The sequence below is a fragment of the Hyaena hyaena genome, unplaced genomic scaffold (assembly GCF_003009895.1).
Source record: "Hyaena hyaena isolate Hyena2069 unplaced genomic scaffold, ASM300989v1 scaffold_888, whole genome shotgun sequence".
Taxonomy (NCBI): Eukaryota; Metazoa; Chordata; class Mammalia; order Carnivora; family Hyaenidae; genus Hyaena; species Hyaena hyaena.
This window is the reverse complement of record NW_024081521.1, coordinates 160,049-300,246: the sequence shown is the minus strand read 5'-3', so window position 1 is coordinate 300,246 and position 140,198 is coordinate 160,049. Positions and strand designations below refer to the sequence as shown.

Genomic DNA, 140,198 nt, shown 5'->3' with positions numbered 1-140,198 from the left:
GCATAGGAGCACATGTACCCCAATGTTCATAGCAGCACTCTCCACAATAGCTAAAACATGGAAAGAGCCTAAGTGTCCATCAACAGACGAATGGATCAAGAAGATGTGGTTTATCTATACCATGGAATACTACATGGCAATGAGAAAGAATGAAATCTGGCCATGTGTAGCAACATGGATGGACCTTGAGGGTGTTATGCTGAGCGAAATAAGTCAGGCAGAGAAGGACAAATACCATATGTTTGCACGTATAGGAGGATTAGGAGGAACTTAACTGAGGACCATGGGGGAGAAGAAGGAGGGAAATGGTGGGGGAAAGGAAGAGAGGCAAACCATGAGAGACTCTTGAATGCGGAAAAAACTGAGGACTGATGGATGTGGGGGGGGGAGGGGGGATGGGCATGGTGGGGGGCACTTGTGGGGATGAGCACTGGGTGTTAAATGGAAACCAACTTGACAATAAACTATTTGTAAAAAAATATATATATAAAAAAAAGAAAAGGATTAGCATCTGTGAGTTTTCTAACATCTGTGAGTTTTATTGAGATTTTACTGGTACTTCTCATCAAGTACTTTTCAAGTGTATCCAGAATTTTTTAGATACTATGTTGTGAGCTTGTTAAATTCTTCAGAGAATGTTGATTTTATTTTGGTAGCAACCAACCCCATTAGGTTCAAATGCATGTCTTCACCTGTATTTTGGGGGCCATAGTTAGATGTCTGTTTAGTTGTAGATATTAGTTTTCAAAGTGTACACAGTGCTATTTGTGGCAATTTGGGAACTGGTCAGTGGTTTAAACTATTGTGTGATAGCCCACCTCAGGTCAGATTTTTGTGCAGTTCAGAGGGTGAGTGTAGGACATTATACACAGACTGAGGTCTCTTACTAGAAATTGCTCTTCTATGTGATCTCCCCCACCTCCAACTCTGTCTTCAGGAGATCCTTTTTGTTGAATCTCTGACCATTAAGCTAAAATGTTAGTGTCCTATGCTATCATATACTTCCTAGGATTGGGTCTACCTCTGCAGCAAAGTGGTGTGAGAACAAAAGGAAAATAACCTGAATCCCACACTCTTTGGATCACAGAGACTTCTTTTCTGGGGTTTTACTGGTCAGAAAGAAGGATTTTACCTCAGAGTTTTAGGTGCCTGAGGGGTCACCACTGCTATCCTTGCTAAGCAAGGGCAACTTCATGGCTGGGGCTTGCATGGGGCTAGGCTGGGAGAGGTGCTTTTTGTTTTTTTACTGGAATTTCCTTTACAGCTGTTTAGCAGGGCTCCCTTTCCTCATCCTTTGGCCAGAAAAGGAGAGAGAACTTCTTGGTGATGTATCTGTCAATACCCACACCTTTGGGACACCCTAAAACCTAAGGTAGGAGTCATGGGAGAAAAAACAAACAGGAAATTCAAGGCTGTCTTGGTTATTCTTTGAGTTCTTATTTCTTTCCCAAATCTGCTTGCTATTATTTACTTTTCAGACTTCTCAGTTAGTGTCTTTTTCTATTTGGTGTGGAATTCTTAATAAGTTTTAATAAGTGGTAGCAATAGGGTGGAGTATGTTCACTCCATCCTAACTAGAATTTGAACCCCAAAAACTGGTTTAAAAGATTTGGAAATAAACTAATGTCAATCTCACAAAAGATTTTTAAGCATTACTAAATCATTATTATTTTGATTAAATTAGGGTCATGACATTTAAGAAAGCTAAAAAAGTAACAGTCAGGAACATTCAGTAATCTTTTCTTATTAGATCATTTTTACTTAGTTGGGTCGGTTTTGAATTATCCTATAGCTTCAGTTCCTCTCATGCATTTAATGATTTCACCACTACTTGACATAATACTTTAAGTGTTTTATTTGACAAATGGCTCATTTGACCTATTTATGAATAAATGCAGTTGTTTCACATTTATAGTACAAAGAGTAAAGTTTTCTTAGTTTTTCTGTATTTTTCTTCCTAAGCAAAATGACTCCTTCAGTGTTAAGGGTTTTAGTCATTTTTGAATACAAATTGCTTTGTAACAAAAAATGATTTTAGCATTTGCATCACAATAAGTTATATAATAGCATCTATATGCTCTGTGTGCAGCTAAATATTTTTTTAAATGTACCATCACAAGCAAGAACACTGACAATAATAGTATGCCTTGATGATATACTAAATTAGTTTTCATAATAAAAAGGGACAACTTCGCTTTTAATAATTGTCATTCCTCCTATAAATTCCTACCTTTTCAAATTCCTATAAATGTTTTGTCTTGATCATGTCATTTAAATTAAAAAAAAAAAAAAGCAACTTCCTCTATTCTGTTTCTTACTAACCACCATTCTGAGCAAGTTAGTTCATCTGTCCATCCTGTGGCTTCTTTAAATGGTGGTGTTTGTGTGCAACGTATTCTTTCTTCAGCGCCTCCCATTTTCTCTTATGTAAAAATCTTGCCAGAACAACACACTATCATTACACTGAGCAAAAATCACAAATCCTATTCTTTGTCACATTTTCATTAAAATAGTGAGAGTCAGAGGCCTGCCTTGTAACAAGACAAGATTAAGGATGCTATCTGCCCTGAGAGCAGATAAGGTCCTAGCAGCTTCTACAAAGTCTCTTGGACCACAGGGAAGGACACACTTATGTGGCAGATTTGCTTAAGCCTCACTGCTTGCTTTTGGTTTCTCTAAGTGTGTTTCAGTGAGATACTGTAAATCCCAGTCACATCTATTCTCTCTCCAATTACTCATTTTAATCCATATAGCTCAGAATTCTCATCTCTAAGTGCTTGATAGGAATAAATACAAATATAGAATGAGAGCAAGTTAAGCCCGTTTTCTAAGGGGATAGTGGGAAATAGTTTGAATTAAGAATGTTGATGGGAATATATTAAATATTTAAATGTGTTACAAACTGCTGAACATAGTCTCCAGCCCTTCCTGACCAGGCAGCCTGGTCAAAGACCCCAAGCAAAATCTGCTAGTCCTACGGCCACTGCACTAACCAGGGCAAAGTCCTGCCCAACATTGGAGCCAGCTGAGGCCCCAGCTCCACCTGACTAGGGAGCCTGGGAAATGACTCCAGGCAGCCAAGGGGCCCAGACTGTGGTACCAATTCAATATGCATTTTTTTCCCCACACCACTAAGTAATTAACTCAATTCTCTGTGGACACTGACCCCACGCCCCCCAAATTTAACTCCATCCTGACACTGTCTACCTGGGGATGGTGTCCGATGCCACAGGTTAAGGGCTCAGTCCCACAAGACTGCCCCCACTTCGGTTATCAATTTCAGGTCCAGACTGTTACCTAGGTTTTTGAACCGGTTATAAAGGTCCCACAACCTTCTTGGGTTTCATTAATTTGCTAGAGCTGCTCATTGAACTCAGGAAACTAGTTTACTTACTTACCAGCTTACTTATGGGTTTATTACAGAGGATTTTAAAGGGTGTGAAGGAACAGCCATATGGACAGATCAAAAGGACAAGGTGTGGGTAAGGGGCCTGGAGCTTCCGTGCCCACCCCACTGCATCACTCATTCCCCCAGAGCCTCCACAATTCCAGCACCTGGAAGCCTGCCCAAGCCTAGCCTTCTGGATTTTTATGGAGGCTTCCTGATTAATTAAATCACTGGCCACTGGTAATCAAACTCACTCTCTAGTCCTCTCCCTTCCTCCGAGGTTGGAGAGGGAGTGGGGTGTGCAGGCTGAAAGTTCCCACCCTCCCCTGGTTTCACATGGTCGCCTCCCCAGGCAACCAGCCTCACCCCTTAGGTTACCTACCAGAGGCAGTTCTAAAGTCATGTCATTAACATAACAAAAGACACCTTGATCATTTTCAACATTTAACAAATTCTAAGTGCCAGTAATGGGGACCTGGCCAAATACAGATGTCCTATAATCACAACATTACAAAAACCCACTCTGTAGAGGGCCTGGCCTACAGCTCCCCCAGCAGCCAGCCCAGGATAAACCTCTGTGCAAATACTACACCCAGCCTCTGGTGTCTCTCAGGCAGGGAGCCCAGCCACTGACCGCACCCAACCAGAATAATAGCCTCCAGCCCCACTAAACTGCAGGGCAGAGCTAGAGGCCCCATCTGAATAGAGAGCCCAGTCAGAAACCTCCTCTAAATGCAGAGCATAGGGGCCCCTGGGTGGCTCAGTTGGTTAGGCTTCCGTCTTTGGCTCAGGTCATGATCTCATAGTTCGTGGGTTCGAGCCCCACGTGGGGCTCTGTTCTGACAGCTAGCTCAGAGCCTGGAGCCTGTTTCAGATTCTGTGTCTCCCTCTCTCTCTGACCCTCACCTACCCACGCTGTTTCTCTCTCTCTCTCTCTCTGTCTCTCTCTCAGAAATAAAACATTAAAATAAATAAATAAATAAATAAATAAATAAATAAATGCAGAGCATAGCCAGCTGCCGTCCTCTTCAGTAAACCTAGGGTGTGGCTCTGCCCAAGTGATAGAGGCTACCTGTGGCCCAGTCTGATCTCCGAGCACAGCCTGTATCCCTGTCCAACTGGGAAACCTTGCCTGTAGCCACACCTGAATGTGCAGTACAGCCAGTGGAACTATCCAGCTGGGGACCAAAGCCTGAGGTCCCACCCAGCCAGGATTACCTAGAATGCAGCCCTATCCAAATTTGGAATTCCACCCAGAGCACCACCAGGCTGGGGAACACTGTTGGCCATTCCTACCCATCAGCTGTGATTGAGGAGTCCACTGAGGGTCTCTTCCCACCTCAGAACATGGGCAGCAGCCTCACCTGACTAGAGACCCTAACAGCAAGCCCTGCCTGCTTGTGGATGCTCCAAGCTGAGGTGACTGGAGGTCTTTCCCTGACCAAACAAACCTGTGAAAACTGGTAGAGGAGATCCAGTGTGACAAGATGTTGTTCAAAGGGTACAAACTTCCAGCTACAAGATGAGTAAGCTCTGGGGATCTAATCTATAGCACGGTGAGTATGGTTAACAATACGGTGTTGTTTACTTGATAGTTGCTAAGAGAGTAGATCTTAAATGAGTTCACCACGCCCACACAAAGGGTAATCACGTGCGATTATGGATGTATTAACTAATCTTATCGTGGTAATGATTCTGCAATCTATATGAAATCATCACATTGTATATGTTAAACTTATTCAATGTTGTATGCCAATTATATCTTAAGCCTGAAAAAATAAACTGTTTTTACTTTTTTTATTCCCTCCATGCAAGACTGGCAATAAGACCAGTGTAGAAATAGAGAAAACTTATTACTTGCCTTTTGTAATTCATTTTAGCACTTCCTTTTATCTTTGCTCCTGTGTCTCTTCAGTCCACACTTCCCAGAACTTCCTTCTCCACCATTGTCCCCGCCACCCCCAAGCTCACCCTACCTCCCAACAACTCCTAGCATTGGTCTTCTCTTAGGCTTCACTGTTAGCCAGAATACTTAAGCACATCAGCGATAAATCTTGGTGTCCCTCAGACTGAATCATAACACTCCTTACTCCCTCTTTGACCCAGTTCTTAGGACTGAGTTTACTATTACTATTATATTTACTAATCATATTCTGCTTTCCTTCAAGTCATGCCCCCAGGACTACTCTCCTTTCTTTCCGATAATATTTCCAGTCTCCACTGCTCCATACAGATATTCTGGAGACAGCAGGTCCCCAGCCACTTGGGCAGATGCATTCAATCTGTCATCAAACTATATCCTTATGACTTGTGTACTTTTCTTTACCATGTTATATTTAACAAGATGTTTATTAGGGTAAAACATATAAGCAAATAACAAGAGGGCTGAGTACAAAACACCACAGTTGTGGAAAAGGTGATTTTATATTTTAAAGGAAATAAGATTTGGGAAGAAAAAGTCTAGATGGTTGAGGAGACTAATAAAAGTTGCTCAGAGTGGTTGGATAAACTGATCTCTGGCACAGAGAGGGGTGTGTGTGTGTGTGTGTGTGTGTGTGTGTGTGTGTGTGTGTTTGTACAAAGAAGGCAAATAGATAGAAAAGCCCCCAGAGATGATGAGTCTTGCCTTTTAGTTAAACCCAGCAATGATTTTTATAAAATGGCTACCCGAAACTTTTCTAATGAGATGCTTCCATAGCCTTTTTGGGACCCCAGGTATTCCATCATGCTTGGGTTTCCCTTGCTATGTCTGTAACTACCTAATTGCCATCTCCAGGTGACAGAATAAGGACTCTTCCACCCCAGGGCCTTCTGAAGAATCAGCTTGTGTCAGGGTCAGTTTTTGTAGTCCCTGCCCCACTTCCTGTGCCCTCTTGAACACCCATCTTGTATTGACCCCAATATGACTAAATCAGCAGCCTTTTATAGTCATGTCAAATGTTTTTTCACGTAATATAAATGTTTCTGTTCTCTACGGTTGAGGCAGGTCATAAAACATATTCAGCACTGTTATTTAAAGTTCATCTTGACCTGACTCCCTGGTGGCTGGGGTGAGCAAATTCACAGTGTGAAAAGGTTACTAGTTTCCATGAATCAGGAAAGCTCATTTAAGTGATAAATCTGGAGGATGAGTAAAAATTGTCTATAGATAAGTTATATCATAAGAAGACTGAATAACCCTAATCTACATAAACCACGCTATCCTAGATAGAACTTTAATTCTCTTTGCTTTAGGATGCTATGAGATTACTAAGAGGCATACTTTCTAAATATTGTATGTGTGTGTGTGTGTGTGTGTGTGTGTACTTATCTCCCATTCACACAAAGAGGAATACAGAGCTTAAGCAAAGAAAAAAAAATGAAACCCTATTACAGAGGCTACGTTTTAAATTCATTTTGTTTGAAACTGGAGATAGATGAATTATGGAAGTCCATTGTAGTGTCTTGTCTTTGCTAAAAAAAAAAAAAAAAAAAAAGGACTTTATAAATGCCAAGTTCCTGAGACTACCAGTTCTGCTCTGCACAGTATAATAGGATTTGGTCACTTTGATTACTGAAAGCAAGGCACTAAAGACCATCAGAAGTCTGTAAAGCATTGTAGTTACTCTGTTTATTCTGAATCCACACTGAAGAATATGATTATTCAGTAATTGTCATGAAGGTGCTAGGGAAACATAAGTGAAAAGATTGTTCTTTTTTTTTAATGTTTTATTTACTTCTGAGGGAGAGGGGCACTGTGAGCAGGGGAGGGTCAGAAAGAGAGGAAGACACAGAATACGGAGCAGACTCCAGGGTTTGAGCTAGCTGTCAGCACAGAGCCCAACGTGGGGGTCAAACCCACGAACTGTGAGATCATGACCTGAGCTGAAGTCGGATGCTTAACCAACTGAGCCACCCAGGTGCCCTGAAAAGATTGTTCTTGAACCCAAGAAGTTGATGCTCTAATTTAGGATATAGAAATATAAACAAATAGATACTGTTTAGAGTTGTAAGGGCTATAATAGAAGAACTAGCGTCTTGCAAGCTTGGCTGCATGGTGAAATGCATGATGCAAAGAAAGGCATGCTTCCATTGGGCTTTCTAGAATGAGTGATCAGGAGGAATATATGCTGCCCTGGGGTGTGAGGCAAGAAAGAGTGTGCGCATCATGCCGAACCTGGAGCAAGGTGAGCTGGAGCACAGGAGCCTGTGGTGGAGGCTGGCCTGGCAGTGTAGACCACAGCTTAAATATGATTGCCTTGTATACTTAGCTTGTGGATAATAGGGAATGAATAGAGAATTTTAAGGGAATGAGATGATCAGTTCTGCATTTTAGAAGGATACTGGAAGTAGAGTGAGAAATGCACTCATGAAAAAATAGATGAGACCTCTTACAAGGCCATAGCAAAAATCTCAGAAAGAGAACTATCATATTTAACATATTTTCAGTATTGGAAAGATCTTATCAAAGGCAGAATGATATGTTTGAAATTACATCTATCAAGACTTTGAAAATAATTTATATAATAAACACCTGTTAGATATGGTATCATGTACGAAGCAGTGAAAAAACCAGATATATAGGATGTGTGCAAAGATTTAATTATAGTACTGTTCATTGCACAGTTACAGATAACTAAAAAATCTGCAATTAATCAAAGGACCCACAATTATTAGATTGCCTAAAATGTATTTTTCTGTTTTATACATACATACTATACATATAATATATATATATACAATTTCTTTTTTTAAAAGACATAGGACTTTTGTTTATTTTTTCAATTTTTTTTTTACAAAATATGAACAATTTCCATAATTATTTGTCATTTAAATGTAAATGCATTCCATCACGTTACTAGATAGAGAACTATCTGGTTCCTAACTCAGGTTCAGCTGCTCGCTGCTTAAAAATCAATACTCAAGAGACAAGTGGTGGTGGGAAAGTAAAGCTGTTTTATTCAGGAAGTTAGCAATCTGGGAAGATGGTGGACTAATGTCTCAAAGGCCATCTTCCCCATCCAGGCAAAACCAGAGAGTTTTAAAGGCAAAGATATGGGAAAAAATGGAGCTCATGTAAGAAAAAAAGGTGCCCGGGTAGTGGTGACTTGTACACAGGCATGACCCTGAACAGACTTGCTGGCATCTTCGGCTGCTGTTTGAGAATGTAGTCAGACTTTATCTTCTGGGGAAGTCTGGTCCATCACTCTTCAGAGGCCAGTGATCTGCAAATCTCAAAGTAAGTTCTGCTACAGATCGAGAGACTTAGGTCAACAAGCAAGGAGTGCATAAGCTTGAAGCAAGTTAACCCTTAAGACCAGTTAGAGTGCTGTTATAATAGTTACAGCATACATGTATACTGAAACATATATGTGTACATTAAATTGTTGCGTTTAAAATAAAAGCTATAACTGATGGAATGCATTTAATTATACATATAATTCTAAATTATGTAGTAAAAGAACATTGAAAGATGTTTTTGTTTATGTGTTGTTAAAGAAAATATAATGCAAAAATATGCACTTTAAAAAAAGAGGTATAAGGGCGCCTGGGTGGCTCAGTCGGTTGAGCGTCCGACTTCACGGTTCGTGGGTTCGAGCCCCGCGTCGGGCTCTGTGCTGACAGCTAGCTCGGAGCCTGGAGCCTGTTTTGGATTCTGTGTCTCCCTCTCTCTCTGACCCTCCCCTGCTCATGCTGTCTCTCTCTCTCTCTCTCAGAAATAAATAAAATAAAATAAAAAAAAGAAGCATATACCATATATATAACAGAAGTACCAAAATGTGACCATATGGAGTGGTTATAACTGGGTAATAATATTGCAAGTGATTTTTATTATCTTTAATATGTTTTTGATAGTGAACCACATTTTTGTAAAGAGAAAATATTGTTGAAAAATATAGTCCCTCTTTTTATGAAGTTGCAAAGGCCAATAAAAATTTATATCATCTATTTTATGACCTATGTATGGAAGATGAAGTATGCATGTTTGCCTGTGTTTGAATTGGTGACTATATGTGATGATTACTTATACGTCTTTTGAATTTTATAGTATCAGTATCTGAATCTTGGTTCCATCCATGCTGTTCCTGCATTTCTGAATGTTACCTTAGCTTTAGACCAGAGTGATTTATGCCAGACAATGACTGTCTCCAAGTTCATGGCATTGAAGTATTCATCCTAAATCCAGATCCACAGGCACCAGTCTAAACCACATGTACTTAATTAATACTTAAATGCACACATGGAGTTAATTTGGCCTGTGAAGTTGACTTTTTCTTTAACAGTACGTCAGTATAGTGAGAGCTAAATTGTTTCTAATTTCATTTTAATGCTTCTAATAAAACTTAAATCCCCAATAAATTTAAGGTAGCAAAATTATAATTATGATTACAACAAATTTTTATTTTGCATGAAATACAGATTTGTGACCACGTAATAATTAGAATGTAGACTTCTAATGGAAATGTAGTAAACATTACTATGCTATATAGGTTCTCTATTTTATGAAACACAGTTGCCTCATAAAACCTATTTGAATTCTGTTCAGGTAGTATGTCAAATTTAAAAATCAGTAGGAAAAACATTTAAATTGGGCACCGCTTGCATAGAATAAGGACTGTATGCAATTAAAATTTTTAAAAATTCCGATATAGTTAACATACTGTGCTATATTGGTTTCAGGTGTACAATAGAGTGATTCAACAACTCTCTACATTACTTGGTGCTCATTATGATAAGTGTACTCTTAATCCCTTTCACCTATTTCACTCATCCCCCTGCCCACCTCCCCTCTGGTAACCATCACTTTGTTCCCTAAAGTTAAAACTCTGTTTTTGTTTGTCCCTTTTTTCCTTTGTTCATCTGTTTCTTAAATTCCACATATGAGTGAAACCATGTGTTATTTGTCTTTATCTGACTGACTTACTTCACTTAGCACTATACTCTCTAAATCCGTCCATGTTGTTGCAAGTGTTCTCTAGGTCTTTTTTTTTTTTTTTTTTTTTTTTTTTAGCTGAGTAATATTCCATTGTGTATGTATACAATATCTTTATGCATTCATCTATTGATGGACACTTGGGCTGCTTCTATGATTTGATTACTGTAAATAATACTGCAGTAAAGACAAGAGTGCGTGTCTTTTCAAGTTAATGTTTTCGTATTCTTTAGGTAAATACACACTAGTGGAATTACTGGATCATGTGAGAGTTGTCTTGTTAAATTTTTTGAGGAACCTCCATACCGTTTTCCACAGTGGCCACAACAGCTTGCATTCTCACCGATAGTGTACAAAGGTTCGTTTTTCTCCACATCCTTGCCAATCAATACTTGCTGTCTCTTGTGTTTTGGCTTTAGCCATTCTGACTCGTGTGAGGTGACATTTCATTGTGATTTTGATTTGCATTTCCCTGATGATGAGTGATGTTGAGCATCTTGTGTGTCTGTTGGCCATCTGGATGCCTTCTTTGGAGAAGTGTCTGTTCATTTCTTCCTATTTTTTAAAGTTTATTTTGGAGAGAGAGCACATTGCAAGTGGGTGAGGAGCAGAGAAAGAGGGGGAGAGAATCCCAAGAAGAGCCTGATGTGGGGCTCAAATTCATGAACCATGAGATTATGACGTGAGCTGAAGTTGGACGCTTTAACCAACCCATGTGCCCCTCTTCTGCCCATTTTTTAACTGGATTATTTTTGTTTTTTTTTTTCTGGTGTTGTATAAATTATATATTTTGGATACTATTTATCAGATATGTTGTTTGCAAATATCTTCTCCCATTCTGTAGGTTAGCTTTTAGTTTTATTGTTTCCTTCACTGCACAAGCTTTCAATTTTGATGTAGTCCCAGTAGTTTATTTTTGCTTTTGTTTCATTTGCCATAGGAGACATATCTAGAAAATGTTGCTATAACCAATGTCAGAGAAATTACTTCCTGAACTCTCTTCTTTTTTTAGGTCTCACATCTAGGTCCTTAATCTCTTTTGAGTTTATTTTTGTATGTGATGTAAGAAAGTGTGGCAGTTTCATTCTTTTGCATGTAACTAGCTGTCCAGTATTCCCAACAGTGTTCAACAGACTATCTTTTTCCCATTGCATGTTCTTGCTTCCTTGATTGAAGAAGAATGTGCCACATAATCCTGGGTCTATCTCCAGGCGCTCCATTTTGTTCTATTGATCTATGTGTCTATATTTGTGCCAGTACTATACTGTTGTGATTACTACAGCTTTATAGTATATGTTGAATCTGGCATTGTGTGACACCTCCAGTTTTGTCCTTTTTCAAGATTGCTTTGTTTATTTGGGGTCTTTTATGGTTCCATACAAATTTTAGGATTCTCTGTTCTAGTTCTGTGAAATATGCTGTTGGTATTTTGACAGAGATTGCAATAAGTCTGTAGATTGCAGACTACATGCAATTTTAAATGGAAACTTTGCTTTGGAATTATTTTGCTGTGTGAAATCACCAATAAGACTGTCTGTTTTAAGGTGATATATATGGTGTATGGTTCTCTGTGATGATTTGTGAGAACAGTCAACATGGATTTTAAAACTGGTCAAACAGGTGTAACCTTAGAATGACTTATAAATTACACACTATATATGAGGAAAAGGGGAGGTGTCTCAAAGTTAAACTGTTAAGCTTAGCCTAGGATGAGCTGAAGATAAAAAGTTTCCACCTTGAGTGATTGTTGAAATCATTTAATTGGACATTGATGGGAATGGTATAATGTGGACAGGGAATACCCAGGTTTGGGAATAACATGACCTGTTTTCAAATCTCAGCTCTATCATTTATTACCCATACAACTTTGGCCACATTACTTAAACACCCTGATTCTTTAAAAAATTTTTTCATGTTTGTTTATTTTTCAGAGAGAGACAGAGTTTGAGTTGGGGGTGGGGGCAGAGACAGACAGAAACATAGAATCCAAAGCAGGTTCCAGATTCTGAGCTGTTGTCTACTTTTGTATAGCAGACTCAGTGATACTACCTTTCAAGGATGTAAGAATTAAGCATGCAGAAACAGTACCCAGTGCAGATAGTAAAGTGCCTAGGAGAGATATTACACAATATGAACTAAAAAAATTTCTATCCACTTTATCCTGTTTCCTATGGACAAATAGGACATCAGTACTTGTTAGCATACATCTATAGAAGCAGAATTAAAGCCCTTCCCTACAACATCCAACTAACATTCCTGATAAATAATTCTTTAATATAAGTATGTGGTATTTTGGCACACGTCCCAGAATAATTCTGCCTCCAGTGCTCTCTTTGTTGGCCAGGTACATCTCATAGTCAATTGATTGCCTTCTTTCAGTAATTATTTTTACACTTGGATTATTTTGTAATCTTATTTTAGAATAATTTCAATGATGATGATTTCAGTGGTCACCATTAAAATCCTAAACTGCATCTTCCCTATTGAATTCTGTATTTTGGTTTTTGAGTTTTTATAAAACAATTTTTTAAATGTTTATTTACTTTGAAAGAGAGACAGAGTGTGAGTGGGAGAAGGACAGGGGGGGACACCAAATCAGAAGCAGGCTCCAGGCTCTGATCCGAGAGCACATAGGCTCAAACTCAGGAACCATGAGATCATGACCTGAGATGAAGTTGGACACTTAAACAACTGAGCCAGCCAGGCACCCCGATTCTGTATTTTGATTTATCCCTTGAGTAGCTAGACTATTTACTGAAGGCATTTCATTGTTGGCTTATTTTGCTTTCCCAGAAAGACTAAGGTGCTCGCGCATGCTCTCTCTCCAGACACACACACACACACACACACACACACACACACACACACACACACGTATTTTTTACTTTGCATACCTGAGATACTTTCTCACCTGATTAACAAATTGACTGAATATAGAGTTCATCTGTTACAACTTTTTCCCATGTAGATTCTAAATACCTTATATATACTGTTGTGAAGGAGATATAAAGGCCAGAGTTTTTCCCTTTGTACAGTATCTTTGCCAAAATGCATATAAATTCTTTATATTTAAAAAAAATATTTATATATTATCTATTTACATTTAAATTTATATATATATTATTTATATATTTTAAGGATTTATCCATGTGTTTTTATTAAGAATTAAACATTCAGTGAGAACTTTTCAGGTCAAATCTTTCTTGACCTCATGGAAGATATTCTCTTATGTATTTTTTTTTGGTCCAGGTGTTCTGGACTCTTCTTCAGGAACTAATTATTATGTATTAAGTCTCTTTTGGCTAAACTTTATTATTCTAATTCTTTTCTTTTCCTCTGCTCTTTCTTTAAGTAAGAGTACCTTACATTTTTTTCCTGTCATACTGATTTGATTTTTCAGACTGACCTTAATTGCTTGTAATGTAAATTTTAATTCTATTTGCTTTTTAGTGTCACTATAAATTTTCTCATCTTATGCAGTTCCTTGTAATTTGTCTGCCTCAGTACTATTTTATTTCAAGCTCTTGTTTCATTTAATCAAATTTTGTTTTATAAATTTTTTTCTTGTTTCATACATATTGGGAAAAGGAATTACCTAATTCCTGATTTTTTAAGTATTGTTTTAAAAGTTCTGAAGCATATTTTCTCTGTATTATAAGTACTTTATTACTATATTGCATAATCTTGTCATATATAATATTCTAAGGGATTTTTTTGTTATTGTTTCCTAGAAGCTTCTGACATCCTAGTGCTACTCATATATGTAGGTGATTATTTCTTAGACATTCTATTCACTTTCATTGCTGTTAGAATCTTCCTTTTTTCAGATGATGGCTAATAAATTACTATAACTATGTATGATCAGCTCAGACTAGGCTGATTTGGAAAATAGAGGTAAGGATAGTTCAATCAGAAAAATTTCATGCTACTCACTAGGCAGCTTCTATATTAAATCAGTTATCTTTAACTTCTTTTCTGTCCTAGCATCCAATTCAGATAGTAACTATTGTTGTTCTTAGACTTCTTTAACAATGTTATCTTCAAAACCATTATTTTTGGGGCATCAGGGTGGCTCAGTTGGTTAAGTGTCTGACTTTGCCTCAGGTCATGATCTTCCTGTTTGTGAATTTGAGGCCTGTGGAGCCTGGAGCTGCTTCCGATTCTGTGTCTCCCTCTCTCTCTGCTCCTCCCCCCTTGCACTCTTGTCTCTCTCAAAAATGAATACACAGTAAAAAAAATTACTATTATTTTTTGGGGCATCTGGGTGACTCGGGTAGTTACGTGTCCGACTTCAGCTCAGGTCATGATCTTGTGGTTAAGGTGTTTGAGCCCCGCGTCGGGCTCTGTGCTGACAGACAGACATTCTCCTCCTAGAAAACACTTTAAATTTCCCCAACATTGTGTCCTGTTTTCATGCATTATGCATGGTCTTCCCTCTTGCTTGGAATGACACTGATTTTTGATTCAAGTCTGGTTTTTCTCATGCTCTTCTCAATGTGGAGCAATCACTCTATATATACCATTCTTACCAACAGCATACCCATTCTTCAAGGTTTTATTTAACAGACACTACCTCAGTGAATCCTTCCTGAGGAATTTCCACGCTAATTTCCACAGTGGCTGCACCAATTTACATTCCCACTAATAGTACATGAGGGTTCCATTTTCTCCACATCCTCACCAACACTTTCTTTTTGATTTTAGCCATTCTGACAGGAGTAAAGTGAGCTCATTGTGTTGATTTACATTTCTTGGTGATTAGTGATGTTGAGGATCTTTTCATGTCTGTTGGCTATCTGTATTCTTTGAAAAAATATTCAGGTCTTCTGCCCATCTTTAATTGGATTATTTATTATTTATTTTTGGTTTGTTTTTGGTGTTGAATTGCCTAGGTTCTTTATATATTTTGGATATTAACCCCTTATTGGATATATCATTTGCAAATGTCTCTCCCATTCAGCAGGTTGGTTGCCTTTTTGTTTTGCTGATGACTTCATTCGCTGTGCCAAAGCTTTTTATTTTGGTATTGTCTCAATGGTTTTTTTTTTTGTTTGTTTGTTTCCCTTGCGCAAGAGGAGAACAGAGTTGTTCTTAATACATACATGACTAAATGCCATTATGGTACCCTGTACAAGGTTTTATTGTGGTGCATAGTGAGGGAACTGATGGGGAAAATTAGTCATGGTTCATATTAATGTGCTAAAATTAAAAGAATTTACTCTGTAGAAGGTAGCATCATAATCTTATTCTAAGCTACAACTTTATTTCACCCTTCCACTGCCTAAGTAGATAAATGTTGTTGAGCTAAACTTTTTTTGTGGTTTGTGCTTATATTTTGTATTTTTCATTTATTTTGGTTTTATAAGATTGGAAGCAAAAGGATTTTAGTGCAAAGCTTATGCTCACACATATCTAAATCTTGCATGAAAAGCTTCTCCCTTTAAATGATTTTTACATTATTAAACAGTGTGTTGGAAACAATTGTGTAGTGAAAGACCAGGAACGTTGGAATTAGATAATCAAATCCTGATTGGCTGCACCTTAACTGAACAAGTAACTTCTCTGAGCCAGTGTTTTCTCATTCTGTGAAAATAATGGCAATTTTGTTGAGCTGTTAAAATCATGTCATAGATGAAACTAGGTGCAGTCAGTGTATGCTGGTGTTCTTCTTTCTTCTTATCCTGAATCTAAAATGTTCAGCAGCAACCAGGGGATCACATGGACTCTGGGTTAGCACAGTGCATTTTTGGTCCATTCAGCCATGATAGAAATTATGGAGAGAGAGTGGAAAATATGGCATTAAGTATTGGAATTATCAATATATTACTCATGTTCCTCCTGGCCCCTAAAAGCCAAAGTAATCAGGATATGTTTAATATCTGCTTCCTTTACCCCTGGAACCGAAAACATACTGTATTCACTGTATGTTAGCTAACTTGACAATAAATTACATTTAAAAAATAATACCTGCTTACTGTTATTCAGCTAATACCTCAGCTGAAAGCAATCTCAGATAATAATTTTGAGATTTTTTTTCTCTTCTTCAAACATGCCTTGAAGTTTTAATCCTAATTAGCACAAAAGCAAACTTCTATACCTAAATTACTAAGGGATTTAAAGTTCTATATATTCTTGCCTCCTTTGTGGCAGATTAATCAACCAGATAAGCATGAGTTTTCTGGGCACTCTATCCTGTTGCATTGATCTATGGGTCTACTTTTGTGCCAATAACACACTGTTTTGATTACAACAGCTTTGTAATATATCTTGACATTGGGGATTGTGATACCCCCAGTTTTGTTACCTAAGATTGCTCTATTTTGTGGTTCCATACAAATTTTAGTATCATTTGTTCTAGTTCTGTGAAAAATGCCATATTGGCATTTTGATGGAAACTGCATTGAATCTGTAGATTGCTTTGTGTAGTATGGGCATTTTAACAATATGCATTCTTCCAATCCAGGAGCATGAAACATATTTCTATTTGTGTCATATTCAATTTTTCATTAAAGTTGACAAATGTGAAATAAAATCTTTCACCTTTGGGACACCATAGTTTAGACTTTACACACCTACAAAAATAGAGTAGGAACTAATAGACACAACATATAAAACTGATATTATAGATTCTATTAATTCTTTCTGGCATGAAATCTTTGCTTATAAAATTTTACTATGAGACTTCCTTATAAGTATCATTGTATGACAAAACCCTAATAGTAACTTTTCAGAGTGAGTATAGTTCAAACAATCTCATTCTAGTCAGTTTGCTAATCCATAGTGTGGTACATGAGCTAAATGCGATGGTCTATTACATCTTTAACTTTTAGGAGTTCTTATACTCTCATTAAGAAAATCATCTTTGAGATCAAGCCATTAATAGGTTACAGGCTCTAAAGAGTTGTACTCTAGTAGTTTACAATCTACTAGAACTAAGATGTGTTCATTTACTAGTATTATGCAATACTCTTCGATGCCTTGTGAAAGGGGGATGGGAATAGAGAATGATCCAGAGAGGTGGTCTCAGTATAACTTGGGAGGATGGGTGTGCTGTTGATAGGAATGGTAGATAGAGCGACTATTCCACATTGAAAAGAACAGGAGCAAAAAGAAGAAAGCTGTGTTCAGGAGTGGCAACTGTTGCCGACTGGGTGGCATGGAGGGTTCATAAAGACAGTTTAGGACAGGCTGGAACTCCATAAAGTGGACAGTTAGAGGCTTAGAATGCCAAACTGTTGAGTGGGGTAGTAATGTACATGAGGTGCAAGATGCAGAAAGGAGCAGTGAGCCTTGAGCCAAACTTTAGAAGATGCTATGGCCATCAAGTAAGAGCCCATCCTACAAACCATGTTAAGAAAAGTTGTCTCGTAAAGGATATGTAAAACCTCAACCTATCAAAGAAAACTCTTAAACTGGCCCTTAACTGGTGGCAAGAAAAGGGGCAGCTTATGCCAACTGTTCTGTCATACAATTAAGGGATTAGTAGCCACGTTATCTGACTAAATTGGTATAAAATGACCAGTGGCATGAGCTCTAAGATTAAATCACAATCTTTGTTCTCTACGATGGATGTGTGTCTCTCCTTGCTCCCACCCATGTATGACAAGTATCCTTGTCTATTCATTCAAGGCAGAGGTGAATGTTACCTGAGCTCCAGGCACAAACACAGGAGTATACCTAACTCATAGTTTGTTATATTATAAGGACTAAGAGTACGGGCTCTTTATCTGGACAGTCTGAATTTAAATCCTGGCTCCCCTTTCCTACTCCTTGATTTCTAGCTGTGTAACTTTAGACAAGTTATTCATGTTTCATACCTCGAGTTGAGAATAAATATGTAGTTGAAAAGGGAGGAGTATTAGAGAATGTAGATATTCTTTCTTGATACTAAGAAACACAGTGCAACAAAGGTTGCTTCTTAAATTAGTTGCCATGTGGAATCAAACTATCAATAAAAATATTGTACTCTATAACATTAAAATTAATTGGTCTTTCCTGTACTTAGAATGGCTATTTTACTTCTGCAGGATTTTGTAGTAACAGATTGGTCATGGAAAAATACCATTTACTGGGTTATGCATAGCTTCAAAATGTTAACACATTTTACAATACACTATAAAAAAATCCTGTCTGTTGCTATGACCACCAGTTATTATCAGAAGTCTTTATTGAGATGTCCAGCTCACAATGACAAATACAAGTTTGCCAGATTTCTAATTTTCATTTGAAAGCTACAATTTTAGTGTTTGCAACAAATGTCAGGTTAATATGACAGGTTCATTCTGTTCATTTTTAAGAAATGTCTAACCAAATACCATAGACTTAATAACCATAGTTTGTCTTAGTCACCTGTCCAAGGAAAAATCATATTCCATGAAAAGTTATTTCAGAGTGCAACTGAAGTAAGAGCATTTCTGTTTTGGTACGTAGAAGTGTTTTACATAGGACTCCCATTTTATCAGATTATTAAAGACGTACTCAGGAGGAGATAAAAAATTTTTATAGCTTCATCAAAAAGTCTTAAGTGAGCTTGCTATTAAAAATGTAAGCTTCAAATGCAGTGAAAAATGTAATCAGTGCTACTAGCACAGAGCGCTACCTGCTCTAGTTTATGCTTAGGGGACAGTTCCAGCCACCATTCAGGCCGTTGTCAACACGCGAGTTACACATTCTGCTTGCAACTCTGTCAGCTCTGAACATCGCAAATTTCTCCTGTTCTGTGCTTTGTCTTTTCATTTCCTTAAGAGTGTCTATTGAAAATATTCTTAAAATTTTAATGTTCATTTTTTTTTCGGAGGCTTGTTTTGTGTGTCCTAGGAAATCTGCCTAAGGTCACAAAATTTTTTCTTCTGTAAGTGTTATAACTACTACTTTTAGGCCTATGTCTCCTCTTTAGTTAGTTTTTGTGTATGTTGTGAAAGGCAATATTTATTTTTCCTAAACACGAAAATGGCGTTTTATCTTCTATAGATGGTATGAGATTCAGTTTGCTAATATTTTCAGGGGTTTTGCTCTTAGAAGCAGGACTACCATGCTGTAATTTTCTTGTTTCATAATGTCTTTGTCAAGTTTTAGTATTAGAACCTTGGCCTCATAAAACAGGTTGGAAGTGCTCCCCTGCCCCAACCCCCACTTCACCTTGAATGGTGAGATTTACAAGTGAAACCACATGGGACTAAAGTTTTCCTTGTGAGAGGATATTTAATCATTTCAACTGCATGAATAGATGTGAAGCTATTCAGGTTTTGTCCACTCTTGTCAGTTTCAGTGAGTTTTAGTTTTCCAATTTTCCATTTTGTCTAAGTTATTGAATTTACTGGCATGAAAAGCATCATAATTTTGCATCCTTTTAAATTAGATTAAGAGCCACAGTGACAACTCTTCTTCCATTCCTGATATTAGTGACTTATAATTTCTCTGGTTTGCCTGAATGGTATAGATACTTGGTTCTCAAAAGAACGAAATCAATGTATCAGTTTGATTTTCTCCATTTTCTGTTCTGTATATGTTGACTTCTTTTATTGTTTCCACCTTTCTATTTAATTTGGGTTTACTTTTTTATTTTTATAGAATATAGATTGAGGTAGAAACTTAGACCACTGAATTTGAACCTGTTTTCCAAATCTATCATTTTTTAACAATTAAAAAACCTGATTCCTGACATAACAGAATAAACTAGAAATCAGTAAGAGAATGCTACCTGGAAAGCCCAGAATCTGGAAATTTAAAATACATTCCAAAAGAATTCAATAGTCATAAGAAATGTCAAAGCAGAAGAAATGTCAAAGCAAAGTTGAATGTATTTTGAAGTTAAAGATGAAAATGCAACATCAAAATCTGAGATGAAGCTAACAGATTACTTAAGAGGGATATTGGTAGCATTAATTGCTTGCTAGAAAAAAAGATCTCAAATCAACAATAAAACTAGAAAAGAGCAAAATAAGCCTGAAGAAAGCATAAAAAAGGAAGTAAGAGCAGAAATCAGTGAATGAAAACAAAAGACAATAAGGTCAGTGAAACAAAAAACTGGTTCTTTAAAAAAGACAATAAAATTGGGGCACCTAGGTGGCTCAGTCGGTTAAGTGTCAGACTTCGGTTCAGGTCCTGATCATACAGTTTGTGGGTTAGAGCCCCGCATTGGATTCTGTGCTGACAGCTCAGAGCCTGGAGCCTGTTTCAGATTCTGTGTCTCTCTCTCTCTCTGCCCCTCCCCCACTCGTCTCTTTCTCAAAAATAAATTAAAAAAATAAAATTGACAAATCTCCTCCATGATTGACAGAGGAAAAAACCCAAAAATTACCAATATCCAGAATGAAACAAGTGATAATCACTTCAGAACTTGAAGACATCAAAAGGATAATAAGGAAATACCATGACTGCTGCACACAAATTTGACAGTTTAGATGAAATGGATCAATTCAGCAAAAACCCCCAAACTATCACAAGTCACCAGTTGTAAAACAAATAATTTAAAGAGCCCCATAACTATTAAAGAAACTATTTTTATTGCCCCTATCCCACCCTTCAATCCCCAGGCCCAGACAGTTTCACAGGAAAATTCTATCTAATATTTAAAGAAGAATTAACAGAAATTGTATATAATTATACAGAAAATAGAAGAGGGAACATTTCCCAAATAATTTTATGAAGTTAATATTACCCCAAAACCAAACAGCCAGCAAAACAAAACAACAAATGTACAGACCAAAGCCCCTCATGAACACAAAAATCATGACCAAGCTATTAGCAAATAGAATTCTATAAAACAGGCATACCCTGGAGATATTTTGGGTTCAGTTCAATACTACCACAATAAAGCAAGTAAAGCAAATTTTTTGGGTTTTCCAGTGCATGTAAAAGTTCTGTTTCTATCCCCCTTCCTATATGTTCATCTGTTTTGATTTCTTAAAATCATAATGGTATTTGTCTGTGATGGACTTATTTCATTTAGCATAATACATTCTAGCTCCATCCATGTTTTTCAAGTGGTAAAATTTCATTTTTGATGGCTGAGTAATATTCAAAAAGCGGGAAACCAACCACAAGAGACTCTTAACGATACAGAACAAACTGAGAGTTGGTAGAGGGCCGTGGGTGGGGGGATGGGTGATAAGTACTGAGGAGGACACTTGTGATGAACACTGGGTGTTGTACGTAAGTGATGAATCACGGAGTTCTATTCCTGAAACCAATATTGCACTGTATGTTAACAAAAATTTAAAAGTTATATTTATACTGTAATCTATTAAGTGTGCAACAGTATTAGGTCTAAAAAAATGCATATATCTTAAAAATATCTTTATTGCTAAAAAATGCTAGCCATCAGATTTCAGGGAGTCGTAATCACTGATCATCATAACAGATAAAATAAGGAAAAAGTTTGAAAGTATGTGAGAATTATCAAACTGTGACAGACTCAAAGTGAACCAATGCAGTGGGGGGAAAAAGGGTGCTGGCAGACTTGCTGGATGCAGGGTGGCCACAAACCTTCAATCTGTAAAAAAAACGCAGTTGTCTGTGAAGCATAATAAAACGAGGTATGCCTGTGCATAAAGAGAACTATAGACCATGACCACATAGGGTTTAATTCAGGAATACCAGGCTGGTTTAATATTTACAAATTAAGAAATGTAATTCATACTATTAATAGGCTAAAGCAGTTACATGATCCTATCAATGCAGAAAAAGCAATGAATAAAATTCAATAACCCGTCCATGATAAAAGTGACCACACTAGGAACAGACGGAAACTTCTTTACCTTGATAAAGAATACAAACCAAAAGCCTAGGGCTAACATTAAACTTAGGTGGTAAAAGACTGAATGCTTTCCTCAGAATTCTGGGGAAAAGGCAGATATGCCAGCTGTCATTACTCTTATACCACACAGTGCTGGAACTTCAAGCCAGTACAGAAAGAAAGGGAAATAAAGGCACAAAGATCAAAAAGGAAGGAAACCTGTCCTGATTTGTAGATGACCTGATTGCAGGAGTGGTTGGCCTATTTGATTACTTCACCGTATTGGAAGAGGGATTCTCAAGTTTTTGCTTTTTCATTTGTTAGGGTACCTGAAATGCCCAAAAAAACCAAGCCAAACAAAAAAAAACCCCATAAGGAATCCTTTTCAAATGTTTGACATTCTTCCTAGATATAATTTTCTCATGTTGCGCATACTGCTCACCTAGGTGTGTCTTAAATTTATTTTGTACAATGAGCACAAATGTTCAAACTGTCGGAAAGGTAGTATGTCACAGATTCTGGAGTCCAGCTGTCAAGACTAGTGTCTTGGCTCTGCCTCTAACTATTATCACCACAGACAAGTCTGTTAACTTTTCTGCTCCATTCAATTTCCTTGATTATGTAATGGTGATCAACAGTACTTCCTTCAAATGTGAAAACGTGCAAATGAGAATAGCATCTGATGTCTAGAAAGAGCTCAGCAAAGGTTACTGTTATTGCAGACCTTTGAAGTAAAGGTCCCCATCTCCCCTTCATGTCGTCTTCTAATCAAAATATACTGACCTGACTCACAAAAATTTAGTATGTTTGAGGATTTTCCTCAAAAAGCAAGATTATATATAAGACAAAAATTAAGGAAGCAAATAGAAAATTTGTAGTAAAGAAAATTAGTTCAGATGTCAAAATATTCAACCTCACAAGTTATTTATCTAATGTTAATTAAAACAGCAATGAAGTACCATTTTATAATTAGCAAATCAGAAGTGTTACAACTAACAGCCGGTGCTGACTGGGTTGTGGTCAACAGGTATGTGATCTGAGTGAAAGCGTGAACTGATAGAACTGTTTCAGCAAACAATCTGCAATACACTTGAAAGGAAATAAAAAAATCCCCTGTTATAGGTGATATTAGACTTCCTGTGACACAGCATTTATAACTTTGGGAGAAGAGGGAAAACACAGCAGACAGAATTAATTCCAGACTTAATCCTTTTCAATGTGTCCCATTGTATCAGTTACCTGGATGTTATCTGACATCCTCAGATGTGTATGAGAAAGATAAGGAATGTTAAAGCCAATGCCAAGAACCATAAGCATGTATTAGGGAAAGGAACTGAGACTCAAGTATCAAGAAGGGATACAGGGCCAAAATACTCAAGATCAGATTAGATCATGTGAGAGCTTTCAAGATTCAGTTTGGAGACACTCTGGTGATGAACCTAAAGATTATAAGAACTACACATATTAATCTAATGGTATTTGTTAGTGCTTTTGGGTTCTTAAAGGAACTTTAACCTTTTGAACTGAAAGCAAAAGACACTAAGAAATATAAAAATAATCAAATTTTGAGTTCTTTTGGTAGAACAGATGGACCTGTATATTTATATATTTATCAGACTAAGGGAAAAAGATAAATTTGGTTTAGTCTGCTGGCTCCTACATTCTCATTCACCAATAGGTTATTATTGATTAGATTATGAAAAGGCTAATAAAAATCTTTGAAAACAGGAGACTTCAGATAAACTTGGAGGGCAGCACGCAACACACCTTCTCCGAGGCTTCTGTTAAAATACTCATAAAGATTTTTTAAAAACTTAAGATTGCACAGACCAATGACGAGGCATATAGAAACATGATCTCCAAACATCATTAAAGTGAGAGAAATCTTTCAAAAATGTTTCCCATCTGAGTCTCAACCAGGGCTCTGCCACTGTATCTTCACAGAACTAACAAAGCTCGGTGCACATCCAACAGCTTCCTTTGTGTTCCCTTTGTTGGTCCAGATACCTGCTTTATAATTCTTACCTAAATGACTTGCTTAACAACAGAAAACACATTAATATTACCTTAGGAATTAAACTAATTAAAAGCTGACTATCAGCTATATTTATCTTATAACTTAATTCCATCTGTTTCTTTTTACTTTTTGCTTTTACAAACAGAATTCACCACCAACCAGGTACCTCAGGTTCCCTAGTGTAAAGAATTGTGTAAGAAAAAACATTAGAGGACATGTATAAAATCACAATCACAGTAATTGGACCATAGTTACACTGATTAAGAGGCATCTATGCTCATTTATAAGTGATCACATAAAGGAAAATACAGGTTAAGTGACAAAACATTACATTTTTACATAAATAAGTAAATCCCAAGGTCTTTATGTTTAAAAAACAGGTCAAGGTAAAGGAGTAAATCTGTACTTTAAACTTCCAAAGGTAGTCATTTGGGTCCTTTTGCCTTGGATGTTGTTTCCTTTGGAATCTTTCCATTTTGGCATTGAGTAAATCTGGCTACCGTAGAAACACCATCCACAAACTTGGTTTTGAAAAGGACATTTGCATTGTTGAACATACCCTCCTTGAGGGACACCACAATGAACTTAAGGGAAAAAGAAAAAAAAAAGCATGGAAGTTATTTTGTAATTTGAAGAAAGGCACTCTTGTTTTTATTCTGGGACTAAGAACTATCTAGAGATATTCTGTTATTCCTTCCTTCCAGTGCTTGGCTCAAAGCGAATGCAAGTAACAAACAGACATAATATGAGGCACCTAAATGAATTCTTGCTTTCTATATTTGGGTTTAGGAGTCTTAATTTTACCTTGAGTGCTTCATTACCCAAGCTGATGACTTCCTGCTGGTTGGCTACTTGCTGCTATCCTCTGAAGCTGCCATCACTGTGGTGTTGCTAGCTCTAAATGCTCTGGTGAAATCGTTTTCTCTGGGATATTTGAAAAATATCAAAGGCTACAAGTTCCTACAGGACTACCACTAGTCATATGGAACATTTATAGAGTTGAAAATAGGCACCACTTCACTGTTACCTGCTAAAAAAGGACCGTAACGAACACCGTGTGTGCTATGATGAAGCGGAACCCCCAAACTGTACACTGTGTTAGCTATATAACCGCACTTGGCAGCCCCAGTGCCTGCAGCAACAGTTCTGTAAAAGCTGTGCTTAAAGGGCTTTACTCTACTTCCCACCCAGAAAAGTGACGAGCACCCTATCAAGTACTACATGATTTTCTGATACTGAGGTATATTCCTAAACCAGTCTTGTTTTCATTGTGCATCCTCTGGCAGCTGGCTAGAGAAAATAATGACATTAACCATGTTTAATTTCTAATTATGAAAAACTTAGATTCTCCCTCACGGTACAACCAACAATTGTAATGCCTGGTTCTTTAAGAGGAAACCAAACCTTCTTTCCTTATTCGTATGTACGTAGATGTAAGTATTCACTGTATAAAGAGGTACACAATGCTTTCATATTCTTCAATCCTAAATATCTTCATATTGGCCATTACTAAAGAATAGTTTTAGAAAAAACACATACTATATTAAAACTATCACTGAGACATTTTTTCTGGTTCTTACCTGAGAATGTGTGAAATGAGTCCGCAGCATTTGTCCAATGTTCTGGGTGTGAGAAAGGTCCAAGGCCGCGTCTACCTCATCCAGGATGTAAATTGGAGCAGGTTTGAATAGGAGCATGGACAATATTAATGACAAAGCCACTAAAGACCTAAGAAAAGACCAGAAGAAAAGTCATTAAAACTTGACTTTACCACTTTTCACCAAAATACTGAAGCAAATCTGCTATTCTATCATGAAGAGTGCAAATTTAGCTCTAAGACTGCCATAGAAATAATCTGAGGTTTCAAACTTAAACACTTTTTTGGTATTAAAATGTTTATTTTAGTTTTTCATTTTTTTCGCTCCAATGAGTTTTATTTTGAAACTGATTTATATTCTTTCCCATCAGATAATCAGGATATTGTAATTGGCATTTACCCTTAAGGAAAGAGCATGTTAAGTTTTTTCTTTCCTTCCCCAATTGCTATTAGATGCCTAGATAGCAGGCAAGTGAGGGCTGTTACACTTACTTGTTAAGACAATAGCTACAATCTTTGTAAATAGAACTTGTTTAGGTACCTTCTTTCAAACTTTTACTAATGTTTGCACACGTGCGTGGGCACATCCCCACATATACACACTTTTTATTGGCACCATTTAAGAGTAAATTGTATAGATTATATGGCCCAGTAATCCCAAAATACTGGGATTAACGGGAATTAATTTCCTAGTGACAGAACTTCAAACAACTGTATGGTTGTTAATCTTGTTTGTCAACTTAACTGGATCACAGAGCACTCAGATATTAGGCTAAACTTATTTCTGGGTCTGTGAGAGTGTTTCTGGGTGAAATTAGCATTTGAATTGGTAGAGCAGTAGAGCAGCTTGCTCTCTCCAATGTGGCTGGACATCACATAATCCACTCAGGGCCTGAATCATAAGAAAGGTAGAGGAAAGAATTTGTTCTTTCTTGCCTCATTACTTGAGCTGGGACATGGATATTCTGCCTCAGTGGTCCTGGTTCTTGGGCCTTCAGACTCAGACTGAATTACACCCCTGGCCTGCCTGGGGTTCCAGCTTGCAGACAACAAACTGTGGGACTTCTCAGCCTCCACAATAAGAAAACCCAATTCCTTTATCTTGCTCTCGCTCTCGCTCTCTCACACACACACCCACCCACCCTCCCTACTAGTTCTGTTTCTCTGGAGAACCCTGACTAATACACCTTATTTAAAATTTGTAGTTACACATTTGAAATTCTATAGCTCTTTTTCAGTTCTCTTCTAGTTAACCATCCCCATAACTGTAGCTGGTTTTGTTCTAATCTGGTATGAAGACTCATAGTTCTTATTTTTTTCTTTATGATCAACAACAGTGAGATTGACATCTACCTCTACAGAGGCAAGCTGAGGTCTCTCAAGCAACCTAAAGCTATTTTTATTGGCTTTCTCTGTGCCAAATGTTTAAGACATTGAGCTTTCTTTCAACTTAATTTTGCAGAAAAAAAATCTTGCCAAGAGTTAAAACTAGTATGCTGGATATACATCTAAAATAATGGTGTATTTCTGAAAATTGTATCATTTTAATTAGAGAAGTAATTTTCAGGTCTCAAAAGGAAAATAAGCATATATTTACTATGCTCTTCAAAACATTTTCTGGGACTTTGGCAAAAAAGTTACATATTGGGATTTGAACTGTAGAATTCAACTTTAGTTAACAGGCACCAGAAAGTGTCTTAGGCTGTTAAAATATTTAGGAATTTTACCATAATGAAATATAATCAGAAGAGTACTATTCTACTCATAAAAATGACAAAGGATTTCATAAAGAAAATTAATAGGTCTTAGTATTTTCTACATACATAAGTTACATGATGGCATCACAGGGCACATGAGAACAATTTAAGAACTATAGACTGTACATCCTGCAGGGGAAAAAATACAAAATTAATAACCATCTTTAATTATGTAAATATTCACAATTTTCTCTCAGTAGGCTTTAATGATTTGGTTCTCTGCAGGTAAGGAGTTAGTCCACATGACCTCCTAAATTTTTCCTTAGTATGCTGATTGAATCACCATGTAAGTCTGGGGAAAAACTTTACTGAAGTTTAGAGCATACTATTTCCAAAACTATTCATTCCTTTATGTAGATCGGAGTTTCCATCTGGTATCATTTTCCCTTCACCAAAAACTTTTAACTTGTATGTTTCTGCTGGGAGTAAACTCCTCCAGCTTCTGTTTTTCTGAAAAAATTTACGTTGATTTCAATTTGAAGAATATTTTGATGAGACATAGAATTCTAAGTTGACACGTTTTTCTTCTAGCACATTCTAGATGTCGTTCCAGATATCTGGCTTGCATAATTTTTGACAATAAACATAAAGCCATTTTTATATTTGTTCCCTGGCATGTAATACTATGCCTCCTCTGCCTGCTTGAAGATAAATCACCATTTCATATAACATGGCTTGCTGTGTTACTGTATGTAATGTTTGCGGGAGGGGTTATGTGTGTTTATCCTACCAAGGATTCATAGAAATTAAGTCTGGGTTTATAGAACTCACCAAAATGGGACAACTGGGGCCATTATTTCAAGTATTTTTCTGTTTTACCTCTTCCTCTCTTTTTGGAATTCCAATTACACATATGTTAGACGGCTTAATATTGCCCACAGGTCATTGCAGCAGTTTTGTGCTTCTCAGTTTAGCTTTAAGTGGTTCTATTGTTGTGTCTTCAAATTCACTCCTGTTTCTTCTACATTGCTTATTCTGCTGATGTCATGTGGTGAGCTCTTCCTTTCATGCATATTTTTTAATATAGCAATTCTACTAGATTCTTTTAAAATTTTAAAAAAATATTTGGAGATAGAGCGCACACAAGCAGGGGAGGCAGAGAGAGAGAGAGAGAGAGGAGAGAGAATTCCAAGCGGCTCTGCGATGTGCGATGTCAGCGCAGAGTCCAACACTGGGCTCGAAATCACAAACCATGAAATCGTGACCTGAGCTGAAATCAAGAGTCGGATGCTTAAAGGACTGAGCCACCCAGGTGCCCCCTAAATTTTTTTTATAGCTTCCATTTCTGATTACATTCTTTTCTCCTTGTAATTCTTAGAACTATTTAATGTAATACTGTAATTTCCTTGTCTGCTATTCTCATCACCAGTCATTTCTGGGTCTGTTTCCATTGAATAGTTTTTCTCTAAGTCACATTTTCTTGATTTCTGTCCAGTACTTTTTATCAGATGCCAGACACTGTGTTATATTAGAGTCTCAAATTTTGTTGTCTTTCTTTAAAAGCACTGGGCTTCGTTCTGAGAAACACTTAAGTTACACGAGGATCAGCTTGATCTCTTCAAGGCATATGATGAAATTTGATGTGTGTACAGACTAGCCTTCACTTCAGGGACATTGAATGCTAGGGTGCAGCTTACTGGGGCTTCCCAAAATTCTAATCTGTTTCTTTTATTTAGTGAGACTACTAGGATTTGTGTTGATTCCCCTCCCTGCATTTGCAATCCAGAAATTCTATGGAGAACACAGAGTTGAACCCTGAGCTCAGCACTTTTGTTTCATTGCTCACAGGTTTCATACTCCTGAGCGACTAATTTCCCAATGTCTAAAAACAATTATTTCCCATATATTTCATCTCATTTTCTAGCCGTTTACCCTTATTTCCTTTGTTGCCTACTATTTTAATCGAAAGTTCTAACCAAAATCTGCAGTCTTACATATTAAGCTCCTTAAATTCTACATATAAAGATAGCTAAGCAAAACTAAAACTGAAAATTGGTAGGCAATGAGATGATAGATTTTAATAAGAGGAATGAGAAATTCTAATGCTGCAAAGAGGGATTACTTACCTCTGACCACCACTAAGTTCAGTTAGGTTTTCTTTCCAAGTATTTCCTAAAGCAACCTTGAACTCCAGACCATCCAATACAGTTTGCCCCTCTGGTGGTGCAAGCATAGCATTAGCACCAGGCAAAAGAGTAGAAAAAATAGACCCAAAGTCCTTGTTAACCTGGATTAAAAAAAAAAAAAACTTATAAAAAAAAAAAATCAAATTTTGATATGTGTATATTCAATCCACCTGATGCATTTTGTTGTGTTACTAACTCAGGTGTTGACAAATTATGGCTTGTGTGACACATCTGGCCATGCCCATCCGTTTATGTATGGTCTATGGCTGCTAGCACTAAAGCAATAATCTAGTAATTGCAGCAAAGACTATATGGGTCACAAAGTCAGAAATGTTTATTACCTGTTCCCTTATAGAACTAATTTACTGAGCTTTGCTCTAACTTCCAAGGGGAACTAGAGGCTATACTTCTCACTTTTCCCTGAAGGTTTGATACCTTTGTAGGCCATACTGCAGGAATCCTCAGACCTACAACTGTGTAAGACACCGAGCTTTCAGTTGGAGAAACAAACAAAAAAACTTTTTGGCATAAAATGTTCTGTTATAAATCTTGTTCTCTTTTGACTGCTTTGATAGGTCAGTGGTTATCAGCTAATCTTAAAAAGTGTAAGTTCAGGGTAAAGTCTCGGAAAAATAGAGGCATGAAATCAAATAACCAGATCTGTTCAAGGTGTTGAATGGTCCTTTTCTATAGCCTTTGTCTCAGCCAAACAAGTTGTCAGAAGACAGGAAAAGGACTGGACCCCAACAGAAAAAGACTACACAAACTGGTTTATCCCCATCAAACCATAATAGGTAACCTAGAGACTTTCAACATATTCTAGTTTGAAATTGGGTAATTTTTGTGCATACACACTTGATCAATGATTTGAAAATTTGGCCACCTGTCTTCAAATACATGACTAATAATCTTAGTTCAGCAAATCTAAGAGTGTATACATACACAAGCAGAACCCATGAGGAACTTGACAGTCATGTTCTCTAGAGAAATCTTTAAATTCAAGTGCAAATAAACTGTTCAAGAATATTTGTAATAATACGCACCTATACATACTAGCAATCAGTGCTACTGAATATAGATTTAACAAGGAACATAGTTTTAAGAGCAACTAAATACATGCTGGGTAATACCCTACAAAGAGGAAACAGGCTTTAATTTTATCTGGGACAGGTTTCTACAACTAGGTGAGGTTCACCACAATGGAGAGGACCACCATCTTTTTTGAGAATGATGAAGATAGCAGAGTATTCATAAACAGTTTTGGTTCTTTTGCTTTTCTTTAATTTTTTGGCCAGGTAGGAGAAAGGCACTAAAGAGAGGATTAAAATAGTGGAATGCTACGAAACCTAGAACCCAAGTGGAAATTCCTCCAAAGGAGAAAAGAGAAGCTTATCAGTTACAGGCAGAGAAGAATATAGCCCTATTCAAAATAGGAAAAGTACATTATATTCATGGATAGATATAAAGATGAAATGCAATTAAATTCTGAAAATCTAATATGGTTAAGAAGGAAATAGAAAAATAAAAGACACAACCAGTGCTGAATATACTCTGGCTTTGTGAATCGAGTATGCTGGAAGCCAGAATGAAGTATATAATACCGATAATAAAACTATTACCTCAACAGGTTACTGTGAGGATTAAGTGAGAAAATTAATGAGTATAATTCCTAGCATATAATAAACATTCAATAAATTTACCTGCTTTTAGAAAACTTTGGAAATTGGGGGAACATCAATTTAAAGGATAAATGTATACTTGCATTAAATCCAGGAATCATGTGGAAAACAAAAACCTCTCAGACCTAGTGTTAAATCCACACTTATACAAGAATGGGGCCAACGTTATGCATGCATTTAAAGAGACAAATACTACCCCAGGGAGATGAAACACTGAAATAAGTCATAGGGTACTAAAAACCAGGTGACTGTACTACCATTACTAAAAGCGAAGTTTTTAGAATTCAGAATTCTGAGTAATTACAGAATTAAAAAGCAAAAAAAAAGAGGCAAGGTATCAAATGAAATTACAGAGTCACAGGATTGTTAAAGTACCAAACAGCACAGCAACTGTGTTTGGAATCTGGAAAACTTCCACATAAGAGGCTAAGGAATTATCCTAAAGGAGACAAATATATGCAATTTTGCAATATATGCAAATTTCTACTTCTAGGGAAGTAGAAATAAAAGAACCGTGAAATCTGCCAAAGTTGTCCTAAAACAAAACATACTTGGGATTTTGTTTAATGGGAATCTAGTGAAAGAGAATTCTTAACCACCTTGTTTATTGCCCAAAATTTAGGGGCAACGAGTGTGACAGAAGTTAGCAACTAAAGGCAATTTTAACTGGTCTAAATTTAGGAAAAGAGAATCCAGTTTTTCCACCTTTGGCTATATGATCTTAGGCTATTTCATCTATCTATATCTGTCTATCCACCCATTTTTTAACTTACAACCAAATTAGTTAGCATATAGTGCAATAATGATTTCAGGAGATTTCAGTGATTCATCCTGTGTTTAACACCTTGTGCTCATCTCAACAAGTATCTTCTCTAATACTCCTTACCCACTTAGCCCATTTCCCCCAACCCCTACAGCAACCCTTAGTTTATTCTCTGTATTTATGGTTTATCTCTCTCCTTGTTTTTATATTATTTTTGGTTCCCTTCCTTTATGTTCATTTGTTTTATATCTTAAGTTCCTCATGAGTGAAGCCACATGGTATTTGTCTTTTTCTAATTTCACTTAGCATAATACCCTCTATAGTTCTATTCTTGTAGTTGCAAATGGCAAGATTTCATTCTTTTTGATTGCTAAGTAATACTCCTGTGTGCGTGTATGTGTGTGTGTGTGTGTGTGTGTGTGTGTGTGTACACACAGGGTAGAGTAGTTCTATTTTTAATTTTTTGAGGAACGTCCATACTGTTTTCCAGAGTAGCTGTACCAGTTTGCATTCCTACCAGGTGCAAAAGAGATCCTTTCTCTGCATCCTCGCCAACATCTGTTGTTGCCTGAGTCGCTAATGTTAGCCATTCTGACAGGTGTAAGGTGGTATCTCATTGTGGTTTTTATTTGTATTTCTCTGATGACTAAGTGATGTTGAACATTTTTTTCATGTCTTGGTTGGCCATCTGGATGTCTTCTTTGGAGACGTGTCTATTCAGGTTTTTTGCCCATTTCTTCACTGGATTGTTTTTGAGTGTTGAGTTTGATAAGTTCTCTATCGATTTTGGATACTAATCTTTATCTGATTGGTCATCTGCAAATATCTTCTCCCATTCTGTTGGTTGCCTTTTATTTTTTACTGTTTGTTTACTTTTGAAAGAGAGCAAGAGCTGGGGAGGGGCAGAGAGAGAGAGAGAGAGAGAGAGAGAGGGAGACAGAAAATTCAAAGCAGGCTCCAGGCTCTAAGCTGTCAGAACAGGGGCTCAAACTCACAAAATATGAGATCATGACCTGAGCCAAAGTCTGACGCTTAACTAAGCTACTCAGGTGCCCCCCATTGGTTGCCTTTTAGTTTTGCTGATTGCTTCCTTTGCTATGCAGAAGCTTTATATTTTGATGAGGTCCCAAAAGTTCCTTTTGCTTTTGTTTCCCTTACCTCCAGAGATGTGCTAAGTAAGCAGTTGCTGCAGCTGAGGTCGAAAAGGTTTTTGCCTGATTTCTCCTCGAGGATTTTGATGGCTTCCTGTCTTACGTTTAGGTCTTTCATCCATTTTGAGTTTATTTTTGTGAATGGTGTAAGAAAGTGGTCCAGGTTAATTTTTCTGCATGTTGCTGTCCAGTTTTCCCAGCACCACTTGCTGAAGAGACGGTCTTTATTCCCTTGGATATTCTTTCCTGCTTTGTCAAAGATTAGTTAGCCATTTGTGGGTCCATTTCTGGGTTCTCTATTCTGTTCCATTGTTTTGCATATTCTTGTGCTGGTACGATACTGCCTTGATGATTATGCTTTGTAATACATCTTGAAGTCTGAGATTGTGATGCTTCCAGCTTTGGTTTTCTTTTTCAGGATTGCTTTGCCTATTAAGGGTCTTTTCTGATTCCATACAAATTTTAGGATTGTTCTAGCTTGTGAGGAATGCTGGTGTTGTTTTGATAGGGATTGCATTGAATATGTAGTCTGATTTGTGTAGTATCAACATTTTAACAATATTTGTTCTTCCAATCCATGGGCATAAAATATTTTCCCATTTTTGTGTCTTCAATTTCTTTCATAAGCTTTCTATAGTTTTCAGTATATAGATTTTTCACCTCTTTGGTTAGATTTATTCCTAGGTATTTTATGGTTTTGGTATAATTGTAAATGGGATCGCTTCCTTGATTTCTCTTTCTGTTGCTTCATTGTTGGTGTATGTATATGAATGCAAATGATTTCTGTGCATTGATTTTATATCCTGCAACTTTGCTAAATTAATGGATCAGTTTTCACAGTTTTTCGGAGTATTTTGGGTTTTCCATATAGAGTATCCTGTCATCTGCGAAGAGCGAAAGTTTGACTTCCTCCTTCCCGATTTGGATGCCTTTTATTCCTTTGTGTTGTCTGAGTGCTGAGGCTAAGACTTCCAATACTATGTTGAATAACAGTGGTGACGGTGGACATCCCTGTCATGTTCCTGACCTTAGGGGATTAGCTCTGTTTCTCCCCATTGAGGGTGGTATTAGTGGTGGGTCTTTCATATATGGCTTTTATGATCTTGAGGTATGTTCCTTCTATCCCTACTTTATCAAGTAAAAGATGCTTTTCTTTTTATCAAGAAAAGATGCTGTATCATGTCAAATGCTTTCTCTGCATCTATTGAGAGGGTTATGTGGTTCTTGTCCTTTCTTTTATTGATGTGATGTATCACACTGATTGTTTTGCAGATATTGAACCAGCCCTGCATCCCTGGTATAAATCCCACTTGATCGTAGTGAATATTTCTTTTAATGTATTGTTGGATCTGGTTGGCTAGTATCTTGCTGAGAATCTATTTAATCTTTCTGAGCTTTGATTTCTTCATCTATAAAATATGGATGGATGGTTAACTATCAGTTATGGAATTGTTTTAAGAGAAAACAGTAACTACTTCATATATGTTAACTAACATTAACATGTATAAAATGCTTTGCCACAAAACTACAGAATGCATAAATGTGAATTCTGAAATACAATTAATTAACTTGTGAGTGGTAAGGAATATGCCAATCTTGTTAGAGAAATGTCCTAAGAATGAATATTTGACCTCTGTGAGTCTGGGAAAGAGAAATCAAGGAAGTTAGAACCAAAGGGGTCCCTGGGAAGTTTCCAATGACCAGAGATTTCCCAGTGCAAAACTAAGCTTGCCCAAGGCTTTTAAGCAGCGAGAGTGGGGTACGGCACATATTGGATAGATTCTAAGGTTTCAGACAAATAGTATCTCTCCTTTAAAGGTAACACAGACCTAGAAACAAGAATGAAAAATAAAAAAATCTAGAAAGTCGGACATTTAATGTAATGTAGGGACCAGAGAAATAGGCTGTTGAGACTATGAAGGCAGGACACAAACCTACCTTTGCATACAAGCAGTGGTCAAGTCCAAAAGGACAAAATGCATTTAAAAGTCAGGATTTAATTAAGGCATGTGCCTCATTCAAACACAAATCAGCCATTTCAAATTCATCTTAGAGTATAAACCCGTTGATAATATTCTCCATCATATTGAATAAATGATAATAGTTTTGGTTCAAATACCTTTTGCCAAGCAATATTTAGGGCTTGGTTTTTCTTCTGGTCCAGGTCTTCTATAGTTGCAAGGATTTTGGATTTATCATTTTCTACAATTCTCTTCTTCTTCATCAAGTCATTATACTGGTAAGATAAAAAGCATGCTTAATTAAAAAAATGTAAAGTTTTCTACTCTGGAATTCAGTCAGGAATAGAGGTTTAGTTTGTATATAGAACATATACACTTCTATTTACTTCATTAAAAGTCCTAATGTAAACCAAATTATGAGGAAGGTAAATATATCATCTATGTGTAAAATTTAGCTGTTATAACTGAGAATTTATAGGATAGGCTCCTGAAGTATTTTGATACTAATATACCCATATCTTTCTAGCAGCCAAGGCAAAAAAGAAAACGTATGTAAACTCCAAAGTAGCCCTGCATGCTTTCTCCTTGAGTCGTCTTAGCAGTAACACAAGGTTTCAATTCTTCACTGGGATGTACAAGTCCTACATAATTGGGACCTTATTTATCTCTGACCTTTTGGCATCCCAAACCTCCCCAGGCTCCAGCCATATGGTCTTTTTTCAGTTCCTTAAATATAATAAGCTCATTATAGCCTTATAGCCCTTGCATTGTTCTCTTTCCTGATTGCTCTTTTTCTGTATCTGACATAATTGGTCCTTCAGGTTTCAGCTCAAACATCATAGTAGTCTTTCCTGGTGAATGTAGAAACTCACTGAAAAAAAATTAACGGAAGCTGCAAAGGGAGATTTACACCATGGGTAGCAGTAGAACTTTATAAAAATCCTCACTCATTTCTCCTCAAAGCCTCACATTTCAAGGAGGCTTCAAATTCTCCCTTATATTACACTGTAGCCAGTCTTACTAGCTTCCCTGCGGTCTCTCTCCTTTAGAGCCAAGCTCCTAAAACCCACTCTATCTTTTCCTCTTATTCCTTGCATAATTCCATGTAATTTCTTACGTGGACAGATACAAAATACAACAAAAAACAAAACAAGCGCCATCTGGGTGGCTCAGTCAGTCAGTCATCCAGCTCTATTTCAGCTCAGGTCATGATCTCAGTTTGTGAGTTTAGCCCCGTATCAGGCTCTACACTGACAGTAAGGAAGGAACCTACTTAGGATACTCTGTCTTCTGCTCTCTGCCCTTCCCCCATGCTCTCTCTCTCAAAATAAACAAATATAAAATAAAAGGCCATCTTGCTTAACAATAGGGCCTTCCCCTCTGGTAAGGAAATGGCAGTTGGTGAATTCTTTAAAAAAAAAAAAAAAAAAAAATTATCATTATCTAATAAAAGCACGTAAGTGAACAAGTTTCACGATGATATGCATTTCAAATTCAGACCAAAGACTTTCTTCCACAAAACATATATTGCCAAGCTTTAATGGAGAAATAAAAACCAGCAGGAACATTTATAGATAGATCACAACAGGAGCATTATTAGCCTGTTTGGTATCTAACATAATACAGATTCTTTGTAGATACTAATGTCAATAACAATTAAAAAAAACCCATTACAGCAAAACTTCTTAAATGTAATTGAGCTCATAAGTATTACCACTTTTAGAGAGTTCTCATAACTCTCTGATACAAATTCAAACAGAATCTTCCAAAAATTAAAGTATAGGGCATAACGTAAAATTACTCAGGCTGCTATCTCCTATGGAGCTGTCAAGAATAAAGATTGCTTTCCCTGTGGAGTCTTGTAGTGACACAGCAGACTCTAAAAGTTCTGTCAGGGTTGGGGAGATGTATAACATTATCGCGTAAGTAAGCATCAAAACAGAAGATGGTGCTGGATTTACAGATTAGTAAAGGAGTGGTTATGCAAGTAACAATTTAGTCATTATTTATGTAATGGTTTTAGTATACCCTAGAGTCAAAAGGAAGACAGTAATTATGGAATGACTGGTGAGGCAGACAACAGTATGCCTTATTTTTCAAGGCAACTGAAAGAAATGATAGAAATGGGAGGAGTTAACATAAAAAAGTTTTTATTTATACTAAGAAATGATAGACCATATTCTGGGCAAAGCCAGTAGAAAAGTTATTCAAGAGACAATAGAATATATAAATAATTGATGCAAAACAGTTAAATAAGAGAGAACTGAAAAGGGAGAAAAAGAAAACAAATCCAGTATCAAGGGCATCAAGCGAAAGATTGACTCTAGTAATTGCCACCGGGGTCACAGAGAGCTATCAGTGCTACTCATGCCCTAAGGAGGCCAGACAGTCCAAGGAAAAGGACTTACCCGCTCTTCAGCTTCTGTCAATACATTCATAGCTCGCATGTTGACATTTCTTCCTAGTTTCTCCTTCAATTCTTGCAACTTCTGAAGTCTCTGACCAGCTTCTTTAGGGTTGTTGGTTTTGAAATCATAGGCACTATTAGGTTGCCCAAAGAGGTGTTTCTCTGCATTAATCCAGTCATAGTCTTTCAACATTTTGGAGACCTAGCCACATAGGATAACGGAAGAATCTATCATTGTTTACAAATCGACATTTAAAAACTAGTTTCTTAAACGTTTACTAATTTTAAGTACTTAGGAGAAAAGCCCCACAATGACTCATTTCAAAAATGAGGTTCACTGTTAATAGTAAACATATACTAAGTATGAATATTTTTACCTGGAGAATAGACTAAATAGAAGAAAAAAGATTACTTAAGCATTAGAAAAAGAGCTAGGTCAGAGAAATCCGTACATGTGAATCCTTTCCATTAGAATGAAATGTAAGATAAGGCTCCTTCAATCTACTGCTTCAAAAATAATTTGTGAAAATTAAAACTCTCATGAGAATACTTAAGTCATAGATTTGGTAAATTTGTGAAAGCCTAATTAAAATTCTAAAATTTACTAGGTAAATAAAAAGCTGCCCTAAACTTTGACTCCATTCCCTAGTCACCCTCTTTTGACAAGGCACAGTAGTATACTTATTTATATAGAAAGAGTCAAAAAATTTAGAGCATAGTGCTTAAAGACTTTCTTGTACTAAAATTGCTTAAGGTTGGTTCTGACTGCTAGAGTCTAATCCTTGTCAGTCTATTTATCCTCACTAATTCCATGGGTACAGTCTCACCTCCAGGATCGCAAGATGATCATTTCCAAACTATCTTCCCTGCTGGTCCATAGGTTCAATGAAGGCATTCTGGGTCCATGTTGCTCATCCTTATCATCAGTGACTGGCCTACTATCTGATACTAGCTGGTATGCAATAAATATTTGATAAACTATACACCTGAAAGAATCCTGGACTTTTTAGCAGTTCTACTTTCAAGTCTCCTTGTCACCTTAACCATAAATAAAATCCCCTACCAATCACCACTACGAGCGCTTTCAATTACCGAAAAACTATTAACAGTAATATTAACATTGGTAATATTTCACTAATGTGGCTGTAAAAAACATTTTCTTTAAACTAAGTGTTAACTTCAACAGGCACACAGGTGAGGTGACTATTTTGTATTTTCTGACTTTTTTTAAGTTAAATCTCTTATACTTTTAAGATGTGCAAAAGCATCAAACTGTTACACACACATAAGAAAACATGACGGGCAATTACTAAGACTTCATGGGTACAGCCAATCTTACTTAACCAGGCAGAGAATTTCTGCAAAAGCATGTATTCTCTTTAAATTACTTATGGTACTATGGATACATGGAAGGAAAAAACTTTTTTTCTAATGTTTACTTACTTATTTTTGAGGGGGATGAGAAGGATAGAAAGAGGGGGTGACAGAATCCTAAGCAGGCTCCTCACTGTCAGCAGAGAGCCCGACTCAGGGTTCAAACTCATAAACTGTGAGATCACAGCCTGAGCTGAAACCAAGAGTCACAATGCTTAACTGAGCCACCAAGAAGCCCCAGAAAGAAGCCTTTAGGAATGAACAAAAAACTGAGATAACTTCAAAAAGATAGTTGCTTAGCAAAACATCAGATTTCAGATGAGGCTGCAAAATTGACTATAGTGATCCTCATAAGGACATCCAGAAGCCAATTAAATCCTTTTTTAAAGATTACATGTAAATACATGTTATTTTCCTTATTTTCAAAATAAACTGAAAACTCCTAGGCAATAAAATATATAATCACAACTAATATGTTAATAGTTATATAAATATTTGGGGATTAAAAAATGTTCAGTTCTATGGGAGACCACTAAAACATCTTGTAGATAGGAATAACTGAAATTTAGAAATATTTGTGCCAGTTGGTGAAAATAAGCATTGTTGAGAAGCCAATAAAATAGCTGTAAGCCTCAAAATTCTGTTACATGGCATTTCTGCCATTTATACTGAATTCTCCATTGAGCAGTTTACCAGCATGTTTCAACAACTCAGAAGCAAAAATCTGATTGTGGGTAAAAATAAACAACACAAACGTGCCTTTGCAGCAGCATCTTCAGCTTCCCGTTTATGTTTGCTGATGTTGTGGTCCAGTTCCTTAATTTTAAGCTGAGAATCATTATTCTGTTCTTTGTGTGCTGCTACTTCGGCATATTTAGCTTTAATTACATTGTCTTGGGCTGTTATCCCTTCTTTCTGCTTGGTCACCTCCTCTTGAGCTTTATTTACGGACTCCTGAAACAAATAATTAGAAGACGATATATAGCAAAGTAATATGGGCATATTTTTAGTTTATTAAGAGATCATCTAACAAATTTCTGGGCAAGACAGCAATGTGATTACAAGCAGATGGTCCCCCTAACCCTCTACATTTTATATCCCCATTAAAATGACTAATTTATGTACAGGAGAAAATGTGTTCTACCACTAGAAAAAAGGTGGGAAATAGTGTTCATGATGGAAGCAACAAAGTTTCTGGGGGATACAGTGTAGCTGGGATAAACTGAAAGGGAAGAGAACTATAGGAAACTGACTTGTGAGGTCAGAGTAAAGTGGCATTTCTGGGTAGTTAACAAGATAATATGCCAGATCCCCCCCATATCATTTATCAGGAGGGAAAGGATGCAGGCTGGGTTTTCTGCTGTTCCCTTCTGTAGATATAAGCCATTATTTATCAGTGACAATGAAAGGTCACAGTGTTTGGTTCTAGCACAGGGGTCAAAACAGAAAAATAAAAAGTTTCTTGCTTTGACTTTTACTATCCCTTTACCTCACACAGTTGGAGCTACTCAATCTCCGAAGTGGTAATTATAACTGCAATTCAGTCTATTACCAACCTGCCCTGCAAATTTGCTTTGGAGGCAAAATAGAAAGTGAACAGAAACTAGAAAATTTCATCAGTAACGCAGAATACAAAGCTGAGAAGCATTTTATTCTCTAAATTTCAAAAAAAGTAGTTAAAAACTGTTATCCTGCTATTGATTTGATAATGTGTTAAAAACAAAAAACTTGAATTTATCCATGAAGAGAATCAAAAGGAAAGACCAACTTCCTGAAAACACCACAGGCTACAATCACAATTATTTCAAAGAAAAAACATGAAAGAATATGTAGAAGTAGATGACATAAGCAAGGCAAAAATACCACAATGGAAACTGTATGGAACTCCCCTAATGAAAACAATCTACACTCAGTTAACATAAAAATCAATGATATATGTTATTTACGGACAGTATCAATTAGCAACATGATTAAAAGGTACTGAGGCAGTATATCTTAGAAGTTCTCATCACAAGAAAAATATTTAACTGTGTCGTGAGAGATGAACAAGACTTTTAAGGTGGTCATTTTGCAACATATACAAAAAACAAATCATTATGTTATACACTTAACACTAATACAGAGCAATTATACCTCAATATGAAACAAACAAAATTCAAAGGCAAAAATCAAAGAAAGGGGCTAGAGGGTATCCAATATTTATTAGGGACACTCTCTAATAAAGACATACCACAGTATGAATTTACAGGTGACAGAATGTCTTCATACCCTAAGATCTGAATCCATTCCTCTCTTCCCTGCTTCTGATAGCAGAACATTTCCCCCCCAACCAGCTACAAGTATAGTAAGCCTCATCAGTAAAGGATGCTGTAAGGAAACTGTAGAACGAAGAGGCTTTACTTCCCAGTTCTGGTGTGCTTTTCCAGAAGGCAAGTTTGTCATGTGCAAGGGCTAGCAACCTACATGGCTTCCCTGGCATCCAGTGGATGGGGAGAGGGGAACAGGGCTTTGCAACATGTTCACATGGCTGGATTTCCCCTGGCACTCCAGCAAATTTCACCACCAGGGGGCCACAGTTACATCTTCAACTAGTTCTGGTTTTCAGCCTACTGGTGCTATGGCTCTTTTCCGGATTTGTTCTTTCCATGGGTGCATGCCCTCAGCCCTATGGCTGGTAATGGCTATTCCCTGTATCTGCTGTTCCTATATAATTCAGAATTCTCTTTATTCTTTAGTGATCATCCCATAACATTCCAAACTCCTATTGTAGTTAAATTCTTTACTTAAACTCTACCTGTTCTAATTACTGTATAGTTTTTGTCTTCTGAGTAGACCCAGACTAAAACAATTAGTAATATTATTTCAGGACTCTTTTTTGGATCAGGAATCATCGTTTTGCCTCTCAACAAGACAAGAATGAAGAGGGGCACCTGGGTGGCTCAGCTAGTTAAGCAACTGACTCTAAATTTCAGCTCAGGTCATGATCTCAGGGTTTGTGAGTTTAAGCCCCAGGTTGGACTCTACTTGATTCTCACTCTCTGCCCCTCCCCACTCATGTTCTCTCTCTCTCTCTCTCAAAAATAAAGACAAGAATGGAAGAGACCAAGATCTCTAAAGTCAAACATCTTCAAGCCAACATTCTTAAGTGGATTAACATTTGTAATTTCTCTAACACTGTAAGTAAATCTTACCTTATTTTTAGCCACCTCAGCTGCCATTACTTCAATCTGACCTTCATAGGATTTGATAGCTTCATTTACAGCTTCAAGCTGCTGTTTATAGGATGCATGCTCTCTCTTGAGCTCTTCCAGCTCCAGAGTGATAGCTTCAACTTCCTACAGAAAGTTATTTAGACATTCAACAGATTAACTACTGAAAAATAAATATATACATATCAACAAAATCAGTTAAGATTCTCAAGCAGCTAAGACTTATAGCTCATTCAACTACCAAAACACATGTAAGCTGCCTCCCCATAAGAAGGGAGGAGAAAGGATATTTATTTTCCTATACTTAAAAAAAAAAAAGACAAATGTATGTACAGTATTTACAGGTTCAAAGAACTGGGCATAAACTATTTTTTCATTCCTACAGGGAAAAACAATATAGAATTCTACATAACCAATAAATTAGCAGAGGAAAGCCTTTTTTAAATGTCAAAAAATCTCACTGCTCAATTTTCTTTGTTCCCATTATAGCCTTGTTTGTTACAGAATACTTTGTGCAGCTATTTAGTGACAGAATATGAAGAAAAGTAGATTTAAATAGAATGGTATAGAAAAGTGATTTAGAACAAAGCCTTTGGAGACAGAAAAGGCTAACTAAGTTCAAATTCCATCTATGGCACTATCAAAAGATAAAATCAGATATCACCAGTCTACAACTGAATGGTAATTTGTAAATTTAACATGCTTTGTCTTATATCAGTCTTTCATAGGAGCCACTCATGTAGAGGATCACCAAATAGAAATGTCAGCACTCGAGATGACGGGACGTAACTCCACCACATGATATAAGCTTTGGTCTACTCTTAAGTGAAGCATTTAGAAAAAGGCAATTTTGCTCTTTCTCTAAAATTAGCAATACAATGCAACCCATCCTTACAATTATGACCCTCCATTAGAGTTTTCAGAAAGGAATATATTTTAATTTGACTTATAAAATGCATAATTATTGCCTAAAGAAACACACTGTGCTTTTAGATTTTGTGATGTACTGATGAGAAAGGCTAACCAAAGATGCTCTACTACCTTCAGCTCTATATTGATGTTAAACATTGGTTCCATTTCAGGAAAGGTATTACCTGTTGTTTTTCTTTCATTTTCTTGCTAGAAGCATCTGCTTTTGTTTTGGCAAAATCCAGGTTTTTCTGAGCATCCTTCAGTTCTCTCTCTCTTTCAGCTTCTGCATTTTTCATTTTATTCTCCAGTACTTCATATTTTTCTTCTGCTTTTTTCTGAATTTCTTTGGTGTTTTTTAAAGTCTCCTCACTTTCCTCTGCATCATAAAGCAGGCAAATGTAGCTAAATGAGGTCCTCAAACTATTTGCAGTTATAGGTAATGGTTTATAAATGCCTTATGAATTCACCTCTTAATAGAGGATATGATCTGAAAAAATGGAAGCTAAAATTTAAAAATAACTGTCTCAACCTTATTCCAGAAATGCTATGTTGAGAAACACAAATCCTGCCTAAGAACCACACTGGAATTATCTAGAGACTATGAAGAAATTATTTCCCAGCATATGAAACTAAGTAACATAAACTTTAACTTATTAAAGAGATCATAGACTATCTTTTTAATATACCTCTAACATGCTTCCTAAACCAGAATCGTAGAGTGTACGTACGATACTTTTCCTTTAATTAGTTAACAAAAAGCTTAGTTAATTTTATAAACTTACGATGTATTCTTTGCCTACTTAGCTCTAATTTATATAAGAAAAAAAAGCAAGATAAAATGAGTATATTACTGTCACAATTGCCATAAACTGTGTTAGAATATAGATACAAATACAACCCTTGAGACCCTAACTACATAAGTCCTATGCTACTTTTCAGTGCACAGTATCACATAAAAAAAAATTTAAAAAGTACCTTAAAACAAATGAACATGGAAACAGAACATACCAAAACTTAATGTGATGCGGCAAAAGCAATTCTAAGAGTGATGTGTATAGTGCTAACTGCCTACCTGAGGAAAGAAGAAAAATTTCAAACAACCTAACTTACACATAAAGGAACTAAAAAGCAAACAAAAAACAAAGCCCAAGGTTAGTAGAAGGAAGAAAATAAAGATCAAAGCAAAAGTAAAATGAGAGAGACTAAAAAATAGAAAAGATTAATGAAAGTGAAAGCTACTTCTTAGAAAGATAGAATTGACACACCTCATGCTAGCCTGAGAATGAGAGGAATCAAATAAAATCAGAAAAATGAGGGAGACATGACAACTGCTACCACAGAAACACAAAGGATCCCAAGAGACTATTATAAACAATTATATGCCAACAAATGGGATTACCTAGAAGAAAGGGATAAATTCCTACAAACCTACAACCTACAAAGACTGAATCATGAGAAAACAGAAAATCTAAACAGACCAATTACTAACAAGGACTGAATCAGTGATCAAAAATCTCTGTTTAGCAAACAAAAGTCCCAGACCAGATGAGTTCACTAGTGAATTCAGTCTTTCAAAAAACAGAAGAGGAAGGCACACTTCGAAACTCATTCTATAAGGCCAGCATTACCCTGATATCAAAACCAGACAAGGATACCAGAGAAAAAAGCTACAGCCTAATATCCCTGATGAACACAAACACAAAAATCTTCAACGGATATAAGCAAGCTGAATTAAACGATACATTAAAAGGATGGTACATCATGATCAAGTGGGATTTATTCCAAAGATGCAAGGCTACACCACATTAACCAAATGAAGGCTAAAAAGAATGCTCTCAATAGGTGCAGAAAAAGCTTGGACCAATTTCAACATCCATTTATGACAAAGCTCAACAAAGTGGGTACAAATGAAATGAATCTTAACATGAAAAAGGCCATAAAAGGCAAGCCCACAGTTAACATCATACTCTACAATGAGAAGCTGAAAATTTTTTCTCTAAGATCAAAAACAAGACAAGACTGAGTCTCTCTGCTTTCATTCAAAATAGTACTAAAATCCTAGTCAGACCTATGTGGCAAAAACAACAACAACAAAGGAAGAAAGAAAGAAAAAGAAAGGCATCCAAATTGGAAAGGAGTAAAACTGTATCTGTAGATGATGTATTAAATATAGAAAACCCTCAAGACTTCACTAAAACATTGTTAGAATAGACAAATTCTACAAAGTTGCAGGATATGAAGTCAATGTACAAAAATGTTGCATTTCTATATACTAATAATGAACGATCAGAGAAAATAAGAAAATAATTCTATTTGTAATTATATCAAAAAAGAATAATATACCTAGGAATAAATTTAACCAAGGAAACAGAAAAACCTGTACACAGAAAGCTATAATGCACTTACTGATAAAAGAAATTGAAAAAGATATAAATAAATGGAAAGATAGTCAGTGCTCATGGACTGGAAGAATATTGTTAAAATGTCCATACTATCCAGAGCAATCTACAGATCTATTAAAATCCCTATCAAAATTCTAATGACATTTTTTCAGAAATAAACCAATCCTAAAATCTGTATGGAATAGCCTAAGCCATCTTAAGAACAACAGCACAGTTATCACACTCCCTGTTTTAAACTATAATACCAAGCTATAATAATCAAAACAGTATGGAATTGGCATTAAAAACAGACACACCAATCAATGGCACAAAACAGAGCCCAAAAATAAGTTAACTGACCATTCATGCATGGCTTTAAGACAAAGGAGACAAGTACATTCAATGAAGATGGGAAAGTTTCTTCAATTAGTGGTACTAGGAAAACTGGACAGCCACATGCAGAAGAATGAAACTGCACCACTCTCTTATACTACACATAAAAATCAACTCAATGAATTAAAGACCTGAGTGGAAGTCCTGAAACCATAAAACTCCTAGAAGGAAACATAAGTGATAAACTCCTTGACACTGGTTTTAACCATGATATTTTTGTATTTCACACCAAAAGCAAACACAACAAAAGCAAAAATAATTGGGACAATTATCAGACTAAAAACCTTCTGTAGAACAACAACAAAAAAATCAACAAAATGAAGAGGCAAATTAATTAATGGGAGGAAATATTTGCAAATCATGTATCAATGAGAGGTTAGTACCCAAAATATGTAAGGAACTCATACAACTCAAAAGAAAAGGCCAAAGAATCTGATTAAAAAATGGGTAGAATATCTGAATAGACACTTTTCTACAAAAGGCACATAGTCACCACGTACACGAAAAGATGCTCAACATCACTAAGCATCAGGGAAATGAAAATCATAACCAAAATAAGATAGATAGACATATTAGAAGGGCTATTATCAAAAACAAAACAAGAAATAACTAGCTTTGGAGATGATGTGGAGCAAAAAGAACCCTCATGCACTGTTGGGAGGAATGCAATTAAGTGCAGCAACTATGTTAAGCAGCACGAAAGTGGCACAAAAAATTTAAAAATAGATAGGATGTAAAAGTTCTACTTCTGGGTATTTGAAGAAAACAAAAACCCTAACTCAAAAATACATACACAACACTATCTTCATTGCAGTATTATTTACAATAGCCAAGATATGGAAACAACTTAAATAAGCATCTACTCATGGATAATGGATAAAGAAAATGTGTGTGTATACAATGGAATATTATTCAGCCATAAAAAGAATGAGATATTGAGATTTATAACATGGGTGGACCTCAAAGCCATTATGCTAACTGAAAAAAGAAACAGAAACATAAATACCATTTGATATCACCTACATGTGGAATCTTAACCAATTTTTAAAAATCTTCGCTAATATAAACAGAGAACAGATTAGTGGTTGCCAGAGGTAGGGAGTAAACAAAATGGGTAATTTTTAAAAATTTTATTAAAAAGAAAACATATTAGTGGGGAATAGGTAAGTGGATATTGTTCTATGGAATGAGAAAAACTAAAACTACCATGTACAATTAAATTCTAATTAAAAGTCTAAGCAAATTCTTAAAATTAGGGGTAGAAGCAGCTATAAATTGAACATTCAAAATCTGTTTCACAATACACTACAAGCAAACTTAAAAGACAAGCACATAAATAAAAGGTACTCATAAGTCTTAAGTATGAGAACAATAGAAACAAACCAAAAGCATCTCAACAGAAAAATGGGTGAATGAAATAGAATATTCATAGAAGTAGAAACCAAAAAGTCTGAGGAACAGATCAAATCTATCCTAGGCTTCACCAGCAATACCTGCAGGTTAAAATAGTAATGTGCTACCTCTTCATAACAATCAGATCAGAGATGTGTTAAAGACTTTCTAGAAAAGAAGGGATTTGGAGAACTGACAACTTTCATATGCCACTGGTGAAAATGTATACTGCTCCAAAGGGGGAGAACTTGGCAATATAAAAATATCTAATAATTAAAATTACTAAGGTAACTAATTCAAATACATATATAACAAATATGAAATCTAAGTATCTAAAGTAAGGTTATCAGTATAAACAGATAAAACACAGAATGTTTTTATCTTACCAATGGTTTTTTTAAGAGCATCTAATTCTTCTTGTTGCTTGTGATAGGAGCTTTGCTGGAGCTTGGTTTGTAATAAATCTGCCTCCTCAGTTTTCATTTCCCACTGCTGTTTTAATTGGCGATACCTTAGAAAAAGACGTTTACAATAAATGACCACAACTTTTCTGATATTTGAGATGTGCATTCAAACTATAGGCTCTTACCTACAATAAACTCACATACAGTATCAATGCTGTTAAGATGCTACTGCTTATAAGAATAGTTTTGATGACTGTTTTTGAGGAGTCAGCTTCAAGTATGATTTGATCACTGAAGGTAAATACTCTAAACGACCAAGACTGACAACTATTTACAGAAACACTCTTAATTTTAGAAAGCACTAAATTTAACCTTTCAATAAATAGGTTTCCTTGAAAATGGTCTCTTCTACTGAGTCTTATCAAGAAGAAAAGCCCCCAAGTCCACAATAGCTCCCCACCACAAGAATACATAAATATGAAGCAATCACACAAAATTTCAAAAACCTGGTTATTAATTCCTATTTTCAAATATTAATAAAAAAAGGTTCCCAAGATTTTGCAATGAGACTGATAATTCTAAAAGACCTAGTACTGAACTAAACATACAGGGTACTCTTCTTGCAAATCCTGTAATCAAGCCCATTTCTAGCTGCTTCATATTCTTTCTTTGAAAGGTATTTAGCTAATTCAGCCACAGTGAAATATCAAGTTGTAATAAATTCACAAGGCAGTTTGACACTAGAATTCATGAGGTCTGAGGAAAAAGGAAGCATCTTATAAAACATAAATACTTCCTTGAGTATTCTTGGCCAAGAATGCTTGACAGCAATTAAAACTAATTTTAAAGCCATTTTTCAACTCAGTTAAAAACAGGGAGTATAGAAATTTAAAAAATATATGTAAAAGCTATTTTCCTGATAGGGTCCATGAAAGAATGGCCCTAGTTGATACTTCCACTCTCATATTTTTAAAACTCTATTTCCTTTCCTTGACCTCCATGCCACTATCAGTCCACCAGACAACTCTGCAAAATAAATGACCCAATACTACCGAATACACGTAACAGCTCCAAGCCACATGCAACTGCAAACTCATTGCCTTGCCAAAGCTTCCACAGATTTCAGAAATTTTCTCCCCATTTTTTTCACAAAGAAAAGTTCATTCACTTTTTGGTAATTTATGTGAATGAAGGTAAAAAGCAATCATATGTTTGAAAGTGGACATTTCGATATAGTATCTATCCTGGAATGACCACTTTGACTAATTATAAGCATCTCTTCTATACATATAATATTCCAAAAAAGTCCTGGCAACATTCTAAGTTTTGATAATTTCAGAAGATGAATGCTTAAAATTAACAAAACCACATATATTTTGAAGTTTTTTATACATGTTTTTTAATCTTTATTCAGTATTGTGAATTCTGAATAAAATGTCTGACTTTAATTTTAACTCAGTTCCCATTTGTCATCTTTGGAGACTGCAGGTTTGTGGCATTTTTCCTCTTAGAACTTAGCATTATCTAACCTGTTTTACCAATTTAACTTTGAAAACAAGAAGAAGGAAACAAGAAGAAGAAAGATTTATCTGTCTGGTTTGTTGCTGTATTCTCAGCTCCTACAAGAGTACTTGGCACACAGGGGGCACTAAGTAGTAAATGACGTTAAGTGACAAAAAGAGGTTACATTAAATAGCATGATCCCAATTTAAAAAAAAAAAGAATATGTATTTACCTATATACTACACAAACAGAAGTAATACTGAAAAGTACACATACATATCCATACCCACACAGAAGAAACACTGTAAGGAAACAGTTTAAACAGTGACTTTCTGACATGCCTCAGTAGGCAACTCAGCGATCTTTAACGTCTATAGGATAGCCACAATGGTGCTAAACTTAATGTTGATATCTGATCAACGCTATCCTGTGTACCCTTTCAAATCAAAGACTCTGGTATCAGTCTCCAGAGTATGGATTTCCCCATCAATCCCAGCAGAATGTTAACCGTGTGTCTCAACAGGAAAAGAAAAATATTTGGCTGATATTTCTTTCTTCCTTTTGTTTAATTAGCTTTCCCTAATTTCTTATAATGACATTATTTTTATCAGAAAAAATTAAAGTCAGCAGCTGTATTTCTTTAGTTAAAATTCTTTCATCTTCTACCAAAAAGAAACTTAAAAATACGACTTAATCCAACAGGAGTCTTACTTTTCAGCCGTGTTTTTAAGACCTGCTAATTCTTCATCTAGAGCCTGTAGCTCATTCTCCTTAATTCTCAGCTGATCTTGAACATCTTTGAGTTCTTGAAATTTGGTTAAAATAGAAGCTGCCTGGGATCGAGCACCTGATTGAAGTAAATTGAAACAGACCTTAGACATTCAGTTACCACATATTTAGTAAACAATAAAAAAACTTTCTAAGAGAATCATAGTTGAAAAGATTCAACAGCAAATCTTTTATAGTGAGCTTATGAAGATAACTATTTCAATGCATCATTGGCATCTCAGGACATACATACTTGATAAGAAATACTTCTAAGATGTGATAGATTATTTATTTAAATAATCACTGCCCCTGCCTTCTGGGCCTACCCCCTGCCCAGGGCCACTTTTCTCTCCAATAATATCAGCTTAGCCATATGATTTGCTCTGCCCAGTGAGATGTAAAATGTGCCTTTTTTGAAAGTAAGCTTTAAAAGGCAGCACATAACTCACCATTTGTCTCCCCTCTCCAATGAGAAAAGCATGTTCAAAATAGGGGCTATTTTTCCTTCAGTCTGGGTCCCAGAATAACACTGACAGAGATAACTAATCTGCAGGTAAAGCAGCATAATTATGGAATAAACTTGTAAGCCATTAAAATTTGGGAACTATTTATTACCACATCAAAACCTGGCCTGAACTTTAATATAGCAGAGGAAGCAGGGTAAATTGGTTTCACTTTACAAACAACTGTGAATGTCTGATAGTAATAGGTTACATTGGCAATACTCCTCTAGGTTTGATGGGAGAATACGAAGGTCAATTAGCAATGCTATTATGAGCACTTTGTTATTTGTTAATATGATAGAGTTGTATATTTGGCATTCTTAAAGTAGCAGCTTCAAGAACATCCAAATCAAATCTAAAAAGTTTCTCCTATTTTAGATATTTAAAAATATCTGATCTCTCTTTATCCTCCAATTGCAGACACTAATCCTCTTACTGTATTCTTTGTAGGCTATTGTTTTCTTGGCCTAGAAAGAAATGTCACTTAGTAACTTAATAGGCATTATACAGTCTCTCGGTTTGGTTAAAAGCACAAAGCTGTAAAAACAGACTAGCTGAATTCAACTCCTGGGCTTTGCCACTTACCAGCAAGTTATTTAACTGCATACTGCAGATGATAGCAAAACACCCCCCACATGGTTGCTATAAGGATGAAAAAGCACTGAGAATAGATCTTCATTAAATGATAAAAATGTTCTCTATCTGTACTGCCCAGTTATCCACTAACTATTAATCAGGGAGTCCTTGAAATGTGACGAGTACAATAGAGGAAATGATTTTTATTAATCTTACTTAAATGTAAAGACCCACATATGGCTACTGTACTGGACAGCACAGTCTTATAGTGTTGCCTGGTCCAAACTAAGTACTATTCAGTTTATTTGTTCACTCAACATAGATCTGCGAATTCAATGTGGTAAATATAAGAAAAACATGATCAGTATCTTATTCAATGGTAGATTTAATTTTTTGTTTTACTTTTTTTTTTTTTTTACAAATAGTTTATTGTCAATTTGGTTTCCATATAACACCCAGTGCTCATCCCCACAAGTGTCCTCCTCCATGCCCATCTCCCCCCTCCCCCCCACATCCATCAGTCCTCAGTTTGTTCTCAGCATTCAAGAGTCTCTCATGGTTTGCCTCTCTCCTTCTCCCCCATGATCCTCAGTTAAGTTCCTCCTAATACCCCTGTATGTGCAAACATATGGTATTTGTCCTTCTCTGCCTGACTTATTTCGCTAAGCATAACACCCTCAAAAAAACGTTGGTTAGATGCCACGAAGTAGGTGGCAATGCCTTAACCGTATGCGTGTTGTCAGGCCCGAGGGCCTCTTCCATCCTTGTCAAGGGGGAGTGCTAACCTTCTCTTCTTTCATACAACATTTGTTTTACTTTTGAAAGGAGAAGTGACATACACAAAAATTAGAAGTTAGTGTTTCCTGAAGACGTGGGTGAAATAAAAACGTACTTAATAAAAAAAAAAAATTTTCCCAGTGGCTAGAATATTCTAATAGGGCTAAATGTAAGAACGAAACAAAACAGGAACAGACGTACTTGAGAAGAATAAAAGAAAGCAGCAAGGTTGATACTGCACTGTGAGCTCCTTGAGGGTTAGGACTCTATAATTTTTCAGTGTTATTAAGTAGCGGTGACACAGTAAGTATTCAAAAGAAAACCCAATCCTTAAGTTAGGAATAAAACTCTGGACTAACTCATTCCAAACCCACAATTTCCTATTTTACAAACAAAACAACCACCACCATCCTATTTACCACACAGAATTCTGAATTCAAAATGATATAAAACCTACCTTTAAGATTTGCAGAGAAGATGGAAGCAGAGTAGGAGAACCCTAGGCTCACTTTGGCCCCTGTATACAAATCAAGTCATCCGAAATGTACCTGAACTGGCAGAACAAACTCCACAAGGCAGAGAGAAGAGACATCAAAAAAGGTAGGAAGTGTAGGGACATGGTTTGGGAGAGAAATAGACTGTGGCCACTGTGGTGGGGTGGGAGCTGCAGTCACAGAGGTGGACTAGCACATAGGGGAGGCCATGCAGGGAAGACAAATCCCCATAGCAACTGGCTTCAAAAGCAAGAGGGACCAAATTTTGTGAGCTGTGGCAACCAGTAGGGCTTAAAACGTGGAGCTCTAAAAGTCAGCATGCTTGGCTCTGGGAAAGCCCCAAGGGTATTAGAACTGCTCACTGGAGACAGTGAGGCAAACAGCAAGCTGACCAATAGTACGGTAACTGCTTTCTGAAGAGCATCTGGGGCACATGGTGGGAAGGTTGTGAGCTCATCTGGAAGCTTTCCCAGAGAGGCAGCATTCACACAGAGATCCCTCTAGGACAAAGAACTAGTATGCACCATTTCCCTCCCCTGGTCCGCAGCATAAACACAGGGCCACCTGTGGGAACCAATATAGCACAGACACTTGCTACCTAACATGCTTATAGCAAGCGCCATCTCCCCTGCTCAGGTGTATGCACCCTTCCCAGTCTCGCCTGCCTTAAGTCCCATCACTGCAGGCTCCTACCCCGAAAAGACCAGTCCCACCCCTGCCAACATAGATCTCCAGACCTAGGAGTTTTACACAGCCTCAATTCCACTGGCAGTAGGTCTTATTTCACAAGGAGACCAGAGCATACCTAGTTAAATGCTCCACATTCGGGCCAGAGACCAAACACTACCCACAACAGGCAAAGAGAGCTGCTGCAGACCACTGGCCTTAAGCATAAAGAGGTCGGAACACAATGGCAGAACATACACATGACACACTGTTGACACTCCCAGAGACTCCAAACCTGGAGAACAGGGGATGCTATACTGCTGGGCATTACAGGGACCTCTTCTCCATCAGGCCATTACCATCAAGAATAGGAGATGTACCTGACTTTCCTAACACATGGAAACAGGTAGAGACTTAGACAAAAAGAGAAGACATAGGAATTTATCCTAAATGAAAGAACATGACAAGGCCACAGCCAGAGATCCAAGCAAAACAAATACAAGTAACATGACTGATAGAAAATTTAAGGTAATAATCATAAAGATATTGCACTTGATATGAACAGACACTTTTCCAAAGAGGATATCCAGATGGCCAACAGACACATAAAACGATTCAGCATCCCTCATCATCAGGAAAATACAAATCAAAACCACCGAGATACCACCTCATGCTGGTCAGAGTGGCTAAAATGAGCAAATCAGAGGACTTTAGATGCTGACGAGGATGTGGAGAAACGGGCACCCTCCTACACTGTTGGTGGGAATGTAAACTGGTGCAGCCCCTCTGGAAAACAATGTGGAGGTTCCTCAAAAAATTAACAATAAAACTCCCCTAGGGCCCAGCAAAAGCACGACTAGGAATTTACCCAAAGGATATAGGAGTGCTGATTCATAGGGGTACATGTACCCCAATGTTCATAGCAGCACTCTCAACAATAGCCAAAACATGGAAAGAGCCTAAGTGTCCATCAAAGGACGAATGGATCAAGAAGATGTGGTTCATTTATACAATGGACTACTACATGGCAATGAGAAAGAATGAAATCTGGCCATGTGTAGCAACATGCATGGAACTTGAGGTTGTTATGCTGAGCGAAATAAGTCATGCAGAGAAGGACAGCTACCATATGTTTGCATGTATAGGAGGATTAGGAGGAACTTAATGGAGGACAGTGGGGGAGAAGAAGGGGGGAAAATAGTGGGGGAGAGGGAGGGAGGCAAACCATGAGAGACTCCTAAATGCTGAGAACAAACTGAGGGCTGTTGGGGGTGGGGGAGAGGGGAAGGGGGGTGATGGGCATGGAGAAGGGCACTTGTGGGGATGAGCACTGGGTATTACATGGATACCAACTTGACAATAAACTATTAAAAAACATAAACAATGAAATTCATTAAAAAAATAAATGCCTTAGTGTGGGAAAAAAAAAGATATTGCACTTGAGAAAAAAGCGGAAGACATCAGTGAGACCCTTAACACAGATATAAAAGGGAACCAATCAGAGATGAAGAGTGCAATAAATGAGATTACAAACACCCATGATGTAATGGAAGAGGTAAAGAAACAAATTAGTGACCTAGAAGACAGAGGGATGGAAAATAATAAAACTAAACAGAAGGGAGATAAAAGAATTATGCAAAAAGTGAATACACTTAGGGAACTCAGTGACTCTATCAAATGTAATAACATTTGTTTGGCAGGGATCCCAAAAGAATAAGACAGAGAAAAGGGGGCAGAAATTTTGAAGAAATAATACCTGAAAACCACAAATCTGGGAAGGAAACATATCCATTTCCAAGAGACATGGAGAACCCCCAACAAACTCCACAAAAGCAGATCCACACAAAGATATGTTGTAATTAAGAAGATGCCAAAATGTAGTGATAAACAATTTTAAAAAGGAGTAAGACAAAAAAATGACAGTAACATACAAGGGCAACTCCATAAGGCTATCAGCAGCTTTCTTAGCAAAAACTTTGCAGGTCAAAAGGCAGTGGCATAACACACTCAAAGTGTTGAATGGAAAAAACAGACAGCCAAGAATAGTCTATGAAATAAGGCTATTATTCAGAATAGAAGAAATGCTTTCCCAGAGAAACAAAAATCAAAGGACTTCATGACCACTAAAGCAGACCTGCAGGAAACTGCAAGAAAAGACTAAAAGTGACCATATGGAAGTGGTAAACACAAAAGTAACAAAAGTAAATATTTCTGTAGAAAATCAGTCAAGGAATTCACAAAATAAAAAGATGTAAAATATGACACCAAATACCTAAAAGATGGGGAGGACAGCAGTAAAGATTGGGTTCAAACTTAAGCAAATCACATCATCACATGCAAAAGATGTTATACACAAACCTAATAGTATCCACATAGAAAAGCAATAGACATGCAAAGCATAAAGAAAAAGGATTACAAATATATCACTAAAGAAAACCAGCACACCATGAAAGACAAAGAAGAGAAAGCATGAGAGAAAAATTTAAGACATAAGATGACAATGAGTACATACCTATCAATATTCACCTTGCATGTAAATGGGCTAAATGCTCCAATCAAAGGACATAGGGTGACAGAATGCAAAAAAAAAAAAAAAAAAAAAAGACACCCACCTATATGCTGCCTACAGGAGACACATTTCAGACCTAAAGACCTCTGAAGGTTGAAAGGTGACAGAATGGAGAAACATTTATCATGTAAATGGATGTCAAAAGAAAGCCTAAGTAGACATACCAGACAAAAAAGATTTTAAAACAAAGACTGTAACAAGAGACAAAGGACACTATATAATAAGAAAAGGAGCTATCCAACAAGACCTAACAACTGTAAATATTTATGCACTCAACATGAGAATACCCAAATATATAAAATGGTTAATAACAACATAAAGGAATTAATCAGTAGTCATATGATAATAGTAGGGGGCTTGAACACCCCACTAAAATCAATGGAAAGATCAAACAGAAAATCCACAAGTAACCAGTGGCTTTCAATGACATACATACTGGATCCGATGGATTTAACAAATATATTTAGAACATTCCATCCTAAATAGCAGAATACACATTCATTTCAGGTACACATGGAAAATTTTCCAGAATAAATCACATATTAGGCCACAAAAGAAGTCCCAACAAATTGAGAAGACTGAAGTCATATCATGCATCTTTTCTGACCACAACACTATGTTACTAGAAATCAATCACAAAAAAAGTTTAGAAAGAACAATAAATACAAGGAAGGTTAAAACATGCTACTAAATAATGAATGGGTGAGCCAAGGAATCAAAGAATTCCAAAAATACATGGAAACAAATGAAAATGAAAACACAACAGTCCAAAACCTTTGGGATGCAGCAAAAACAGCTCTAATTGGAAGTTTAGGGCCATACAGGCCAACTTCAAGAAGGAAAAAAAAAATCTCAGAAGAACCTAACTATATCCAAAGGGGCTAAAAAAAAAAAAAAAACAACAAAAAACCACACAAAACCCCCAAACTAGAAGGGAGAAAATAAATATTAGAGCAGAAATAAACAAACTCAAAGTGGACTAAAGACAGAGCTGTGAGACCTGAAACTATAAAAACCCAGGAAGAGAATACAGGCAGTGATGTCACTGACATAAGTCACAGCAACATTTTTCTACATATGTCTCCTGAGGCAAAGGAAATAAAAGTAAAAATAAATATTTGGGACTATATGAAAATAAAAAACTTCCGCAAAATATAGAAAATAATCAGCAAAACTGAAAGACAATCTACAGAATAGAAGATATTTGTACCTGACATATCTGATAAAGCATTGGTATCCAAAATATATAAAGAACTGACAAAATGTGACACCCAAAAAACCAAAGAAATGCAACTAAAAAATTAGCGGAAGACATGAAGAGACATTTCTCCAAAGAAATATAGATGGCCAAAAGACACATGAAAAGATGCTCATCAAAATCACTCATCATCAGGGAAATGCAAATCAAAACTAAAATGAGGTATCACCTCTCATTTGTCAGAATGGCTAAAATGAAAACACAGGAGACAAGTGTGTCAGAAGATGTGGACAAATAGGAACTCTCTTGCACTGTTGGTGGGAATGTACACTGGTGTAGTCACTGTGGAAAACAGTATAGAGGTTCCTCCAAAGGTTAAAAATGGAACTACCCTATGATCCACCAATTGCACTACTGGTGCGATTTTGGTATTTACCAAACATACAAAAACACTAACTCAAAGTGATACATGCACCCCTATGTTTATTGCAGCTTTATTTATAATACCAAATTATGTAACCAGCCCATGTGTCCATCAACTGTTGAATGGATAAAGAGGTGGTATGTGTGTATATAATATTATTCAATCATAAAATAGAAGGAAATCTTGCCATTTTCAAGGACATAGATGGCACGAGAAAGTATAATGCTAAGTGAAATAAGTCAGAGAAAGAAAAATACCATATGATTTCACTCATATGTTCAATTTAAGGAACAAAGGAAAAAAAGAGAGATAAGCCAAGAAACAGACTTGTAACTATAGAGAACTGATGGCTACCAGATGGAAGGTTGGTAAGGTTATGGGTCAAATAGGTGACAGGGATTATTAAGGAGTGTACTTATTGGGATGAGCACTGGGTGATGGAGGAGTATGCTTAATAACTGTTTTCTACTTCTACTTCTTATAATCTTCCCTATCTCACAGATAAGCTATTGAAACGTTAAGTGAATTAATGGCATGTTCCTGGCATATCATAAGCTCTCAATAAACATACAGAGGAAACCATAGTAGTATTTCAACATCAGCTCTGAAATCCAACTCTCTGAGTTAAAATACTAGCTCTAACACTATCTACCACTGAGTGAATTACTAAATTTTCCTCATTTAATTCCCTTAAAAAATGGGAAAAAATTCCTACTTTATAGAATAGCTATAAGGAATGAGAAAAAAAAAAGCAAATATGTATATAAGGGTGCCTGGGTGGCTCAGTCAGTTGAGTGTCTGACTTTGGCTCAGGTCATGTTATCGTGGTTTGTGAGTTCAAGCTCCACATTGGGCTCTTTGTGGACAGCTTGGAGCCCGGAGTCTGGAGCTGCCTGCTTTAGATTCTGTGTCTCTCTCTTTCTCTCTGCCCTTCCCCCACTCATGCTCTGTGTGTCTGTCTGTCTCTCTCTCAAAAATGCATAAATGTTAAAAAAAAAAAAAATTAGAAAAAAAAGACCAAACTGTAGAGCACCTGTCATAACATGAATTCAATTAATATTAGCTATTTTTATTCTTTGCAAAAAAACAAAACGCATAAACAACATACCTCCACTCAATGTCCCATGAGGATCAAATACATCACCTCCTAGAGTAACAGTTCTAGTCATTATCCTTTTATCAAAGGCCACTTTTTTTGCATTATCCATATTATTACACACAAATGTTGTTCCAAAGACAAATTCCATTGCTTTCTGAAGTTCTGGTTTGTATTCAACAAGGGAAAGAGCTATATGAACATTGTTAGGGCCAACCTGTGAAAAAGCAACAGATATATCACAGTACATACCACCCCTTTCTTTTCAGATATTATTTTATAAAACAGAAGTGCTATACTAGAAATTTAAATAATACTTACCTAGCACTATTAAGGTGCTAATTATTTAGAAGGTTCAAACTCCTTTTGAACTTTCTAAAACGCTATGGGGAATTTAAGAGTTTTAGAAAAACTTTCAAGTTTAAACACTAAAAGTTCTATAGCTACATAAAATATTCAGCTAAAGCATCAGGCATTATGAAAGCGTCTATTAAGCAGGAGCCAGTACCAAGTTTCTAAATTCAAAATGGACTATGTGGATACATTCTCTTAATTAAAATTAAAATACAGCAGTTGCTGGATCAACAAAATAAAATGTTTTGTTTCAACTATTAGTAATTTGGCTGTTCCATAGTGAATACTTTTTCATTCAAATTAAACACGCTAGGGCACATAAACAAACCAACAAAAACACATGCTATGGCAGCCACCTACCAATCACTGAAGTAAAAACACAACTAACAACTGTAAGAGTCAAAAAAAATTTTTTTAATTCCTCAGTGTTTTTTTTTTTTGATCCAACTACCTTTTCTCAACCTCTGTTTATAATGTCTTCTTCTGCTCATCTTTTTAAAATAGCTAAGCATCCTTTAAGGAGCTTAGTATTAGCAAAAGAAATCAAAATGAAGGCAGCTCTGTTTAACAAATGTTCAGCACTGTCCTCTGACACAGCAGCTACCATTACAAAGTCTAAGAGATGTGGATATAAGTATTTTTGCCATTACCTGAAATCAAAATTTACTACTTACACTGGGACTAGTCTGAAAGCTGAAGTAACTTCCAAAACTTTCCAGACCCATTGGTGATTTTTCAAAGTAAACAAAGTACTAACTAGAATACCACCTTTTAATTACTCTGCACTCGTTTTCTTTCTCCTAATAATATACATATCAGTACAACTGTATTTACAAATAATTTTCATTGAAGGCTTCTCGGTATCAACAAGAACACGGAGTACCCATTTAGTATCTTAACTACAAATGCATTTCTAGGTTTCCTAATTGCCATTTCAACTGATGCTCAATAAAAACAATGGTATCACTTCTGAACATTAGGATTGGCTTCATGTTATTACTACAATCACACAACCATTACAGCCTTTTAATGTACTCCTCTGGTGGGGGGGGTGTGTATTTAACTAATAGCAATACCACTTTAGGTCCACCTTAGCAGCTGACTAGGTATCCCAGTTCCTGCCTTTCTATGCCCAGAGGTTGGAAGGCAATCTAGAAATACTTTAATAGAAGCATCTCTGCAAGACTGATATATACCTTCCAAAATAGTTGCACTGTGGACAGTTTTAACTGTGCCTGACATGAAAAAACTAAAAATTTGGGTATTTATAAGCTCTGTAAATCTATCATCTCAGAGATCAGAAATTTAATGTTATCATGTGATAATTTAATGATAGTCATGTGACCTCACTTAAGGTTTAAAGACATTTTAACTTTACAACTCTGAAATATCAAAGGAAGTTTGTCTTCCACCATTTCTATTCTCTTTCCATCTAATTTCACATAAGCCAACTCTTATTTTTTTTTGTAGCTTAACTGTTTAAAGCATGGTAACAATACAATTTCGTGGTTCTACATATGATTATGTCCCCCAAGTTAATGTCTTCTAACTAAATAAACCAAGTAAGATATAGGGGATAAAACATATAAATAAAAAGACTTACAAGATTCTGTGCGACCCTCAGAGTTTCTGGAGCAATACATCTGGCTGAAATCTTATTCAGTGGAATTATAGTGTATCGACGCCTCAATTCCCCCTTTTCTAGTAGCTTTTTTCCAGTAACCTAAAAAACATTGTGCATTTGAAATAAAGATATAAAATATTAATGACAGAAAATATTCAGATGGAAAGAGTACAAGTTTAGGAATCCACAATTAAACGTTTAGTGCCTACCATCCTGAACAATCAAAAGTCTAAGATTGATAATATGCATTCTGGGTTCCTGAATAAGCATGTGACTTCTTTGGGAACAGTTAATCAAATACAATATAATCAATAATATAATAAAAGTCATTATCTGAATAACTGTGCTTGTAAAGATAAGCAACCTTAGGAACAGCTTAAAACATCAAGAAAGTACTCCATCTAGCAGCTCATGATTTTTCCAGCTAAAGAGCAATTGTAAATTTTTTTTAATTATAATTAATTTACCTCTGTGTCTACTACAACATTGTAGAGCCGTTCCCCAGCCACTAATTCTAAAGCTGTGGTTGCAGAAGTATCTTTCACACTAATCAGAGAAGCTACAAGTCCTTTCACACAATTTCTATTCCAGTTCTTCTCTGGATCCCTAAAATTGAAGAGATGACAAATAATTAATCTAAAACAATAAAACAGATAAAGTGATATTTTACTAGTCAAGAGCTCTTTCTGACAACACTGTAAATTGAAAGAGATGCATATACAGTTTTAAGAAAAACAAAAAATTTTAAATGTTTCAGATGACTGGTCAGCTACTGCTTTAAGTCAATCAAAAAAATCTTTCAGTACACATTATTTTCAATGTAATAAAAATAATGTTGATGTCCTATTCATTATAATGCACATATTAATCTAAGTATTACGTTAAAAAAAACCCATGCAGTAAAACAAATTGTAAAATGTTAATGCAGATATTTACAGAAATTTTGGACTGAGATTAAATTTCCCTCATTTTGGTCTTGAGAATTCCTCCTGCCAACATTTGAAACGTTTCAATAAACATTTAAGAAAAAAATACCAATTAAGGAAAAGCAGCTTACAATATTTTTCATACAAAAATCTTAATGTAACAAAATTTTCAGGCTGCCTTCCAGCTTAATGAAAATATATCTTGGTTAACATTTCAATAAATGTTTAGGGGAAAATATACAAATTAAGGAAAAGCAGCTTATGATATTTTTCATACAAGAAACTTGATGTAAATAAAATGTCCAGAATGTCTTCCCAGCTTAAATAAAAATATATCTTGGCTATTACTATACTAAAATTTAAGGTTTAAATCTCTTACCTGTAGGCAAAGTGAATATTGGGAAATCTGGCTAAAAGAGCTTCATATGTTTCTTTCAGTCTACTGATATCACGAGATAACTGCCTGCGCTTTTCCAGAAGTCCTTCCTCTTTGTTTTCTGAATAGTAAATCACAAGTAAATTGTAATGAAAATTTAAAAATACAAATATTCTGTTTTAAAGAAACTATCAGTAACCTCTATTTCCAAAGCATTCCTAGAATTCAACAATACATTAAAAAAAAAAATCATTCACCACAATCAGGTGGGGATTTATTCCTGAGTTGCAAAGGACATTAAATATTCACACATCAGTGAACTTAATACATCACATCAACAAGATAAAGGATAAAAACCATGTAATCATTTCAATAGATGCAGAAAAAGCATTTCACAAAGTGTAACATCCATTCATGATAAAAGCCCTCATCAAAGTAGGTTTAAAGGGTATATATCTCAACATAAAAAGGCCCTATATGAATAACCCACAGCTATCATATTCAGTGGGGAAAAACAGAGCTTCTCCTCTAAGATCAAGAACTAGACAAGGATGCCCACTTTCACCACTTTTATGCACCATAGTACTGGAAGTCCTAGTCACAGCAATCAGGCAACAAAAATAAAGGGATCCATACTGGTAAGAAAGAAGTAAAATTTGCAGATGACATGATACTATATATAGAAAATCCTAAAGACTCCACCAAAAATCTATTAGAACAGATCAAAGAATTCACTAAGGTTGCAGGAGACAAAAATCCATCAATACACAGAAATCTGTTGCATTTCCATATACTAATAATGAAGCAGCAGAAAGAAAAATTTACAGCTGTACCACAATAAAATACCTAGAAATAAATTTAACCAAGGTAATGAAACTCCTGTACTCTTAAAACTATAAAACACTGATTAAAGAAACTGAAGACAAATGGAAAGATATTCCATGTGTATAGATTACAAGAATAAATGACATTAAAATCTCCATACTACCCCAAAGCAATCTACAGTTTTATTGTAATATCTATCAAAATATCAACAGAATTACAGAAAACAATCCTAAAAATGGTATTGAACCACAAAAGACCCTGAATAGTGAAAGCAATCTTGAAAGAGAAGAACAAAACTGGGAATATCACAATCCCAAAAATTTCAACACATACTACAAAGGCATAGGAATCAAAACAGTATGTACAGGCACTAAAACAGACACACAGAGCAACAGAAGAGAGAGCCCAGAAAGACCCATAATTATATGGTCAATTTATCTTCAACAAAGGAGCAATGCATATGCAATGTATAAGACAGTTTCTTCAAAGAACGGTGTAGAGAAAACTGGACAGCTATATGAAAAGAATGAAACAGGATGCTTTCTTACACCATACACAAAAAAAAATTCAAAACAGATTAAGTACCTAAATGTGAGACCTGAAACCATAAAAGTTATAGGCAACAGCAACATTTTTCTAGATAAATCTCCTGAGGTATGGGAAACAAGTAAAAAAACAACAACAACAACAACTTGGGAGTACATCAAAATAAAAAGCTTCTGTGCAGCAAAGGAAACAAATGATAAAACTGAAAGACAATCTATGGAAAGGGAGAAGATATCTGCAAATGACACAGCCAGTACAGGGTTAGTATCCAAAATATACAAAGAACTTATATAACTCAACACCAAAAAAACCAAATAATCCACTTAAAAATGGGCAGAAGACATCAACAGACATATCTCTAATTAGGACATACAGATGTCCAATAAACACATGAAAAGATGCTCAACATCACTTATCACCAGGGAAATGCATATCAAAATCACAATGAGTTACCACCTCTTATCTGAAAATGACTAAAATCAAAACCAGAAGAAACAAATATTGACAAGGATATGTAGAAAAAGAAACCTCCATGCACGGTTTACGAGCATGCAAAGTGGTGCTGCCACTGTGGAAGAGTATGGAGGTTCCTCAAAAAATTACCAGTAGAATTACCATGTAATACAGAAGAAAGAGAATAATAAAACCCAGTAATTCCACTACTGGGTTTTTACCTAAAGAAAATGAAAACACTAATTTGAAAAAAACATAAACATCCTGCATTTATTGCAGCATTATTTGCAATAGCCAAATTTGGGAAGTAGCCCACGTCTATCAAAAGATGAATGGATAAAGATGTGTTATACATATATAATGGAATATTAGTCATAAAAAAGAATGAAATCTTGTCATTTGCTATGTGGATGGATTTAGAGATTACAATGCTAAGTAAAATAAATCAGTCAGGAAAAGAAAATTACCATATGATTTTACTCACATGTATAACTCAAGGAACAAAATAAGAGAGACAACCAAAAATCAGACCTTAACTATAGTGAACAAACTGATGAGGAGGTGGGTAGATGGGTGAAATGAAATAGGTGATAGGGATAAAGAGTACACTTATCATGATGAGCACCGAGTAATGAATAGAACTGTTGAATCTGTGTTTTATACCTGAAACTAATATAGCACTGTAGAAAAATAAATAAGAAAAATAAAAAAATCAAAGACCTGTTTTATACTTAGTTGACCCTTGAACAACTGGGTAGTTTGGCAGGAGATCAGGAGCACTGACACCCCGTACCTACACAGTTCCAAATTCACGTTTAACTTTTTTATAAAGTAGGCTCCACAAGGAGCGCCTGGGTGGCTCAGTAGGTTAAGTGTCTGACTTCGGTTCAGGTCATGATCTCACGGTTCGTGGGTTCGAGCCCAGTGTCGGGCTCTGTGCTAACAGCCAGCTCAGAGCCTGGAGCCTGTTTGGGATTCTGTATCTTCCTCTCTCTGACCCACCCCTGCTCACGCTGTCTCTCTCTCTCAGAAATAAATAAAACCTTAAAAAAAAATTAAAACATAATCTCCACACTCACCATGGAGCTTGAACTCAGGACTCTGAAACCAAGAGTTGTATGCTCTACCAGTTGAGCCAGCCAAGCGCCCCTAAATCTATGTTTAACTTTTGATCCCCAAACTCAACTACCAATAGCCTAATGTTGACAAGAAGCCTTACTGGTACCATGAACGTTAGCATGTATATTGTATGTTACATATATCATATATTGTATTTTTACAATTAAGTAAGCTAAAAAAAGAAAATGTTAAGAAAATCATAAGGAAAATACATTTACAGTACTCAATGTATTTATCAAAAAACAAAAAAAAAAAAAACGAAAGAGCCTCAAGTAAGTGGGCCTATGCAAGTTCAAATGTTGTTGTTCAGGGATCAACTGTATTTATGAATATTTCTTATACTAACACCCATTAATAGGGTAAGAAAAAAAACAACAAAACTCCCACTTGCTATTTCCTTTATTTGTTCTTTATCAGCAATCACTACCTCCTAATGGTTTAATATGTGTTTCAATGCAAACCTTCATAATTTAGCTTTTTCATTTCAGCTTCAAGTTTTTCTTTAAGTTTCTTCACAGCTTCTAAAGCTTCTTGATCCTTCCTATAGCCACCATCCATCTTCTTAACTTCAGCTTGTTTAGTCTTTAATTCTTGTTGGGCATGTTTCAACTTCATCTGAGCCTGTTATTGAAAATTTAATAGGCTGTGTGAGGCAGATAGTGCTAGTGATTAAATGATCACAGATGCAGATTGGCTTAAGAAACTTCAGCCTGGAAAATGTTAACTGTTTGGTCACTTGCATTAATATCTCAAGAGATCAATCATTTCCCAGTATTTTCTGCTCATAAAACTACTCAGAGTATAAAATGAATATATGCTTAACATAAATCATTAAATAATTTAAGTCCATATTTTTAATACTTAGAAAAGATGACATCAATGAGTCCAAAAATTATATGAAAGAGTAATTGTCATTAGCTTGTTAAATTAAAAACACAACAGAAAGCTAGTAATCAGAACTCTAGTTCTCTCCTTTCCACTTGGGAATGCATATCTGTACTTGGATACCCTTTGTGAGTGTTGTTCAATTAACAGTGGAGAAACTGTATTGAACATTAAGCAACTTATGCAGGAAAGGGAACCTAAGCTGACAAGAGAAGTTTCAATGCTAGGAGTCTGATATGCAAATGCTAGTTTATATAAATGAGTACTGTTCCTTGAAAGCATGAACCTTGAGATGTGGCTGGATGTCTCTTCTCCCCAAAAACTGAATTATTGGTGGCTTTTTCCTAATAAGTAACAGAAAAACTTTGAGGATTTGAAAGTTTTTCTGCTATTGATTTCTCACAAATTTTTTGTGACCTTCATTGTTGAGTGGAAAAGTTGCATATATGTAACAGAAAATGCTGAGCAGGATTGATACAAACACACACACGAACATGCGTATGTATGTCAAGATAAGCCCTCTGTTAAAAAAAAAAAATGTGTGTGTATATAAATGTTTTTCTGTCATCAAAACTCTTACATTCACAAGACTTTAAAAGATCACAACTGGGCCGCATGGGTGACTCAGTTGGTTAAGCATCCGACTTCAGGTCAGGCCCCGTGTCGGGCTCTGTGTTGACTGCCAGCTCAGAGCCTGGAGCCTGTTTCAGATTCTGTCTCTCTCTCTCAGAAATAAATAAAACATTTTAAAAAAATTTAAAAGATGCACAACTCTCTAAACAAATTAGAAAGCCTTTACTGACAAGCCTCAAAGGTTATGAAATCAGTAGACTAGAAGTGGTAAGTGGGAGGCAGAGATACTTCCAAGGATAAAAGGTAAGAACCAAGTGTGGTGGCCACAGAAATGGAGAGGATGTTTGTTTTCCTGTTAAAGCTTACAACTTCGACTTAATGTTGTCAATAGAGAGAGCCAGGAAAAGAAGAAATCAACCTCAAATATTCCATATAATACTATAAATAGAATAAAGCAGCATTTATGCATTTACAATTTCAACTAACCTATACGGGTATTTAATATTTTACAGCATCTTAAACTATCATCAATATTTAGCAGTTAGCATGTTTGAATTTCACGGTGTTGAGTGCTACCGAGTAGCAGAGTAACAAATTTCTTGACATTGGCAATTGTTACAAAACATTGAAAACAATCAGATCACAGGATAATGTGAAGCAGCTTCTGAAAAAAATGCAATCACACAGTGTTTAATGTCTATATTTACCTGTTTGGCTTCTGTCTGAGCTTTACTTATGTCGTTTTTACAGGCCATCATTTGACCAGCAAGAGTTGCTTCTGCTCCATCTTCATTACTAGACAGTCCAGCGGAAACAGCGTTGAAGTGCTGCTGTGCTGCAGCCAAAGCTTCAGCATCTTTATTACTTGCTTCTTGAAGGGCGTTCAGCCCATCTGTTATCTTTTTAACCTCTTTCTCCTTTGCTGCTAAAGTTTTAGAATCCTTTAGGAGAGTTTCAGATTGAAAAGTATTATGTTTTAGGAAATACATCAATTTTTTCTTATCTACCCTTGTGTCATCAAATTTCATAGCAATTTGAACTGGGCATGGTTAAAAGGAAAATAATTTAACCATCCCAACATTAAATACTTAATGCTCATTTTGAAATCCACCCTCTCTGTTTTTAGGATAAATGTATTCTTTTACTATTGGAAATACTTCCATTCTGTGTGTGATGGTCTAATCTAGAAATTAGCTAAAATAGCATAAACAAACTATTTGAAGCAACTAAAAATCACTTTCTAAAGCTCTAAAATTGAATAACCATCCTACTCCAAGCCTCAAAGTAGAGATTGTAGGATAAAGAGCATGTACATGAAAACATATTTATAAACTATTAAAACTATAAAATTTAAATATTAAATACTTGTGGAAACAGCATTATTAATACTTAACACCTTTTAAGTTACATATACTAACACCATAAACATGAACAGACCAGTGCTGGAAAAAAACACAAAAAATCCAGCTATATTATTTACATGAAAGTGAGCAGAAATTTTGGCCCATATGTTTAATTCATGACTCATTAGATATTTACTAGAGGTTTAGCATGTACCAGGTATTGTTTTAGACATTAAAGACACAGTTTCCTCAGAGACCATACATATATTTTAAAGAAGCAGACATACTAAAAAAATAAATAAAGCAAGGTAACGTGACAGAAACTGATGGGAACTATTTTAAGAACAATGAAGGGAGGCCTTTTCGTAATGACATTTTGAGCAAAAAAAACCTAAGTGAAATAAAAGGAGTGATCACGCTAATACTATGGGGACACACACTAGGCAAGCTCTGTGAAATATGCTTGGGTGTTTGAGGAACTGTGGTGGAACACAGTGAGCAAGTGGAAAGGAGCCAGGGTCTTGTAGGCCACGGTAAAGACTAAATTTAATTACACATGTGACTTTGAAACCATTAATGAATTTTAAGCACAAGAGTGATGTGATCCAATTTATATTTTAGATTCTGTAAAGAACAGATTGTACAGTGTCAAGAGTAAAAGCAGGGCAACTAATAAGGACGCCACTACAGCATCCCTCACAGGAGGGGATGGCCTGCAGGTTAGCAGTGATGGACATGATGAAAAGTGGCTGTATTCAGGAAATACATTTAAAGTAAAGAGAATTTACTGATTGATTAGATACAGAGTTTGAGAAAAAAGGGGGAATGCAGGAGGACTCTAGGATTTCTGGACTGAACAATTAAGTTAACAGTGATGCCATTTTCTAACACGGGAAAATTCAGTAACCCAAGGAGGTTTAGATAAGAGTTTTATTTTGGATATGTTAAGTTTTAGACATTTTGTTAGTCATCTATGTAAAAATGTCAATTAAATCACTGGACAAATAAATTTAGAATTCAGTAAAGGAGTCAAGGTTAATTATAGATCTGAAAGGCATCAACATACAAATAATATTTTAGGGCTACAGGGCTGGTGATTAGCTAAGAAAGGAGTATATATAAAAGAAGTCTGCCCTAGCCTCGGGGCATGCCAACATGTTATTTTGATTTGTATTTCCAGACTGGCTTCAATATTCCTATATTCAACTACCTAATCAACAGGTCTACTTAGATGTCTCAAAGGCACCTCAAGCCTATTATGTTCACACTGTACTTCTTCCTATTCTCTGCTAAGCTAATGGTAATGATATTCCCAATGGTCAAAGACAAAAATCTGAAGCATCCTTCAATCCCTTCTTTCAACAACTAATACAACAACCAACCTGCCAGGTCTATCTTGTTGGACCTACCTTTATAATACTCATAAAATTCCGAAACTTCTCTCAATACACCCACTTAAACTGCATTTATCCAAGGGCTATCATCCAGACTGGTACCTACTTCTTGGATTCCCTCCCTATTCTTCCCTTTATCTTTAGGTTACTCTCTAAACATCAAAAAAAGTACTATATAAAATATAAAAAATGTTCCTCTGCTCAGCCAACTCCAGTGTCTTCCCATGTCACTCAGAATAAAGGTCAGTGTCCTTCACATGTCTTTTAAAATCACATGTGATCCTACACCTTTTATCTTTCTGCATTCCTACTCCTTAGTGCCAAAGAGCCACACTGATTGATCTCCCTGTATTTCCAATACCTTTGGCACCCGGGGCAACTGCTGCTCAGCCTTGGTACATCTTCTCCCACAACCAATTTATTTACATAGTTCTCTGACCTCCTTCAAGTCTTATTAATGAAATATCACCCTCTCTCAATGAGACCTTCAATGGTTATCCAATTTAAAATCCCACGCTGTACCCATCTCCCTTATATTCCTAAAACTCTCCCCTGCTTTTTCTCCAAATCTGTTATCACTATATAACACACTATAGATTTCCCTTACTTTATCATTCTCATTAGAATGAAGACCCAAAAGGCTTCTTGTCATCTGTCATTTTGTCCACTGCTATATCCCCAGCCCTAACAACCAAACTTGTTCCACAGCACACACTCAATAAATATTAATAAAATGGATAAATGTATCCTAGTGAAATTAAATCGAGCTTATTTACTTACCTCAACCATATTTTTTTCTAGCTCTTTGCGTTTGTTCTCTTCACTTGCCAGATTTTTCTTCTTGAGATCAAAGGCACTTTGAGATTTAGTATTAACTCGCTGAGCTTCTGCAAGAGCATCTTCTAAAGATCGTAGTATACCTCCAATTTCCTATAATCAAATGCACCCAACCCAATCAGCATACTTATAATTTGTCCATGTCATCATTTTCCTGTAGGACTTCTCTAAGATTTACTTTTTATAAGCTATGTTATCACATGTTAAGATTAACAAATCATTACAGAAGACAATGTCAGTAAATTTTAGTTACTGCAAATTTTTTTCACAATATATGATCTATTCTTACATATGTCTCACCTTATCTTTTCTTCTTTCCAACTCTTCTATTTCATGACTAAGTGCTTTTATTTTTTTATCATTCTCAGACAATTTTTCTTGAAGCTTTACAACTTTATCTTGCATTTCTTTTAACTCCTCAGCTGAGCGTTCTTTTGTATCTTCAGCCAGCAAAAACTGATAAGCAATATATAAACGACTCAAATGTTCTATTTCCCTCATTACTTTTTGGTACTCCAAGTAGGAAGACCTTTCCTGGAAGAGAAATCACCAATGAAGCATAACTCAAACTTCATATTTTCAAACAAACTTATAAAGACTCAAACTACAACAACATGTATAAAACTTCCCATCACATAATAGATTTTGTCTTAGATTACTGATTATGGATTATAGAATCTTTAACATTAGACTTCTGGCTTTTCAGATAGCATCATACCATCTCCAGTGAATCCTATGTGGTTGTTTCCTCTAATATATAAGCAGGCAGTTGGGATTAACAAAGAAATGTAGACATAAGGTGCATTAGACTGGGAGTAGTACATAGTCTACAAAGTACACAACCACCAATGATACATTACTACATGTATTTTGAAGTACTATTTACCAAGATGCCTACCCAACATTCAATCATGTAACTATTTATAAACATTTGCCCACACATTACTAAACTTGATTCTGATAAGGACCTGCTAGGCCAGACAGGGTAATAACTAAAATCCCTAACCACAACTTTTCAGATTTTCCAATAACATCCACATTACTATATGGATTCAGAAAACAACTGAGAAGTATCAAGTTTTAATCAGCACTTAATGAAATCCTAAATGTATAACTTTAAAACCAATGTGCTATAAATGCATTTTTTCACTGAAATATTGTCAGAGGCTAAAATGATAGGAAAACCTGGACATTTGTTTCAGTACCTTTCACTTACCAATGGTCTTGACAGCAGTAATTGCAGTGGTAGCCCCTATTATTCTAGAAATTATTCACTCTACCAAAAGGATTACTAGGAGGGCCATATCCTCAAGATATATTGTTCTGCTCAATTCTACCTCTCCAGGAAAATCCAGACTTCTCTTCACAAAGTAATATAATCTGGGAGATCATTTTCTGAGATTATGAAGAGCAATCTCCAAAATCATTATGATTAGCAGATATGAAGAACATGTCCTCTATAAGCAGAAGTATGATTAACAAGTACCAACTCTAACTTCTTATCTCATCCCATAGAAAAATTCCTGAGAAGTGGTGTACATTTCATCTCTATGTGCATGATCTTGAATACACTGAAAAACTGTCACCAAGTTTCAGAGACATTCTAGCTGGCTGTCCTTACATACACAGTATGTACCTCTTTTAATTTTTGAATAGTTGGAGTAATCTCTTCTTCAAGTATCTGGAAAACAAAGGAAAATCAAATTTTTCAGTATGTAAAGTACTATTAAAAATTTTGAAAGGAAAAGTAGCATGGAAGTTTAAGGAAAACTGGGCCAGGGGAAATTTCCTCTTTATAAAAGCAGAGAAACTCTAGATGCAAAATTGCTCTCTTCTCTAAAAACAGCTTATATAAATTTAATTACCGTCTTAATTTCTTTCAGCTTAGCCTCTTTTTTTTCTATAGTTTTCTGGGCAGCTATTTTTTTATATTCATACATCCTGGTTCCAGCTGCTTCTTCTATCATGGATAAAATCTGGAAAGACAATTATATTAATGTTTCAAGAATACAAGATAAAGAATCTCACTGGAGTTTACATTATGTATATCATTTAAGGTCTTAACCTCAATAAGTATTCTTACCAAAATAATGGCCCAACTGGACCAGAGACATTAAGTACATAAAAAAATGTATATATTACCCACAGCCCTAACATTCAAGAAACATTCTGGCCTTTACTCCAATTCTAAAATTGAACTTCATGCTACACTGAGGCAGAGTAAATAAATCTCTTTCAAAATTGAAGCCAGCGGCATCTGGCTGGCTCAGCAGGTAGAGTGTTCAACTCTTGATCCTGGGGTTGTTGACTTTGGGCCCCACATTGGGTATGTATATTACTTAAAAATAAAAATTCAAACATAAAAAAAATTTAAGTCAATAATTCCGCTCTCCTCTTTCCCTTCAAACATAAGTCTAAAAAAAGTAAAACCTGCCAACATTCAGTTTTCATTTTAAAAGTTTCTACTTAAAATTTTTCCAAGAGACCTCAGCCATTTTGTGCCAACAGGATGAAGCATGACATAACATGTGCATCCCAACTGTGGCACCTGCTTTAAGAGCTTGGGCAAGTAACAATTATCTCTGTGCTGCAGTTTCTTCATCCATAGGGTATGGATAGTATCTCACAACACTGTTGAGAATCACACAAAATAATTCATGTGAAAAACACTCTGAAAAAGGCAAGTACTTATCAATTACAATTTTCTAAAGAAAACAATTTTACCAGCACTCCTTTTTCAGAAGCTTCTACACACCATCAATCCTTATCTCAAGAGGATTATTTCTCTCAAAACTATTCCGATTTCTATGTATTCGGCAGGTTTAAAGTTAGAAGTTTCCCTTAAGACTTTGTCTAAAGAAAATATGCATGACCTTCGTTCAAATCAGACTGCTATTATCAATTGTCAGTTTTCTCCTTAGTTCTTCTCAATAGAAAATAGTAACTACAGAGCCTTTGTTCTTGTAGAAAACATTCATTCTTTCATACCCCCTTTCATACAAGGGGGCTCCAAGAAACAAACTTAGTCTTAATACCTTAAGCAATCCACTGAATGCAAGAATTAATTTCTCTCAAATCTTTTTCTGCAGGGTTTAAGTCTGACATGGAACACTGGCTGAGAAAGGCTGCTTGATACAGTCAAAATTTCTTTTAATACTGGACAACAAAACTCTTAGAAGAAAACACAGGAGATTAAGCTCCTTGACATTGGTCATGGTGAGGATTTTTTTTCTGGATTTGACACCAAAAGCAAAGGCAACGAAGGCAAAAATAAACAAGTGGGATTATATCAAGCAGAAAACCTTCTGGATAGCAAAGGAAAGCATAAACAAAATGAAAAGGCAACCTAGGGAATAGACGAAAGCAGTTGTAAATCATGAATCTGCTAAGGGGTTAATATCCAAATACATAAAGAACTTACATATATAACTCAATAGGAAAAAAAAAATTAAAAAACAGGCAGAGGATGTGAACATTTTTTTCACAAAAGATATACAGATGAAAGGTACTCAACGTCACTAATCATCTGGGAAATGCAAATTAAAAACCATTGAGATACTACCTCTGTTAGAATGGCTATTATCACAAAGACAAGAAATAACAAGTGTTGGAGATAATGTGGAGAAAAGGGAAACCTTGCATACTGTTGGTAAGAATGTAAACTGGTGCAGCCATTATGGAAAACTATGAAGGTTCCTTAAAAAATTAAAAATAGAACTATCATATGACCTAGCAATTACATTTCTGGGTTATTTATCCAAAGAAAACAAAGGCACTAACTTGAAAAGAAATCTGCATCCCCATGCTCCCTGCAGCATTACAATACCAAGACATGGAAACAACCTAAGCGTCGGGATGAACGGATAAAGAAAATGTTGTACGTATACACAATGGACTACTATTCAGCTACTAAAAAAATGTAATCTTGCCATTTGTAATGTGGATGGAACTGGAGGGTTTTATGCTAAGTGAAATAAGTCAGAAAGAGGAAGAGAAATACTGTATAGTCTTACTTGTATGGAGAAGCTTAAAAAAAAAAAAAATCAAGCTCATAGAGAACATATTAGGGTTTTCCAGAAATGGGGGTTAATGGGTAGGCAAAATGGGTATAGGTGATCAAAGATACAACCTTCCAGTTGTAAAGTCCTGGGGATATAATGTACAGGATGGTGACTACAGTTAATAATACTGTATTGTATATTTGAAAGTTGTTAAGAGAGTAAACCTTAAAAGTTATAAGAAAAAAGTTGACACTATGTGGTGATGAATGTTTATTAGACTTATAAGGATCATTTTGCAATGTCTATATATACTGAATCACTATTTTGCACACCTGAAACAAACAGGTCACTTATACCTCCATTAAAAAAATGTTAAAAAGGTCTGCTCGACAATGTCCTGCCTGTGCTTTTTCTTGTACATTTCCATTTAATCCTCAGAAAATACCTGAGGTAAGGATTCTTGACTCTAATTTATGGATGAGGAAACTAAAGCTCAGAAGGTTATGTCATATAGCTTTAAAAAGGTAGGGTGCCCAATAATAACAAAACAAAAAAAACTTTTTACAAGTCACTTTTAATGTTCTTAAGAATTTTAAGAATGGAAGAAACTGTTTAAAATTTGATTAAGAAGATTAAAACAGTATCTACAATTATTACTTTTATTGTCTATAAATAGTATCTTTACCTCTGGAGGTTTCATGTTCAATACTTTTGTAATTCGGCCCTGAAAAATAAAATGGCAGTTACTATAATAATAACAAATTAGTCACCTAAAGGCATACATATTCACCTGCAATGAAGTTGTTACATCCTAACACAATCTTTTGCGGACTTTTTCTCTTACCTACATGAAAAGATGCCTCTTCTAGAATTGTGCTATTCACATTTTTATTTACCAGTAATATGCGGTTATTAAATAATACAAAGTCAACTCAGACCATATTTCTGAAATAATTTAATGATATAGAAGTCTCCAATCTCCAGTAAGTATATAAATACATACACATATACAATTTAGCATAATTGTTGGACATTGCCTGATTTTTTATTTTTTACTTGCTGAGCTCCAAGATAATTTCTAGAAATAGACTGCATACTTCTGGGTCTCATATAGAATAGTAAAATGTTTTATTTCAATGCCAAAATATCAGTACCAAAAAAAACCCAGAAACAAAATCCCACTACCCAACTCTCAGAGCATCATATTACTTAGGCTTTAGATCCGTTTGAAGTAAATTTCCAGCTCTGAGGCTGTGATATACTGAAAATGTTATTTTGGTCCCATCAGGATCCTGCCTTTGACCTTGCAGTGACATTCTAAGAGGATAGGTGGATGGTTCAAATAAGGTAAAGTAAGGACAAGATAATATTAGCACTTAATTTTCATTTGAGGTCTCTATATAAGAAAATTACTTAAAATTTTATATTTGAAACAATAAAATGCTTGAGTCCAACACTTTAAAAAGAATATATTATGACAACATCTTTTTAAAAATTTTATTGTGACCATGTATTCTTCTTATAATAACAAAATAAATCAAGGAAAATTATTTCTAGACATTCTTCAAACCTCAAATGTATACGTTAGAACGCATCAGTACATATAACTAAATCAACCTCCTAACAGGTGCCCAAACAGCAGTGTAATGGAATATAAAAAATGGAAAACCCAAAAGAAGCAATTCCTCTATTATAGTAACTTAAAAAATAAACAATGTCAAAGCTTATATGAAGGCCACAAACAAAATACCTGCATGATGAGAAAGTGAGGGTTGTTAACGTTAAGGCCAACAGAACAGAAGAGATCTTGTACTCTGGTATTGTTTGCATTTACTCCATTGATTAAATATTTATTTCTACCACCAATAACCACCTAAAACGGAAATATTTTAAAAGATATAAATGAATATATATGTCTTGAAGTAAGATGATACATTTCCAAATATATTTCACTTGTTTGTTCGTCTGACTAATGATAAATAAAATCAGTCCTGAATAAATAATGGAAGCAGTATGACATGGTCAAAAAGAACAGAGTCAGGACAATTGGTTTCTAATCCAAGGACATTACACGCACAAGCCTAACCTCTCAGGCACTGGACTAGAGCTCTAAGGTCTTTTGACTTTGTTTCCTAGTATGTATAAAACATATTCTATCCCTAATCACTCTTTGGAATTTTCTCACCCTCAGAGGTTAACCCCCCCTTCCTCTACTTTTTAACTTCCAAAGAACAGAAGTCAGATAGTTTGATAGCAGTGTGATAGTTTGATCCTTGACAAGATTCTAAAAGTAGTCAAAAAAGACATGACTTGTGAATACTTGAGAGAAAAAGAGAGATTATGGAGCTTCAAAGAACAACTTATACCAACCAGACACTAGCAGGGTCACACTCTACTAAAGCACTTACATTGTCACTTATTGGATATAATCATCTCACTCATCTTATTTTGAGGTTCTTCTTCTATCTGTATTTCCCAGGGCCTTCAAGATTGCCAGCATACACCAAACACTTAATAAAATACTAAGTAAGTGTTAATTCATTTCTTTTCTTGACAGAAGTATTAAGCTGATAAATCATATACTACATTTGGAACAATAAACCTAGGATACACATAAGTATTTTAACAAAGTCCTTCTAACCAAATTTTGGTGAAAATACAGGCATATGGGCTATATGAGGACTGGAATTTTAGGTAGATTAGTAACAGACTTACTAAAATCCTAAAAGGTGGTATTTGATGGATGCTTAAGGACACAGAACAGGATTTTGTCTCAAACTAGTCAATGCCTTATTTTTCTTTAACTAGAGGTTTTTATTAAAATAGAAAAGGGAATCTATAAGTTACATAATGCTAAGATGGAGAGTCAACAGGACTTAACAGAATTTTAAAAAATAAAACTGACAAAGTAGAAACACTGTATGACTATAGTAAGAAAAAGGGACCATGTATGTTCCCTGCTTCGGTTTCAAAACCCTGCTTACACACAGAAATGGCAGTAACACAGCTAATAACACACATCTATAAAATCAGAATGATTTTAAGTTAAGTGGATATGAATTCATAATGTATTATGAACCCTCCGAAGACATACTGGGGTAAATTGGAGAGTACGTAAAACGAAAGAAGTTTTCAGCTTAATTCAGCTTAATCCTGTCCTTAGGAGACCAATTCTGGTACGTGCAATTTTTGGTACCATGCATTAAAAATAATTTTAAAAAAGGCATAAAAAACTGGAGCAAATTTGTATTCGGTGTGATCAGACAAGTGAAAGAAATAGAAACAATTATCAACTGAAAGACCTAGAGAGATTTAGCTTAAATATTAAATATTTAAACACCTAAATATTAAAATATGGAAAACATTAGATTTGTTTTTTGATGCTCCCAATGAATCAGATTTAATGTGTAAAATTTGATGACAGTACTTCAGCTCATTTTACAGGAGTAACTTTCTAACTAGACTTGTCCAGTGACAGAATAGGTTACCTCAGAAGATCCCAAGATCCCAAGTCCTATAGGTATTCCAGTACAGAGAAGATTCAAGTATGGTTCAAGATTTAAAGCAGTTAGTGCTCATCCTGACTGACGGCTTTTTAGATACCTTTCAACCTTCTTGGTAAATGGTGGAATTTGCATGATCAAATTTTTCACATAAAAAAGATATTTTTAAGAAATCTAGTCAGTTTTTGATCAATTTTGCTCATCAACTTTCTCTCTTCAGCAAAGGCTTATTGCCAAAAAAAAAAAAAGTATCAGAAGTTCTTAGACATACAAATATTTAGTTGTCACTCACCTGCCTTGTTACTGTAATTTCATCATGAACCTCAAATCCTAAAGGACTTTGCTTTTTGTCAGAATTATCAAATGTGATTGACACGGAGGCTTTGGTAATACCAGCCTGCCCATTTTTGTAAACTAAATCTTGTAAATTAGAAGCCCGAACCTAAAACAAAAGAAAAGTTTGTCAATTACAAAACCCCATGTTGCATAAAATGGCACTATAAATGGATTTCTTGCTGTTAGAAAACCACTGATGTATTCACTAAGTAGCCAGCCAGGCAAGGATTGCAAGGAAAATGGAAAACCACCTAAACCGAGTGCCTTTCCCCACAAAACTGTTCCAACCCTGCCATGAATTGTTTTCTATTCGTTTCTTAGCTAGGGTTCATTTGAAAGATTTAGGAAGACAGCACCTAAGGATTTCAATACTCATCCAATCCCATAAAATCCTGAAGAGGCATTATAATGCACGGTGAGTAGGTAGGAATATAGCCTCTGGAATAAGACTGCCAAATGCCTGAGTTTGAGGGTTGCCCCAAACATCTTAAGGGGATGAACCTTAGGCAACACTAAATTTCTATTTTCTCATCTAAAAAATAGAGTAATAATATCTACCTCTAAAGGACTGCAGTGAAGTATATTCACTGTACTTAAACTCTGTATGAAAACATACTGAATAATTCTGTATGGTTATTTCAGAACTTGATACATAACAGTCCTAAAGTACTTGTAAGCTGTTTGATATTATAAGACAAGTTATTTGATTCTTACAAAAAAACTTTACTGAGCCCCCTCCTAATGGTGAATGCAGCCAAGGCTTTTAAAAGTGCCCTAGATAATGTCAACTATATTTCATTTAAAAGTGTCCTGGATTATAAAAAACTCAACTTTAGTCTAATTTTAAACAAAGAATGGTAGGTTAAGTCCAATAAAAACCCAATAGAAATAAAAAAAAAAAGATAATTCACATAAACATAAAATGCAAATGAAGAGAACACTGACAATAGTCTCCAAGTTCAATGAGGAGTCTCTTGAGGCTCCTCAACTTATAGTTCACATATATCAGCAAGTATAGTTCACATATATCAGCAAGTTTACCTGAGACAGGTTGGAAATGCCCAGCAAAAAGCAGATGGAGTCCAGTATGTTGGATTTCCCACTACCATTTAAACCAGTGATAGCATTGAAGAGGGGGTCAAAACCATTGACTTCAGTCCTCTGAGCATAGGACTTAAATCCCTCAAGAATGATTGACTTAACATGCATCTTCACTACTGACTTGGACAGGTAAACTTCCGCTAGGTATCAAACAGGCCACAAAGCAGTTCTGTACAAAACAGAAATACAATACGTGGAACAGAAATCTGAAATCATAATGTCTGCACAAAGACTAAAACATAAAAATGACTTAATAGCTTAAGAGAAATTAAAAAAAGCCACTTGCTGAGCTCTTTCCTCTGATGTAAAGACACTTTTTCCAACTTAATTAGAAGTTAATTAACCATTATTTCAACCTGGAAGTCAATGACTTAATTTTCCAGGCTTACTTTCCATCTTTACCATACTCTTAACTGAAACTGATTATTTCATATCTCACTCTCTTGCCCATAATGTCCTTCTCCCTGATACTGACATGACTCACTCTCCTTTACTACACTCAGACTTTGCTTAAATGTTACCTATATAAAAACGCACCTGTCCCCAACCTCTCACTCTGCTTTTTCCTTGATTGTACTTAAAGATGAGACTAAACAGGGGCGCCTGGGTGGTTTGGTAAGCACCCTGATCTCAGGTTCGAGGGTTCCAGCCACGCATGGGGCTCTGTGTTGACAGCTCACAGCCTGGAGCCTGCTTCGGATTCTCTCTCTCTCTCTGCCCCTCCCCAGCTCGCACTGTTTCTCTCAACAACAAACATTTAAAATTTTTTTAAAAAAGTATGACGCTACACTGTACTTACGTATTCGTCTACCCAAACTACCATAATGAAAGTTCCTGTAAAATCTTCGCCTACATCCACGCTGTACACCCTAATAGTGTATGACTCGAGGGCGCGGGGAAACCGGGGTGTCAGTCAATATTTACTAAATAGATGAATCCCACATATCTTCAAGCTTCTGTTTTCACTCAGCCTCTTCCCTTGCCCCAGCAGGCCTTTCTAAAACTTGTTTGCAGCACTCCAAGGCTGGAGAGGAAGGAGCGATTCTGCCAGGAACTCTTTAGGACTACTTTCAGTCTGAGGGCCAGTCTCACACTAACCTCTCCCTCCGCGCACACAAATAAAACCTTACCCTTCTCTTTCGCCCGGAATGCCAGACAAGGCCTAACCGGCCCCGCTCACCCACCTACCTCACCGCTGCGCCAGGCCCTCCTGGCTTAAGATTCCCCAGAAGCTACTCCTGGTCACAAAAACGAAAAGCGGATCCACCTCTGCCTGGCCTCGGGCGCTACCACGCGAATTCCAACATAGTGGCCAAAACACTCTCACCGCGATCTACACCCTGGCCGGAAATATTTATACCTTTGAATTTCGGCGCGAGCAAAGGACCCCACATCCCCTGCCTATTTCATTGGCTGGTGCCTACGAGATGCCTGATTTAGAGGTTCCATTTTTCCCTCCCATCAGACACTCAAAGTGACAGGGGGATAGGAAAGAACGCCACGACAGTAGCAACTGCAGGGATGCAAGAGCTGGGGCCTGAGGAATAAAGAAGAAAGTGGCATATGATGAGCTCGGCGTCCGGCACTCCTCGGGCAGCCCCATACCGCAGCCTCGGGGCCTCGCGCTTCGTCGGCCCCGCCCCACATCGGGTCCCATCTGGCCTTCGGCGGTCGTGGAGGCTCCGCCCCGTCCAGAGTCTCGCGGGTTTTGGGGGACTAGCTGGTGCGGACTGCAGCATTCTCACAGCCCTGGAGCCCAGGAGGCGGGAATGCTTCTTACCGGTGTTAAGAATGTATTTCAGAAGTCTCAGAATTTGCCCGATTTGTCTCGGATTTATCAAAAATGGAAGCTGTGCTTTGTCGGTGCTAGAAAGCGCGGAACTTCGGGGCACTGTGGGGCGCGTTCTGGCTCCGCCCCTCGCGGCTCCGATCCCTGGCGGGCTTTTTCAGCTCAAATTTTGCGTGTGGGAGGGACGTTAGGACTCGCTCGTTAGGACTCGAGAGCTGTGCTCATTCCGGAAGAGAAACTGTGTGGGGCCTGCAGTAGGTGGTGGGCAAAGAGGTGTTCCCTGCACTAAGTGAAAGCAATGGCAGAACTAACATTTTACAGAATTTCTTTGGAAACAGCACAGTAATATTTATGGAGCTTTGTGTGCCAGGCTGGGTTCAAAGGGCTTTCAAATTCTGTAGTGACTCTGAAATCCGTGATATTGTTCTCATTTTACAGGTGAGCGAACACAAGTCAAGCAACTTAGTCCAAGTAATAAGTGGAGAAGCTGGGATTTGTTTCCAAGCAGTCTGGCTTCATATCGCGTATTCTTAAATGGTTATATACTATTCCTCTTCATGTTCAGAATCCAGTACCATTAATAAGATTCTTTATTTATCAGTGTGTGCTGTTCTCAAAACTGACCAATGTACTCACAGTTGAGCATACTTCCTATAAGTAGGGAGGATAGCGTCATCTATTCCTGTGTGATGTATGAAAAGATAGTGTAGCTGGTGTGCTGTTTTAAACCATTTTATTTTCTTATTTCTTATTTAAACCATTTAAATTTTCTTCACCCAAGAATGTCTTTGCATCATTGGACACCAGTAAAACTATCAAGAACCGCCAATAATGGGCCTATGTTTTGAAATTATTCTCTAAGAGGACAAAATAAGTTTGCGAGGGGGTTAGGTTTGTTTACTAAAGAACTATTTACTCTCATATCCCACCCCCTTCTATAATGTCACTGATTACTGGCCTAACATCTTTCATTTAAGCATTTATTTTTGCCTTGATTTCTGCATCCCCTACATTTTACAGCTCACGTAGGTTCTATTCAATGTTTAAATTAAGTTTTTAATTTTACAGCATAGTGAACATACATTGTTATATTAGTTTCAGGTATACAGTATAGTGATTCAACACTTCTATACATCACTCGGTGCTCATTACAACAAATGCAGTCCTTAATCACCTATCTCACCCATGCCCCCACCCACCTCCCCTCTGGTAACCATCAGTTTGTTCTCTAGTTAAGAGTCTGTTTCTTGGTTTCATTTGTCTCTTTGCTCGTTTGTTTCTCAAATTCCACATGAGTGTAATCATAAGGTATGTCTCTCTCTGATTTATTTCACTTAGCCTTATAGTGTCTGGCTCCATCCTAATATGTTACAAATTCAATTTTAATATACATTTATATACATTTATTTTCAACTATGTCTCCATCACTTTATGAGTAAAGAATTTTCATTTTCCAACAAATCTAAAAATGGGTTTTACCAAGTTGTGAAATAAATAATTCTTTGGGGTGAAAATGGACACTTAGCCTTCGCACTTATTTGATAATTCATTTATATATTTAAGTCAAATGGATGAAAACATATGCAAATACACTTTTGCTGGATGAGCACTTCTGAGTAGTTATAAGGCTATACATACCTGAAAGTATTTATTAAAATGAAAATTGCTTATAAAGGGAGAGATATATACCCGTTTCAGTCTTCCAGCAGGCCAGGAAGAGTAAGGAATTTCTGTTAGTACGGAATGACGAGGAAATAAATGGCTTACTTACAACTGCCTCCTGAGATCACAGGGAAGTGGAGAAGACCAAGGCACAAAGCCACTAATACTCCCCTAATTTGGAAAGGGAAAGGCTGAAAGTAAAAATAGATTGTAGGGTAAATGTAGTAAAAATAGAGCACTGTTGTTTCATTACCATGGACTAAGATCTTTTGAAAGCTTCAAGATCAGCAGGCTAGTGGAGTTTTTAGTCGTTATGTAAGAGGCAGCGGCATCCACAGGGGCACTGATCAGACCATAAGAGGGACATAGGAAAAAGATTTGGTCTTATTTTTTTCTAGGGCACTGGAAAGGACCTTTCCCTGAACGCACCTTTCTAAGTTTAGAGTCCTAAAGTAGCTCTTGGGATGTAGATGAATCTTCTCACCCTGCAATTTAGGACAGAAGAAAAAAATAAAAGGACTTTACCTTGACTGCAGACATAATGAAAGGTTGATTCATTCTGTAGAGAGATTAACAGGGAGTTAAAGGGCATAAACTGATAATGACAGGAGGTTCATATTGTAAAGTTGTATTGCATAGCACCACGTTTTGAATACACCACATATAACCTGTTTGGCAAGAAATATAGCTGAGCATAATTCAAAATAAAGAGGAAAAAATAGGTGACTATATTCACTTAAGGGATCTGGTTAGACCCATTCATTTTCATTCCAATGACAATACCGTTTTCAGTACTACATGTTCTGTCTGGTTCTTTGTGAAATCTGCCTATATTCTTTCATTATGACTTCCATTATTTGGCCTCTTTAATCAAGTATCTTTATCTTCTCTTTCAGGTACTTCTATTAGTTCCAGCCTTTGAGTTCCCAACTCCACTGTTTACAATATTTGCTGAGTTTTACTCATAGTGATTTCTGTTCTCCTTTGGTGCTGTTCTGGGATGGGGCTGTTTTGTTTATGGGGGTCTCTTATACCCTGAGTTGTGAAAGAGTCCCTTCAGAACTGTTATGTATTTGTTTCTGCCAGGATTCTTTGGCTCTTAAATATCCTGGGGCATTTGTAAATGATTATTTCTCAGTTTGTAGTTCCTGAATTATGCAGATATTATAAATTTGTATCTTGCAGGCCTGGGTGTTTTATTTCTCACAGGGACCTTTTCTTTTTAACCCCTATCCAAAGCCCCAAGCAAAGAACCAACTTCTTTGCCTCTTCCCCAGACTAGTAGGTGGAATTTTTCTGGTCCCAGTGATTGGCAGTTGTTTAAGGCTCCAGGATTTTCTTCTTCCTCTGTCTCACTGAGGCTCAAGGCCTTGTACACTGGAACCCAGCTGCTGGCTCCTGAGCCTTATAACCAAGAATAAAATGTTGGGAGGGCTGCCATGGCATCAGTTCCTGCTCTTCTGTTTTTCAGGTTTTTTTTCTGGCACTGTGAATTTCCTGTCTTTTTTTGTTTTTGATTTTTGCTATTGAGTTTGGCATATGGTTTATATAATAATAATTATATTTTATCCAGTATTAGTTTATAAGAGGAAGTTCAACCATATTAGAGGAGGTCTTCTCATTCGTTTCATGAAAACATAAATGAGATCTTTGGTTTGCTTCTTCAAGCTGTGCTTTCACATTCTTACATTCCATATAGAAAGTAGCTTTTCCTAAAAAAAAAAAAAAAAGAGAAGTCTTGTGCCAACCAGCTCTTTAAGAAAATATTTTCATACAATACTCATAAAATCCATTATCTCATTTCATATTTGGTTGTTTTTTTAAGTTTATTTATTTTGAGAGAGAGGAGAGAGAGAATCCCAAGCAGGCTCTATGCTGACAACACGGGGCTCAGTCTCACAAATCGTGAGATCATGACCTGAGCCGAAATCAAGAGTTGGATAGGATATGGGAGACTGGATGGCTCAGTCAGTTAAGCGACTGACTTTGGCTCAGGTAATGATTGAGTCTCACATTGAGTGAGCTTGAGCCCCACTTCAGGTGAGCCCTGCTTCTCTTTCTGCCTCTCCCTCTCCCTGCCCCTAGTTCATTTGCACCCTCTCTTTCTCAAAATAAATAAATAAATAAGTTAAAAAAAAAAAAAAGAGTTGGATACTTCACTGAGTCACCTCGGCACCCCTTCTTATTTCATATTTGTAATTTTAGCTTTTCAGCTCTCCTTGGCTTTTATCACTTCCATGGTTTATAGCTGAAGCTACTCATCTCACCTCTTCTGTTTTGCCACACCCCTTCCTTTATAGAGATGATTACTGGCTCCTCTTTCTCAAATATAATTCTCATTTCATTGTTCTCTATGTCATGATGGTATCTTACTTTTTATTTCAAATACATGCACACCTGCTTGATCTTCCTCCAATTGTTTTCCTTTTATTACTGTTAGTTCTTATGAGATCCAAACAGATATTTCACTCTTAGATTCTTATTTCACAAATTCTGCCTCTTCGGTAATTAACATTTTCTCTGTAGTCATATTTTTCAATCCTCTAGAGTCACAAGTATTTCTTATTCTTTGAATTCTGACTTAAATTCCTACTTCCTTAGTACTTATTAGTGTCAGTCTCTGCCCTCTTAAAGTTCTACAAAATACTTATGTTTCTGTATCAGAAATACGATATCCATTCACTCTGTGTAAACCCTTTATGAAAACTGCCTACAGAATCAATTTTAATCTCTTTAAGGTGGCATGCCAGGCTTTTCATAATTTATTCTCAACCTACTTTCCTAGACTCTTCTTTCTTCCTTAGATTACCATGTCTTTTTTGTTCACTACTGTAAACCAAGCATCAACCAATGACAAAAGATAATGTGATACTTTGTTAATGGACAGATGAATGAATGAGTGAATGAATGAATGAATGAATTCAAAAGGCATTTACAGAATGCCTACCTTATGCTAAGAAGTTTGTTAAGTGTTGGGATACAAAGATGAATAAGATGTGAATCTGTCCCCAAGGAGTCCATAGTTGAGTAGAGATGACCTGTATAAAGACATAACCAGAGAAAGAGAAGAGTGGAATGCGTTATAAATAGAATAGACTGCGCAGTCAAGGGCATAGAAGATAAACATGTTTGATGCAAGAAGTATCAAGATTTAGTGTAGAAGATCACAGAAGCCTCAGATAATGGAGCACTGTATCTGCCATTTTATTTATTTTTGTTACGTTTATTTACTTATTTTAAGAGAGAGCACGAATGGGAGAGGGACAGAGAGAGGGGAAGAGAGAATCCCAGACAGGCTCTTCACTGTCAGCGCAGAGCCCACTGCAAGGTTTGATTTCACAAACTGCAAGATCATGACCTGAGTCAAAATCAAGAGTCAGAAGCTTAACCAACTGAGCCACCCGGGTGCCCCTGTATGTGCCATTTTAAAGAACTTTGTGTTATTTCTGAAATGTGGTTGTTCTCCATCTCTGTGTCTGTACACACTGAACTTGAAATTCCCATCCCCTCTGTATCTCCCCACATGTGTATTCCCATTTATATTTGAGACCCAAGACCTGATCCATTTCTGAAGGAATTACTCACATCCTATTTAATCTCTTAATCCTTCATTCAGATTTTTCTTCTGACCTGTATTCCTATTGTGACATATCTCTGTGACATACTTCAATGTGTAGCACATGGTAGACAATAAACATTGGTTGTATATGAATAAGTTTTGAGGGTTTATTTGCTGCTTTCTGATTAAGGTAAAGGGAAAGAACAGATTTCAAAAAAGACTTGAAAAATGCAGAATATTGCAATATTTAATATATTCGACTAATTATTCAATATTTTAAAGTTCACCAAGTTAATGGTAGTGATTATTTCTCACTGATATAACATTGAAACAATTTTTATGCCAGCTAGCAGTGTTTGTGCAATACCATCAGTGACCACTGTGACAATCACAAAATTGAGTAATCTGCCGTGGAATACACATTCCAGTTTTTTGCCTCAGAGGGTATCAGTACCATATACTTTCCCTATCCTATTTTTTTAACCTGAAAGTAAAAACAGGCATCTATTATGCAAAGGAACCGCTGCAGTTTCAGTCTGAAAGAATATGATTCAAATACCGTCACCTCCTGGTTGCTGCTCAGTATAATTACTACCCTTCCTTTGTGCTCCTTTATTACACACACAGACTCCTGTTAACATGTTACTCTATTTATCATTTATATGCTTGTTTCTCCCCACTGTGAGCACCTTGATATCAGTGGTCTTGCCTTATTAGTCTGTAAACTTAGCGTCCAGCCCAGTTGTTGACAGAGTTGTTCTCCATAAATATTTACTTAACTGTTGAATAACTAAAAGGACATAGAAAGATTATAAAGGTGGTCATTCTAAACCAGAGAACACTCATTCTATTTTTTAGATTTTTCAAATGAACATTGGTTGTTGTTTTGTTGTACTTTTACCCTTTTAAAAATTCCTAGGTAGTTACCTGTATACTCCATCACACATTAACACGCACAGAATGTCAGGATCACTCTCCTCCCTTTCCCATTCTGACTCCACCTCCAAACACTGACTTCTCTTCTATCTCTTCCCCGCTCTGGGCGGGTGGCAGATAGAGAATCCACAGCCCTCTGACTATTCCCTTTCAGTCTCCATTCTCTGGATACTCCATTCTCCCCAAATCCCACTTCCACCCATAATGGTGGGGTCTTGCTTTTTGCTTCCCAAGGGACTTTGGACCAGGACAATGTAATAATACATTTCTAAGAGTTTGAGGGCTTTTTTTTTTTTTTAAACTTTACAATATTGCATTTGTAGGATATTCATATGGGGCTTCAGCAATCCAAATTGAATTCTTTTTATGTCCTTTGTCCATGGGCAATGAAAGTCATGTCTTCCACCGTTTTCTCCCATTTCTAGGTCTCTCTCCCAATCTCGATGGGTCATTGCTTGGAACAACAAAATGTTTATCAACTTCTATAAGGACAAGCAATAATGTACAGGCATAGAATAATCGAGATCCATACATAGTAAAGAAACATGTTTTTAAGACAGATTCTGCCTACATTAATAAAAATGTTACAATATTAAGTAAGACTGTTTATTTTCTTTGTGCCATATATCTAAAATCTTTCTATTCCAGCAGTGAACCATTGCTCTACATTTGTATAAACTTGAATATCCAGGAGCACCTGGGTGGCTCAGTCAGTTAAGTACAGGACTTCAGCTCAGGTCATGATCTCACAAGTTTGTGGGTTTGAGCCCTGCATCAGGCTCTGTGCTGACAGGTCAGAGCCTGGAGCCTGCTTTGGATTCTGTCTCCCTCTCTCTGCCCCTCCCCCACTCACCCTCTGTCTCTCTCTCTCTCTCTCTCTGTCAAAAAATAAATAAGCATTTTTAAAAATGTATAAACTTGCATATCCATTGATATGATTCTCCAAAATCAAAGGCTTTTTGGGCCTAAAGGTTTAACTAATCCTTCACATTTCAGGGGACAAAACAGTGCTTGCAACTTTCAGACAACAGTTTTGCCCATCATTGCCCTTGACGAGATTTAAAATAATCTTATTTCAGACTTAGCTTGAATCATCTTATTAATGTTACTACAAAATTTATTGCCTAAAATATCGACGTATTTATACTTGCGCTGCACCAAGTTCCAAACACTTTTCTTACGTTACTTTATGTAACTCAACAATTCTTTTATTTTTATCTCCATTTTATAGATGAAGAAGCAGGATCACAGAACTAGACTTTGAGCATAGAAAAAAGCCAGGACTAAAGTGCATCCATTTATTCAACAAATGCTTGGGTGCTAACAATGTCAGTGAACAGTACAACAAAAAATTTCTGCCTTATGGAGCTTCTAGTGTAGTAGCTATCAGTTGTTATTTTACTGATTACAAAGCATGACTTTCTGCAATAATCTTCTACTGCGCTAGAAGTAGCTAGCAGTCTAAATGCCCCCAGTCATCCTCCTTTCCATGTGACTACTGAAGCCCTCAAGTCATTGAAACCTCAGCTGACCTATTTTAGCAGATGCTGGACATTCTCAAGTCAAGTCTGGATTTATAGTGGGTACCCAGGTGTAGGTGAAAACATAAAATCTGAACAACTTTAACTACTGCTCACAGGGAGCAGATTCTCAGTGAAGAAGCAATACCCCACTAAGAATAAATGATAGGCTAAAAGGTAGATTTGTAAATGTATATAAAAAGTAGATTGCATTTCACATAGGTCAGAGTGCTGAGCAGGGGTACCAGGAGGAAATATTCTCTGTAGTGCTGGTCAGTATTCTTTTTATATAAAGAAATGTTGCCAGTAATCTTGCTTGGAGTAATTTGAAGTCATTTGTATTGTATATTATTTTATTAGTTAATGGGATCTAGGAGTGTAATAACCTGGTGAGAATTTCTTTACAAATGGCAATCAAATTAGTCTTATTCATGAAACTCATAAATAAGCTATAATTCAACTTTTTATGTCTAGGGAAAATAAATCTGGGGTCATGCTGTTTAAGGGTAAGGGAATTTAACGAACACTGGAGGGATTTATAGCAGATTTATGATGAAGATACATTCTAACTGGAAGCTTAGTTGTGATTTAAATTACAGGTCAAGCTGTGTAATGTGTTTTCTTTTTAGGGGAAAATCTTGGGGGAGATAGAGTGTGCTTATTTAAAGAAGAAACAGGAAGCAGAAGAGAAAACAGATTGCATTTTCTGTTTTTCCTTTAAAATTTCAAGCTGCTTTAAGTCAAATTGCCCCTGAGTTCCTGATGATGGCTGTTGTGCAATTTCTTTGTTTTACTTTCTTTGTGTTATTCTCGCCCTCTGTTCCAGAGCAGTTATTTCGCTTGACAGTAACAAAAAGATGTAGGCAGCATATCTGCCAGCAAACTAATATGGAAACCAGAGATAAGGTATTCTCAACCTTTCTAGAATTGTGACATCCTATCATTTTAGGCTGACTCACATAAAATTAGTAACTTCTGCAGATAGAAGAGCCCTTGAAGAATTATAGCCACTCATTTTGCCAATGGGAAAATTAAGTCTTCTAGTGATTTTCCCAAATTTACCTTTTATCTCAAGTAAATTAAGGTCTAATGAAGAAATAAAACATGCATATGATTAATGTTAATTTAAAGAATAAGGAAATTACTTCCCTGAAAATAAAAATTAAAACAGATAAGCAGAGGTTGACTCTCTAGGGAAGAGTTCTACTTGGAAAGGAGTAGTTAGACCTGACAGCCCAGATTCTCATTCTCCGACATTTCCCTCACCCTCAGCAAAACTTTTCAACACTTAACACCACAAGCATCATGGGATGGAGTCAGGGGTGGGGAGTGGGGACAGAAGGCCTGGAAACTATGTGTTTTCCCTCTAAGTCTCTGAAACAAGGACAAGTCAATAATGGGACATGTAAACAATCTACTGAAGCTTTAGGATGATAATAAGGAAACAGTCCATAGAATATGGAAAAAGAGAGAACCTGGCTTACAGTACATAACACAGAACAGCAGATACTCTGAGTCTCCCAGGTTTAGTGTCATCTGTGGGGGACCCCAGAGAAACAAATAGCACTAGAATGTCCTACCTGAGTTTCTCATGTTTTCCCTCCACCCCCATCACTACCATCTTCCATCTTCATTTCTCTATGCCTCAGGCTTGAAGAGCAACTTCATAGTCATTCACTTAGAGGAACTTTTCCCCATTCAGAGCAAACTTATAACACAGGACTGGTGTCGAGCATCAAGAGAGCTGAGAACAACATCAAGAGGTATTTCCTGGTAGGGTTTTCCTAGATGGTATTTGAGCTGAATCCTTCATATTTAATCAGAAGTAAATATGCTTCTGACAGTTGGAGTCGGGGAACAACAGTCCAAGTGCATAGATCACTGTGGACAAACACTAAGAGGCAGCAGTTTCCACAGGAGATAACCGGGTACAGGCTCCAATGATCTTCTTAGGAATTTATGTTACTCTTGCACTGGATGCTGGGTTGCACCACACAGAAGCCCCTTCAGGACAGAGGCAGAAGTTCCTTCAGCTGCCAGGAGTGGTGGCTGCTGACAGCTCACACCTGAGCCCCTTCCCAGCTTGCTCTCCTCTGAAGCAAGCTGCCTAGATGAACTGACACCTCCTCTCTGTGATCAACTACTGCCAATGACTGGTTGATGCGTGGACACAAAAGCCCCTTTGCTTCAACCAGGACAAATAGAAAGGGCCATCTAAATAGCTCCCCATACAGTCAGCTGCTTGTGATTGCATCACAGTTCCACATCTCCCTGGGGCCAATTCTGTTTTCTGCATTTGGTCACAAGTGTTGTTCTGGACAGCACTCTCACATTAACTTTGTGCATAGCAATCTCTGGTCTCTCTGTATTCTCTGGGGAACCCACCTCAGGAAACTCCAGATATAATTTGAGACTTTATAGCCTATTTTAACAATGCTTAAAATAGAATTTGGAAAGCCTAAAGAGTACATATGATTAGAAGTGCTGGCTTGTGCTCGCTGTGGTAATAAGTTGGCATCTCAAATCAAGTGGTGAATTACTAAACCAATTTATATTCCACTGACAAAGAACTGGAAAGGAGAAAAATTGTACTTGAGCTGTGATTCAGCTGTCCTCAAGCTTTGCCAAGCCCATCAATCAGTTCTGGTCACTAAGTGTTAGGGGCTCTATCAGTAAGATTGTATCAGGAAGTTATGCTTTGGGAAAACAAAACAAAAAGAAGACAAGATTGTATCAGGAAGTTATGCTTTGGGAAAACAAAACAAAAAGAAAACAAAAAAAACAAAAAATATTAAAGGTTTAAAAAGCAACACTTGTTTATTTCTTGTTGATGCTATAGATCCATTGTAGGTCAGCAGGAGGAAGGGTCTAAAACCAGAATTAAATTGCTCCCCTCCCCCCCAACTGGGGCACCTGGGTGGCTCAGTTGGGTGTCCGACTCTTGATTTCGGCTCAGGTCATTGTCTCAAGATTTGTGGGACTGAGCCCCGCATTGGACTCCGAGCTAACAGTACAAAGCCTGCTTGGGATTAGGGTTCTCTCTCTCTCTCTCTCTCTGCCCCTCCCCAACTCGTGTGTGTGTGCGTGTGTGTGTCTCAAAATAAACAAACTTTAAAAATAAAAAATAAAATGCTTCACCCAAAGTAATATAACTTACACTCACATTTACCACAACTGTCCCATAAGGGACTCAGGAAGTGCAATCCCAGAGGTGCCCGGAAAGCCAAGGAAGGGTAGGAACTGGAATAATTGGCAGGCTGCATTAATGAAGATTTGGGGAAAATCTTGGAGTCTAGAAAATCAAGAAAACTAAAGAAAAATATGGTCACATTGGTAGTTGAATTCTCAATTTTCAATGAAATTTTTAAAAAGCGTGGTAGTAAGTAATCATTGATCCTTTATTATCTTTCAAATCATATTTACACAATTTAGATTTTATGTTTTAAAATAAACATCTTATAAAATAAACTTATAAAATTAAGCATCTGTTATGTACCTTTGATGATTGTTACTCTTGGATTACAACTATAAAAAATCTCTGGAATTTTTTTTTAAATACATTTATATCTAGTTGGAGATATAGGCATTTGAAGTGTACAGGGCAAGAGAACAAAGGCAGGATAGGGGTGATGTTAAGTGAGTGCAAAAGAGGAAATTGTTAAGTGCCAAGTTTCTATGTTTGAAGCTGGACAGGACAAAATTGTACCCTCAGTGGGTACACTTGAAAATACTCTTCTGCTCTGAGCCATTGATGGAAGATCTAAAGAAAAGTGAATGTTCCATTATTGTTTTTAAACCTACTTCTTGATTTCTATTCCCCTTCCCATTTAAGACCCTTCTATTTACATTTAATTTTCCCTGATATATAGCACCACAAATCTTTATGTGCTTAGGATAAATTGTAATGAACTGAAAGCTGATATCACTGCTCCTTGAAATCAGAAGCCATGCTTTTCTGGTATTCTGTACACTCTCTCCTCAGTTAATGATGATTTATGGTGATAATTATAATAAATTGCACCTCTAATGCCTCTTACAGCTTATAAAGCAAGTTTACATATACTATTAAGTTTATTTCCACAACATCCTCATGAGATAGGTTCAGAAGTTTTACTAAAATTATTCCCATATCATAGATAGAGAAATTGAGGCAGAAAGAACTGCAATAACATAATTATAATTGCGGTTATTTACAGCTGTGAACAAACCACCTTAACAGGGTGGCTTAAAATAATGGCACTCATTTAGTTTGCTCATCTGAGGGTTGACTAGGCTTAACTAGTCAGTCCTCACTTGGGGTCCTACAGTGGTAATCAGGTGATCATTGGGGTTGAGGTCACCTCAAAACTTTCACTCATGTGTCTGACACCTGAGGTGGGAAGATTTAAACATCCAGCATGAGAAGTGGTGGGGCTTCTGAGGCCTCGCTCTCTCTGTGGCCTGTACACAGTCTTTCCACTTTGGATGTGGGCCACCCCAGGAAGGGGTGTGAATTTAGCAAACATACTTCTCTACAACTGAAGGAATCCCTGAGGGTGGTGACAGCTGAAGACTGTCCAGCAGTTGAGGCAGTACGTTCTTCATTCAAGGAGAAATACTTCACTTTGGCTCCAAATCCAGTACTCTTCTATTAGACCACACTGTCTCCACTAATTTAACATCATTAATCTGGAGACAGTAATGAATGTTGTGAATTAGTCATACAGTGAACACATACAATCACACTGGGATGCTTTGTTAAATAATTATACACAGCACTTTGCATGCGCTTCTATTACCAGAACACACCATACCTTAATAATTTGTAGGTATCAGTGAGACCACATGAGTGTTAGCCCTCAAATCTTGCTCCCTTCGAGTTTCCACATGCTCCTCCAACAATTCCAGCTCCTTTCCTTTCAGAGCAAACATCCTTGAACACATGTGGGAATACCCCTAGACGGGATGTAGGGACTACAAGTCAGTCCAGGGGGTGGCTGGCTGTCAGCCTGCCTTTACTGCTCCAGGCTGCACTACCAATGCTCTTATCCCTAGTTTCAGGCTTCCTAAGGTGGTGATGCATTGCTGTGATCCAACTTATCCTTGAAGCTCCAGATTCCTTTATCCAACTGGTTAGTCAACATTTCCATTAATATCAAGTCAGCATCTTAAAATTTACTTGTCCAAAATCAAATACTTGATTTTGCCCACTGAAACCACTGTGCTTCTGTGTTTCAGTGAACAGCATAACCGTTCTCCAAAAACCTGGAAGTCATCCTTGATTCCTTTCTATTGCATCCTAGGTGTAAATACCTGAAATTACATTATTTATTTACTCATCCATTTATTTTCTGTTTCTTCCTCCTAAAATTTCAGCTCCATAAGAATAGAAAATTCATTTCATTCCTATGTGTCCAGCACCTCCAAAACTTAGGACTATAATTTGCACAGAGTAGACACTAGGTACATACATGAAAAATAAATTGGTGATGAAATTAACATCTATTTAAATTCTTTTAACTAATTCAGGATTCCACAGCCACCACCAGACTTAACAATTCTACAGAAATGCTGCCCCAAGGAGACAGATCTCCTCTAAGAAGAGATAGTTCTTGGTGGCCTTAGAATCAGGCTATCTCTATCACCACTATTTATTGAATACTAGCCACTCTCAAGATTTGCTGATGTTACAGTCAGGATCACTAACATGATGAAGATTTTCCAGCTGCTGAGCTCCAGAACTGTTTTGTCTTTATTTTAATGGCACCGTGTCCAGTGGCCTATGGTGGCATAAGCCAGCATTACTACAGCCACTATCCTAATGCCTCTGCACTTGTGAAGTACGTTATGTTCAGCTGTTAAAAGAAGCATTCCACATCAGAGATGTTTGAGCCCCAAATCATTACTGAGTCTAGTGAAACAGACCTTTGAATTGACACACAGCCGCTTTTATTCTCCCTGGACCTATACACAATCATAGCTGGGTTAGAATGGATACAGATAAAAACTTAACACTGAAAGAGGCCAGATTCCTTTCAGACTAATTCCTGCCATTCTTAAAGAGAATTCCCTTTGCCAAAGCCCTAGTGTCCATTACAATAGTCTATTTCCAGTTTAGTACAATTCATCTTTCATTCTCTCTCCCTCTTTCTCCTTCTTACTTTAACCAATATTCACAGAGCACTTACTCTATTACATACTGAGGAAACAAAGATGAATTAGAGTCTGTAATCCCAAGGTACATATATCTCCTTGGAAAAGTGGAAAAAAAATGGTTTTAGATTCATAACAAATATATATATGTTCAAGCCACAGTGGGTCACAAAGATAAGAAAGGTCAGTTCTTGGTAATTAATAAGATCTTAAATCAGGAGTAGAAACAAGTTGTTTCTGGGGATATGGTTAAGTTTTCTTCTTTAAGGTGGTAATGGAATGTTGGAGGAAAAAGAAGATACAGGTAGTTGCAGCAGCACAGGCGAAGCCATGAAGAGGCAGCCTAACTCATGACATAAAGTATTCAGTCATGTATTAAAGTATTAAATCAATCACGACAGAAAGTATTAAATCAAGTTGGACACCTGAAGACTTATCTTTGTCTTCAATTAAAAAATGTATTGGGGTGCCTGGGTGATGCAGTCAGTTAAGTGTCTGACTCTTGATTTCAGCTTAGGTCATGATCTCAAGGTTCGTGAGATCAAGCCCCACATGGGGATCTGCACTGGAGCCTGCTTGCAATTCTCTTTCTCCCTCTCTTTCTCCCCCTCCTCCACTCACACTTGTGCTTGCTTGCTCAAAATAAATAAAGAAATTTTAAGGAAAAAAAAAGGAGAAACAAAGAGCACATTTAAAAATACAGAGTATTCTATGTAAAACTACATATATATAGCCAAAAAGAATATACATGAAATGTAAGAGGATCTTTCCTATTGCAATGAAGCAACATCTATGTTTTCACTTAGAATAATAGTTATGTTTTATCTAGCGCTGATAATCAGCAGATATTATTCTCAGTGTTCTCATGTATTATTTTCAAAACTATTTCCCTGTATTTACAGATGGGGAAACTGAGGCTCAGGGAGATTAAATAATTTGCTCAAGGTCACACATCTAATAAGTGCCTAGATGGAAATCAAACTCAAGAGGATTATGGCAATTATTGTGGTATTAAGTAAATACCCAGTTTAGTTATCTATTCTACTGCTAATGCACCCTTGATTTGGAGAGACAGACAATGATATTTTAATAGTTATTATCTCTGTAGTTTAGTTTTATTTTATTCTTTACTGTTACAATAAGGAAAAATTAATATGACTATGGATCTGCCTGTTCCTAGCAGGGTGATATTGGGTAAATACCTTCTTCCCATATTTAATTTTTCCAGGCACCTGGGTGGCTCAGTCAGTTAAGCATCTGACTCTTGGTCTCAGCTCAGGTCTTGATCTCAGGGCCGTGAGCTTGAGCCCTGTGTTGGGCTCTGTGCTTGGTGTGAAGCCTACTAAAAAAACTTAAATATATGTATATGTGTGTGTGTATATATATATATATATATATATACACTTTAACGATCTTTTTGAGGATCCCATCTTGCTCTGAAATTCTGTGTCTTGTAAGACTTGACAGAGGATAGAATATTGTATTCAGAGGGCCTATATAATATTGAGATGAAAGTTCATGTTTATATATTATTTCTAGAAACATATCAAAAACCCGATTTTCTCTAGAAAATACAAAAATAAAACACACACCTTAGAGGACAAACTAGAGAAACTAAAGGGAATCATTTTGGGAGAATGGTATAGTAGAAAAAACATTTTTCTATGAAGCCAGACTGAGTTACATTTCAGGATTTGGTGCCTTCTGGCTGTGTTCAGAAAATGCTTTCCCTCTGATTCCCAATTCTCCCTCTGATTCTCCTATCATCAATGAGGCAGTTAGGAAGTGAAGAGGTTAATGTCTTGCTGTAATGTGAGGCAAACTCGATGCTACCTGGAATATCAGAATGAGAGCAGTAGGCAAAACAGGTTTATCACTTTCTGGGGGATGGAGGGAGAATGGGGAAATGTGCTGACTCCTGGATGGTAACACAACACATACCAAAGGTGCCTCATTCCAAAGACAAAGTGAGCTTTTTAATATAAAGCTTTCTAGGAGAATTTGGGGGTGCAAGGGGAAGGCTGTTTAGTGATCCCCAGGCTACATAATACCACAAGTCTTGTCCTGTGAGATCTGTATGCTTATTTGCAGAGGACTCACTTGGAGATAGTGAGCTTTTAATCACACAATCCTTCCAAATGGGAGCAGGGAGAGGTGCCCCTTTTCACTGTTCCTGATTTCTCCTCCCACAGAATGAAACCTCTTTCATGCTGCAAACCATGGTAGAGGACCTGATATGATTCCTCCCTACTGTGTCATGATGAACCATGATCTTGATGAAGAAAGTGTCTGGCAGTTACGTAGTTGAGTATACCCTAAGATCAAAGAGGAGAAAGGGATCACACTATGTTACATGATAACAAGAAAGCACTAACTTACTTTAGGGGAAAAAAATATGGATAAAGGGAACTCTCATATGCAGTGAATGAGTGAATTTATACAATTATAAATTGGTAATATCTAGTGAAGCTAAAAGTGTATATTCCCTACAACTCAGCATCTTCTTTTCTAGCAGAGAAATTCTTCCATGTATATATGAAGAGCAATTTTCAAGATTGCATGGCAGTGCTTGTTGAAAACGGAAAGAATTAGAAACAATTGAAGTGTCTGTCAAACAATAAATCGTGGGATCCAGTCACAAAATAGAATGCTATGAATATAAAACATTAGAAATAAACAAACCAAAGCAACACATATATTAGTACAGATGATGCTCTCAAACATAACGTTAAGTAAAACAAAGCAATTTTCAAAATGATATCTGTAATAGGATACCATTTATATAAAGCTTAAAATTCTGAAAAATTATATTATTTAGAGATAAATACAAGTATTGAAATATTAGAAAAGCTAACTATAAATGACAAACATTGAATTAATAATGAGACTACATTACCTCGGAGAAGGAGCAAACGTAATGGAAATACCAAGGATTTTAGAGAGAACCCCAACTATAACAAAAGCAAATATGGAATAATGTGAAAGTATGATAAAACCAGGTGCTGAGCACATGATTTTTATTATATTTTTCAGTATTGTTATTGGGGTTTTTGAATTACTTAATCCTGAAACATTAATTTAAAAAGCTTAAACACTATATACAGTACATTCAAGCTTGTGTATTTTTTAATGGCAATTTAAAAAATTGCCTTTGACAAGCGTAAAAGATGAGATGCCAATCAAATGTTAGAAACACTGAATTACCACCTCAGGATTCTGTAGCAACATATGAACCTGTAAAAGGAGATAAATCAGGGAAATTATGGGCTTCATTATCATAGAAAAATTTATTCTTAGTGAATGGAAGGAAATTTTCTCCATTTGTATGACTCACATTCCCTCTGAGTTTTACTACATATATAAACACAGGTATTTCAATTTTCTCTAACTTACCCATTTCTAAAATTGACATTTTGGTTTTTTTCAGATTATTGTTTCAAAGCTCTTTGACAAGAAAAGGTAACTTCTAAAATTGTAAGTAAAGCCAGTACATTTGTTTGGCTACTAGTAAAACCCTATGTGTGCTTTATTTCAGCAAGTAAAACTCACAGGAATGCATTCTCACCATGTCTGTCTAAGACACATTGAGGCAGTGAAGTTCGAAGGTGTTATGTTCCTGTAGATTTCTATTATAGTAAAAATCCTTGAAGCATGAGAAGTGTGTAGCCATACTGATTTTCTCCCAGCATGCGATGCAGAATTTATATACTCTATTTCACTCCCATAAAAGAAAATCTATTGCCAAAAATAATGGTCCTGCACAAATTATATATTGAAAATGATCAAATACCTCCTTTTAAAATTCCCACTTCTTATGTGACATAAAAATATGAATTAAGAAACCAGAGTTTGAACAAAAATGGTTAAAACTGTCATGCTTTTAGCATCAGTTTTTATTTGGTAAATATTTTACATAACTTGAATTAAATATAATTTTGAGACAATAATGTGTCTGTTTGATTGCATATTTTTATTAAAATGTTTTTTAAACTTTTCAGAAAGTCTTCTAAGTTATATATTTCTATAATCCATTCATTTGATTCTTCTTGTAGACTTACCATGTGCAGGATGTTAGAGACCAAGATGTTTAAGGAACACATAATTTAGCATGTGTTAAATTTATATATTCAAAGGATTTGCCAAGTACTTTTTTACTCATATATCTTATTTTATAGTAGCTCTGAAATGTAGATATTCCCATTACACTGATTTTGGCAGCTCCCCCATCAAATGGAGTTTATTTCCCATGGCTTGAATGTGAACTTTCCTTTTGATTAGTTTCGGTCAACAGAATGCAGTAGAATTGATTGTCATTTCTGAGCTCAGGCTCTAAGAAATCTTCTACTTACTTTCTCTAGGCATTCTCACCTCCATGTGGGAAAAGCTGAAACTAGCTTATTGGAGGATGAGAAATTGTGTGGAAAGAGCCAGTTGTCCTAAGGGGTCATCCTAGATCATCTTATTGCCAGCCAATTACCAAACATGGAAAGGAACCCAGCCAAGATCAGTAAAGCTGCACCCATGATAAAAGTCCTATTGCAAATGTAGAAGTAAGCCCAGCCCAGCCCAGAAGAACCACCAGGCTTACTCATAGATTTAAGAGAAATAGGACTATAAGTTAATTATAAGACTATAATTAATAACACTGGGGGTAGCTGGGTGACTCAATTGGTTAAGCGTCTGATGTCAGTTCAGGTCATGACCTTGGGGTTTGTGATTTCAAACAGGTTCACTGCTGTCAGTGCAGAGTCTGGTTTGGATCTTCTGTCGCCCTCCCCCCCTCTGCTCATCACCCACTTGCACTCTCTCAAAAATAAACAAACATTAAAAATTTGCATTTTAAAAATAAAGATACGTGGCCAGATTTCATTGTTTCTCATTGCCATGTAGTATTCCATGGTATACCACATCTTCTTGATCCATTCGTCCGTTGATGGATACTTAGGCTCCTTCCATGTTTTAGCTATTGTTGAGAGTGCTGCTATGAACATTGGAGTACATGTGCACCTATGCACCAGCATTCCTGTATCCCTTGGGTAAATTCCTAGCATGGCAAAGAGAAACAATGAAATCTGGCTACGTGTAGCAACATGGATGGACCTTGAGGGGGTTATGCTGAGTGAAATAAGTCAGGCAGAGAAGGACAAATATCATATGTTTGCACATATAGGAGGATTAGGAGGAACGTAACTGAGGAACAACGGGGAGAAGAAGGGGGGAAATGGTGGGGGAGAGGGAGAGAGGCAAACCATGAGAGACTCTTGAATGCTGACAAAAACTGAAGACTGATGGATGTGGGGGGGAGGGGGGGATGGGCATGGAGGAGGACACTTGTGGGGATGAGTGCTGGGTGTTATGTGGAAACTAATTTGACAATAAACTATTTGTATAAAAAAATATAAAAATAAAGATACTGACTGTATATTTGAAAGTTGCTAAGAATAAATCTTAAAAGTTCTCATTTTCTTAAAAAAAAAGCATTGAGAAATGCTTATTTCTTAAGCCACAGGATTTTGGAGTGATTTGTTACACAGCAATAGTTAACTGACACTCTGATCTTTAAAAAGTGATAAAATTTATATTAGAGGTGAATATTGAATCACACCTGTAAAAGCTCATGTTCTTTCCATACACTGCAAGGGATATAAATGATGGAGAAGTGTTATGAACTAAAGGAATATAGCTATTCCAAAGAGGGAAAAGTAACTTTGATTGCCATGATTAAGAAACCTATTATAAGGAAGATATTCTTTGGATTGTCCCCTTAAAAGCCAGAGAAAGAGACTTGCATTTGGAACTAAGATACAAAATCAGGAAGATGAAAATCACATTCAAAGACTGGCCAATGAGGCTGTTACCCACAAAGCACAGTTGTCAGAAAAGAGCATTGGGAGATAAGGGCCCCCAAGTGGTTTTTATTCAACCTACTTCTTTTTTTCATTCATATGGAAAGAAATTTTTGTTAGTTTATAGGCAGAAATAATAATTGGTTGAGTTTTTTTTATTACTTTGATTATAATTTCATCATGTCTTGAATTGAAATATACAAACGTCAAAGTGAAATCTGTAATAAAAAATAGGTGCTTAGAGAGGAAAATATATTTACACTTTTAAATGACCTCAATATAAATGAAAGGTTATAGATGTTAGAGAGACAACACTGGATGTGAAATTCAGCTTAGACATTTACTGCATGGACCTGAACAACACACCTAACATCTCTGAGTCCTTTTTTCCTAACATGCACAATGGGGACAACGAATATGTATTTCATAGGATTGTTCGGAAAATTAGATGTAAGGTATATAGAAATGTCTAGCACATAGTAGGCACTTGGTACATAGTTATTTTTACAAAATTTCATAACTTAAAAAAATTTCAACATTTCATACATTAAAAAAAAAAAATCCCTGGAGTGTCTGGGTGGATCAGTGGGTTAAGTATCCCACTCTTGACTTCAGCTCAGGTCATGGCCTCACAGTCTCACAATTTGTGAGTTCAAGCCCCACATCGAGCTCTGTGCTGACAGTGTAGTGTCTGCTTAGGATTCTCTTTGCCTCTCTCTCTCTGACCCTCCCCACCCCACCGCCACTTGTGAATACATGCACATGTTCTCTTTCTCTCTCAAAAAATAAACCTAAAAATATAAAATCTTACACAAAAATAAATCCCCTTAGAATAAAAGTGTCAATAGTGATCTTAAAGACGGACACAATCATGAATAATCTCAGTTGTCCTCTTAAGTGCAGGGACTCTTCATATTTTACTTATATGACTTTAGATTATATGTCAAATAGAAATACTTACATTACTATGCAATTATGGAGCCTGCAAAAACTCAGCTTAAGCCCTCCTTCCTCTACAAGATGAAATGCAAAATGATATATATTATGTTCTAACATCAGAAAATACTGAATTGGTGATTTTGTGTTAAGAATAAAGTGTATTATGAGTCCCTATTATACATACTTGAAGAATGAACCAGCAGATTGGAAAGGGATAAATTAGGGGGGGATCACTTTCCCCTTAGGGAAAAGCTTAGAGGATTCTCAGCTGTCCTTGAAAACTTGTCATTGTCTTAAGAGTTCTTACATCGGGGGCTGCAATCTAAAAAGGGATAATGAGTTCACACACCAACAATCACATATGGAACAAAACTAATGTGATGACTTACTAAAGAAGTAAAATCCAGTGCTGTATCTTTTCACAACTATTAGCAAATACACGAGTTTGTGTTGAAACTAGTGCATGAATGCATACCACTGAGAGCATAAATTATAGTCATCTTTTGAAAACAAAGTAGCAAAACCTCGAAAATTTTCAAGTTTTTTTGACCTGCTGTTGCTAGTGTTGACACTCAGTATTATTTTAAGGAAAAAGTAAAAAAATCACATGCAAAAGTACTCATTCTTAACTTCTTTGTAACAGTGACAACCTGAAAGCAGTTTAATATCTGAAAACTAAGAACTGGTTCAGTAAATAGTAGAATATCAATTTGTAGACTAGAAACCATGCATTAAAAAGTCCTATTGTGGGGGCGCCTGGGTGGGTCACTTGGTTAGGCGTCTGACTGCATCTCAGGTCATGATCTCATGGTTTGTGAGTTTGAACCCACATTGGGCCCTGTGCTGACAGCTCAGAGCCTGGAGCCTGCTTCGGATTCTGTGTCTCCCTGCTTTCTGCCCCTCCCCCGCTTGCGTGTGCGCGCTCGCTCTCTCTCAAAAATAAATGAATATTTAAAAAGTATTATTGTGAAGAAGAGCAACATATAAAAATGTTTATAACATACTATCATGTGAAAAAAACATTAAAATGTACACTATCCGTATAAACACCTAAAATTGTTTTCCTTTGATCAGGAGAACACAAAATGTGAAAACACAGGATTTGTTAGTGAGGTGGGATTGTAAGAGATTTTTCTTTTAATTTATTTCTTCCATTATTGGTATAATGCCTTTAGCGCTACAAATAGAAGACAGAATTAGAGATTACTAAAATGGAACTAATTACTCCTCTGTTAGATCTTAGAGGCACCTATAAGTTGATTCTTTACAGTTTACCAATATCAGCGTAATTTCCTATTTCCAGAAATGCTTCATCTCCTTTCTTCAACAGATTCAATTATATGTTCTTGTAGCTGTAAATTGGCATCAACCTGAAATAAATACTATAAGAATAATAGGCTTGAATTTATGTAGTCTGCATTGTGTAGAGTTTAAAATGAATGATGAAACAATTACTTACCTCAACACTTCACTACATCTTGGATTGGGAAAAAGGAAAAAAAGAATTCTTGAAAATGGTATTTTCAATATCTTGTGGGTTATGTTTTGGAAAAATGAGAACACCATTTGTTAGCTGTATGAATTTTAGCTAATTACATCATTCACATTCCACATTAAGTTATACAATTCTTTTCTTCTAAATTTTTTAAAAAATTATTTATTTTGAGAGACTGAGTGAGAGAGTGAGAGAGAGAAAGAGAGAGAGAGAGAGAGAGAGCAGGGGAGAGGCAGAAAGAAAGGGACAGAGAGAATCCCAAGCAGGCTTAACACTTTGCATTGACCCTGACATGGGGCTTGAACTTACAAATGTGAGATCATGACCTAAGCCAAAATCAAGAGTCAGATGCTTAACTGACTGAGCCACTCAGACACCCTTACAATTCTTTATATGAGAAATATAGACCTCTTTCTTTTTCTATTTACCTCACAGAAGGAACCATCATAATATTGAACATTGGAAAGCGTTATTTTTGTGTGCTGAATGCTGACTTTTAGGAGATTTCGATCCAAAAGCTAGCACTGACTTCTAAAAGAGATATTACCTGCTTTGAGCTTCAATGAGCTTATTTGTAAGCTGATAGTAATTTCTCTCTTTCCTCTGCTTCTCAGGAAAAGTTATAACAAATGATAAATTAATGAAAAGAACTATGAATTCACCGGAACATATAAAAAAACAAAATTGTATTTGCTACCCTTTAGAGAGGTATTAATAAATACTGGAAATAGTCTATTACATAAAGAAAAAAAATTACATCATTCTATTCTACATATCAATTCCTTGGTCATGCAATAAATATTTCTTTGGGGTCTACAGTCCCTGTGCTAGATACATGCAATACGGCCATAAAAATGGCAAAGATCTTGTTCCACAGTCCAACAGGAAGGCAGAAAAGTGAACAGGCAACAACAGTACAGTTTGACAAACCTTATGGTAGGGTACTATGGCAGTGCTATGGATTGAATGTGTCTATGCTCTCAAAATTCATATGTTGACTTCCTGACCACCAATGTGATAGTATTTAGAGGTGGGTCCTTTAGGAAGTAATTAGGTTTACATGAGATCATAGGAGCAGAAACCCCATGATGGGAGCTAGAACTAAGATGGAAATTGGTACCAAGAAGTGGGGTTCCACTGGAATGAATACCTAAAAGTGTAGAAGTGACTTTGGAAGTAGATAGTGGGCAGAGGCTAGCAGAGTTTTGAAGTAAATGCTAGAAAAATCCAATATTGCTATAAAAGGATTTTGAAAGGCAATTAAAGTTACTCTGGTGAGGGCTCAGGGAAAGAGGAAAGCTATAGAGGAAGCTTCTATCTTCTGAAAAATACATTAATAATCATGTACAGAATGTTGGTATAAATACAGATGGTAAAGGCCATTCTGATGAGGTCTCAGATGGAGATGAGGAACATGTTACTGGACAATTGAGAAAAGCAATTCCTGTTATAAAGTAGCAAAGAACTTCACTGAATTGTGTTTGTATCCTAGTATTTTCTGGAAGATTTAGCTGAGATTTCTAATCAAAGTATTGAAGGAGTGGCTTGGTTCCTCCTGACTCCTTATATTAAAATATTACAGGAGAGAGATAAATTGAAGATGGAATTGTTTTAGCAAAAATAAATCAGGATGTGGAGCTTTGTAAAATTCTCAGCCTCTCCATATTACAAAACAAACAAACAAACAAACAAACAAACAAATAAGAACACCAAGGGTTTGTCACCTTTGTTAAGATTAAATGTGGGCATGAACCATAGATCTTATTAGTCATCTTAAGAAAAGAATCCAAGAATAGAGATGATATGGGGCACCTGGGTGACTCACTTGGTTAAGCATCTGACTTCAGCTCAGGTCAAGATCTTGTAGTTCGTGAATTTGAGCCCCACTTCAGGTTCTGTGCTGACAGCTCTGAGCCTGGAGCCAGCTTCAGATTCTGTGTCTTCTTTTTTCTCTCTTCCCCCACTCATGCTCTGTCTCTTCATCTCTCTCAAAGATAAACATTAAAAAAAAAAAAAAACTAAAAGAAAAATAAATGAATCAGGATGACATTATACCAGAGAAGACACCACCAATTTGAATTTAGGAGGACAGAGAAAGTGGGATGAAATGAAGGAAAGTTGCTGGACTTCTTAACCCTATAGGACTAGACCATAGAGCTACTTAGCTGTGAGCTTGTGCTGTCCTTCAAAAAAAGAGAGAAAGACTCCAAGGGTGATCCAGAGATCATTAGAGTGACCACCTCAACAGGCCAGATGGCTTCCAATAAAATGCTTGTTGCCACCCCAGTGATTCTGAAGGACAGAAATGCAAACAAAAGAGGATTATTTTTGAGCCTTAAGGTTTAATGGGGTTTGCCTTGTGGGGTTTTGGACGTAACTTGAAATCTGTCACTCTTTTCTTCCTTCCCCTTTCTCCCTTTTGGAATGGGAATGTCTGTCCTATGCCTGCCCCATCATTGCTGATACATATTTTTTTAATGTTTTATTTATTTCTGAGAGAGAGAGACAGTGTGAACAGGGGAGGGTCAGAGAGAGAGGGAGACCCAGAATCCGAAGCAGGCTCCTGGCTCTGAGCTGGCTGTCAGCACAGAGCCCGACGTGGGGCTCGAACCTACGAACCGTGAGATCATGACCTGAGCCGAAGTCGGACGCTTAACCAACTGAGCCACCCAGGCACCCGCATTGCTGGTATTTTGAAATATGATTGGCTTCTATGTATAGACCTTCTATGCTATGATCTTGTTAAACTCAATTATTAGAGCTACTTTTGTGGATTATTTGGAATTTTCTAAATAAAACAGCATGTCTTTTGTGAATACATTTCTTCTACCAATTTTTCTACCCTATCAGTCTTTACTTCTATTTCTTGCTTTTTCTGCACTAGTCAGAACTTACAGTTTCATGTTGATTAGGGGTAAAGGAGAGTACATCTTTGCCTTCTCAATCTTAGAGGAAAATCATTCAGTCTCTTACCATTTAGTATGATGGTAGCTACAGGTTTAAATTTTGATGTTGTTTATCCTGTAAGGAAATTCTTTTCTTTTTTAAGTTTATTTATTATTTTTAGAGAAAGAGACAGAGTAAGTGGGAGAGGGGCAGAGAGAGGGAGAAAGAGAATCCAAGGCAGGCTCTGCACTGTCAGCACAGAGCCCGACGCAGGGCTCAAACTCACAAACCATGAGATCATGACCTGAGCCAAAGACGGATGCTTAACCAGCTGAGCCACCGAGGTGCTCCAGGAAATTACCTTCTTTTCCATTTTTTAAAAGATTTAATTTTAAATCATCTCTATACCCAATGTAGTGCTTGAACCCACAATCCCGAGATTAAGTCATACATTTTGCTGACTGAACTAGCCAGGCGCCTCTATTCCTAGATTTTCATTGAATGTTAAAGTTTGGCAAATACATTTTCTACTGAGATAATCAGATAGGTTTTCTTAGTCCATTTACATGATCACTTAATTGCACATGATGTCTTATCCTTTTTACCAATGTTTATGGATATTTCATATATTGTTAGATTTCCTAATGTTTTGTAGTCTTCAGATAGCAGGTCTGATACTGGAATTTGTACTGGAGCAACCAAATTGTTAGTTTTCCATTAAAGAAATTCTTTTAATTTCTTAAGAGTCCAGTAATATTTTAAAGAGCATATATACATACATCTTATCTTGTTTAGTACTTAGAAGGCCCTTCAGAATATCTTGATTCCAGAGGGTTATAAATAGAAGTCTCCTGATCAGTTGAGTCAGAAGTACAACCCTGCCACATTTTGATAAGAAAGCTGAGAATAAAGATGATTTATAATCTGCTTACAATCCTCTAGCTAAGAAGTATTATACATAGGATAATACTTCCATATCTGCATCAATGTCCACACTGCTTTCATAAAACGATCTCCCCATCTTTTGTAGGGTACATATAATGGGAAATATGAAGTCTTAAGACATTCTTCATTCTTGCATGTGTTTTTACGCTATCTTATTTGCAGGAAATCACTTGTTGATTTTATTAGGACATCAGAATATTTTGTCTGAGCACTCAACCATAGCTATTACTTTTACCTCTGCTTACTCTTTCTTTTATTCTAACCATACTTAGATTTGCAAGAACAAGAGTTTCTACTTCTTTGTCAGGATTCTGTGGCTTCTGTATTCTGGTTGTAGTCATTTATGTGTTCAGCAATTAGAGAATATAGATTTGGTTTCATCAAACCTATCCTGAAATCACTAGTACTTCCCTGTAATTGGAGTACATTAACATTAAATACATTAATTTGAAGGCCAGGATGAAAGATTTTTAGCCAAAGTTTTTTCTCCTCATACCCATTTTGTCATTCAAACATTTGAGCATGTTGCATTATTGTGTGCTATTTTTTTTTAAAAAAAGTAATAAAAATCCACACCTAATTTGACATGATTTCTTTGTCAGTTAATAAGAACACATTATACAGTTTAATGAATCTGCAAACTAAATAATGGTTGTAGTGGGTGTGAAAATAGGGATATTTAAATGCATAAGGAAATTTAGCACACATCCCAGTGGCCATGTAAATAGACTTCTGATTCTTTTATAAATTGCAAATACTTTCTTATGCAGAAACACACTGAAAAATATAGTCCTGCATCCATACATAGAGCTCATTATCATACCTCAGAATGCTTACTGCATGTCTATTATCCACTTAAAAGCTTCATTAAAACAGCCACTCTGTTTCAGCAGCAGCCAAAGTAAAAAACTAAGCCTCATTTGTCACTATTTATCCCCAGCGATTAAAGACAGCTGTATTGATGAGGTGTATTTAAGATTACATCTTCAGTTATTTTGATAAAAAGCTTTCAAATGTGACCTTGTGTCATGTAAAATCAGTATTCAAAAGCTCATTATCAGCATAAATCTAGAATAGACAGAGCCAAGAGGAATGTACATGAAGAAAAATGATTGTGGGTAATGGACATTTTGTAGATTGTACTGTTAACTCGCTATAAGAAACTTAAGCCTTTTGGTGTAATAGTTATTTATTGTTATTTACGATGTATGTGTGCACTGATATCTAACATGTTCAATGCTTTACCTGAAAATAAAATAATTAACAAGATAATGCAATGCTGAGAAATAGAAATTGATCTCCAGCTTAAGACCCAGTAAAGAAAACATAATACAGAGGCTACTGATATTCAGAATGTGTCACACAGACAATACATTTTGAAACCTGTGGTTTTAAAAGGCCGTGATAGTCTCTTTTCTTCATTTGGCTCCATCTCTCCTTTATTTGGATACCATGGACCATTGTTTCACAATTGCTGTGTGGCCTTTAAATGGGCAGATGGGAGCAATACACACAAATCAGAATGTGTTAGATTAAGCTTCTAGAATGAATATGAGAAGAGTGATAAGTCATATGGAGATCAAATAATTATTTGTATGCACTATGCCTGATCTTTGGATGAATGACATGAGACAGACTGTGTGGTATCTATTTAGATGAGCTCAGATCTAACCCTCAGGTATGCACATGTGCTTTCCCATGTTTAAATATAAAAAATGTATTACTATCTTGATCCATTCCTCTGTGTCTTTATGCAAATACAATTATTGGGAATTCAATGCACTTATTTTTCAGCAATATATTTTTTCAGAATGAGTGTTGAAAGAACCTCCCTAGAACTAAAGATGCATGTCACTATTTAAATGTTGCCTTTAAGCATTTCTGTCTCTTTCTTTTAATTTTTTTATTTTTTAAATTTGGAAGAAAGCTACCATCTTGCTTTTTCTTGATTTCTGGATGCAGCAGATGCTGGTCATCTATAAACCATGATCCTTATCTACACACCTCTTCCTCCTTTTATTTAAAAAAGCCTGATTTTATTTGGTGGGTAGCATGCTAAGTTCATAAAACTAAGCATGAGTAGTCTATGCTAGTCATTTCCCTATGTTAGTGGATGGTGAAGGAGTGAACATGTAACCTGGTCCTGGTCAATAATGTGCTTGGAAGGGTGAGGCCCCTACCAGGGAATTTGTCCCCTGATAAGAGGAAAGAAGGCAAGGTGCCTCTTTCCTGCTTCAAAGGGATTTTGTGGGGACCTGATGCCATGCTGGAGCAATGTTATTATCATGTCCCCTCCATGTTAGTGAAGTGGATGGATTGGAGGAAAGAAGATTCATTAATGATTAAAAAGTTGTTCTGGGAGTCTTAACCAAAGAAATGGCAGTGGGGACAGAGAGGATGGAATAGGTTCCAGAGATATCTGAGACATAAAATGGACAGGAATTGGTGATGGATTTGATGGGAGTGAGAAAGCAGGAGTTGTTGAAGATGACATGAAATTTCTGCCTTGGAAACCCGGGAGTGGTAGTTCTATTAACCAGGAAGGTAAGATATAAGATCCAATAAGCCTTTAAATGTCAAGGTAGTGTTCTCCAGAAAATAGTTAAGCAAGGATCTCAGCTCAGGTAATATTATAAGGATTAGAGCTAGAGGTATAAATTTGGAATCACTAGTTTATATATATTTGTAAAAGTCATGGATATAAATGAAGTGAAAAGAAATGGGAATCTTCTTTAAGTGATTCTTTATTATAATTCCTTCCTGCTTGTTATTTTTTTTCTATCTTTGTGTGTCAAAAATCCTAATCCATTTCTCATATATCCAACTGCCACTGAATATCTTTTTACTCATCAACCTAATAGGCACAGAATATATCTAAAGTCAAACTTGTACTTTTACCAAATCTAATCCCTCTTCTATTTTTTTTATCTCCAAGAAAAATAAAAGTTTCCTCTCAATCACAGAATTTGTGAGTTACTTAGAATTCTTTTTATTTTGTTATTCTGTATTTAATCAGTCATTCTACTTCCTTAGTGTATCTTCAGCTTATTACTCTTTCTCCATTTCATTGACTAGTTTAGCTAATAAAAATAGCATTTATTGGCTGGATTATGGAGACAGTCTCCAACTTACTTCTAGTTCTGGCCCTTCCTCCATCCCAATGGTTGTTGGAGTGGAAAGTTTAAAGTGCAAAGCTAATTGTGAAATCTCTCTGCCTAAAATCTCTCAGTGGCCATTACTGTCATTCAGGATAAAATTTAAATTTCTTAGCTTGACATACCAGACATTTCACTGTCTTCCAATTCACTGCACACTTACCTTTCCTCCCTTTATTTTTCCCTTGTGTACTATTCATTTTTTAATGCTGGCACGAAGAATTACTACAAATTTAGAGGCACGTGGGTGGCTCAGTCAGGTAAGGGTCCAGCTGTGGCTCAGGTCATTATATCACAGTTCATGAGTTAGAGCCCTGCATTGGGCTCTCTATTGTCTGCATAGAGCCCACTTTGGATCCTCTGTCCTCTCTCTCTCTGCCCCTCCCCCACTTGCTCATTCTCTTTCTCAAAATAAATGCACATTAAGAAAAAAAAAAGAACTACTACAAATGTAGTGGCTTAAAACAACACAAATTCATCATCTTACAATCTCTCTCTGTCGCCCTCTCCCTATCTCCCCCCACCCTGCCAGCTCATGCTCTCTCTCTCTCTCTCTCTCTAAAATAAACATTAACAACAAAAAAAATTACTACAAATGTAGTGGCTTAAAACAACACATAATTATTGTCTTACAATTTCTGAAGGTCAGAAGTCCAAAATAGGTCAGAAGCGCACGTTTCTTCCGGAGGCTCAAAGTAGAATCCGTTTACTTGACTTTGCTAGCTCCTAGATGCCACCTGCATTCCTGGGTTTATGACCCATTCCTCCATCTTCAAACACAGCAGTATGCTTTCTTCACATCTTGATTCTCTCTGGCCTCTGGTTCTGGTCATCTTCTCTGACCTTCCCTTTTCTTCCTCTTTATTTTTTTCTTTTTACCTTTTAATCACCTTGTGATTTGATTGGACCTACCTGAATAACCCAGGATACTCCCCTCATCTGAAGATCCTTAACTTAATCACATCTTCAAAGTCCCTTCTGCCACATAAGGTATATTCTGGTGAGTAAGATGGAGGTGACAGCCAACAGACACATGAAAAGACGTTCATCATCACTTATCATCAGGGAAATGCAAATCAAAACTACAATGAGATATCACCTCATACCTTTCAGAATAGCTAGAATCAACAACGCAAGAAACAACAGGTGTTGGCAAGGCTGTGGAGAAAGGAGAACCCTCTTACATTGTTGGTGGGAATGCAAACTGTGGAAAACAGTATGGAGGGTCCTCAAAAAGTTAAAAATAGAACTACCTTATGATCCAGCAATTGTATTACTGGGTAGTTACCCAAAGAATACAAGAACACTATTTAAAGTTATACATGCACCCCTATGTTTGTAGCAGCATTATTTACAATAGCCAAGATGTAGCTGAAGTGTCCATCAATTGAAGAATGTATAAAGAAGACGTGGTATACACAATGGAATGTTATTCAGCCATAAAAAAAGAAAGAAATCTTTCCATTTGCAAGACACTAGAGTTTATAATGAATATATTCTACATATACTCGTATATATATTCGTAATGCTAAGTGAAATAAGTCAGTCAGAAAGACAAATACCATATGATTCCACTCATATGTGGACTAAGAAACAAAACAAACAAGCAAAGGGGAAAAAATAAGAGAGAAAAAGACAAAGCAAGAAACTGTCTCTTAATTATAGGAAACAAACTGATGGCTGGGAGGAGGGGATGGGTCAAATATGGGATGGGGATTAAGGCACGCATTCATTGTGATGAGCACAGGGTGATGTATGGGACTGATGAATCACTATATTGTACACCTGAAATTAATATAACACTGTGTGTTAATAAACTGGAATTAAAATTAAAACTTAAATAAATTAAAAAATAAATAAAAGAGATAGGTATAACAATATTCTGCTACCACAAATACATCTTACAGTAGCTATTAGAAACCATATTGTTGCCTTTTCCTGGAATGCCATTCCCCTCATTGCTGTTTCACCTAACTTCAGGTATTTCTAAGAAAGAATGCTCAACTTCAGGTTTCAACTCCCTTTCCTTGTGGAAAATCACAGGCAATAAGAAGAGTAAGACACAGAGATACATACTCTAAACACATATTCTAGATAATTTCTCTAAGTCTAAGGTAAAACATAGGAACATGGAAATGGGTAGTGGGGTAGCACCTAATGTAAAAGAATGAAAAATTTCAAATTTAAGAGTTTGCAGAGAGATACCAGGAGAACAAGATGATTTCTTTCTCCTTAGCATTCTGGAAAGGCCTAAAGAATCAGAAGCACAAAAGGTCAGGAGGGATGAAGTGGGTAGAGTAAATGAAAACATTTATGAAAATGTTATGAAGAGCTTCCTCTACACCCTGTAGGAGACAAGGAAATATTGTTACTGAAGAAACAGATTCAGAGAGTCTCTGAGTGAGTGCAGGAGTCTCAGTGGTGGATCTCACAGAGAAGACTTTAAGCCAAGCATGAACAACTGAATTGCCTTGCTCAGTTGTTTAGCAGATGCTAGAGCTAATTTGGGCACAGACAAAACTGATCAGCCCTGTGTAAGCTTGGCCCATTCACACTCCTCTAATTTCACCAGTGTCCCAGTCAGTAATTGTCCTCAGTATGTCTGTTTCCCACTCATCTTTGGCTTGTAAGTTTTCTTCGTAGAATTAAAAAAATATATGAGCAAAGAGAAATTGGTATGTATAACTCTTCATAGAAAAACTCATTCACTGAATCTGTATACCAAAGGGTAGTGTTATATACAGTCATATCATAGAGTTAAAAACGAAAACTAAAAGCATCACACTAAAGACGTGGTTTTCAAATTATTTTTCAAAACCATTTCATGTGAAGTAGATACATAAAGACAGCTTCTGGCTGAAGTAGAGACAGAACCATAACTGGAGGGAGGAAAAGAGCCACACGATATTCATAAGAGATGCCTTTTAGTACTTGTAATTATTAAGATAAAAAGACATTAGAGTTTGCAGTGTGAAAGAGGCAATGGAAACATCAGTAGTCAGACAATGAGACACTTGCAGAAAAGTCATCAAAGGGTGGTAACTTTTTATGTGCTTCATTCTTCAGCAAGTAAAGGCCCAGCGTTCCATCAGAGGATTGCTTTTCAGGGCCATGGCTCCCATGCTGCGCTGTAGTCCGCAGCAACTGGCTTCAATAAAATCCACTCGGTGCTTTTCCTTTCTTTTCAAACAACTCTATACAACCTGGAGTTGCTTGATGTTGAGATTTACCATTGGGCTTTTGACACTTTTATCTGATGATGTTGCTTCGTCACTGGTGAATCCACTGCTGGCAACCTCAATCGGGTGAAAGCATAATCGGTGACAAATCTAAATTACTGAAGATTTAAAACCCACTTGTTTTACTTTGAAGGAAACTAAGATGATAGAATATGAAAATGTAGGTAAAGAGAATGCTTTAGGGAAATAGTTTCAATGAATAAATAAAAACAATTGTAATTAGCCTATTACCCCAGGTACATGCAAATAATGCTTCTAAAGTGCTCAAGGTTACTTGAAAGTAATTTCTTCTTTGAATTCGTTATAAACTTTAAGCATTCTGTTCACAATGGTTTTCCTCTATTAATTTGCTTAATAAACCATTTCTTCATCATTAGCACAAAGGTAAACTGCAATGTAATTAAGAAAATTTCCGAATTACGGTGCTCTATATAAGTGAATTTCATTTTGCTAGGGTGTAAACTTGATGTCAGAAATGGACAGGGGCTACCACTAAACTTACATTACGTCTATCTGATCTCCAAGAACTAGCATATGTATCCATTCTAGTTAAAATAATCTTGCTTGTAAGACTGCTTTGGACACGAAATCAAAAGACAGTGTCCACATCTAAAGCTTCTGTATCTCATAGTTCCACCCAGTGTGGGAGGAGAATCCTGTGACATATTAAAGCAGAAGAGTGAGTCCCAGGGAAAGCAGACTCCGGAGTTTAGTAGTGATATTAAGGGCACTATTGGGTGGGTGGAGCTGCCAAGTAGAATCAGCTCCTGTAACAGATGCTCTCAGTTTAAAGAAGTAAATGCAAGACTATAAGAGAAATAACTTTTCAGCACAGAAGCCTAGAGGCCCTTGAGAATAGATGATGCCAGAAAAATGTGAGATTATCATGCCTACCAGAGTATATTAATACTATAAATATAGATAATTTCCTGAGGAAGAAGATCCTTGAAAAGATGCTGCATATCACGTTAAAAGAGCAGACACAGAGTGGTAAGCAAGCTTAGATTCCTGCCCTGCTCCCTTCCTCAGGGTACTGAAACAAGACTGGGATGTCTCCTAGGTATGTTGGATTCAAATGGGTCCCACACTAAGTATGCTAATTTTTTTCTCATGTTTATTTCTTTTTCCAGACTCTCCATTTACATTAAAGTGAGAGATAGCCATCCAGTAGCTCAAGAGCTGAATGATCAGATTGATTCCTTCATTCAACAAATATTCATTACACAACTCTGAAGTGCTGGGCACTGTTCTAATCATTTAGGATACATTAGTGGGCAAAATAGACAAACATTCCTCCTTTCCTGGATCTTACATGCTAGTGAGGGTGAGTAGTATGGACAGTAAGCAACAAATATAACAAATGAATAATTTATATAGTGTATTAATGATTACTATAGGAAACCAGTAGATCAAATAAGGAGGGGAAGAGTCAGGATTGTGGTAAGGAATGGCAGGAAGAGTGGGAGGCAATTTTAAATTGAGTGGTCAGGGTAGGCTGAAATCGAACAAAACTCAATCATACTTCCTGCTTCTCTTTCTCACCATACCTAACGGAGTTAAATTCTACCCATCCTTCAATGCCCCTGTTTAGAAGTCATCTTCTCTGTGATGTCTCCCTGATTCTCTCAATATTCCTTAAACATTCTCTCCTTGACATTCCCACATGTGGCTGTACTGTTGCTCACCCCATCCGCCTCTAAGCAGAAAGGTCCTGTGCTTGTGCACAGATGCAATTTGGCAGGTTCCCACCTTGAGTGCTTGCATCTATGACTCTCTGCCTTAGGGCTTTCTCCAGTGCCAGTGCTCAGAAAGTAAGGAAGCCCAGAAGTGCTGGGGATTTCACACCTCCCAGGGATAATCCTCGCACAAGGAGAGAAGTGAGTGGGTAGGTAACTGTTCTAGCTTCCCTATCCGATAGTAGAGTAATTTTGAAGTGCATTCCACACAATTCCTCAGAGGCTCCCAGTGAGATTAAGTACCAGTAGCTCTTAGTATTTGTTTATTAATGCACCATTTACAGAGATTTTGCCCTTCCCTGTCTCCCTTTGCATTCTTTTACATGTGCTTTCTGTGCTCACCTTATAAATAACCTATCCAACCCAAATCCTTCAGGGGAATCTAAATTCAGATACCTTAGCATATCAATTTTGAACTCCTGTGGTTTTATTGGATTTTTCCTTATATCATTTATGAACATTTGCCTCTTTTACTAACTTGTGAGTTCTTCATTTTATATCCTAAAAATTCTATATTGCTAAACATAGCTTTTGACCCTTAATCCCAAATATTAGGCTACCTATATATTTGGTAAAGTTTGCCTGGCTTTAGTTAATCAACTACCTGATTCAAATCCTGGCTCTATCATTTGACAACTGTATTTGTGGGCACTGTTATGTGCCTCAAATTTCTCATTCATAAACTGGAGATAAAAATACCTAAGTCATGGGATTAGGGGGTTATTCTCAGGGTAAAATAAGAAAATGTACACAAGGGTCCTAACGTAGTGCCTGACACATATTAGGCGCTCATTCAATGTAAGTCCTTTCCTGCCCCCTGCCTTTCTCTCTCTTGCTAAATTCAACATTTTAAAATAAAGGAACTGTGTCTTTTAAGACCAATTTTGACCTAAGCATATGTAATACTAAATATAATGCATTAATTGCAAACAAACTGAAACATATATAGTAGAAGTTCAAGTCTCTTTAAAATATTAACATGATAAATCAGAGGCATTTCATTGGAGTAAGATGTGGAACTATATACTAATGCATGGTTCTGTATTTTTCTCCTGTCTCTTTTAATTCAATAAAGAAGTTGGCGTCATGTATGGCAAGACTCCGTTTATCTCTTTAAAGTGTCTGATATATATTGTAGAAATATACTGCCATAAAATAACCACTTTGGCCAATTAGTTACCTGGCAGGTATGTGCAAAAAAGTACTACATTATTTGTAGCAAGTTTTTGCCAATCAAAAAATGTGTTAATCATTAGATACGCATTTTTTCCTATTCTATGTTTTAAGATAGTGATTTGAGGACAGAGACCCAACTATTTTTATTTTAATTTTTAATCTTTATTTATTTTTGAGAGAGAGAGAGAGAGAGACAGAGTGCCAGTAGGGGGAGGAACAGAGAGAGAGGGAGACACAGAATCCAAAGCAGGTTTCAGACTCTGAGCTGTCAGAACAGAGCCCAACGTGGGGCTTGAAATGGGGACTTGTGAGTACATGACCTGAGCCGAAGTCGGACACTTAACCGACTGAGCGATCCAGGCCTCCCATGAGACCCAACTATTTTAAGTGTGGTGCCTTGTAAATTATAATAAAATATTACTTATAATATTTTACTTATAATAATTACTTATATCACTAATAACTACAGATAGTGAAATATTTTCAGCATTTCAGTTTAAGAATTATTTCCTGCATATGCAAATGCCTGTGTCAGGTGCTTAAAGCTTACAGAGAAGAGTAAGAGTAGGGGGAAGATTAAGGATTATACATAATCGGATAGGGTCAAGTTGGGTGATGAAAGATGTATGAACTCATAGGTTCAAATGAGAGAAGGATAAGGACCATTTCAGCAATCAGGAAACCTTCATGAGAAGATAATATCTGAGATGAACATGTTCTAAGGATGGTAGCGTGCAGAAGTGAACAGAGGGTATTTCTGAAATGTGGGGCAGCCTACACAAAGATGTGGCCAAGGGAAATAAAAAATATTTTCAAAACGAGATTGTGGTCTTTCAATGTAGTTAAAAAAATGAAGTGTACTGGAATATTGGAATAGAATGTAGTAGGCAGAGGTGGGAGAAAGGAGAGAGGCCATAAGGTGAAGGGTCATGAAAATGATAGGAGAGAGAGAGAGAGAGAGAAACAGAGAGAGAGGGAGGGAGATTTGCATCAAATGGAAATGCAAGTAACTGAAAATGCTCCCATAATTCATTTAAACAATAAACAGAATTTATTACCTCGCACAGTCAGAAAACCACCTTCCTTTTGGATGCAGGGTGTCCCAGGTTTGGTTGATTCAGTATCTCAATGATTTAATCAAAGAATCAAGTTCTTTTCATCTTTCTTTCTGCTGAAGCCAGGACATCAGCTTCATCTCCTGCTAGCCACCTCATCATCACAGGTTGCCCACTGTGGCTCTAGGCATCAAATATCCAGACAAGGCAGTAGAATAAGAACTGTCTTTATATGTGTATAGAAACATCTTTCAGAAATCGCTCTCCCTGAAGCAGCTACCTCTCACATTTCACAGACTAAAATTAGATCACATGCTCCTTCTGAAAGCAATAACCAAGAAAAGGAATGGGAACGTTCATGTTGGCTAAGATGACTCAATTTATATCACTGAATTATGTCGATGGAGTGGATGTCAGAAAAAAAAAGTTTTTCTTCCAGAAAGAAGAAAGGCATGACAATACCCATGGAAGTGAAGGTGACCACATATCCTAGCTTGCCTGTTGAGTTCTGGTCCATACCTGCCGTCCCAGTGTAATTAATGATAGTGCCCTTTCACTTTTAAAGTGTCCTGTTTGGACAATAAATTATATGGTCACTGCAGCTAAAACAAATCATTACAGACATTTAAAGATTTGAGTGTGAGAGCTATAATGTAGAGTAATCAATTAGTAAATAATATGATAAAAAAAAGCACTCACAGGTAAAAATGAGGAGAGTGGTTACAAGATGACTAAAATAGTTCAAACAAAAATATCTGAACTAGTATGCTGGCAACGGGAATGGAAAGAAAGAGGCAAAGTGTCCTTACAGAAGCAATAATTTAAAATTGGCATCTGTTGATATAAGACATTACAGTAAGGGAGTAGAATAAAAGGTGAAAAACTTTAAATACTTAAATTCACATTACTGAGAGGATACATTGTTCAAATGGAAGCAGTAAAGCCAGAAAGACTCGCTTCAGTGGGTAGAATGATGAGTTCAGTTTTGATATGCTGAGTTTAGTTCTGTTGGCAAAATTAGGTAGAAATATAAGAAGGTATATTAGGGTTAGCTTCTGTGATAATTTAATTAGAAATATAACTTTTTTTGGTGGGTTCTCATGAAGTGAAAGCATATTCTTCAGCAAAAATAAACAAGTAAGCAAAAAAACTTTAATTCATTGTTTACTCAGTAAATAACTACTAAATGCCAGGCACGGTTCTAAGAGTTGAGGAGTCAGCAGTAAACAAAACAGACCAAATGTCTGACCTCTTGGAGCTTATATTCTAAAGGAAGGAATCATGACAAAGACACAAATGTAGTATTATGACACAGTGTGATAAAGGTTATAAAAGAAACATAAAAGTATTGGGGTTGATAATGGAAGATTTTTGTAATAAGGTGACATTTGAGTAAAGCTGAAGGAAATGAGCCCTACGGATACCCAGGGAATGAATACTCTAGTCTGAGAGGACAGCAGGTATAGACATTTTTATTGAAAGATTCTTAGAACCTGCAGGAACATCAGTGGGACCAGTGTGTCTGAGGCCTAGAGAAGGAGGGAGACAGTGGAAGATAACAAGGTCAGATAGACAGCCAGGGCCAGGTTGATAAGACTTTGTGGGTCCTGCTGATCACTTTGAATCTTGCACAGAATAAGGCAGAAAGCCGCGAGGATTTTTAAAGCTGGTGAGTGGAGAAAAGATTGTTGTCAGGCAAGGGTGGAATGGGATACTAGTTAGGAGGTTATTGCAAAAATTTTGACAAGAAGTTAAAGTGCTTTAAGTAGGAAAGCATCAGGCACGATGGTAACAAGTGGTCGGATTCAGGATGTATTTTCAAGGTGGGATCAAAAAAGATTCACTGATGGATTAGATAAGAGGTCTCAAAGCAATAGAATAATCAAGTAAGTCCAAGGTTTGGCCAGAGACATGGGGAAGATTTTGGAGGAGCACATGTGAAAGAGAGGTGGTAAATCAAATATTCATTTTCAAAATATTAAGTTTGAGGTGCTTATTTAGACATTGGAGTGAAAATGGACAGATGAAATTTGAGGTTCAGCAGAAAAATCAGAGCTAGAGATTAAAATTTTGGAGAAATTTTTATCAAACAAGGGATTGGCATTTAAAACCATAGGTCTTTTCTGTGATATAAATATTTCTACCATGGCCAACTTCATGCTATGTATTATTACTCAACAATAGGCTTGCAAAACTCCAAACAATTAACAGTTGTCTCCCTCAAAGCAAACTCCAGTATACCACTGCCGGAAAGCTAAGTAAGATGTTTCAAAAAAGAGGGACTGATAAACTGTGCCAAATGCTGCCAGTAGAACAAACAAGAAGAAGATTAAGAAATGACCACTGGATGGCAACATGGAAGCCAACTGATGAATTTGACCAATGAATACGACAAATGAAAAAGTTGCTTTGAAGGGCGTTTTTGCTACTTAGTAACCTGGGTGGTTAATGTTTAACGTTTCTGAGAAAGCAGTTTGAGAATGTGAAGCACTTATCTACAGATACAGTGAGGGAGAACATCCCAGGGAGAGAAAGGCCTTATAGAAGGAATGATCTTCATAGTTTCATGAATTGAGAGAAGGCCTATGTGTTGCCAAGTATAGTGGTTAAGGCAGGAAATCGTCAAGAGATCAGCTGGAGATGTAAATAAGATCACAGTGTTTCTTGTAGGCTATCAAAACCTTTTTTTTTTTTTTATTTCTAGGAGAGAGAGAGAGAGAGAGCGTGAGCAGGGGAGGGTCAGAGAGAGAGGGAGTCACAGACTCTGAAACAGGCTCCAGGCTCTGAGCTGGCAGTCAGCACAGAGCCCGATGCGGGGCTCGAACCCACGAACCGCGAGATCATGACCTAAGCGAAAGTCGGACGCTTAACCGACTAAGCCACCCAGGCATCCCTATCAAAAGCAATTTATATTCATTATAAATAATATGGAATTATGTATAAGGGTTCTAAGCAGAGGAGTCTCATAATTTGATTGGGGTTTTACAAAAGATTACTGGGCAGCGTGTAAAGAATGCACTGGGAATTAGGGAGAAAATAAGAAAGTGTAGGAGAATTGTTATAGTCAGTTGTTCAGGTGAAGGAAGACAATGGTGACCTAGTGCCAGATGATGGCAGGAAAGAAGGAAAGGAAGGGATGCATTTTCAAGGTATATAAATTATTTGTTGATAAACATAAACAAGAAGTTGGCATTAAAAATATTTAGACTTGTGGCTTGGGCACTTGGGTAGTAAAATGGGAAAAGTAGAGAGAAAAATCTTAAAGGAGCAAAACATGTATTTCATATGTTAAATGGACTTAGCTTCATGGGGCTGGAGATGAGAAGAAAGGTCTGGGCCACAGATACATACTGGGAGGTTGTTGGCACATGTATGATACTGAAGGTCCTAGGAATGAATGAGATCACCCACTGAAAGAGAGTAGAGAGAAAAGGAGGCTGTAGATCAAGGACGAAGATCAAGGAGACTGAGAAGGAGAATGCAGACAGAGGAGAAAAGCTAGAGTGAGGCGGTATTGTGGATTCCAAAAAAGAAAAGCAATTTGTGAGAGGATGGTCCATGAAAAAGGTCTGGTGAGAGCAGAGAGCACGGGAATCACTGGAGACATTGACAAGAATAATTTTAGAGAAATGGAGGGGGCGACAGCTAACCAGCAGGGGATTGAAGAGTGACTCGCTGGGAGAAGAAGTATAGACAGTTTGTGTTGACAACTCTTGTAAGATGTTTGGCTATGAAAGGGATCAGAAAAATGGGGACCAGGTAAAGAGGATGTAAGGTCTTGTTTAAATATGTATGATGGGAACGATCTTTACATGCCAGCAGGAATAATTCTTTACAGAGGGAGAGACTGATGATGCAGAAGACGGGGTGAGGGGAATAATCAGGAAGCTCAACCCTTTAAAAGTGAGTGGCAAAGGGACATGGAGTGAAGGAATGACTTAAGCTGGGTGGGGAGCTTCTCCCTTGCAACTATAGGGTAGAAACAGAGAGATGCAGAGTCAGGCAGGTTTGTTGACTTAGGGAAGAGGGAGTGCTTCCCATATCATGGCTCCTGTTTTATCTGTATCTATCAGACAAAGTCAGCATAATAAAGTAGTGGGGGGGACATGCAAAGTAATAAAAAGTAATTATTTGAGTAAAGAATAGAAAAATAAGCTTCTTGGAGAAAACTTGCATGGTGTCAGTGAGTATCTAATAAAGGTTAGTGATCTAATAAAGGCTGGTGAATTTAAAGTGACACTAATTACATCAATTTCCCCAGTTGTGTGATTTTCTCACTAATTCTATTATGTCGTGATTAGAAACTGAAATTATGCCATGTAGGTACATATCATAGAATGAAATTTATAATGTTCAAATGGTTAAAAGTTATCAATTTCCCTTCAACTGGCCCTTATTAAGCACCTGCTACATGTCAGGCAGTGAAGATTCAAGGACAGAAGTCATGGTCCCTACTGTGAGAAACCCACAATCCAGTAGTGCCACAGGCAATTACAGAAGAACTATGATCCACTCACATCAGCATGTAAGAGCATACTGGTCTAGGGCATGTAGATACAGGTTTATATTGAGAATCTGAGGTCTTCCAGCTTAAAGCATTCATAATAACCCTATGATGAAAAAACAAAAAGCAGGGGTGCCTGGGTGGCTCAGTCAGTTAAGTGTCTAGCTCTTGATTTCAGCTCAGGTCGTGATCTCACAGTTTGTGGTATCGAGCCCTGCAACAGGCTCTGTGCTGGCAGCAGGGAGCCTGCTTGGGATTCTCTCTCTCTCCCTCTCTCTTCCCCTCCCTCTCTCTCTCTCTAAAAATAAATAAATAAACTTAAAAAATCCAAAAAGCAGTATTATCTGGTATTTTGTCAATCATAGAACTGCACAAGCTAGCATTTCTGATGTTCTATTCCCTTCCAGAAACACAAATATTGGACATACTCATCTAAAATAATTGTCAAACATCCTGATATCCTATATCCATCAGGAGTCGGAATCTTGAAGGTAAATTACACATGTCCTGAAAATTTAAATACTAATTCTGTTATATGTATACATTCTGCCTCAAATAATAAGCGGTAGATACTTTGCTAAGCACTGACACACTATCTCATTTTAACATCACATATACAGAAAACATGCCATTACTAACATTTTTTTAGATGAGGAAATTTAGTCTAAGAGACGTAGTAAACTAGGCTTTAAATCTGTCTACCTCAGTCTGTACTTTTATCACCTCTTAAATTTGACTTTTGATAAATATTTTTAGAGATTGTTTTAAATGTTTAAACATTGTTTACTTAGATCCTTCTCCCACCTCTTGCCCCAAGCCAACCAAGGCAAACATTCTCTCTCTCTCTCTCTTTTTAAGACTTTATTGTTTCATTTTATTATTATTACTTTTTTGCTATTTATCTCTGAATAAATTTCTACTGCACTCTTAATCTTCATCAAAATGTGCTTAAACTGTGTCCTCTGTTAGAATTTCTGAGGGCAGACATCATGTGTTAATCCTTCATTTATCTCCTAGTTCAATTCCTGGCAAAGTTAGGGTTCAGAAAAACTTGTTTCTCTGAACTAAAGATGGGATTTGATATCACAGTAGGAGTTTGAGTTGTCATGGCTCTAGGCTTAGAGCACAATGACATCTGGTAGCTGTGACCAAAAGCCTCAGTAATGCCTGATGATTTGTGGAGAGGGATGCTGTGGACACAGACATTACCTCCAGGATATTCTAATGACAATGTGTGTTCATGTTAGGAAATGGTGAGCTCAATGCACATGGGTATGGGTTTTTCCTTGACTAACATTCAGGGTCACGTCTTTCTGAGTAATAGGGGTCAGGTAAAGTAAGGCAGAGGATTTTATGTGCTTGTATAGCCTGGTGATTCTACCACTATTATGGCTCTTATCTCCTCATAATTTGAGAAGGAGAAATAGAGACAGACAGAGAAAGAGACTAAGGTTCACAGCCTTCTACTAGATTTAGAGCCTTCAGGAAGTAAGTTTTGCGAGTTTCACATTCCTTACAGTGTATTTTCCTTCCAAGGTTAATATGAGATTTAAATGACAAAATATTTACGTATATTGTGAGAAAACCTGGCCTTTTGCCCATTATGTAGAGAATGTTGAATAATTGATAGCCATTGACGTTGTGACATTTTCAGACTGACCTCTTTGATGCCAGGAGTTATGCCATGTCTATCTTTATGGCCTTGATGACAAAGCCAAGTCCAGCTTAGAGGAGTGAATTGAGAAAGAATTAATAAAAGTAATAGCATTTTCCTATTCTTTTGCCATTCATTTCCTAAAAGCCTCTGACCTTTAGGAAGCTGAGGTCATCCATCAGCAGATTTTTCCAATTACCTATTGAAATCATTGAGACAAACTCGGCAGGAAATATAGTTAAGCAATTACTAGACACACATTTGTATTTTTAATTATTAATCACATACTTTATTTGAATTGACTCTTTTATTTACCACTTTGTCTAAGTGATAGTAAACATAATCATTCTCATTATAAACTAATTTGAAAGGTAATTTTCCAATTAATAAATATATACCAATGCAAATTGTGCTTTTCCAATAAAATAATTATTATAGCTGCCAACAAGTCTGAAAAGAAAACAAAGGCATTTATTTGTTAGTGGCAACACCTAATGAAAAATTTGATGGGTTAAACTAGAAAAATTGACAGGCGCAATTCCCCCCACAAGAACAATTTGTTACCGATGATGAAACTGAGAAATAACCAGAATGAAGGTTGTGAGATTCATAGTGAAAGCCCTCAGGGTAAAATTAATTTCTTTGTAACACAGTTTAAAGGCACACACAAGGAAATTGCTTGTGCCAGATGGGATAGGAAAGGCATTGTGAATAAAAATGAGCATCTCTTTTCTGCTTACAAATATTTAAATTAAGATGATACCAGCATGTCTAGTTAATGGAATAACAGTATTGATGGTTGCACAAATTTTTAAAGATTTTCTCGTTCTTTTTAAATGGACCTTGTCCACACACTGAAATACTTTAAGCAATATATTAAACCTGGCTCTTGTTATCAGAGCACATGCTATTCTCTTTGAATGATTGTTGCAGGCAGAACAGGAAGAAACAATGGGCAAGGGGCTGGATTTAGAGTCGGAGAACCCAAGTGGCTCTTGTTCAGGCTCCACCATGGAGTGGAAGGAGAATAGGCAAGTCACAGTCCTCCAAGGGACAGTTTCTTCATTAGTAGAATGAGGATAGGAACACTTTCCCTTCCATCAACTAAGTTCCATGAGGATTAAATGAGACAGATAACGAAGGCAAACATCTGAAACCCATAAAGCATATGTGTGTAGACTCAGATTTTGTGGCTTATTTTTCTGGAAATGGTCTGGAAATGATCTCTGGTGTTGTCCTATATCTGATCTGAACTGTTGGTTGATGGCTGCTAGCTTTCTTCTTGTTATAATCTCATGCATTTTTATACATAACATTTTAAATCTAGTCATTGAGGATTTATCTGATGGTGAGCTCTCTCCACTCTAAAGCACCTCTAATAGTTACTTAGTATTTCTCGTATGTCACCATTTATCTTCATATTCATATGCCCTCTCCACTTGGCTGTGACATCAACTCTTGAATATTAACACTCCTACTACTAATAGCTTACACTTATTGTTTACTATATGCCAGGCACTGTGCTAAGCATTTTAAATAGACGATTACATTTAACAAGTAGCAGAAAATGCATTCTATTTTTCAGTGGGGTCACATCATACATCTGTGATATAATGTGAATTAACATTTCACATTCATCAACTCCCATTCTCCAAAAAATTAGAGATGAAAAGCTATAGAAATATAAATTTATATAAATATTTTCCTTCCATTTCATTCAGCTAGCCCATGCCCCAGTGTGAGAGGGAAGAGGTGAATATACTCTTTCCCTAGCTGAAGTCACTTCTCATACAGCTCTCACAGTGTGAGCATCTAGCTGTCGATTATAATGCCTAAAGACTGTGAATGTAGGCTATATACTTTAGCTGATACTAACCTATGGAAAGTTCCAATGCCGGAGCAGAAACTGGTTGTATTAGACTTCTTAAGACAAGATGTGTCAGTCTCCAATGTGGAACTTCCCAAGAAATTTTTGAGGCTAATTTAACTCTATGCAGTTTTTGCCATATATGTTGACTTATTGAACTATAGAAATGATCCCTGAAAGTATAGTCTTATATGTTGACTTATCAATGAAGTGAGAAGGAAGAGCATCAGGTAGAAGTTAAAGAAAGGGCTTTTTAATTTCGAGCAGAAAGTAGGGAAATATGTGACATGGTTAGTAGTATGGAAGAGTGGGGGAGTACATAAATTAAGGAAATATTGTGGGATTGTCCAGAAATGGTAAAAATGTGCTATGCATTTGTGATTTTGACTTCAAAGTGTGACAAATGAGTCTGTGTCCATATCAACCTGAATGTGCCCAATCTTGTCTGATCTTGGAAGCTAAGCAGAATCTAGTCTGGTTAGTACTTGGATGGGAGACTGTCTGGAAATTTCAAGTGTTGTTGGCTTTAAAAAAGTAGTGTGACAAGTGAGCATGATTATGCTTTTTCTCCCAATACATTCAGCTACTAAAGTACAGAGGAAGAAGTAGGTAGAAAATTGTGAATAATATAAGGTGGAGAGGGGAGAAAGGAAATATGGGTATATGCAAGAGGGTTATTTTAATGCTAGGCATGGAGTCTGAGTTGCGTAAAATAAAAGTGAGGACATGGATTGAGGGAGTGAGTAATGAAAAAAATGGTAGGGTCAACGTATTGAAAGTCCCAGTGTAGTCAAATAATCTTGGATTAACCATAAATTTGCGATGCTCAGCAGCTCTCTTTTCCCTTTCCTATAAAAGGTGCCATGTTCTTCCAATCTCTGAAGCAACAATCATAGGACTAATACTCTATTTCTACATCTTACTCAGCTCCTTCCACCTCATGGTATTCATTCAATAACCAAATAGAGTAGCTTCTATATTCTGAGGTTTCATATCTGTATTACCTAGAAGACTCACAGCTTATCGCTGCCTTGTAAAAGCCATTGCCGCCCTATCCCTTTCTACCGCCTACATTATTTCCAGGATGATTTGGTAACAGGAAAATTGTGCCATGGCTTCCAATAGATTTTGTTGAGAGAACATAAAGGCCTTCATAACCTGGCCTTTGCCTACTGCTTCATCACCACATTCCCTCTCCCAGTTTCATCGCCACATACCCATTCGTTGCTCCAGCCACACCTGCAGTTTCCATAATCAGTCCATAATTTTTTTCTGTTTTTCTCTGGCCTTTTCCATGAAACTACATCTAACAACCTGAGTCTTCAATACACGTCTACTAGGATGAATTCCCTGAACAACACTTTTGGAATTTAATTATTTGTTAATCATCTTCCATTTCAAAAGGTGACACATGATTTTCTAGTCTCTTAAAGTAGATTATAAGGATCCTGAGATAGGGATTGTATCTTATATTTAATATTCCATTACTTATAGCACCTAATGTAGTTTTAAATACAAAGAAAGTACCAAAAAGTGCTTGCTAAAAAACACATAAATAATTAAATACGTGAATAAATGAAAAAATTTCCTTGAAGCAAACCTCTACTTTTTAAAATATTTTTTTTAATTTAAATTCAAGTTAGGTAACATACAGTGTAGTATTAGTTTCAGAAGTAGAACCCAGTGATTTTTCACTTACATATAACACCCAGTGCTCATCCCAACAAGTGCCCTCCTTAAGGCCCATCACCCATTTAGCCCCCCACCCCCAAAGACATCTCCTCCAGTAACCCTCAGTTTGTTCTCTGTATTTAAGAGTCTCTTGTGCTTTGCCTCCCTCTCTTTTATCTTATTTTGTTTTATTTCCCATCTCCTATCTTCATCTGTTTTGTTTCTTAAATTCCACGTATGAGTAAAATCATATGAAATCATATAAAATCATGTCTTTCTAGACTGACTTATTTCACTTACATAATACACTCTAGTTCCATTCACCTGGCTGCAATTGGCAAGATTTCATTCTCTTTGGATTACCAAGTAATATTTCATTGTATATACACCACATCTTCTCCATTCATCAGTTGATGGCATTTGGGCTTTTTCCATAATTTGGCTATTGCTGATAGTACATCTATAAATGCTGGGGTACATGTGCATTTTTAAATAAAAATAAGCATTTTTTAAAAAAAACTTAAATTTTACGTAAATTCAAGTGAGTTAGCATATAAGCTAATAATTATTTCAGCAGTAGAATTTAGTGATCCATCACTTACATATAACACCCAGTGATCATCCCAACAAGTACCTTCCTTAATGCCCATCACCCAGTTAGCCCACCCCCACCCAACACCCCTCCAGCAACCCTCAGTTTGTTCTCTGTATTTAAGAGTCTCTTATGCTTTGCCTCCTTCTCTATTTTTATATTATTTTTCCTTCCCTTCTCCTATGTTCATCTGTTTGTTTCTTAAATTCCACATGAGTGATATCATATATTTATCTTTATCTGACTGACTTATTTTGCTTAGCATAATACATTCTAGTTCCATCCACATTGTTAGAAATGTCAAGATTTAATCCTTTCTGATCACCAAGTAATATTCCATTGTATACATATACCACATCTTTATTCATTTGTCAGTCGATGGACATTTGGACTCTTTCCATACTTTGGCTATTGTTGATAGTGCTGCTATCAACTTTGAGGTGCATGTGTCCCTTTGAATCAGCATTTTTGTATCCTTTGTATAAATACCTTGTAGTGCAATTGCTGAGTCATAGGGTAGTTCTATTTTTAATTTTTTGAGGAACTTCCCTACTGTTCTCCAGAATGGCTGCACCAGTTTGTATTCTCACCAGCAGGACAAAAGGGTTCCCCTTTCTTTGCACCCTCATCAATATCTCTTATTTCCTGAGTTGTTCATTTAAGCCATTCTGACAGGTGTGAGGTAGTATCTCATTATGGTTTTGATCTGTATTTCTCTGATGATGAATGATGTTGAGCATCTTTTTATGTGTCTTTAGCCATCTGGATGTCTTCCTTGGAAAACTGTCTATCCATGTCTTCCGCCCATTTCTTCACTGGATTATTTGTTTTTTGGGTGTTGCGTTTGGTAAGTTCTTTATAGATTTGGGATACTAACTCTTTATCTGTTATGTCATTTGCAAATATCTTCTCTATTCTCTCAGTTGCCTTTTAGTTTTATTGATTGTTTCCTTAGTTTTGCAGAAGCTTTTTATCTTGATAAGGTCCCCAGAGTTCATTTTTGCTTTTGTTTTCTTTGTCTCTGGAGACATGTCAAGTAAGAATTTGCTGCAGCTAAGGTCCAAGAGGTTGCTGCCTATTTTCTCCTGTAGGATTTTGATGGTTTCCTGTCTTATATTTATTTAGATCTTACATTCATTTTGAGTTTATTTTTGTGTATAGTATAAGAAAGTGTCCAGTTTTCCAGGCACCATTTCCTGAAAACACTATGTTTTTTCCATTGGGTATTCTTTCCTGCTTTGTCAAAGATTAGTTGACCATACATTTGTGGGTCAATTTCTGGGTTCTTTATTCTGTTCTATTGATCCATGTGTCTGTGTTTTGAAGCAAATCTCCACTTTTGTGATTTGTTAGTGATTATTTCCCTCTGATGAGTAAATTAAAAATATGAATTATGGCTCAGAAGAAGGGCATTTTATTTTATTATTTAAAAATATTCTTTAACTTCATTTATTTTGAGAGAGAGAGAGAGAGCTGGAGCAGTGGAGGGGCAGAGAGAGAAGGAGAGAAAGAGAGAGAGCAAGGGAAGTACAAAGAGAGAGACAGAGAGAGAGAGAGAATCCCAAGCAGGCTCCCCACCACCAGTGCAGAGCCCCATGTGGGGCTCACACTCACAAACTGCAAGATCCTGATCTGAGCTGAAATCAGGAGTTGGATGCTTAACAGACTGAGCCACCCTGGCGGCCCAGAGAGCATTCTACATATCTTGTGAGCTTGCATGATTTTTTACCATAAATAGCCTGGAGAGAAAGTCTTTTTAAAACACTTGAAAAGCAATAGATTTAGAAGTTCAGATTCACTTTGATAGTTCACTGTTTTTTGGATATGATATCATTGATGTTGGAGAGGATGACTTTGTTAATTCATTCACAAAATATTACTGATTGCTAATAGTAACTAGACATGTGGGAAGTGCTGCAGATTACAATGGTTAGCAAAAACAGACACAGCCATGCTCCAGTGAAATGTACAATCTTATAGAGAAGACAAATTTAATATTTAATTAATCACACAAATAAATGCAATTTGCAAATGTTATAACCCTGTGAAGGAGAGGAACATGGTCCTATAAACACCCATAAAAGAGAGTTGACTTGTTGTGGCTATGGAGGAAGTGGTTCTTGAACAGGGATACTCTTTGCCTCCTTGAAGCCTCAGTTTCTTCATCTCTAGAGTGGAAACAGAGGACTGCCATGGAGTTTGAATAAAATAATACCAATGAAAGGGCTCTACAACTATACATTATTATTTCCATTGGATTTATACCTAATATATATGTCATTTTCCTTCTCTTCCAAAAAAGAGGAGGACTTTCTTGTAATAAAAGTTCAAAGCCTCAGAAAGCCTTTGTTTTGTTCAATGAATTATTTTACTTTTATTTTTTGAAGCAAAAATAAAAATATACTGCCTGTGCTTTTCAAGCCTTCAGGTTTTTTTTTTTTAACCTCTCACTTCAAATTTTCCAGAGACTGATCCCAGATCATCATTGCATAGATTTTGATCAGATGAATCAGCACAAATAGGTGGTAAATCAATGGATTCAGTAAACATTGGCACATCCTGTTTGACCTTAGATAATACCTGTTTTTGGATGAGAAGATGGTTATGTCGAGCCTCTCTGTCACTGCCTTACCTCACAACTGGGGCTCCTTGGGCCTCTTGCTCTGTCTCATTGTGGTTTCCCTCAGAATCTCCAGCATGGTGGCATGGCTAGCTGGGTTCTTACATGGCAGTTCAGAGCTACAAGGGTTCATGTCCTGAAAGAAAGAGAAAGCCAGGCGGAAACTTTTCATAGGCTAGCCTTGAAAGTCGTGTAGCACTCTATTCATCAAAATTTGATTATGCATTCCAATGTTGGTAAATACTACATAAGTGTAATTCTTGGTGTTATTTTTTCTTCAACACAAGTTATTTTAGAGTCATTCCCAATAGAAGGATTAGCCTTATTTCCTTAATTTTAAATGGGGCATATGCATTACAAATGACATTTTCTCCTTAGTTATATTTTTGCATACAGTGTCACACAAAGAAATAACAACTTAATTACATTTAATACTACACTTAATAATTGATATTTTTGAAAGAATACATGAAATTTGGATGCTTTAGCTAATCACACCAAAAGATTCTGCTGAAAATTAGAATTGCAGGAAGAAGAAGATACTAAAAATATGAGCAAATATAGTAAATTGACTGCATGTATCAGAGCCTCAGAGTAACTTTTAAAATCTCAAAGTAATTCCTTTCTACATTTAAAGAAAAATTTCAAAATTTCATGGGAAGATACAGAATATCTTCCAAAATATTATTTAATGATTAAGTAGAGAAAAATATGACTGTTCAGAAGAACTGGGATATATTTGTTTTGTTATAACTTCAAAAAATCCTAATTTTTGTGATCCCAGAAAAAAACAAATAAATGATGTGTTTTGGTGGAAATGAGTATTAATTGTGTGTAGAAATATCAATTCTTTCATTTTTACTTAGTGTCAGAAACTCCAATTTTAAACTTGAAATAATGTTTACGTTCCATGGACTCATTTACATCTAGGTATAGGCATGGGACTAGGTAAAGCATGTAAATTTAGGGAAACGTGGCTAATGGAAGAAGGCATCTTTTTCTTTGTCCAGTACTCTCAAAGAACAGTTAGAATGTGAATTTGGTGGGGGAGCCTGTGAGCAGCCACCCCGATGTGTGGGCACCATGTTAATGGGGAAGGGTGATGTGACTGAACAAGCTAGGGTTGCTGATGGTTATGGGACCCCCAAAGCTAGACCTGTCCTGCCTGCTCAGGCTTTTACGTGAGAGAGAAATAAATATCTACTTTGTTTAAGCCACTCTATCTTCAGCAAAACCTATTTCTAATAATAAAGATGTTCTTTTACATTTTTAAGCACATCTTCTTTCTCTCTCTCTCTCCTCCCTGCTTCTCAGGTGGAATCTCACCTCAGTCTCTACCTTAACACTCTTATTTATCTCATCTCTTTCTTCTTTTGCCTATTTCCCCTCCTTCCCTTAAATATCAATAATAGTAATAAATGTATCTTTGTTGTTGTTGAATCATCCCTTAACAAGAAGAGTTAAAAGATACAGGTTTTATGTTTCCTGTGCTTACTTTCTAAAGCCAGGATATACCATATTTTATATTTTTCCTAAAAACAAATACAAAAACACCTCATCACATGAAATTTTTCTCTTGGTCATGATATTCTATTGAAGGTTTTTACCTTCCAGTGAGTCAGTGTTTCATGATTGACCAATGTTTTCCCATCCTGGCTAAGGTCACAGAAAGGCTGTATGTAATGCCTTCAAAAGTTTCAACAAATCAATGTTTCCTTAAGTTTATGATTTAAAACTCCCTGCCTCAAGGGTCTGTTCTGGAGTGGGAAGCTCTTAAATGTGAGTCATGGCTTGGGAGTGAAAGTCTGTTAAAAACAAACATAAAACTCTTCACAGCTGGGAGTTGCCCTTTCATTTTTAGAAATTCATTCTTGTTTCCATAATGTAATACAGACTTAGCCTCTGATCTCTGGTCATATCTCACAGGTTTTTGCTAAAAAGTGGTTGGCAGAAAATCCACTCTTTATAATTTCAGCTACATTAAATTGTCATTTTAAGGTATTCAAAATGCAATAAACAGAATGTAATAAACTGGAGTACTTAACATCCATCCCTACTGAACACTTAGCCATTATCCTAAAACTAGCCCAGATTCCTGTTTTGCATCTCTATTAAAAGATTACTTCAAACACACAGTCAGGTAATGTACTAAACCTAATTGTACGGGGATCTCTTTAGAGAACAGGATTTGATGCTGTCTCTCAGTTTTCTAAAATTTGTTTTTTTCTTTTTCATCAATAATTAATTTGGTGTAAAGTCTCATTTAACATTTTTTTTGAAGATGTGAATGAAACTCTTGTGATATCTTTAGAAAAGATTAAAAAGCGTTGTGTGCTTCACTCTTCTGAGCTTATTTAAAATGGCTCTGGATTTTAGTCTGTAATGACTCTGGCTATAACCGAGAAATCTGTTTAATTATAAAGAAACAGGGTTTCATTCTATGAAATGACTCTGAGATTCTGCCTTCTAATATATCTATATCTATATCTATATCTATATCTATATCTATATCTATATCTATATCTATATAGTACCCAATCACTTAATCCTTAAACATAGCTATTATACAAAGTTTTATACTAAATCTTCTCTTATTTTTGGATGTTGTAGGACAAATTAGCCTTAATTGTTGTACCTGTAAAATGGGAGATTAAAAAACAGTGTATGCTGTTCTGAAAGTTAAATAACATGCAAGGCACTATGAAACACAGCATAAGATCACTGAAGGCTTATCCTATCTTCACTACTTCCAGTGTCTACATGATACCTGAGGTATGAGGATCTCATATAACTCCACCCCAAATATTTCCTGGAGGAAAAGCATAGGCAAGTTAATTTGTAAATACTGAAAACCCAAAATATAAATCTATCTCCTTCGGGCTTTTTTTGTATTTTTGTGACTCCTGCCTGCTGTCCTTTCTGACCCTGTGGTCTTTGTTCATTTTGTCCAAAAACAATGGTGGCAGTAATAGGAAAATTAGAATTATGGGTTCTTGGCATTTTTCCCTGCTCAAATGAGTAGGAAATGGAGTACAAAAATGCGAAGACAAAAACAAACTAAAACCCCCCCATGAGATAAGGCTGTTATAAAATCACAATCCAGGGGTGTCTGGGTGGTTCAGTCTGACTCTTGGTTTTGGCTTAGGTCATGATCTCATGGTACGTGAGTTTGAGCCCCGCATCGGGCTCTGCACTAAGAGTGAGGAGTCTGTTTGAGATTCTCTCTCTCCCTCTGTCTCTACCCCTCCCCTGCTTGTCCTCCATCTCTCTCTATCAAAATAAATAAACTTAAAGGAAGATCACAATCCAGTTATCAAACAAATATTCCACTGAATCAATTAGCAGAATTTGCGTTACTGACTGCTGGGTGATGAGGAGATATCACCCGCTCAATCACGGTCCAGCACCTAATGGAGCACAAATTTCTTTATATTTTTTCCCGTGGCTTGCTTCAAGGAGAGAAGGGGTAGAAGGAAGAAGAGATACAGGAGAGTATGGAACTCTGTCCTGAATTTTCTTGTTTTCTATACTCTCTCACTAGGTGATAGCATTTATTACTATGACTTTTATAGCTGTGTATATGCCATTGACTCCAGAATGTATAACTTTACTTCAGATCTGAAACTCAGGCTTATTTATCCAATGAACTATTTGGCATCTTCTCTTAGATGTCTTATAGACACCCCAATATAAGGATGCCTCAAATAAAACCTATCACCACTTTCCTACTCTATTCTAACAATTCCCCTCAATCTTCCTATCAAGTTAAATAAGTTAAATATTATAATCCACTTAGATGTTCATGCCAAAAACCTGAGAACCATTTTTAAACATTCTACCCTCTTATCCTATATTCATTCTGCTTGTCAATTCTATCTTCAAAATACATCCAGAATATGCTTGCCACTTTTGCAGGCAGCATCTCCATCGCAGCCATCCTTTCTTACGCAGAGTACTGCATAGTCTCTTATCTGTTTTTTTTCTTACCCATCTTCCTTTTCTCAACACACACAGTTTGTTCTACACATGGAAGTCAAAGTGATATTTTAAAAATGCAGATCAGGGGTGCCTGCGCAGCTCAGTTGCTTAATCATCTGACTCTTTAAATTTTTTTTAACGTTTATTCATTTTTGAGAGAGAGACAGAGTGTGAGTGGGGGAGGGGCAGATAGAGAGGGAGACACAGAATAAATAATAATAAATAAATAAATAAATAAAAATGCAAATCAGATTATTTTGCCCTGTTTCAACCCTCCCCATGACCAGTTCTTCAACTTAGTGTTACACTGCTTTTACTCTTGTTCATTGTATTTCGGCCATCCTGGTCTTTCCTATTCTTCAAATGCATCAAGTGCTCTCCTACTTTGCGACCTCTGTCCTCTGCCTGGAACATTCTCCACTGCCCACTCTTCACCTGGTTGGCTGGATTTACCTCCTAGACTCTATTTACATGTTATTCTTTAGAAACACTTCCATTAACTATCATGTTATTTTTCTCTCATGACAGCCTTTACTTTCCTTAAAAGATTTACGAAATTTCAGAGCCAAGGTCATGAGAGTCAGATGCAATGTTGGCTCACTTATAAGCTTACTAATTCCAGGATACCCTAACCCCTTTGCCTCTCCTTTCCCCTGGTGGGACACAAGCAGGTGGTGTGCTCACTGTTCTTCCTGTGTCAAGCTATGCACTAAGATAGCTTCGTGAACTTATTTAATTTTGTTTGAGAATGGTCTTTCATTAGATACAAAATCTATTCTATTACCTAATGTTTCTTCCCTAGTTATCCCTTCTGAATGCTCCAAGCAAATGCTCTCAGGTATTCAGCATAAGACAGCATATCTATTTCTCTCAGGTTTAAGATAAGTGGAAACTTAAAAAAGAAACTAAACTCTTGCATTATCAGAATCAAAGTGGTTGCCTGTGGGACAAGCATTTTGACCCTGTTTATTCAAATCTATTTGTCTACACCTCCACAGCATTCAATGAAAGATTTAAGGTATACTACAACAATAATTAATTCTGTGAAATTATAATGACATAAAAAACAATTAGAGGAGTGGGAAATAAGAGACAAATATGTCTATAGGGAAAGCCTAAATATTTGCTATAGTTGTATTTCAAGTTGCATTCTGAGTTTTCTGGCAGAAAAGATGAAAGGAGAGACTAGATGTGTTACATATTTCTTGTGATCAGAGATAAGAAAACAAAATCATGTGGTTTCTTAGAATAATGAAAGCTTTTTCTTACACTAATTTCATATTGCTGCTTCTAGTAATGACCTTATTGCTGAGGCCTACATAGAAAAAAAAACCCTATGACCATAAAACAACAATAACAACAATAATAACAGCAATAAAACCAGTGCAGTGGCATTGATTCTATAGAAGGCTAAGGTAATAAGTTTACAAAAATATAAGCTGGTGAAAATGATTCATTTCTTCAGGTCAGACACAAAGACATATTCAATTATTGCATTTGGTGGTAGTAAACTTTTGACCAACTCTCAGCAATCCACAATGTGTGCAATGGGAGCGCTTAAAAAATGCTGAGCCAAGCTTTCAAAGCTCCCAGGCTTCTCCTGGATTGTAAGTATTGCATTTTTGAAGCTGCTATCTAATAATCTGGTACTTCATTGTGCTTAGGCTGATTTAGTATTGATTAAGTTCTCAGCCCTTTTGAGTTCACCACTGTTTTCTGTCAGTTGAAGATGATTGCCTCCATTTCTGTGCCTTTTCCTGGGAAATGTATCCCTTTCAAAATGCTGCCTGAACCAATTTCTTAGCATTTGAAGGCAGAGCAAAGGTATGGTATAATGAAAAAGGGATCATCTACAACACAATTTCTTTGAGTCAAACAAGAGCTTGTGGATTTATAGATTTCAGGTGGAGAAAACTAATAAGTGAAATTTGCCATAGAAAAATTATACCTGAAGCCACAACGAAAATCCAGTTGCTGTTATAATCCATGATCAGAAATTACATTAATCTCTATACTCAAATTCTTACTTCTTACACTGAAGTAAGGAAAAGAACAAAACAATTACATTACTTTTATTCTAGTTTTAGGATCATTGGATTTGAAATTAGTACAGTCAGATTTTAGAAGTCATTTTCTCTAAATAGCTGTGGGTTCTTTGGTAAATATGTTTAAATTTTTCACTATGAACCTAATTTACACAAAAAATAACCAAAGAGATTGGACTAGATCACTGGTTCTCAGTTCAACCAGGGCCAACATCTCTTTTCTAATGCCTTCTTTATTACCCTGAAATGAAGTTTATATGTAATATAATCTACTATAGGTACAATTACCAGCAAAATAGGTATAATACCCTAACTATATATAAAGATGAATTTAAAAGAAAGTAGCTTATAATAAAATAATACGTATATTTCAATAGGGAAATGTTCAGTTATGGCCTTACCGAAGGAGCCATCGAAGTGGTCAGAAAACTGCACTTCCCTAAGATGAATATTTGAATTTAGTTAATGTCAGGTGGTCTGGAAACATTCCACAGAAGAAGTATAGTAAAATAAAAGACAAGGGTGCATATTTAAATAAGAAAAATAGACTCAGAGTCAATTAGAAAAAAGATCAGGCTTATTTGTATATGGTAGAAAAAGAAGAGAAGTAACCTTAACTGAAAACAAGCTAACATGCCAAGACAAAGTAGAGATGAAGAAGTAGATACAAAGGCATATATTATAATTGCAAATAAAGTGCAATATCCAAGTGTTTTCAAGTGTAATATCCAGATAATTATTTTATGACATGGGAAAAGGTAACAAGAGAAAAAAAGTGCCCTATGTTGAAATCTTTCCATGGGTCTGTAATACTTGAAAGGACCTTAGACTGTATCTTTGACATATGGTGGGGAGTAGAAGATGGTCTGGGAAAGCAAACAGTAATGAAGAGGATGTAGAGAAGATGTATAATAGACTGCTGAGAACAATATTAGAATAAGATTAAAAACCAACTGAGGCACCTGGGGGACTCATCTGGTTGAGTGTCCAACTCATGATTTCAGCTTAGGTCATGCTCTCAACCTTGTGGGTGAGCCCCGCTTGGGGCTCTGTGCTGACCATGGAGCCTGCTTAAGATTCTGTCTCTCTTTCTCTCTGTGCTTCTACCCTGCTCATGCTCTCTCTCTCTCTCTCAAATAAAAAATAAAATAAAATAAAAGATTAAAAACCAACTGGCATACTCAAAACAAATTAATGATTTTAATATGTAAATTTTACAACTGTGTTATAATGGGTTGGCTGTTTTACATCTGTGCTGCCCTAGGGTGTTTATAAATATTTTGAAAGAATATATTGATGAAATATGGAGAAATCTCTGATTTTCAGATCTCTTTACTGAGTTAGTAATATTTAGTTCTAAGTTTTGTTAAAGAACTTTCAAATCTCCTTTGTTACGTATTTACATGCAAAAACTAGAGATGCAGCCTGGTAGAGGTATGTGGTACTGCTGCTGACACTGGCATTGGTGATGACTACTTTTGGGTAATAGGATTTTCTGAAATGTTAAACAACTCTTGTGAAAGCCTAAATACAACAAAATTCAAATCTCTTAAGTTATATGATAGCTGCAGTACTAAAATATTTAGTGTATATTAAACCATGCAACAATAGCTATTTAAAAATTTTTATTGTTTATTTATTTTTGAGAAAGAGAGAGAGAGAGAGCAAGCAGGGGAAGGGCAGAGAGAGAGGGAAACACAGTATCCCAAGCAGGCTCCAGGTTCTGAGCTGTCAGCACAGAGCCCGATGCGGGGGTCAAACCCACAAACTGTGAGATCATGACCCCAGCTGAAGTTGGATGCTTAACCAACTGAGCTATCCAGGTGCCCCCAAAATAGCTATTTATATGTAAAATGAATCTAGTTTTCTGAGTCAGAACTATAAATAGATTTTTTACCTACGAGACTATTTAACAAGAGCTATAGGTCTCAAAGTGTGGTCCCTGGACCAGCAGCATCAGCATCGCCTATGAACTTGTTAGAAATGCAAATTATCTGGCCCCATTCTAGGCACACTGAATCAAAAGTGGGGGGGGGAGGGACTACCACTCTGTACTTTAATAAGCCCTCCAGGTGATTCTGATGTTTAAGCAAAAATTTAGACCATAAAAATAGGGATTTTTTAATTTATTTTGAGAGAGGGAGAGAAGGCGAGTGGGGGAGTGGCACAGGGAGATGGAGAGAGAGAGAGTCCTAAGCAAGCTCTGTGCTGTCAGCACAGAACTTCATGTGAGGCTCCATCTCATGAACCGTGAGATTGTGATGCAGGCTGAAGTTTGAGAACCACTGATCTTCAAAGGATACTTGCAAATCACCTAGGATATGAGATAAGTTTTCATTTTGGGTAGCTATCCCACACATTACAGGACCTCTCTGACTCCCACACTACATACCAGTCAGATTCTCAGTAATTGCAACAACCAAAACATGCACCCACAAATTTCTCAGTGCTCCCTAGAAAGTGCTACTATTCCTATTAAGAACCCCTGGGTTACATAATGGCTATAGTCCTGGTCTAGGATTCCATACTTTCATGGAGGCAGCAGGAACCTAAAAGGCAACGCAAGTCAGAGTTAGTAAGTTCAAAACTCAAAACAGTTAGTGAGATTGCAATAGAGCATCGATCCAGAGGCTGGACTTGTGCTCAAATGGAAGTACTGCTGGGTCTCATTCTTCGAGGTACTTTTAAATTGTCACTCAGCAGACAGGAGCACAAGGGCATAAAATCAAGCAGAAATAAATTCTAGCTCTAAATGTCCCAGATTATTGGTTCATCTACTTCAGATTTCCCCTGAAAGTCCTCGAGTACGGCTGGTTCACACTACTAGTTAGTTATAAATGAGCAGACCATTAATTTGCATGATAGGGATTTGAGGAGCCAGGGAGGGAGGATCTGTCAACCCTTAATGCTTTGTCAGTTTTCTGTAAAGCCAATCTACAGAATACCTCAATCCTGTCTAAGGTAAGAACTTCAGAGAGTTTTTTAGTTATATCCATGACAAATACTGAAAGACTCAATCAAGATCTCATAAGCATTCCATTATTAGCAGAAATTTAAACTAACAATTACCACAAATAGAGCTTGAGATAACTAAAAGTACTGTGTATTGGAAATCAGAACTATGTCCCAGACTGTTTATCATATTAGTCAATTATAGATTTACAATTAGAGTTTTGAGGTATAATATTAATGAAAGCCCAGTTTGAATTCTTGATAAATAACAGAAATAAGTGGCATTTGAGTTTCAATGATTAGTCCATACTTTGTTTCTTTATACAATTTCTTCTTCATTTTGGCTAATTTCCTCCTCTCTGCAGTCAAATGCTCTACGCTGGAGCTATACCTCCCATTCCCTCTGGAAAATTAACAAAGGAAAAACAATTCAAATGAAACACAGTCTTGTGACTTCAATGCTAATCAAACAATTTGCTGATAAGACCAGTCTAGTTTTAAGATAAATTGCCGCATGACAGCTCTCTAATTGATCAACTGACTTCCTAACAGAATCCAAGGAAAAAAGATACCCTCCTTCAAATATATGTTCAGAGTTTCCACGCCATTTCCTGAAGCATTCATTTTATGAATGTTCAATAAATTTGCGTGCAAATTCTGAAATCAATGTCAGCTTTTCTTTTCTTTTGCCTCTTCTTTTTAGTGTTTATCAATATTGACAATTCCCATTTAGAGTGTAAATGCCTCAATTAACCAAAAATCTTGTTTTGCAGATATGATCTAAACTCAGGGTCCTGTGTCTTTTTTATGCATTCAACAAACAAGGACTGAGCAGCTAACTGGGATCATCTTAACACTAGTGGTTGGTGATACAAAGATAAGGAGAACACAGCAAGATTAGAAATAAGACAAGCCACCAGTGTAACGAAATCTAAGTGCAGAGCATAGATGAAGCACAAAGGAGGATGATTTTGATTCATTTTGAGTGATAATCAGTGAAGAGGTGACATTTATGTACGGATGAAGAACAAATGTCTTTTCCCCAGATGAGAAACAAATAAATGCACTAAAATTAAAAGTAGCAGAGCGTATTATATGATTAACTTCCCATATCATTGCCAGATTGATGTAACCTGAGTGTTTTTTCCCCAGTGTTAAATATTTTTTGAAATTCTGACTTTTGGTAACTGACAGCAATTCACAATATATCATAATTTACTTGATTAGCCCATGTTTAAATGTTTAGGGTGTTTCTATTTTTTCCTTTTATGAAATCTGCTGTGTATGGCTTTGTTAAAGTTCTGCTTGTAATAATATCACCTTGGAAAGTGAGAAAAAGAAAACAGGTCTGTGTAAAGAACTGCTTATAGAATATTGTGTATTATCATTACATATTGGAAAAGAGGTAAAATCATACAGAATATGTGTTGTTAGAGGATATACAGAGACAGAGTTATTTTTTACCCACTTACAATTTTATAGCCGGGTAAGGCTATTTATAACAAATATAAATATATTTGCTTTCTTACAACTAATTTACTCTTTGTTGTATAGTAGCACAATTACGAAGTCCACAGACTTTGGATAACAAAATAGAGAGATTAGGTGTCATGTCTATAATTAAATTTAATCTCTATTTTAAGTTACTGTTTAATTTGATGGCCCAGAAACTTGATTTGGGCCATTCTAGCAAAACCAATAAATTCAGGTTTGCTTTTAATCATTTCAGTGTGAGTCCCTCAAACTGATATTTCCTCCCTTCCAATTCTTCCTGCAATTGCATCTCAATGCAGGGGGAATGTTGGGTGTAGGGTAAGGCGGCTACATGGCGTCAGGATAACAGGAAAAGCAAATACGGAACGCAGACCCACATCCATGAATTGCAGACTCCTGTCTGGTCTTTGGCCATTTTCA

At 36.5% G+C, this 140,198-nt stretch overlaps 1 protein-coding gene and 1 non-coding gene across 2 annotated transcripts; both read right to left on the bottom strand.

Moving 5' to 3' along the window:
- Positions 1-21,548: 21,548 nt before the first annotated feature.
- On the bottom strand, positions 21,549-79,650 carry SMC2 (structural maintenance of chromosomes 2). Its single transcript, XM_039220420.1, has 25 exons — positions 79,520-79,650; positions 78,272-78,500; positions 77,187-77,336; positions 75,142-75,264; positions 74,077-74,115; positions 71,256-71,366; positions 71,027-71,071; positions 69,691-69,924; positions 69,334-69,483; positions 66,524-66,757; positions 64,820-64,979; positions 61,419-61,536; positions 60,581-60,719; positions 60,093-60,212; positions 58,148-58,352; positions 49,776-49,911; positions 47,544-47,668; positions 43,174-43,367; positions 42,062-42,205; positions 39,630-39,824; positions 37,498-37,698; positions 35,248-35,364; positions 29,476-29,636; positions 25,636-25,783; positions 21,549-24,639 (listed from the first exon to the last, which is right to left on the bottom strand). Exons 2-25 carry the CDS (start codon positions 78,437-78,439, stop codon positions 24,481-24,483), a joined length of 3,576 nt encoding a protein of 1,191 aa, XP_039076351.1. The 5' UTR covers positions 78,440-78,500; positions 79,520-79,650; the 3' UTR covers positions 21,549-24,480.
- LOC120222552 lies at positions 51,592-51,718 on the bottom strand. Its single transcript, XR_005526074.1, has one exon. It is a non-coding gene; the product is annotated as a U6atac minor spliceosomal RNA (small nuclear RNA).
- Positions 79,651-140,198: the final 60,548 nt, after the last annotated feature.

Coding starts and splice junctions, on each gene's coding strand:
- SMC2 (XM_039220420.1), bottom strand. CDS start 78,439: ATGCATGTTAAGTCAATCATTCTTGAGGGATTTAAGTCCTATGCTCAG. Junction 71,367..74,076: donor TGAACATGAAACCTCCAGAG/GTAAAGATACTA, acceptor TTGTCTTTCCAG/ATTTTATCCATGATAGAAGA. Junction 37,699..39,629: donor CTGAAGATGCTGCTGCAAAG/GCACGTTTGTGT, acceptor CTATGTGGCTAG/GTCTCCAAAATGTTGAAAGA.